This window comes from Oncorhynchus clarkii, chromosome 4 (assembly GCF_045791955.1).
Source record: "Oncorhynchus clarkii lewisi isolate Uvic-CL-2024 chromosome 4, UVic_Ocla_1.0, whole genome shotgun sequence".
NCBI lineage: Eukaryota > Metazoa > Chordata > Actinopteri > Salmoniformes > Salmonidae > Oncorhynchus > Oncorhynchus clarkii.
This window is the reverse complement of record NC_092150.1, coordinates 14,552,226-14,668,442: the sequence shown is the minus strand read 5'-3', so window position 1 is coordinate 14,668,442 and position 116,217 is coordinate 14,552,226. Positions and strand designations below refer to the sequence as shown.

At 42.5% G+C, this 116,217-nt stretch overlaps 4 protein-coding genes across 6 annotated transcripts; 3 read left to right on the top strand and 1 right to left on the bottom strand.

The window, feature by feature from the left end:
- Positions 1 to 33,468: 33,468 nt before the first annotated feature.
- Positions 33,469 to 52,038, top strand: LOC139406482 (antagonist of mitotic exit network 1 homolog (S. cerevisiae)). Its single transcript, XM_071149111.1, has 16 exons — positions 33,469 to 33,565; positions 33,733 to 33,865; positions 35,182 to 35,311; positions 35,673 to 35,890; positions 36,648 to 36,704; positions 37,056 to 37,167; positions 46,958 to 47,407; positions 48,856 to 48,963; positions 49,502 to 49,679; positions 49,778 to 49,878; positions 50,004 to 50,139; positions 50,686 to 50,770; positions 50,870 to 51,024; positions 51,174 to 51,223; positions 51,399 to 51,539; positions 51,737 to 52,038. Exons 1-16 carry the CDS (start codon positions 33,546 to 33,548, stop codon positions 51,784 to 51,786), a joined length of 2,124 nt encoding a protein of 707 aa, XP_071005212.1. The 5' UTR covers positions 33,469 to 33,545; the 3' UTR covers positions 51,787 to 52,038.
- LOC139406481 (electron transfer flavoprotein subunit beta lysine methyltransferase) lies at positions 38,987 to 41,207 on the bottom strand. Its single transcript, XM_071149110.1, has 3 exons — positions 40,698 to 41,207; positions 40,489 to 40,619; positions 38,987 to 40,404 (listed from the first exon to the last, which is right to left on the bottom strand). Exons 1-3 carry the CDS (start codon positions 40,970 to 40,972, stop codon positions 40,055 to 40,057), a joined length of 756 nt encoding a protein of 251 aa, XP_071005211.1. The 5' UTR covers positions 40,973 to 41,207; the 3' UTR covers positions 38,987 to 40,054.
- Positions 52,039 to 52,251: 213 nt separating the features above from the next.
- On the top strand, positions 52,252 to 69,183 carry LOC139406480 (E3 ubiquitin-protein ligase rfwd3.S-like). Of its 2 annotated transcripts, XM_071149109.1 has the most exons (13): positions 52,252 to 52,408; positions 54,929 to 55,231; positions 55,352 to 55,599; positions 55,696 to 55,754; positions 55,878 to 56,087; positions 56,455 to 56,546; positions 60,053 to 60,167; positions 60,383 to 60,608; positions 60,828 to 60,978; positions 61,214 to 61,390; positions 64,844 to 65,058; positions 66,526 to 66,743; positions 67,881 to 69,183. In XM_071149109.1, the coding sequence occupies exons 2-13, from the start codon at positions 54,939 to 54,941 to the stop codon at positions 68,022 to 68,024; spliced, it is 2,148 nt and encodes a 715-aa protein (XP_071005210.1). In that variant the 5' UTR covers positions 52,252 to 52,408; positions 54,929 to 54,938; the 3' UTR covers positions 68,025 to 69,183. The 2 variants fall into 2 exon arrangements, with proteins under 2 accessions (XP_071005210.1, XP_071005209.1); XM_071149108.1 differs by lacking the exon at positions 52,252 to 52,408 and having other exon boundaries at positions 54,801 to 55,231; positions 67,881 to 68,229.
- Positions 69,184 to 70,432: 1,249 nt separating this feature from the next.
- On the top strand, positions 70,433 to 96,543 carry LOC139406479 (Golgi apparatus protein 1-like). 2 transcript variants are annotated; one of them, XM_071149106.1, is made up of 26 exons: positions 70,482 to 70,812; positions 82,892 to 82,921; positions 83,131 to 83,217; positions 83,837 to 84,052; positions 85,122 to 85,325; positions 85,488 to 85,559; positions 85,805 to 85,991; positions 86,200 to 86,414; positions 86,727 to 86,848; positions 86,977 to 87,078; positions 87,846 to 87,999; positions 88,197 to 88,235; positions 89,844 to 89,981; positions 90,195 to 90,281; positions 90,422 to 90,484; positions 90,664 to 90,777; positions 91,002 to 91,090; positions 91,187 to 91,397; positions 91,515 to 91,652; positions 92,017 to 92,140; positions 92,419 to 92,561; positions 93,458 to 93,559; positions 93,830 to 93,937; positions 94,063 to 94,183; positions 94,297 to 94,403; positions 94,822 to 96,344. In XM_071149106.1, exons 1-26 carry the CDS (start codon positions 70,489 to 70,491, stop codon positions 94,987 to 94,989), a joined length of 3,465 nt encoding a protein of 1,154 aa, XP_071005207.1. In that variant the 5' UTR covers positions 70,482 to 70,488; the 3' UTR covers positions 94,990 to 96,344. The 2 variants fall into 2 exon arrangements, with proteins under 2 accessions (XP_071005208.1, XP_071005207.1); XM_071149107.1 differs by lacking the exon at positions 88,197 to 88,235 and having other exon boundaries at positions 70,433 to 70,812; positions 94,822 to 96,543.
- Positions 96,544 to 116,217: the final 19,674 nt, after the last annotated feature.

Here is a 116,217-nt window from a genome sequence, read left to right as displayed (position 1 = left end):
GATTCAATCATGGACATTCTTACTGACAGTTGTGGCTGCTTCGCGTGATGTATTGTTGTCTCTACCTTCTTGCCCTTTGTGCTGTTGTCTGTGCCCAATAATGTTTGTACCGTGTTTTGTGCTGCTACAATGTTCTTGTCATGTTGTGTTGCTGCCATGCTATGTTCTTGTCTTAGGTCTCTCTTTATACAGTGTTGTGGTGTCTCTCTTGTTGTGATGTGTGTTTTGTCCTATAATTTTTTATTTTTTTCCCAGCCCCCATCCCGCAGGAGGCCTTTTGCCTTCTGGTAGGCCGTCATTGTAAATGACAGGGATAAAAAATGGTAATGGCCCAAAAAGGTGACACTTTTTTTTGTACTGAAACATGCTAAAAATCTCTGCTAGGGGGAAATGCAGGTTTTAACTAATTAAATAACTAATAATATGATCCACATGATCAGTCTGTGTGTAAAATAAAAAGTGGTTAATGTGAACATAACTCACAGCTAAAAAAATTCAAGAAAGCAATCCAATGTTATTTGTTGCCTAGACTTTACTGCAAATGACACTCAAGTCTTGAGAAAAAACAGTACACTAATATTGCAGTTAGCCATGACAGCCTTTATAATAGAACATGTGTGACCACACACAAACATCCAAATATTGCACTTGGGAAAAAAACAGCTTAAAGTAGAAATAGAATGAAACAAACATGCATTCTATTTCCACTCTATAGTGGCCACTACAGTAGACATCGGTCAAGTGCACAAGGCTACATGCGTGCAAAAATAATGTTCACTGAGTCAACTTTTTAATAATCCCCCCTCCCTCACACACAAGTGTTACTGTCAAGTTCAACACAACATAAGCAAAATCTTTGGGCTACACTGCACATTATTACAATTGTACAGTTTCTGCCTGTGGACATCTATTCTACAATGTGCCAGCAGAGCATGACACCCTTTGTTGGCATAAATGATCTCTTTCAGGCAGAGAGTAACACCTGGCATACCCATTTTATCCACTGTATTGAAGAAGTGAGAAAGAGGGAAAGTGTGTGTTGTTCCTTTCATCTCTATAGTGGCATCCAGCTACACTTGATTGCTGAATGCACTTTAACAAGCAACGCCTCATTTTCACCTAATTCTCTAATTCTGAAAATGAACCACATACTGTAGAGGGAAAACATTAGTTCAGAGATAGTAGTTTGTTCGTTAGCTAGTTAACATTTCACGCAGACTGCCAGGGTCCGGTAAGCAAGTAACGCATTATAACTTGAATGGCAAGGAGTCATATACCAGTTAATACTATAGCGAATTGGTTAGGTTACTAACGTTAACGTTAGCTCATCTGATGTTGTAACGTTAGCTAGTTAATGTTAGCTGTCTGACTTAATGTTAGCTGTCTGAATTAGCCAGCTAATTTTCACACCATAAACTCAAATAATCACGTAGGGCTAGTTTGCATCCCTGAAATAATAATTTGTTCTTAACTGACTTGCCTATTCAAATAAATGGGGTAGAGGTCAGGTGATCGTGGGGGCCAGGTCATTTGATGCAGCACTCCATCACTCTCCTTCTTGGTCAAATAGCCCTTACACAGCCTGTAGGGGTGTTGTGTCATTTGTCTTGTTGAAAACAAATGACTTTCAACCTTCGTCTCTCCCGAGCCCGTACGGGAGTTGTAGCGATGAGACAAGATAGTAGCTACTACAACAATTGGATACTACGAAATTGGGGAGAAAAAGGGGTAAAATTCAAAAAAAAAAAGAATGGGCTTTCTAACAGGAAATGAAGTACGGTGGCTAGGAAAAACTCCTGAATGATCCAATGTTGACCTAAATGATTAATGATGATAAATACGATCCACCTGTGTGTAATCAAGTCTCCGTATAAATGCACCTGCACTGTGATAGTCTCAGAGGTCCGTTAAAAGCGCAGAGAGCATCATGAAGAACAAGGAACACACCAGGCAGGTCCGAGATACTGTTGTGAAGAAGTTTAAAGCCGGATTTGGATACAAAAAGATTTTCCAAGCTTTAAACATCCCAAGGAGCACTGTGCAAGCGATAATATTGAAATGGAAGGAGTATCAGACCACTGCAAATCTACCAAGACCTGGCCGTCCCTCTAAACTTTCAGCTCATACAAGGAGAAGACTGATCAGAGATGCAGCCAAGAGGCCCATGATCACTCTGGATGAACTGCAGAGATCTACAGCTGAGGTGGGAGACTCTGTCCATAGGACAACAATCAGTCGTATATTGCACAAATCTGGCCTTTATGGAAGAGTGGCAAGAAGAAAGCCATTTCTTAAAGATATCCATAAAAAGTGTTGTTTAAAGTTTGCCACAAGCCACCTGGGAGACACACCAAACATGTGGAAGAAGGTGCTCTGGTCAGATGAAACCAAAATTGAACTTTTTGGCAACAATGCAAAACGTTATGTTTGGCGTAAAAGCAACACAGCTGAACACACCATCCCCACTGTCAAACATGGTGGTGGCAGCATCATGGTTTGGGCCTGCTTTTCTTCAGCAGGGACAGGGAAGATGGTTAAAATTGATGGGAAGATGGATGGAGCCAAATACAGGACCATTCTGGAAGAAAACCTGATGGAGTCTGCAAAAGACCTGAGACTGGGACGGAGATTTGTCTTCCAACAAGACAATGATCCAAAAGATAAAGCAAAATCTACAATGGAATGGTTCAAAAATAAACATATCCAGGTGTTAGAATGGCCAAGTCAAAGTCCAGACCTGAATCCAATCGAGAATCTGTGGAAAGAACTGAAAACTGCTGTTCACAAATGCTCTCCATCCAACCTCACTGAGCTCGAGCTGTTTTGCAAGGAGGAATGGGAAAAAAATTCAGTCTCTCGATGTGCAAAACTGATAGAGACATACCCCAAGCGACTTACAGCTGTAATCGCAGCAAAAGGTGGCGCTACAAAGTATTAACTTAAGGGGGCTGAATAATTTTGCACGCCCAATTTTTCAGTTTTTGATTTGTTAAAAAAGTTTGAAATATCCAATAAATGTCGTTCCACTTCATGATTGTGTCCCACTTGTTGTTGATTCTTCACAAAAAAATACAGTTTTATATCTTTATGTTTGAAGCCTGAAATGTGGCAAAAGGTCGCAAAGTTCAAGGGGGCCGAATACTTTCGCAAGGCACTGTATCTTTCATACAAATCTTAATCTTGTGACCCATTCCATACATCTGTTGTGTGTCATGTAGACTGAAGGAGGATGGACTGCTATAAAATGCTGTGTCTCAAACCAGCTCATTGAGTTCTCAGTGATCACTGCAGTAATTAAATAATAACATTTGATTGTTTTGAAGAAATCTTAAAAGTCTCTCCTTTTGATTACAATAATTCCACCACACAATCAATCTGGAAAATGTCAAAAACTTTTCCAAAAGTTCCGAAAGTTTCTTGAAGTGCAGCCGCAAAAACCATCAAGCGCTACGATGAAACAGGCTCTCATGAGGACCACCACAGGAAAGGAAGACCCAGAGTTACCTCTGCTGCAGAGGATAAGTCCAGCCTCAGAAATCGCAAATTAACTGCACCTCAGACTGCAGCCCAAATAAATGCTTCACAGAATTCAAGTAACAGACACATCTCAACATCAACTGTTCAGAGGAGACTGCGTGAATCAGGCCTTCATGGTCAAATTTCTGCAAAGAAACCACTACTAACGGACACCAATAATAAGAAGAGACTTGCTTGGGCCAAGAAACACAAGCAATGGACATTAGATCACAGGAAATTTGTTCTTTGGTCTGATGAGTCCAAATTTGAGATTTTTGGTTCCAACCGCTGTGTCTGTGAAACGCAGAGTAGGTGAACGGATGATCTCCGCATGTGTGGTTCCCACCGTGAAGCATAGAGGAGGAGTTGTGATGGTCTGGGGGTGCTTTGCTGGTGACACGGTCTGTGATTTATTTAAGGCACACTAAACCAGCATGGCTACCACAGCATTCTGCAGCAACACACCATCCAATCTGGTTTGCGCTTAGTGGGACTTTCATTTCTTATTCAACAGGACAATGACCCAAAACACACCTCCAGGCTATGTAAGGGCTATTTGACCAAGAAGGAGATTGATGGAGTGCTGCATCAGATGACCTGGCCTCCACAATCACCCGATTGAGATCGTTTGGGATGGTTTGACTGCAGAGTGAAGGAAAAGCAGCCAACAAGTGCTCAGCATTTGTGGGAACTCCTTCAAGAACGTTGGAAAAGCATTCCAGGTGACTACCTCATGAAGCTGGTTGAGAGAGTGTGCAAAGCTGTCATCAAGGCAAAGGGTGGCTACTTTGAGGAATATAAAATCTATTTTGATTTGTTTAACACTTTTTTGGTTACTGGTTACTACATGCTTCTATGTGTTAATTCATAGTTTTGATGCCTTCATTATTATTCTACAATGTAGAAAATAAAGAAAAACTCTGAATGAGTAGGTGTTTCCAAACTATCTGCAATATTAAAGCTGATCTACCCCCTAAAAAATTAACTTCAACCTCATGAGTCTTGTGAAGGTTAATGTGCACCATAAACATCGCGTCCACTCAGAGCAGGGCACGAAATGGTTGGCTAAATGAAAATGTTTTGTAGGCCTATCAAGCATGAAACAGAAATGACTACAGGAGGCAATAAATGGTACAGGGATTGAATGATGAAACACTAGCAATCATTGTAGTAGTAAATTGAATATATAGATTTACCGCATTGGGCCTATGTATTTAAATGTGTGAAAGCAACAGCAAACATTTCAACAAGAGAAAAAAAAGCACTCTACACTGGCGGGAGTTTGGAGAGGGCAAGTGAAGAACCTTGTCTATGGTGCGTCTTCGCCACAGTAATAATTCATTTTAACAACAAATTTCAAATGCCGGCTTCATAAGTAAATTAAACATTTCAAGCAATTGTCACATACCAAAAGACCAGTAAGCCTCCTAGTGTTGCCCCAGTGCTGGTGAGCTTGCAAATTAAACAGTTAATATTGTTGATCACCAATCAATCTTTGGAGATGCGTATTTATTTATTATGGTCATTTTCTCTTCCTACAATTTGACATTTGCGCTCCACCCGATCCTAAAGCTGTACACTACAGTAAATCAGCAATCTGTTCATTGCTCACCCAACCTGTATTGATTGACAGTTTGCTGATCCAATCAGTGCTGAGTGTGCATTTCACTAGCCCAGGGCTGCCCAGTCCTCTTCCGGGAGATCGAATATCCTGTAGGTTTTCAGTCCAACCCTAATTTAGCGTATCTGATTCAGATAGTTAAGGTCTTGTTGAGCAGCTAATTAGTAGAATCAGGTGTGTTAAATTAGGGCTGGACTGAAAACCCACCGGACTGAAGATCTCCAGGAAGAGGGTTCAGCTGCCCAGCCTTCCACAAAATGTGTGACAAAACATGACAAAACCTGGCCAGATAGTTTGAAGTCATCAGTCTCAAGTCAAAGTCGAGTTCCGAGTTTTGAGCCTCCAAGTGAAGTCTCAAGTTATGTTATTTTCTAACAAGTCGAGTATCATGTCATCAAATTTGTGACTCGAGTCAGACTAGAGTCCAAGTCATGTGACTTAAGTCCACAACTCTGGTGAGGGGCAATTTACCACTTTGGTCAGGGCCAGCATGAGGGATAACGTTTGTCCTGTATCTGTGAGTGTAGCTATTAAGTTAAGTTTGAGCATCTTAGCAATAAAATATGTTCTATACAACTGTCAACATTCTACAAGGAAAGAACCACTAAATCAATGATATAATCATTAACCAGATGGCCCAGGATACCAGACTTCGATGAGTGATAACTCAGTTCTAGAATGTTGTCAAAAATGAGAATGAATCAAAAAATCTATTCACATTCAGAATGGACTTTGTTTTGACATGCCTGCATGGTACTTGCATGACCAGAGACAAATCTTCAAAGGCACAGTATTTATTTATTCGGAGTGGTACATTCATTCAAAATGGTTCTGTTACAGTCTAATCCTTTGTAAATGCTTAAGTTGAAAAGTACTATATGGTACCCTCTTCACACAGCACACAAAGGAGTGATTTGTTATTGGCTCCTTATCTTCAGGGCACTAAAGGCCCAGCCAGGGTGAATTCTTGTTCTATGTTTTTAGGCTCTAAAGATCTTATCACTCCCCTATCTTAGATACATTGACTGTGAGAACTGTTTAGAAACTGTTCTTGTTTGTATAATACTTTAAGGAGATGGAGACAAGTACCCCTTGTCTCTCATATAAGCTTGCCTCCCCCTAGGAGAGGTAAGCAGCTCTTTGTGTTTAATTTTTTTTTATACAACTAGGCAAATCAGTTAAGAACAAATTCTTAATTACAATGACGGCCTACGCCAGCCAAACCCAGACGACACTGGGCCAATTATGTGCCACCCCGGCCTATGGGACTCCCAATCACAGCCGGGTGTGATACAGCCTGTATTCGAACCAGGGTGTCTGTAGTGACGCCTCTAGCACTGAGATGCAGTGCCTTAGGCCGCTGCACCACTCAGGAGCCCCGTGTAGATGAAGTATATAAAGACTGTGATTCTGTAATAATTCAGTTCCTCTCCATTATATCCTGAGAGTGAACTTCCCTGCAATTGCTTGAATAAAATGTTATTGATAATAAATATGTTCTGCCTAATTCCAGGAAGTTTTCTTCAACAGAGTTGTTTTACAGGATCCTTCCCATTATATGAATGATATGTCAATTGATAAAATCCAAAGTTAACAATTAAAAGTTTATGGAAAAACTGTACTTGTCTTCATGAAAATTACAGTTTATATCAGGTATCAAGTTAAGACCCAAGTGCAGATTGTGTGAAGTTACATTGTTTATTGTAACAACAGGGGCAGGCAACCAACAGGTCAAGGCAGGCAACCGACAGGTCAAGGCAGGCAGTGGTCGATAATCCAGAGTAGGAGCAAAGGTACAGGTCGACAGGCATGCTCAGGATCAGGGACAGGCAGAGTGGCAGGTATAGGGTCAGGACAGACAAGGGTCAAAAACCAGGAGGATGAGAAGAACAGAGGCAGGGAAAAGACAGGCGCTGACAGGATAAACACTGGTGTTTATTTATTTCACCTTTATTTAACCAGGTAGGCAAGTTGAGAACAAGTTCTCATTTACAATTGCGACCTGGCCAAGATAAAGCAAAGCAGTTTGACACATACAACAGAGTTACACATGGAGTAAAACAAACATACAGTCAATAATACAGCAGAAAATAAGTCAATATACAATGTGAGCAAATGAGGTGAGATAAGGGAGGTAAAGGCAAAAAAAAAGGCCATGGTGGCAAAGTAAATACAATATAGCAAGTAAAACACTGGAATGGTAGATTTGCAGTGGAAGAATGTGCAAAGTAGAGATAGAAATAATGAGGTGCAAAAGAGGAAAATAAAAATATACAGTAGGGGGAGAGGTAGTTGTTTGGGCTAAATTATAGATGGGCTATGTACAGGTGCAGTAATCTGTGGGCTGCTCTGACAGCTGGTGCTTAAAGCTAGTGAGGGAGATAAGTGTTTCCAGTTTCAGAGATTTTTGTAGTTTGTTCCAGTCATTGGCAGCAGAGAACTGGAAGGAGAGGCAGCCAAAGAAATAATTGGTTTTGGGGGTGACCAGAGAGATATACCTGCTGGAGCGCGTGCTACAGGTGGGTGCTGCTATGGTGACCAGTGAGCTGAGATAAGGCGGGGCTTTACCTAGCAGGGTTTTGTAGATGACCTGGAGCCAGTGGGTTTGGTGACGAGTATGAAGCGAGGGCCAATCAACGAGAGTGTACAGGTCGCAGTATATGGGGCTTTGGTGACAAAACGGATGGCACTTTGATAGACTGCATCCAGTTTGTTGAGTAGAGTGTTGGAGGCTATTTTGTAAATGACATGGCCAAAATCGAGGATCGGTAGGATGGTTAGTTTTATGAGGGTATGTTTGTCAGCATGAGTGAAGGATACTTTGTTGTAAAATAGGAAGACGATTCTAGATTTAATTTTGGATTGGAGATGCTTAATGTGAGTCTGGAAGGAGAGTTTACAGTCTAACCAGACACCTAGGTATTTGTAGTTGTCCATATATTCCAAGTCATTACAGAGTAGTGATGCTGGACGGGCGGGCAGGTGCGGTCGGGCAGCGATCGGTTGAAGAGCATGCATTTAGTTTTACTTGCATTTAAGAGCAGTTGGAGGCCACGGAAGGAGAGTTGTATGACATTGAAGCTCGTCTGGAGGTTAGTTAACACAGTGTCCAAAAAAGGGCAAGAAGTATACAGAATGGTGTCATCTGCGTAGAGGTGGATCAGAGAATCACCAGCTCCAAGAGCAACATCATTGATGTATACAGTCGGCCCGAGAATTGAACCCTGTGGCCCCCCATAGAGACTGCCAGAGGTCCGGACAACAGGCCCTTCCGATTTGACACACTGAACTCAATCAGAGAAGTAGTTGGTGAACCAGGCGAGGCAGTCATTTGAGAAACCAAGGCTGTTGAGTCTGCCGATAGGAATGTGGTGATTGACAGAGTCGAAAGCCTTGGCCAGGTCGATGAATACGGCTGCTGTGGGAACTCATGTAATATAAATAGGTGCAGCTGCTAGGCTGAAGTAGCAAGGACATAAGTACATTGGCCAGAGGAAGAGAAGGTGACACCCAATACATTTGCTATTTCTGAGTAGGGTAACATGCCAAAGATTACATTAAGCTAAACAAAAATTAGTACATTAGCCAAGACCATAAGTACATTTATGACAGCTGGACATACTAATGTCAGAAGGACACAGGAAGGAGGATGGTAGCAAAATGACCGACAGGTGAAACATAAGCATGCAATAAATGTATTATTTTTGTATGACATAAAGGGGTCCCGCCACCATTATAATCTAACCGGAAGCAGATATGGGCGTTATAGGGCGTGAACAAGCAAAGAACTCAGACTAAAAGATAATGGTGGCAGAAGGACTGAGGGGAGTAACTTCATTCACATATGGGATGTACCCATATGCTGTATGTATATAAAAGCAGAGCCCGTACTCGGGGAGGTTGGTTGTTCCGCGGACCAGCACTGCTTTGCTACTTTGTATTAAAGTCTATATTGAATTCACAAGTTCTTGTAAGAGTGTTATATTCCTGAAGCAATATTCCACGACACTGCACAGTATTGTCTCTTATCGATGGCGGTTATGATATCATTTAGGACTTTGAGCATGACTGACTCTGAAACCAGATTGCATAGCGGAGAAGGTACTGTGGGATTCGAAATGGTCGGTAATCTGTTTGTTAACTTGGCTTTCGAAGACCTTAGAAAGGCAGTGTAGGATAGATATAGGTCTGTAACAGTTTGGGTCTAGAGTGTCACCCCCTTTGAAGAGGGGGATGACTGCGGCAGTTTTCCAATCTTTGGGAATCTCAGACGATACAAAAGAGAGGTTGAACAGGCTAGTAATAGGGGTTGCAACAATTTCGGCAGATCATTTTAGAAAGAGAGGGTCCAGATTGTCTAGCCCGGCTGATTTGTAGGGGTACAGATTTTTCAGCTATTTCAGAACATCAGCTGTCTGGATTTGGGTGAAGGAGAAATGGCGGAGGCTTGGGCAAGTTGCTGTAGGGGGTGCAGGGCTGTTGCTTGGGGTAGGGGTAGCCAGGTGGAAAGCATGGCCAGCCGTAGAAAAATGCTTATTGAAATTCTCAATTATTGTGGATTTATCGGTGGTGACATTGTTTCCTAACCTCAGTGCAGTGAGCAGCTTTTTCAAATTTCAAATCTAGCCTTAGCTTTCCTAACTGCCTGTGTATATTGGTTCCTAACTTCCCTGAAAAGTTGCATATCACTGGGGCTATTCAATGCTAATGCAATACGCTACAGGGTGTTTTTGTGCTGGTCAATGGGGCATGTGTAACAGTATAGCTTCCATCCCTCTCCTCGCCCCAACCTGGGCCTGAACCAGGGACCCTCTGCACACATCAACAACAGTCACCCACGAAGCATCGTTACCCATCACTACACAAAAGCCGCGGCCCTTGCAGAGCAAGGGGAACCACTACTTCAAGGTCTCAAAGTGAGTGACGTCACCAATTGAAATGCTATTAGCGCGCACCACCGCTAACAAGCTAGCTATTTGACATCGGTTACATTCACCCCCCTTTTGACCTCCTACTTTTCCGCAGCAACCAGTGATCTGGGTCAACAGCATCAATGTAACAGTATAGCTTCCGTCTCTCTCCTCACCCCAACCTGGGCTCGAACCAGGGACCCTCTGCACACATCAACAACAGTCACCCACGAAGCATCGTTACCCATCGCTCCACAAAAGCCGCTGCACTTGCAGAGCAAGGGGAACCACTACTTCAAGGTCTCAAAGCGAGTGACGTCACTGATTGAAACGCTATTAGCGCGCACCACCCCTAACTAGCTAGCCATTTCACATCAGTTACACATGCTTATTTACGATGGTGAGGAAAGCAGTTTTAAAGAATAACCAGGCATCCTCTACTGACGGGATGAGGTCAATATCCTTCCAGGATACCCGGGCCAAGTCGATTAGAAAGGCCTGCTCGCTGAAGTGTGTTTTAGGGAGCGTTTGACTGATCAGGGGTGGTCATTTGGCCGCAGACCCATTACGGATGCAGGCAATGAGGCAGTGATCGCTGAGATCTTGGTTGAAGACAGCAGACGTGTATTTTGAGGGCACGTTGGTTAGGATGATATCTATGAGTCCCAGTTTAGGACACCTAGCAGCACGATCTCTGAAGATAGATGGGGGCAATCAATTCACATATGGTGTCCAGGGCACAGCTGGGGGCCCTGGAGGAGGGAATCAAGGCATTCAAAATGTCAGGGATTTGGGTCACGGGGTCTGGGATCCTGGGTGGCTCACCGGATGGTCTGTTGGGCATCACAGCAGTGGTGAAGTGTCCCTATGGTGCAAGGGACCTGACCATTGAAGAGGCAGGGAAGTCAAAGGATTTCTATATCAAAGAGGGAGTGTCTTCGTGAAGACCATCCTTACTGGCACCAGGTCCATGTGCAGCTCCACATCACTGGAAAGAACACCTGTTTCTTTGTTGTGTGGACCACCAAAGTCTCCATCACCATCCCCATCACTGTGACGACCTCTGACAGACTCATATTGCTCCTCTTGTCAGTACATATTTTTAGGGGAGCCAATGGTTAAAAAAAATTCCACATAGTTCATACACACACATTTGGCTCCCAGAATAGGTTATATTACGTACATTGCTCAAAGCAGCCAACTAAAGTAATGTAGTTAAATGTATCATTGACACAGTGGGAATTTATATCTGTGATGTTCAAACTATTGTTTACCTCCTGTGTCCAACTTGCTGAAGGCCCCAGTCATCACTGCCTGTACCTAACATTGTTGAAGAACAAGTGAACAACGAATGCATTTAATCATGGGCACAGTGGGAATTTCTTTCTGTGATGTTTAAACTATGTCTTACCCCCAGAGTGAGAGCGAGTTACATCAGTTCAAGTAGATTGAGGGTGGTGTTGAGGGTGGTGGTGATCATGCACTGCTTCTCGTGAGGTGAGCCTGATGTTCTGCATGTCATGTCTCATGTAGAAAACTTGAGGAAAAGGGAACAAAAAGTCAACATTTTGATTTATCAAAACATTTCATTTTTACACAATGTTGTATCATATTTGATGAGATACTGACCTGTCCACCCACAGGCTTAATGTGCTGTAGTCTCCACAACAGGGTGCTTGAACACGAATCACACTGGCACAAGATGTGCATGCACTGGATGGTCTGAGGGATGCACTCCTGTTGGACTGAAAAACAAAGAGACATTTGAATGAAATGACAGAACAAGTCGAAAATATCAGAATCAGTTAAAGGAGCCGAACCTCCTATCACTAGCTACTACTAGCAAGGGAAGGCAACGAAATGAAAAGAGAAAAATAAAATACTTATCTATCGCCCCCTTGGGAATGGGAATGGTGAAGACATCATGTTACTAAAAGGTGTCCGCTACTGCAAAAATCTCACTCCACCCACATGCACGCACACACATAGATCAAAGGAGTGGAGCTTGTAGTAACCTTTATCAACTCGCCACGCAGCCCAATCAGCCACGCAAAACGGTCTTGAGTGGCAACAAATCTGCCCAAATAGCCGTTTTGCTTTCCATACATACGCCCACTCGCCCATACCAGAGAGAAAGAAGCAAAGCGAAAGGATTATACTACATTCATAACCAAGTGGAAAGGTGGTATTTACCATTTGTGAAGTTGTATATACCAGTTGGATGCATTCAGGTGCTTTGAACGCCAATATGCTAATTGCCAATAAGCTGTGTCAACCATAAACTGAAAGCACAGCTGTTATGCTTGTAAACAAATTATAGTGTTTTAAAAACATATTAATAGATTGCTTTATATAAATAATGTTTTGCTGTTGTATTTAACTGCCAAAAATGCTGTTATCGACGTCCTTTACTTAGTACAAGCACAAGCATTTCGCTACACTCGCATTAACATCTGCTAACCATGTGTATGTGACAAATAAAATTTGATTTGATTTGATTTGATTTGGTAAGTCACGTCAGAGGTCAGCATGTGGGAGAAGTGGGAGCTCAGGATAAAAGGCACATTTCCCACTACTAATTACCAGTTGGAGGGCCGTTCGAGTGGATTTTTCTCAGTCATACATAGTAAATTCTCACTTCCATTAATGATGCGTTCGTAACCAAGTGGGAGTTGGTAATTTACCAGTTGTGAAGTCGTAAATATCAGTTGGATGCATTCACAGTCATTGGATAATGGCTACATTATAATTTGTTTACACGCATGATACCTGTTCTTTTTAGTTTATGGTTTATCTTGTTGGCCATTAGCCAATACATCTGTCATGACTTTGCCCTGTTGGGTGAGGGTCATAAAACCCCCTTTCCCTTTCTTCCCTCCACTGGTTTATGACCCCCCCATAAATACCTTTCCCCCTTCTCTCCACGTTTGAAAATAATATGTTACGACATAGAGAGACTTTGCAATACAGTAACATCAAAAGGTTGGGAATGGAACAATATTTCTGGAATCCAACCAGTTGAAAGTATCAGTTGGTACTTAGAGAATATGATGTCTGATCATTTGTTGCCTGGGACATTATTACTGATGACAGGACAACATAAATTGTATCTTGGAAAGTCTACACATTCTAGTTATCAGATTCACATGGAATTGTTGTACAATTTAAATGTTTAAATATGAAACGATTTGTGAAAAGATTCAATGTTAATTTTAGCCTTATAAATGAGATAATTGTTTTCATCAGTAAACTACGCTCACTTGGTGACCACACCCAAGTGAACAGACATTGGAAAGGGATGAAGCACGCCCTTCTCTTCCCCAGTATAAAAGCCCCCGTGACCCAATTCACGCCAGACTAAGCAAACCCAGCATGAGCTGTGGTTGCGTATGGTTAAATATCCACTCTACATAGCGAAATTTACTGACCTAGACAGGGAATGTTTACTAGGATTAAATGTCAGGAAATTGTGAAAAAGTTAGTTTAGGTGTATGTAAACTTCCGACTTCAACTCTATATATATATCTTGCATTTTCCTTTTCCGAATAGGCAGTTATTAGAATGCATAAGATTCTGTATTTACGGTAGCAAAGTTTCACAAGGTTCGATAGAGACCCAATCCCCTTTGTCCCTCAGTCCTCCTGCTCTTTCATTCAAACTCAACCCCCTTTTTTTGTGTAACCAGCTGTCATATCAGTTTCGTCCGCAAGGATTTTTTCTTTTATGACATGATTAGTAATCGATGTATGATCCATAATGTGTACATGTAATTCTGTGTGATTATTTAGGTATTTCGTAAATAAATAATTAAGCCAATTTTTGTATTGTTGATTCAACTTGTTAGCCAGGGTTCGTGAAGAAATTTACGACGTTCAGATGAGACTGAATAATTGACTGCTATTGATATAAAAGATCTTCAGAGCTTTAAGAGTTAATTCGGAAGACAGCAGTTCTATAAACACTCTTCCGTGGTGCCCCAGGTTATTAACGAGTGAATTGATGCATGGTTTAATTCAATCACGTAATCAATCAAATGTTAGGTAATCGATTTGATAAAATAGCCTGTCTTATAATTTAATCAGTCAGACACGACACATCCAACTGGTAATTACGACTTCACAACAACTAAATTCCCACTTCCCACTTCGTTAAGAAAGCAGTATTACTATGAGTGGACCAAGTGGGAGTTTCTTTCATAGAGGTCTATGAGAGTGTCGAATTATGTCAGGCTTTTTTGATCTAATAGAAGTTTCGTAATGTTAAAAGTGTTACAAATGTACTAATATAAGTGAATGCACTTGTCATTCCGGCAACTTTGAGAAAAACTACTTAGTTCTGCCTGTTGTTCACACACGTATTTGCCCTCTCATTGACTAGAATGGTCCCACATGATCTTACCCCCTCCGGCCTGCCTTCTATCTTTGAAGAAATGTTTGGTCACTCGACCATCTTGTCAATACTCTGAGCCATATTAGGCTGCAACTACCCATACTTGAGTTTATGCGCTGCAAATGCGCCGATTGAGTCCCCTTAATCATGCAACAAAGCAGCAGCACGCCCACATGACACTCAAACTCTACTGAACAAAAATATAAATGCTATATGCAACAATTTTAGAGTTCATACAAGGGAATCAGTCAACTGAAATAAATAAATTAGGCCCTAATTTATGGATTTCACATGGCTGGGAATACAGATATGTATCTGTTGGTCACAGATACCTTAAAAGAATGGTAGGGGCATGGATCAGAAAACCAGTCAGTATCTGGTGTGACCACTATTTGCCTCATGCAGCGCGACACATCTCCTTTGCACAGAGTTGATCAGGCTGTTGATTGTGGCCTGTGGAATGTTGTCCAACTCTTCAGTGGCTGTGCAAAGTTGCTGGATATGGACAGGAATTGGAACACCCTGTCGTAAACGTCGATCCAGAGCATCCCAAACATGCTCAATGGGTGACATGTCTGGTGAGTATACAGGCCATGGAATAACTGGGACATGTTCAGCTTCCAGGAATTGTGTACAGATCTTTGAGACATGGGGCCGTGCATTTTCATGCTGAAACATGAGGTGATGGCGGAGTGATGAATGGCCCCAGAATAGGCCTCAGGGTCTCGTCACGGTTTCTCTGTGCATTCAAATTGCCATAGATAAAATGCAATTGTGTTCATTGTCTGTAGCCCATGCCTGCACATAACATAACCTCACCGCCACCATGGGGCACTCTGGTCACAACGTTGACATCAGCAAACCGCTAGCCCACACAACGCCGTAAAGGCTGTCTGCCATCAGTTGAAACCGGGATTCATCCTTGAAGAGCACACTTCTCCTGCATGCCACTGGCCATCAAAGGTGAGTATTTGCCCACTTTAGTCGGTTATGAAGCCAAACTGCAGTCAGGTCAAGACCCTGGTAAGAACGACGAGCACACAGATGAGCTTCCCTGAGACGGTTTCTGACAGTTTGTGCAGAAATGTTTCTGTTGTGCAACCCACAGTTTCATCAGCTGTCTGGGTGACTGGTCCGGCAGGTGAAAAAGCCTGATGTGGAGGTCCGTTGCTAGCGTGGTTACACCTGGTCTGCGGTTGTGAGGCCGGTTAGATGTACTGTCAAATTCTCTAAAACATCGTTGGAGGCGGCATATATCTCTCAGGTAGAGAGATGAACATTAAATTCTCTGGCAACAGCTCTGGTGGACATTCCTGCAGTCATCATGCCAATTGCATGCTCCCTCAACTTGAGATATTTGTGGCATTGTGTTGAGTGACAAAACTTCCCATTCCACAGCACAAGGTGCACCTGTGCAATGATCATGCGTTTTAGTCAGCTTCTTGATATGCCACACCTGTCAGGTGGATGGATTATCTTGTCAAAAGAGAGACACTCACTAACAGGGATGTAAACAAATGTATGCACAAAAGTTGAAAGAAATAAACTTTTTGTGCACATGGAACATTTTGGGAATCTTTTATTTCAGCTCATGAAACCAACATTTTACATGTGTTTAAATTACATTTTTGTTCAGTGTATGTGGGGGTGCATCCTGTTTCCATTGATCATCCTTGAGATGTTTCTACAACTTGATTGGAATCCACCTGTGGTACATTCAATTGATTGGACATGATTTGGAAAGTCACACACCTGTATGTATAAGGTCCCACAGTTGACAGTGCATGTCAGAGAAAACCCCAGCCATGAGGTCGAAGGAATTGTTCGTAAAACTACAAGACAGGATTGTGTCGAGGCACAGATCTGGCGAAGGTTACCAAAACATTTCTGCAGCATTGAAGGTCCTCAAGAACACAGTGGCCTCCATCATTCTTACATGGAAGAAGTTTGGAAACACCAAGACTTCCTAGAGCTGGCCGCCCGACCAAACTGAGCAATCGGGGGAGAAGGGCCTTGGTCAGGGTGGTGATCAGGAACGCGATGGTCACTCTGACAGAGCTCCAGAATTCCTCTGTGGAGATGGGAGAACCTTCCAGAAGAACAACCATCTTTGCAGCACTCCACCAATCAGGCCTTTATGGTAGATTGACCAGGCGGAACCACTCCTCAGTAAAAGGCACATGACAGCCCACTTGGAGTTTGCCAGAATTCACCCAAAGGACTCTCAGACCATGAGAAACAAGATTCTCTGGTCAGATGAAACCATGATTGAACTCTTTAGCCTGAATGCCAAGCGTCACGTCTGGATGAAACCTGGCACCATCCCTACAGTGAAGCATGTTTGTGGCAGCATCATGCTGTGGGGATGTTTTTCAGTGGCAGGGATTGGGAGACTAGTCAGGAACAAGGGAAAGATGAATGTAGCAAAGTACAGAGAGATTCTTAATGAAAACCTACTCCAGAGTGCTCAGAACCTCAGACTGGTGCGAAGGTTCCCCTTCCAACAGCACAACAAACTCTAAGCACACAGCCAAGACATCACAGGAGTCTCTAAATGTCTTTGAGTGGCCCAGCCAGAGCCCAGACTTGAACCCAATCAAACATATCTGGAGAGACCTGAAAATAGCTGTGCAGTGATGCTCCATATCCATCTTGACAGCTTGAGAGGATCTGAAGAGAAGAATGGGAGAAACTCCCCAAATACAGGTGTGCCAAGCTTGTAGGGTCATGCCCAAGAAAACTAGAGGCTGTAATTGCTGCCAAAGGTACTTCAACATAGTACTGAGTAAAGGGTTTAAATACTTATGTAAATGTGATGATTCATTATATATATACAGTGCCTTGCGAAAGTATTCGGCCCCCTTGAACTTTGCGACCTTTTGCCACATTTCAGGCTTCAAACATAAAGATATAAAACTGTATTTTTTTTGTGAAGAATCAACAACAAGTGGGACACAATCATGAAGTGGAACGACATTTATTGGATATTTCAAACTTTTTTAACAAATCAAAAACTGAAAAATTGGGCGTGCAAAATTATTCAGCCCCCTTAAGTTAATACTTTGTAGCGCCACCTTTTGCTGCGATTACAGCTGTAAGTCGCTTGGGGTACACATCGAGAGACACATCGAGAGACTGAAATTTTTTCCCATTCCTCCTTACAAAACAGCTCGAGCTCAGTGAGGTTGGATGGAGAGCATTTGTGAACAGCAGTTTTCTGTTCTTTCCACAGATTCTCGATTGGATTCAGGTCTGGACTTTGACTTGGCCATTCTAACACCTGGATATGTTTATTTTTGAACCATTCCATTGTAGATTTTGCTTTATGTTTTGGATCATTGTCTTGTTGGAAGACAAATCTCCGTCCCAGTCTCAGGTCTTTTGCAGACTCCATATCTTTATGTTTGAAGCCTGAAATATGGCAAAAGGTCGCAAAGTTCAAGGGGGCCGAATACTTTCGCAAGGCACTGTATATATATATATATACACACACATTTGCAAACATTCTAAAAAAACTTTTTTTTGTGTGGTCGTTATGGGGTATTGTGTGTAGATTGATGAGGCAGAATTTTTTTTTTAAATCAATTTTAGAATAAGGTTGTAACGTTACAAAATGTGGAAAAAGTCAAGGGGTTTGAATACTTTCCGAATGCACAATATGCACTGTATGTTTCCGCACCATGCTGCCTTGTTGACAACATGACTGAGTGGCACAGATTACTGTTCCATTTGAGAAGGGCACTCCCTCTCTGCTTTGGACGATGGTGCAGAGATGGCAGAAGCAGTGGAACAGAGACACTAAGGGCAGGCATCTATTCCAAGTACAGAGAAAAGTTGGGGAGGGGAGGACGGCAGGAAGAGACAGAAGAGAGGTCATCTTAACAAGACTAAGGATGGGACACAGCCGGTTGAATAAGACATTAAATGTGATAGGAAACCATCCAACAGGAAGGTATGATTACTGCCAGGAAACAGAGACAGTGGAACATACAGTGTGGGCAGTGAGGGAAAGAGGGAGACAGAGCTGTGGGGGGGAAATCAGAAGTAGCTAAGTAACATAACATAATTAAGGTCTCATTTGCTAAATATGTTTTAATTACTGTTGATATGTCTCCCTTCAGACTATGGTGTTGACGACTGCACTTCCTCCCTCATATGGGCCTCAATCACCTGGAGCCCTGAGAGGGGAGAAGTCAGAATTGTCTATCACATGTCCCTGTTGCTGTGTAGAACATCAGAAAGAAAATAGGGCAAAGGAGGTCAGAAGGGAACATTGTTTCCATGCATGAATGTGTCTTTACCTATTGCAAACCATGTAAAAAGATGGCGTGAGTAATGGGGAACCAATCACTTGTCTCCACAATGTCTGTGCGTCAGTCACCCCCTCCTTGGGACTTGGGGGAGATTGTTCTTTCCACTTGTTCTCTTTTTAGCAAGGTGGAGACTAAGTAACTACAAATGTCATTTTAAATTCTTAGTACTGAACAAAACAACAAGTTCTTTGTATTTGGGGCCAAGGTCTGGCACAGGATGTGTGGGGTTAGTGTTTGGAACCATTGTATGTCATCTCTGAGGTCGCACCTATCCTGAGAGAGTATATAACCCAGAGGCTCACTCCACTCAGTGGGCTCTCACTCCATTCACTTTGTGGGTGGTATGACCAGCTCCCTTATCGATACTACCAAAAATGGTAGTGAGAGAAAGTCCAGTCAAAAGTAATGGGACTAGGTGAAACTGGGTTGACAATCTGCAAATTTTCTCATTGATGAAAAGTCTGATCTCAATAAAAGTTTCTGTTCCCAAAACTAGAATCTGTTACAGTACACTAAGTTTTATAGACTTGACGCAACACATGCTACAATGCGCCAATAGTTTCTCATTAGCTCATGCTTGGCTTTGCTCACCTCCTTGCTTGTTCCACCTACTATGCTTAATTTGCTCCCACTGTAAATGACACTGATGACCTATCTTGGGTTAGTTATAAATATCTTTGCTGCTTACGTGGGGTGTGTCTGAAAGTGAGCGTGTCAACAGAAGTGGGAGGCTCAACAGTGATAGGCGTTACACCAGAGCTCTGTAATTGGTTAGACGGTTTTGATTGAGTATAGTTGTTTTTCGTTTAACACGTTTTTATTGGTCAGTTCCCGACCGTGTGAAACAAAACTGGGAGAGCTAAAAGCCACTGTATTAATAGAGAATCATACTGTGTCACTTGAATGTTAACAAAACACAACACCTCACTTGTGAAAATAAAAATAATTTTCACGTCGGTTATTAGTCTACCAGATTTTTTATTTATTACCAGTAAATCTTTATTATTAGGCCTATACTTCATTATGACTGTTATTATGACTGTCTGTTCGGGCTATCATCTGATGATGACAATAAAATTGTGTTTTGTGAATAAAGCTCATTATAATTACTCTTATGTAATTGGGCAGCAAACAGCCTACCGTTTTTTCATTTACCAATAAATCTATGTTTGATTATTATAACTCATGGCATCTATTTGACTATCATCAGATGATGATAATAAACTAGTGTTTGGCTAAATATAAATAATCTTGTCAAATTAGGCAGCAAACCAGCTTAGAATGAAGTGTATTCAAGGGTCAACTAGCATGCCTCACATCAGAAAACCACTGTACACAACAGACAATGGCAAATTAACTTAATTACTTCTACATAAAGTTTGACTGACATTACTTCTCTGCCAAGTGTGTTAACATGCTCAACACCGTTGTTATTGACGGCCGTGACACCGAGTTAGAATTGAACCCTAGAGAGGCCACACGAGTCTTTAAGTAAACTGGCAACAGGTCCTGATGGCGTCTCTGCTTTGTGCAGAGGAACTTACACAAGCCTGGGTCCCTGTCTTTCAGAGGTCTGTACATTCATCACCCCTCTTCCCCAAAAGCTTTCTCCCAAAGAAAATAAAGACTGTAGAGACCTCTTTGTACGCTTCAGTCAGACTTAGCACACTGTTGGACCCATTTCAGTTGCTTACAAATACAAACGTGGCACTGACGAAGCAATCCTCAGTTTTTTGCCGTGGGATGAACAGCATACCACCCTGCATCCCACTGCCGGCTTGCTTCTGAAGGTAAGCAGGGTTGGTCTTGGTCGGTCCCTAGATGGGAGACCAGATGCTGCTGGAAGTGGTGTTGGAGGGCCAGTAGGAGGCACTCTTTCCTTGGGTCTAAAAAAATATCCCAATACCCCAGGGTAGTGACACTTGGATGGGATGTTAAATGGGTGTCCTGACACTCTGTGGTCACTAAAGATCCCATGGCACTTATCGTAAGAGTAGGGGTGTTAACACTGGTGTCCTGGCTAAATTCACAATTTGTCCCTCATACCATCACGGTCACCTAATCATCCCCAGTTTACAATTGGCTCATTCATCCCCCTCCTTTCCCCTGTAACTATTCCCCAGGTTGCTGTAAATGAGAATGTCTTCTCAGTCAACTTACCTGTTAAAATAATAACAAAGGTAAGCTAGTTTCCTACCAATACCTCCTGTGCCCCATGTTTTTTTTTTAAGTTGCTAAAAAAAAGTATCTGTAGGAGTGAAGTTTCAATTAGTTTGTGTGAAACCATTGTTGGTGGGAGGGGTACCCCGAAATAGAGTCTGGTCATCATAAGGGTGCAGACTAGTAGTAGTAGTAGTTTTGAATTTCGGGGAAGGACTGTGACTAGGACATACCCGGCACAGGTCTATAGAGGGTCTCCGGGTGGGGGCCTAGGTGCTCGGGTGAGGGCATTACAGTCGGGTTGTATGGTCTGGGGTGGAAATTCACTATACAGAGTCTCACCATAATTTGCTGTTTTTTGAGGGTCGTTCAATGCAGGAGGGTCATATTAGGTGATCGATTCAGGTAGGGGTACATCCCTATCAGAGAATAAATGTGCGGTTGTTTAAAAAAAAAAGATTTTACCTTTATTTAACTAGGCAAGTTATTTCCAATGACGGCCTAGGAACAATGCGAACTGCCTTGTTCAGGGGTAGAATGACAAATATTTACCTTGTCAGCTCAGTGACTTGATCTTGCAACCTTTCGGTTACTAGTCCAACGCTCTAACCACTAGGGTACCTGCTGCCCCCTGTTTGGTGCAAAGACAGGGTTCAAAGGAAGGGAATACTGGAGTGGAGACTTGTACTTAATATCTGTGAAAACAATGACTGAGTGCTGGTTTTCATGGGTTAGAGCTGTATTTGATGCAAGTATCTACAGGTGAATATACACTTCCATTCAAAAGTTTGTGGTCACTTAGAAATGTCCTTGTTTTTGAAAGAAAAGTTTAAAAAAATGTCCATAAAATAACATCAAATTGATCAGAAATACATATGTAGACATTGTTAAATGTTGTAAATGACTATTGTATTGGCACGTAGTGTTAGCTAATCCAAGATTATTATTTTAAAAGGATAATTTATCATTAGAAAACCCTTTTGCAATTATGTTAGCAAAGCTGAAAACTGTTGTCCTGATTAAAGAAGCAATAAAACTGGCTTTCTTTAGACTAGTTGAGTATCTGGAGCATCAGCATTTGTGGGTTGGATTACAGGCTCAAAATGGCCAGAAACAAAGAACTTTCTTCTTAAACTCGTTAGTCTATTCTTGTTCTGAGAAATCAAGACTATTCCATGCGAAAAATTGCCAAGACATGGAAGATCTCGTACAACGTGGTGTACTACTCCCTTCACAGAACAGCGCAAACTGGCGTGTGTGTGTATGTATGTATGTATATATATATATATATATATATATATATATATATATATTCGAATTTGTAGAAATATGTAGATAAGTAATTGGAACATTTGTGAGAAGAAAACAGTACAAAAAAAAAAAAAAAGAAAAGATAAATGAATTCAGAAGTTCCAAATTGCTAAGGTAGGAGAGTTATTGAGTGATGGCCCAAGTATTGTGGAAGGTTTCTCTCTAAAAACGCTACAATATAACCCTACTGTGTAGAAGTGAGAAATATATATTCAGTGTACAGAACTTATATTTTCAGCACTCGGGAGGTCATTTTTGTAAAAACCGGCAGAGACAGGGTAAAAGAGCTTTGTGGTAACATGGCTATTTCACCTGAAAACTCCACAGATCGGTGGGCACAAACAGTAAACAAGTTGGGTGAGGATGCTGGGTTAAGGCAGATAAGGTAAGGCAAACTGGCAGGCAAGCAGGAAGAGGGAGCGAAGCTATAAATCAGGAAAACCTGCCAGGGGTTGGGTTGTTTTAAATGGGAGTCCCAAATGGACACAAGACAGCCCTAGGGGGGAAGATCAATCAAAGGCTGAGGCCATCTGCCCCAATAACCATAAAAGATAAGCTGGTGAAGCAAATTTACCCCATCTAACAACACAGCAGAAAAGGCCATGCTATTACGTTCAGATTCTCAGACAGCCCATGAAGAGGATCTTGACATCCTCTTGAGAAACCTAAAAAAAGCTGGTCTGAAGGCGTCGCATGAAAAGGCACAAATTGCGCTCTCTCTCAATGCAAGAAAACTGATGGCTGGCCGAAAAGACGCAATCCAACGACTGCCAATTCCAACAACAATTAGAGGGGTTAAGAAAACACAGGGACTATTCGGTTATGTCCACAGTTTTATACCGTCATTCTCATTAATGGCTACACCATTAAATGCTTTGATGGTAGGGGACATGACCCGGTAGAGTGGACACCAGTGTGAAGAGGCATTCTCCAGCACAGGGAATTCCAGATGTAAATAGAGAGTTTGAGATGTTTGTACATAAGGATAGATATTGTAATGCAGTCATCACACAAAAACATGCAGTTTATGCGGGACAACCATGTACAATGGTGGGGGACAGAGAGAGTTGCTGGAAATGCAGGAAGCCACTCCTGGTAGAGTTAAATGGCAGTGGTTAGAGAGGGGAGCAGAGGTGACGTCGGAAGGCCTGTGGCGTCATAAAAAGGAGGGGCAGCTGGTGATTCCACCAGCTATCTTAGGGACACTAGCAGAGCTATATCATGGGATAACTCATGATGGCCCTTCCAACATGATGCATAAATTCAAACAGACCTTGTCAAATCAAATCAAATTTATTTACAGTGCCTTGCGAAAGTATTCGGCCCCCTTGAACTTTGCGACCTTTTGCCACATTTCAGGCTTCAAACATAAAGATATAAAACTGTATTTTTTTTGTGAAGAATCAACAACAAGTGGGACACAATCATGAAGTGGAACGACATTTATTGGATATTTCAAACTTTTTTAACAAATCAAAAACTGAAAAATTGGGCGTGCAAAATTATTCAGCCCCCTTAAGTAAATACTTTGTAGCGCCACCTTTTGCTGCGATTACAGCTGTAAATTGCTTGGGGTATGTCTCTATCAGTTTTGCACATGTTTCCCATTCCTCCTTGCAAAACAGCTCGAGCTCAGTGAGGTTGGATGGAGAGCATTTGTGAACAGCAGTTTTCAGTTCTTTCCACAGATTCTCGATTGGATTCAGGTCTGGACTTTGACTTGGCCATTCTAACACCTGGATATGTTTATTTTTGAACCATTCCATTGTAGATTTTGCTTTATGTTTTGGATCATTGTCTTGTTGGAAGACAAATCTCCGTCCCAGTCTCAGGTCTTTTGCAGACTCCATCAGGTTTTCTTCCAGAATGGTCCTGTATTTGGCTCCATCCATCTTCCCATCAATTTTAACCATCTTCCCTGTCCCTGCTGAAGAAAAGCAGGCCCAAACCATGATGCTGCCACCACCATGTTTGACAGTGGGGATGGTGTGTTGCTTTTACGCCAAACATAACGTTTTGCATTGTTGCCAAAAAGTTCAGAGAGTTGGAGAGAGTTTGCTGCACTGAAAGTAAAGGGGCTGAATAATTTTGCATGCCCAATTTTTCAGTTTTTGATTTGTTAAAAAAGTTTGAAATATCCAATAAATGTCGTTCCACTTCATGATTGTGTCCCACTTGTTGTTGATTCTTCACAAAAAAAATACAGTTTTATATCTTTATGTTTGAAGCCTGAAATGTGGCAAAAGGCCGCAAAGTTCAAGGGGGCCGAATACTTTCGCAAGGCACTGTATATAGCCCTTCGTACATCAGCTGATATCTCAAAGTGCTGTACAGAAACCCAGCCTAAAACCCCACCCAAACAGCAAGCAATGCAGGTGTAGAAGCACGGTGGCTAGGAAAAACTCCCTAGAAAGGCCAAAACCTAGGAAGAAACCTAGAGAGGAACCAGGCTATGTGGGGTGGCCAGTCCTCTTCTGGCTGTGCCGGGTGGAGATTATAACAGAACATGGCCAAGATGTTCAAATGTTCATAAATGACCAGCATGGTCGAATAATAATAAGGCAGAACAGTTGAAACTGGAGCAGCAGCACGGTCAGGTGGACTGGGGACAGCAAGGAGTCATCATGTCAGGTAGTCCTGGGGCATGGTCCTAGGGCTCAGGTCCTCCGAGAGAGAGAAAGAAAGAGAGAATTAGAGAGAGCATATGTGGGGTGGCCAGTCCTCTTCTGGCTGTGCCGGGTGGAGATTATAACAGAACATGGCCAAGATGTTCAAATGTTCATAAATGACCAGCATGGTCGAATAATAATAAGACAGAACAGTTGAAACCTTGTGGGTGGCCAAAGCTCGAGCAGTGTTTAAGGATTTCACAAGGAGGTGTGTTGTATGTAGTCAATGTAATGCAGCGCCCGCAGTACCCACACCACACAAACATATTCCTCTTCCTGAAGGGCCATTTTGCAACTGGCAAATACATTTCATAGGACCAGTATCGGTAAGCCAGGGAAAGAAATACTCACTGGTGTGTGTTGACACATTCACAAAGTGGGTAGAGGCATTTCCGACGACTGCGGCCACTGCAGGGAATGTGGCGAAGGCCCTATTGAAGGATATCATTCCCAGACGGGGGGGGGGTGCCTCAATCTGTAGATTCAGACAGAGGGACCTTTTGACCTCAGTGGTGGTATAGGCCGTGTGTAAAGCTTTAAAGATGAAACAATCCTTCCACACTCCATATCAGCCTATGGGAGGGGCAGATGTTGAACACAGCAATAAAACGTTGAAGGAGAAACTCACCAAGGCATTGTTGTCGGAGCAAGGCTCATGGGTAGACCATCTACCCGCAGTTCTGATGACCACCAGGGCGGCAGCAAATGCTAGGACTCACTTGTCTCCATTCGAGATAGCCATGGGTAGACCCATGAGGGTACTAGGGGCCCCAATATCTCAGCTGGAGCTATGGGATCTTCAAGGAATGGGAGACAAACTGCTAAACTATTGTAAACAACTTACACTTGTATTGAGTACTGTATCTTCCCAGGTGAAAGAGGCCCACCGTAGACTCCCCCAGGATTGGAAAGCACACTCACTACAGCTGGGAGACGAGGTGTACTTGAAGGTCCATCAACCGGGTACCCTTTCAGCCAAGGTGGACCGGACCCCACACTGTCCTACTAGTGACTGACACAGCAGTGAAGGTGTCGGGAAGGAAGACCTGGATCCACGTGTCCCAGGTGAAAACTGTACCAACACCTACTGACTTGGGAGAGGCCGAGCAAGATGGAGAGGCTAGAGCAGGATGGAGAGGCTAGAGCAGGATGGAGAGGCTAGAGCAGGATGGAGAGCCTAGAGCAAGATGGAGAGGCTAGAGCAGGATAGAGAGGCTAGAGCAGGATGGAGAGGCTAGAGCAGGATGGAGAGGCTAGAGCAGGATGGAGAGGCTAGAGCAGGATGGAGAGGCTAGAGCAGGATGGAGAGGCTAGAGCAGGATGGAGAGGCTAGAGCAGGATGGAGAGGCTAGAGCAAGATGGAGAGGCTAGAGCAGGATGGACAGGCTAGAGCAGGATGGACAGGCTAGAGCAGGATGGAGAGGCTAGAGCAGGATGGAGAGGCTAGAGCAGGATGGAAGGGCTAGAGCAGGATTTGATAGAGGAGGTGATGATTGAAAACGAAGGAGGAGTGTAGATCACACTGTAAAAAGGGCAATAATGTGGGGCATAGTGACATTTTTAGTTGGGGTAGTGTTTGTGGCGGCTGCTATAATCACTACCACTCCAAGGGGAGAAAATCAAACAACACTTTATATAGAGTGGATAGCTCGATATGAAGATAAACGGGTTCATTGGGAGAGGGTAACATCAAAAGTTGCTGAAGCCGTGAGCGTAATTAAAAGGGCATGGTGATATGGGTGGCTCCATTACAAAATAGGTCTAGTGTCCTAGACGTACGATGTTCTGATAAGGGGATGGTTCTCTTACAAACAGAAATTTGGAAAGAACGTAATGGAACAGAGAGTTTGAGGAATGAAACCAGATTCTCGTCCCTCCCTCATCTTGGCATTGTGTGCGATAGACTCCAGTTAAAATAACAGCAGTTACTAAACTTCAAGTTAGTGTGAGCGGAGGACAAAACTTCTAGCCAGGTGAAGCTACAGATACGAAAGAGAGGGGATTATATCGGAGCAAGAGGTTTTACATACCTGTCACTCCGTATTACCCAACACCAACAGGAATGAAATGGTCAGGGAAGATTTTGGATAGTGGGGAGAAGTAGCTTGTTGGGGCAATCAGACCCTGGACAATATTATGCGAAGAGAGTATAATGACCAGATAGTCCTTGTCGTTAAACGGCATGAGGAAAGCGAGGGATATGGGCAGATGAAGGCTTATTTACATTAGTTCATGAGACAAATATACACCAATGTCTGTGGCAGAGTGGGGGAGGTACAGGACATTCCTATGGAGTGTTGGTGTCGGATGTGGGGTTAACACATGTAAGCCCTCTCCAGGGTATCCCGAAAACCAAGGCCATAGTCTTTACTGGGACAGGAAATAGAGGAATATATGTGACAGAGGCGGAGGGATGCCTCGCCTATAAATTAAGAAAATGGGTGATAGACTCATTAGAGAATGATACCACTCCACTGTGTAGGGTTATACAGGGAATAGGTCAGTGTGGGAAAGACAGTGGTCTGTGCAGAGCGGAAGGACTACTATGAGGATAAGCTCAACTTGGAGGGAGGGTGATCATAACTGTCGCAAAAATAGTGTCATCATTTCATACTTTAATATTTTATTTTACTGATGATGGAACAACAATTGAAAGGGCAATGGTGGAAAAAGTACCCAATTGTCACCCAGTAAAAGTAAAAGTGGAAGTCACCCAGTAAAATACTACTTAAGTAAAAGTTTCAAAGTATTTGGTTCTAAATATACTTAAGTATCAAAAATAAAATTATAAATAATTTCAAATTCCTTATATTAAGTAAAGCAGACGGCACCAATGTACAGATAGCTAGGGGCACACTAACACTCCAATACTCAGACATCATTTTTAAAATATGTGTTTGTGTTTAGTAAGTCCGCCAGATTTAAGGCCGTAGGGATGACCAGGGATGTTCTCTTGATAAGTGCGTGAATTGGACCATTTTCCTGTCCTGCTAAGCATTCAAAATGTAACGAGTACTTTTGGGTGTCAGAGAAAATGTATGGAGTAAAAAGTACATCATTTTCTTTATGAATGTAGTGAAGTAAAAGTAAAAGTTGCCCAAAATATAAATAGTAAAGTAAAGTACAGGCACCCCAAAAAACTACTTAAGTAGTACTTTAAAGTATTTTTACTTAAGTTCTTTACACCACTGTGAGAGAGTTGCCACAGACCCATGTATACAAGAAGCTGTATTCCCAGAGAAAAATATTGCTGTCACAATCGTCGTCAAGAAAATGACCGGACCAAGGTGCAGCGTGGTAAGCGTACATTCCATTATTTTAAATGTTGCCAACAAAACAATAAACAGCAGAACAAATGTGAAGCTCTGTAAGGCTATACATGCCACTAACAAAGACAACAACCCACAAATGAGAAAAGGAAAAAAAGTCTGCCTAAGTATGATTCCCAATCAGAGACAACGATAGACAGCTGTCCCTGATTGAGAATCATACCCGGCCAAAAACAAAGAACCATAAGCATAGACTTTCCCAACCGAGTCACACCCTGACCAAACAACCATAGAGAATAAAAGGATCTTTACGGTCAGGGCGTGACACTTGCAGTACTGGTGGCAGCCCATCTGTTGCAGGGGACAATAAGGAAGCATGTGACCCAGAGATATGTACAACTGGACACTCTCTCAACCCCACTGCTCTCTCCTCCATGTCAAAGGGCAGATAATCAATTGACATACCTCCCAGAGAACTGGGACCAAGTCACGGTAACAGAAATTTGTAGAGGGATTGCGGAAAAACAACCTTGAGGCCCTAAAACCTATGTCACATATAGGGTTTTCACAGGGGGGTGGGGTATGGGTATGCCATTGGATGAGAGATGTGATTCAGATCTAAGTAATGGTAATTATTACCCAGCAGTCCCTACTGTAGCACAACATAAGGAGGCAATAAATAAGCTGGTCAGAAAAACATTAGGAGGGGACTGGAAAAAGCTGAGAATATCTCATAAACGCAATCATATATCTAACGGTAAAGCCGGTGGAGAAAGTTACTGACAGTGACAGAGTTAAAGCAGTAACAATACTTACTGCTGTTACATTGGGAGTAATAACATAAGAGACTTAAGGTTGTGGGATGTGCTGTAGGAACAGCATGGTATTGGACTATTGATCAAATAATGTGGATTTTGGAGTATGCAGCTTGGGCAGTGTTGGCAGTTATGGGGGTAGCTCTGATGGCATTGTTAGAAGTATAGTAAAAGATATAGTAAAAGATTGTTGTTGAAACGCATCTATAATGCGGATTTGCCCCAAGAGGAGGTGAAATAGCCCTTGATGGAAGACTGAGGAAAAACATAATGGGGATATTTAGAGCCCTACTTTTTGTGGATCTTAGCAGAAAAGCATATCAGTGGGCATAGGGTTCAGGAGTAGCAGGAGTCTGGTTCCTCAAGCTGTTCAGAGATGTAGTTTATAAATGTATCTGCAAAGAAGCTTATGATAATCAGTAGAATTTAGGATTAATTTAACTCATGAGTGTTTTTTGTTGAATGTTTTCACATTTTCTCTATCTATCAAGTCTGTTTCTATCACACTCTCAAGTCTGGAGAAGAAAGAAGAAAGTCGACAGCAGGCATTTGAAATGATTGCTTAGTGATATTAAACAATAAGAAATGTTTATGGTTTAATATTGGGGACTGATGGATTCTGTTAAAATGTAACATGTTTCAAGTTAAACTGTAGTTTGTTTGTATCCTGTTTAGTGAATGATTACTGTGAGTATTAATGGAGTTTAGGCCATGAAACTGTGCATGCAAATTTTGAAAGGTTGACCTAATCAGATAAGAGGAAATTGCCCAGGATCAGAGAGCAGGGTCAGGCCCAGGACAATGAAGATGGATGGGGTGTGATTCTGACATCTAGCTAAACAAAGAGAGGACCATGGACATTCCACAGGGGAGAGATGGGAAACTCATTCAAATCAAAGTTTGTTTGTCACTTGTGCCGAATACAACAGTGAAATGCATACTTACAGGCTCTAACCAATAGTGCGAAAAAAAAGGTATGTGTGTGTATGTGTGTAGGTAAGTAAAGAAATAAAACAACAGTAAAAAGACATTTGAAAATAACAGTAGCAAGGCTCTATACAGACACCTGTTAGTCAGGCTTATTTTTACGCTACTGCTTATTGAGGTACATGTAGATATGGTTAAAGTGACTATGCATATATGATGAACAGAGAGGATCAGTAGCGTAAAAAGAGGGGGTGGTGGGTGGTGGGACACAATGCAGATAGCCCGGTTAGCCAATGTGCGGGAGCACTGGTTGGTCGGGCCAATTGAGGTAGTATGTACATGAATGTATAGATAAAGTGACTATGCATATAAGATAAACAGAGAGTAGCATTGGGGTTATAAAATGTATAGCTGGGGAGGTGACACCTACAAGAGGGTGGTGACCAAAAGGAGGGAAGAGTATAAGATGTGTTGTGAACTTTCTAAATGTATGCTCTCAGCTAACGGTATCCTTGGTAATAAACACTTGAAACCTCTCTTGAGCTTTTGGGCTCAATTCCTTATTGCTAAGAGGTTGCAATAGCATGTTTCTTTTTAACATCAGCAAAGTTAATCTAATCCTGCAACATCTGGAGAAGCAGTGCACATTACTCAGGTACACTTACAAATGTTCTAGGGTCCAAGGCCTTTATTTTCTGCAGAGTTTCAGGGTTTTTGGAGTAAAACAGAAGGTCATGCACACTCCTACTCTACCAGGCTGTCATAGAGAGCGTTCTATTCTATGGCATTTCAGCCTGGTTTGGCAACTTCTTAGATACCTTAAAATCAATCGCCTGGTCCAGACAGCCATGAAGGTGATGGGTGAGGTCTTTGAACCAACAATCCTGAGACAGGACATGAAAATAAATGTCAGACCCCTCCCATGTACTCCACCCAGAGTTTCAGCTTCTCTCCTCAGTCAGACGCAACAGGGTTCCTCAGTGTAATCTGAACAGATATAAGCACTCCTTCAACCCCCTGTCAGTGAAACAACTAAACAGCAGTGTGTAGGGGAAGACCATGAGCAATGTGATATACAATGAGTGTACAAAACATGAATAACACCTTCGTAATATTAAGTTGCACCCAATTCTGCCACAAGATGTCAAAAGCGTTCCATAGGGATGCTGGCCCATGTTGACTCCAATGCTTTCCACAGTTGTGTCAAGTAGGTTGGATGTCCTTTGGGTGGTGGACCATTCTTGATACACACTGGAAACTGTTGAGCGTGAAAAACCCAGCGTCGTTGCAGTTATTGACACAAACCGGTGCACCTGGCATCTAGTACCATACCCCATTCAAAGGCACTTATAGATTTTGTCTAGCAGCTGCCCATTCACCCTCTGAATGGCACACATACACAATCCATGTCTCAATTGTCTCTAGGTTTAAAAATCATTCTTTAACCTGTCTACACCTTTTCATCTACACTGATTGAAGTGACATCAATAAGGAATCACAGCTTTCACCTGGATTCACCTAGTCAGTCTATGTCAGGGAAAGAGCAGATGTCCTCAATGTTTTATATACTTATATATATATATATATATATATATGTATATACACATACATACACACTGATAAAGGGAACACTAAAATAAAGGGAACACTAAAAAAATAAAGGGAACACTAAAATAACACATCCTAGATCTGAATGAATGAAATATTCTTATTAAATACTTTTTTCTTTACATGGTTGAATGTGCTGACAACAAAATCACAACAAAACAAAAAAAAAATGATCAATGGAAATCTAATTTATCAACCCATGGAAGTCTGGATTTGGAGTCACACTCAAAATTTAAGTGGAAAACCACACTGATGTAATGTCCTTAAAACAAGTCAAAATGAGGCTCAGTAGTGTGTGTGGCCTCCACATGCCTGTATGACCTCCCTACAACGCCTGGGCATGCTCCTGATGAGGTGGCGGATGGTCTCCTGAGGTATCTCCTCCCAGACCTGGACTAAAGCATCCGCCAACTCCTGGACAGTCTGTGGTGCAACGTGGCGGCGTTGGTGGATGGAGCGAGACATGATGTCCCAGATGTGCTCAATTGGATTCAGGTCTGGGGAACGGGCGGGCCAGTCCATAGCATCAATTCCTTCCTCTTGCAGGAACTGCTGACACACTCCAGCCACATGAGATCTAGCATTGTCTTGCATTAGGAGGAACCCAGGGCCAACCACACCAGCATATGGTCTCACAAGGGGTCTGAGGATCTCATCTCGGTACCTAATGGCAGTCAGGCTACCCCTGGCGAGCACATGGAGGGCTGTGCGGACCCCCAAAGAAATGCTACCCCACACCATGACTGACCCACCGCCAAACCGGTCATGCTGGAGGATGTTGCAGGCAGCAGAACGTTCTCCACGGCGTCTCCAGACTGTCACATCTGTCACATGTGCTCAGTGTGAACCTGCTTTCATCTGTGAAGAGCACAGGGCGCCAGGTGCGAATTTGCCACTCTTGGTGTTCTCTGGCAAATGCCAAACGTCCTGCACGGTGTTGGGCTGTAAGCACAACCCCCACCTGTGGACGTCGGGCCCTCATACCACCCTCATGGAGTCTGTTTCTGACCGTTTGAGCAGACACATGCACATTTGTGGCCTGCTGGAGGTCATTTTGCAGGGCTCTGGCAGTGCTCCTCCTGCTCCTCCTTGCACAAAGGTGGAGGTAGCGGTCCTGCTGCTGGGTTGTTGCCCTCCTACGGCCTCCTCCACGTCTCCTGATGTACTGGCCTGTCTCCTGGTAGGATTAAAAATAATTTGCCAGTAGATTGTGGACTTGATTCATGATGATGATGACTATAACGTGATTTGAGGTCATTTTATCTGTGGCCATTGACCTTGAGCCTTCTTGGAAGGGCACTTGTAATATAGCTATGGCAGTGTCAGGACACAAAGGGCTGAAATGTTGGATATCTACCCTTACTAAGGACTTCCATTTAGCATGTGTCCCGATGAGTGACAGAAGACTGAGCCAATCACGGCGCAATACTTATATTTTCCGCTGGCTAAAAGTATTTTTTTTTGTTCAAAAGTATCTGTAATATGATTACAATAAAACATTTAAAATAATTAAAAAAGGCATAAAATACACTTTTTCTCCCGGGTAGGTGTAGTTTGCCCCGGGTGAAAAGTGACTGACTGGGATTGTTCGACATTGCGCATTGATCGCCTATTCTGTGAAGAGCGAGGCTGCAATCATTCAATTCGCCCTTGCACTCCTTCTAAACAAAGGTTTTAAAAATATATATATATATTTTTTTGTAACAATTTGTCAAAAACGCAGTCCACTCTGTGTTACAGATTATAATTTTGGAAACAGAAACCTGTATGGAGATCAAATGTTTCAACGATGAAAATATTTGCTGAATTTCGGCCAAAATCTTCCTCCATCTTTTCCCACAGCCGACCACTGGGCTTCCTGTCGTCACCAAATTTGGTAGTGAGTGGAAACTCTAACCGGATGCTTCACATTTATACATCTGGTGAGATATCTGGCTCATTGTTTTATCTGTGTTTGGATCACCTGTCAGGGAGCTAGCTTTAGGAGGTTAGCTTCTCCATATCCACTTGCCCAGACACAGGAGTGGCATTTTGGCAATGGATTCGCTTTTGAATATGTGAGTGGGTAGCTCTGACAGGTTACAGAAATGTTAGTTTTTTGAGCGTCTATGAAATGTGATTTGTAACAATTCGTCTAGCTAGCTTGCTAGGTGTCTAGGGTAACTAACGTCACCTACTAATTAGATAGTTACATGTTCATTGATGTACATTTCCGTTCTTGCAGAAGCGCCGAATATGTCGCAATCTATGCGGACAGATACCTCAGTAACTGCATGGCTTTACCTGCGGGCATAAAAGACACGCTGCTACGAATCATGTCATCACAGGGCACGGTGACCGACCTAAACATCAGCCAGGTATTAGCTGTGTGTTATATGAAATACGGTTGTCCACTGTGGTTCTGGAGAATTCCTGTTCTGGAACCACAGTGGACACTTTCAGTTCTGGCTGTGTGCAGGTTTTTGTTCCAGCCTAGCAGTACATATATCATCCACCAGCAGCGCCCTCAATTGAGCTAGGGCATGTGTTTAGCCAAGGATTATGGATATACTGACAAGATACATCTCTCAACCCTAACAATGGGAGTCATCCACAAAGCGGCACAGCAGGTATTGAGAATTTTCCAGTACATGTGTGCACATTATACATCTTAGAGTAGTAAGCAGAATCAGTGCACTCTATATGTGTGTCTAGGTCATTAGGCTAATGGAAGCCATTACCTAGTCCAGTGAGGTCCATTAGACGTGCATTATGAGCATAGGTTTGCATTACTTAAGCACCATTAGACATGCACATGCATTAGGAGTGTGCATGTCTGTTTATTTTTGTAACTTTGCTATGGTTACGCCACCAACAGAATCTATGCCCCAATGTCTGCCAATAAGAAAATGGAAACCAAGCTGAAGTGAGTGCAAGGCAAAAAGATAATGGTGGCTAAATGCCAGAGGGAATGAGTCATTAACATAAAGAGGAGTTACTATGTGTGTGACGTAAGGATGAAAACTGTATAGAAAGTGTGTGCCGAGGCTGGAAAGTTGGTTGATCGTGAACCAGCTTGGCTTGTTACTTTGTAATAAAGTCTATTTGTATTCACAAGTTCCGGTATCTGAGAAATATATTTCCACGACACAAGCTGTCTAGCTCCCACCTATTATTATTTTTGGCTTGGTGGATACAATTCAATATAGTAATCCTATTTTGAATATTCGATGAGGGTCGTTGAGGTGAACTGCTTGTATTCAATGGAGAGATGCGCTATGCTACTAGCCCCATACCATGAATATGATTAGCTAACCTGAGACAACTCCAATATTACGTTTTTTTTCTCAGAGTTGCCGGGATGTCACGTGTCCTACTTATCAGTACATTTGTAACAACTTAAGCATTACAAAACTTCTATTTGATAAAATCCACCTCACGTTGCAAATAAACCCTAAAAAAAAACTGATGACCAAATTCGACACACTCTTATTGACCTCCATACAAAAACTTCTTGCTTGGTGGGCGAAACAAAACAAAAAAAAGACAGATTTTCCCCCGAGTTGGGCCTCTCTTCCTCTCTGGTTTGGCCAGCACTAACACACATGATTCTAATCAAGGTCATGTTATTCATTCTGTGTTACTACTGGGATAGAACCAACTCCTGCACACTTCCTACTGTGTTTGTCCTCAGCTGATGCATCTTGGGACACACAAGCTGGACATGGTGAACTGCAGAGTGTCTGACTCCGCCCTGCAACAGATCCGCTGTCCGCAGCTCCGGATGATCCTTCTGCGAGGCCAACCCAGCATCACCTCAGATGGTACCTGCCTACCAAACTGAACATTTTCGGTGTTAAAGAAAAACCCATCTGGACCATCTCTTTGTTTACAATACAGTACTTTACAATGTAATGATCATCATAATACAATACATTGCCTTTGATAATGGCTGACCCTTGCTGTGACCCCACTCTGAGGTTGTCTCAGGGGGAGTTGGGATATGCAAAAAACACATTTGCAATTCACACATGCATATAATACAGACTTGTACATGTGTGAAACTGATCAAATATAAGCACCCACAAAGTAAATATTATTACAACACAATATGACATATGATGTGATCTAATACAATTACATTGCTCTATACAACTAACATGTTGATTGGTCGGTTCTCTGTAGGTGTGAGGGCCCTGGCGGCCTCCTGCCCAGGCCTGCAGGTCGTGGATCTGACTGAGTGTGCTGCAGTGACCGATGAAGGGGTCCTGGCGCTGGCCCACGGCTGCAGTTCGCTGGAGGTCCTCTCCCTCTGGGGCTGCTCTGCTGTGGGAGATGCCGCCCTGCTGGCACTGGCAGGAAACTGCAGGCTTCTCCATAGCCTCAATCTCTCGGGAACCCAGGTAATTCAATTGAGTGAGTGAGATGCTTATTACGTTTTCACTGCAGATTCACGCACAGATTGGATGACATATCTCTCTAAATAAACTTAAACCCTGGGTTTAGGACTGAATACTTTGTGAAGGCTGCGTTCCTCCTATTCCTAAGATTTAGATTATCTTAGTATAACAGGAATTTATGGTTTATCCCTCTGGAACACAGCATTACCAGGTTGGTACTTTGGAAGAGGAACATTTAATTTGTCATCTTATATGGCCTGAATAAGGAACAGGTCATCCTGTTCCTCTTAGTATCCGTAAGATTGCTCAATCGCATGGTTTCAAGTTGCTCTTTTGACTTAATCAGACTGTTTTATAACTGTTTCTAAACTGCCATGTTCTAACTTTTTGTGAAACAATCTTTTGTGGTTTCTGTTAACTGAGGTTGTGTGTCCTTGGTATGATTTGTCTGCTACCTCTGGGACTGTTATCTAGTGATAAGTAGAAGTAACTGACTCATCCAAGTGACCCCCCACACCCCTCACCATTTTTTCTATAAATGTCTGCATGAACAAAGAGCAAGTCTAATTGTTTTTTCCCTTGCATGAATGCTCGTAATAAAGCTTTTGTATATTGAGATCCAACTGCCTTCTGAGAGGTTTTTCCACCACAACGCACATTAGAAGTACCAGATTTCTGATGTAGCTAATGTACACTGCTTATTGCTTGTAAGTAAGTCAATCACCTCAGCAAAACTGAGATCATATGTGCTTTGTTTCAGGTTACAGATGAGGGTGTCATTGGGCTGGCTACTGCACCGTGCTCTAATAGTTTGAAGGTAAGAAGACCAACAATAATTTCCTCATAGAGGACAATAAACTCTGTCCCTTTATGCTTTTGTTGTTGTGTAGATCTTGTTTGTTCAAACTTAAAATGATAAATTAATACCCCTAGTATAGTATAAGTGTGCAAAAAAGTAGCTATGGGCACACGTTCTTCAAGGTGATGGCTATGGCAGCAACTTAGTATCTAAGCACACTTGGAAAGATAACGTCCAACCTTGATTCAAGTCTTATTTGTTTTTATACAAAGACTTCCAAGTGTGACGTTTTCCCATGTTATTTTGGAGCCAGAGTATTATGTCTAGGCAGACAGGGATCTATAAACTATGTGATTGGATGTGTTGTAGGAACTCCAGTTGGCCCGATGTCGTAACCTGACAGTCAAGGCCGTGAAGGCTGTCCTTACAAGCTGCCCCAACGTCCGGATCTTTACCTTCGATGGATGTCCTCTCATCACTGGTGAGCCTTTAGCTCAAAGTATAAGTTGTCTACTATAACAGCATTAAGAATGTACCGTAAGCTCACTCCACAGCTGATTAGAAATGTTGCCGATGGAGTTATCCAATTAGATATTTTTTCAATCTGTCTCTCTTCTCCTGCCAGAGGATCTCTGATGGCTAACAATAACATATAACATACACTCTCTCCCACATTGACATTGTTAGTTTCTAAAATCTCTACCCATCTCCTCTTATCAATGCCTGCCACATGTAATTGCTTCCTTGCACTCAACACATTCCAAGCTTACTTGCACACACTATGTACCTTCCTCCTATAACCCTTAACATCTGGTGTAGAACCTCTAAATCCTAGCACTCCATCAGTGAAATGAATAAGTATATTTCACATTCTCAAAACCCAACAACAGCTAAAACCTTAACCTCCTTTGTCTTTCAGATCAAGAGGCCCTGCATAACCTTTTAGACCCAGATAAGTTCCAACAGGTATCATGGACAGTGTACTGAGGGAAAAGTTACCCATAAATGCAGACCTAGGAACAGATTACCCTACCCACAATCCTTAACCTACCCCTTAGATTATCTGACCCTGGATCAAGGCATTAGGAGCAACTTGTACTTACTCCAAGGGAGCACTGAAGAGGATGGCAGGAGGAGGGATGGAAAGAACACACACAAACTCCTTAAAAGCTTCTGGGACCAAAGTGACTGAACTAGGCTAATGGTTGTTATTTACAGTCCGCTAAAGAAAAAAACACCGGTCTCAGTAAATCTTAGCTTTGTAGTGTGATTATCATCAATAACAGTGGTTGAAGATCAAACCTCGATAGTTAGTTGGATGTGCTGCTCAGTGTTCTATTCTCTGTCAATGTTTGCAATTTATACACAGAAAAACATTTCTTATTTATTCTCTAACAATTGTTTTTTTGTAAATGCACTTAGGACATGCTTTTCACTGTACTTCATTTGAGATGTCCTTGCTGTAACCTGGTTGTATGCACGCAGCACCCTGTCCTTGATTTAGAAATGGTTACTCTCTTCTCCTGTTGTAAATATGTAAGCACAAAAGTAGTGATACAATCTTACATTTGGAAATAAATAATATGTTGGAGCCAAGTCTGTTCAGGTACACTGGGATGCGAACTGCCTGTTTAACTATATGTGTAACATGGAAAAAACATGCTTCTCTCTCTGTTTGGGCCCTTCACATAGTAGTAGGTTCATTGTATGTATGTTAGGTAAAGGCTCTTCTCAGGAAGGTATGGGCTTCTTTGCCTTTGTACTTCTTATGTAAAACAAAGAAGATAAGATGTACCAATGCATACATGACCTTCATTACAGAAGGTATGCTGATGGAAACATGATGCACCTGAGCTCAATTTCAAGTCTCATTGCAAAGGGTCTGAATACTTATGTAATTAAAGTACTTTTTTTTATTTTGCAAAAAAATTAAATCTGTTTGCACTTTTTCATTATGGGGTATTGTGTGTAGATTGATGTGAGAAAACATTTATTTAATACATTTTAGAATATGGCTGTAACGCAACCAAATGTGGAAAAAGGGAAGGGATCTGAATACCTTCCAAATGCACTGTACATTTAGAATACATTTCAAAGATAAGAAAGATGGTAGCTGAGAATTAATCAAAGATTCTAATATTTTAGCTAGGCAAGAAGGCCGATAATTATCTAGGTCACATGGGTCATAACCTTTGTGAAGGGGCGTACATGGACCACCTTACAAACCCTTGGGATAGTACCAGGTTAATGATTCAGCAATCAGAGAGGCAGAGAGCTGCAGCAAAAATGGATCAAGCATATCAGCGCCAGAGGATTTATTTTACATCAATCTTAAGCAAGGCATCTAGCACATAACAGATAGTAAATTGTTGAAATGAAAACAAAGATTCCCTAGAAGTTGACAGATTAACTGTTGAGTCAGCTAGAGTCTGGCAAAGGGAAGAGCAGATGATTGACTGACCAGGGTCAACTATACCGCCGTTTCTCTCAAATAAAAAGCATGCCGAGATAAAATTATGATTAAAAGCATCACTTATCACATTCTTCTCAGTTATGTCAGTCAGGCAGAACTTGATAAGGCAGGGATGAAGAGGAATTTGTACGCTCAGTGCATTTACTGTTTTCCAAAATAAGAGCTTAAAAAGTAGCTTGATTTAGCTTTCTTAAACGAGATAGTACATCTGTTTCTCAATTGTCTGAAGGATTGCCAGTCCACTACAGAGTCAGTTTCCTTGCTTTGGCCCAAGCCTGATTTCTCCTCTGAATGAGCTCAAATAATTCCAAAGAAAACCAAGGGTTTAATCTATTTTTGACTCTGAATTATTTAAAAAGGGCGTGTTTATCTGCCAGATGAATAAATATGGAGTATAATTTTTATAGAGCCAACTCAGGGTCAGGAGGTAGTGGCTAAATCAGGACATGTCATGAATGATAGTAAGGAGTGTGGATGCCCCCTACTGTTAGGTCATTGGATTGCAGTCTGACTGCAGTGTAAGTTTACATGCCTTATTGTTAACACAGATGTGATTGATTGCATTTGAAATATGTACTGTATTACATTTGTTACTTGTCATTTTCAAATCATAGATCTGTGTACAACTTTGTTGTTGAGACAACACCCCATACTACTGTGGCATTATTGCTGGGTTTTGAATAAAAGAGATATGCTTAGGTTTGAGATATCAAAAGAGGTGTTTGTTTAACAGTACATTTGACTTCATGGCAAAGAAGATTGACAAGTTTTAATTGAGTCAATGCCAGGCACTTGCTGATAGCAATTCCACAATCATATGTCAAGTGTCACGAACAACAACAGTTGAAGGAGTGCTCTAAAGCACATACAAATGTGGGTTTGTGAAAGATGTCTGTCAGAGTTCAGGCAGGTAGCGCCACACAGTGCTGCAGGTCAGTCCATAGTTCTCCTCTCTGACAGCTTTAGGCAGTTCAAACTGAGCCTCCTGACGCAGGAGCCTCCTGATGCCGTGTCCTTCAAACTGGGCCCTCCCCGGGTCTCCTATCAGGACCTGTGTCCCGTGGGTCTGGATGCAGCAGTTTAACCAGCTGTGAAGGCTGTCCGCCAATGCCTCCTCATAGAACATGTCTCCCAGGAGGATGAGGTCATATTCCTCGGGCTCTGAACTAATCACATTCTCCATATCACAAGGGAGGGGGTTCAGGCCATTCAGCTCACAGTTCAGCTGGGTCGCGATGGCTGCAACTGGAACGAGGGAGAATCAGGACAGAGGTCTTCATACCCCAAGGATAGAATCAATCAGTGAAATGTACAAAAGTGTTGTCTTACCAGGGTCGATGTCATTGGCTACTACATGAGAAGCACCGCATAACTTGGCAGCTATAGCAGAGGCTCCACAGCCGCACCCCAGATCTAACACTCTCTTGCCCTGTGACACTCCAGGGTTACTCAATAGATACCTAGAGAGGTGGTGGGTTATATTATGGGCTTATTAGTGGTAATTAATTTACAATAGTGCATTCAAAACAATAACATACCTGGCGAGTGCTTGTCCCCCTGGCCAGTATATTGCCCAGAATGGGTCAGAGAAAGGCCACAGTTCTGGTCTTGCATGCCAAAACCGACAATTTGGGGTGAACAGTCTCAAATGGATTTCTGGGGTCAAGTTATGCTTTCTTACTATCTCAGTGTTTTCTATAATAAATTTCTTTATATCATTATCTGAGGCGAAGCCTTGAAGGTACCTATTTGTACTAGTGCAAAGTGTTTTGACAATGTTCATATAACCAAAAACTCCAAGCCTGGTTAACATTTTGTTAGCTAGCTACCTAGCTACTTACTAAATCAAAAAAGCATGCCATCAAACGCAAACGTACATAGATATGTTCACAGTGTAGCTAGCTAGCTGCAAGTTTTTAATTTTTTTATTTTACCAACTATATAGCTACCGACGGTTCAGTGTTTTTCCCCATTTCACACAGAAATGTCAATATGTAAATCCTAACCAATGAAGGCACAAGAGCGTTGTTCCCACACGGAAGCAAAACATGACCAAATAAATGTACAACGCGTGTATGATGCCACTGCACTATAGCGAATAGTACTTTTCGTTCCGCTCTGTAAATTTTTTTCCAGCCAATCTCATTTGGATCATATTAATGCCAAGCTTCTCGTGGATGGGGCAAAGGCAGCATCATCTTTCCACTGCACACAGCGCCATTTTAGGCAGATTTCATAACTTTTGATTTGTCAAATGTATTTATTTATTCAACAATTGGGTAATTTGGAATCTCTTTATTGAGTAAGAAGGCATAGGCATGCATTTAAGAACATATAACATGCTATTACTATTGTTAAGAAAGAAATTAGATAAGTAGACATGAACGGAAATAATCACGGGAAGTGCACAGCTCTACTGTGCGTAGAAGTGGTGTAGGTGTACACAAAGGGTATGGAAGCCCAATCCCTCTATGGAAAAAAATGTCGATACTATAAAATAAATGTCAAGATACTATCTAAAAAAAAGTATGTACTAAGTCGAAATTTTTAGATAGTAGACCATACTTATAGAAAATGTGTCTTCATTTGTAACAGTGTGGTGATTTCAGAGGCGACACCACAGGTCCCAGACTGGTGGTTCCGGATCTGGTAGGCTACCTAACCAGGTAAAACTTCAGACCCTAGTTGTAGGGTATGACATAGAAATAAATCAGCTGTTAAACAGTTTTATATGGGCTATGATGGGACTAGATGTTTTCGAAGCAGGTCATATTGTTTAAAAAAAACTAGACAACTGCGATTGGATAATAGAACTGAACTTGCTTTATGCAGGGTTGCATTGTGTAGGACTTTGCATCTGTAATGTGAAGGTTAATCACACAGTATGTCATCACCTTTGTGTTGATTGATTAATTCAATAAACTATCAAAAATAAAAAGATTTGCACACTCCATATATAAACTCCCAGTAATTTATTGGGTACATCACCAACGTTTCGGCATCATCTTCTTCAGGATAACACCATGAATACTTGAACAAGATTATGTAGACAAAGAGTGCAATTAGTGCAACCAATGACAATAGTGAAGGGTGTGTCATAATGATTAAGTTAATTAGAATGAATTGAGTGAAACTTAAAAAACAATAGTTTATGGCATATGAAATATATTAGGCTATTTTTATCATATGCAAATATAATTGAATATTGTACATAAAAGTAGCATCAACATACATTATTGTTTAATTCAATTTCACATATTTAATTAATTCAAACCAATGATTTGGAATTGATAAAGTCTAGGCAGCCTAGCCAGCCAAAGTGTAAATATAAACCGAATTTGATCACATTAATATTTTCTCTTAACACATACATGTATAAATAGGCATATTTTAGGCAATAAATACATAACATTACCGCTTTGTTTCCCCTGGCTAGAGGAAATCAAGAGTGCATAGGCTTCTCTAGGCTACCTGCAGCTGTGGTTGTTATCAGTAGGCTACAGTAGATCAGACTGAAGCACCCTGTTAATTGTGCATGAGTTGACAAATCATGAGGCAAATCAGTCTAAACAACAGTACTTTGTCCCTATTTTCAATGCTACTGTGTCAATATTTTTTATTCAATTGAATCAAAAGTGTTGGGGCAAATGCCATCTGGCCAGTAGTTTGTGCTGATCACTGCAACGTGGATAGATGGAAATTGCCACATAATGCTACAAATGAAGAAGCATATATATATGTTCTACTCTCTAGAAATGTCAAGTTAGTATCTTGCAATGTTGAGATAGTATTGACATTGTAATGTTTTTTTTGGTGGTGGGAATGGGCTTCCATACATTGTACGTTTGAAATGAAACATACCTTGAGAGACTGTTGTTTTGTTGGTACTGAGACTTCACTGACATCTGAAACTGAAAGGAGATCACATTGAGTTTCAGATGTCAGTGAAGTCTCAGCATTGACAACAACAGCCTTTCAGGGTATGTTTCATTTCAAACTTACAATAGGTTTGAAGTTGAACAGAGAACAATAACAAGTGCTGGTGATGCGTGAGATTTGTCTTACAGCCTACATCCTGCTGTTGAGAACAATACTTTTTGCTCAAACCATTCATCATAAATTCTTATTAGAGTGTGTCTGTTTCCTGTCTAATGCAAAAACTGCTGATTGTCATTGAACAGTTGATGTTCCAAGTGTGGAACAATCGATAATGCAACCAATCAACAGATGTAATAATATCACTACTAGTGATATGGGGGATCTGTTCAGTGGTGGAAAAAGTACTCCATTGTCATACTTGAGTAAAAGTGTAGAAGTATTTTGTTTTAAATATACAAAAAGTAAATGGAATTGCTCAAATATACTTAAGTATCAAAAGTACAGGTAAAAGTATAAATCATCTCAAATTCATATTTAGATAGCCAGGGGCACACTCCAACATAATTTAAAAACAAAGCCTTTGTGTTTAGTGATTAGGCCAGATCAGAGGCAGTAGGGATGACAAGGGATGTTCTCTTGATAAGTGATAAGTGCGTGAATTGGACCATTTTCCTGTAAAAATGTAAGAAGTACTTTTGAGTGTCAGTACTTTTGGGTACTTTTTACTGGGTTTTTTCTTTAGGAATTTAGTGAAGTAAGAGTAGAAGTTGAAAATACTGTAACATGCTGACCACACGCAAGTGTTGCAAAATAAATGTGCACATACTTGTTATTCAAACATTGCACCACACTGCTTGCAACGAGTGCGTGCATAGCCAGGCACTTGACGAGCTGCAAGTCCCGCCTCTCCCATCTCCTCAGTGGTTTTTTGGAGCATATACCCACATGGGTGATTGAAAGATGAACTGAGGTCCACACTCCAGTCTGTAGTGGTAATGCACCTTAAAGTTGGTTGACAACCACCATATAAAGTTCAAAGAAGAAGAAGCCTGAAGGAGGAGAGATTACTAGATTACTAGAAATCCACCCTTTTATCTGTGGATTAATTGTTGGGAGTAGAGGACCTTGTGCCTTTCAGGTAAATTAACAACCCAATGTTTATATCCCAGGACAAATGAGTTAACAACAGCAAGCTAGATAAATTGCCACAAATGTTTAATGCTTTTCGACATGTTCCCAAATTAATATAGTTGTTTCAGAATTTTTGATCTAATGGAGTCTGGTATGGAATAATTTCTCTTTACCTAAGTGACTTGTTTAAAGGCGTTGCATAGAGACCCTCAAATATTTCCTTGGGTTCCTGAGTGGCACAGCGGTCTACAGCACTGCATCTCAGTGCTTGAGGTGTCACTACAGACCCTGGTTCGATTCCACAACCGGCTGTGATTGGGAGTCCCATAGGGTGGCCCAGTGTTGTTAGGGTTTGGCCTGGGTAGAATGTCATTGTAAATAATAATTTTTCTTAACTGACTTGCCTAGTTAAATAATAGATAAAATAAAAGGTAAGGGCATACTTAAGAGGTTTTACATTAGCTTGAAGCAAGTCTTTCTGCCATACATTCTTGTTTCCATGGTGACGCCCTGATTCGCTGACTAAAGGGCTAGTCAAAGCAGGGTTGCCATGTCTGCAGTTTTCTGCTAATTGGGCTACTTTGAAAACGAACTCTTGTTGCATACATATCCAGATGATCCCGCATACTATTTTGCGAAAAACGATGTCGTGTTCGAAGCGTAGCGTTAGTCCACTATTGGCTGAGTCACGTGAGTGAGAGGGGACATCTTTTATTGCATGTTACTTTGGCATTAATAGGTGCCAGATTTAAGTTTGTAAACAGTCTTTTTTGTGTGAAAAATTAGCATACCAACTTGGTCTATTTTTTGCCTTCTTGAGTAAGGCATCTCTAAAAGGCAGGTATTCCAGCCAAGCTCAGTGTTTTCTGTGATGGTGGGGCAGCCAACGGAAAATACAGAGCGTTAGTAATGTTCTCTAGTTCTGTTGTGATTGGCTCAGTGTTCTGTCACTCATGGGGACACTGTCACCACCAAACCTAAGGGTAGAACTCAAATTCAGTGGAGTGGGTGTGTGGTCCCGAGTCTGGGTTCAAGGGTCTCTTTTCCAATCTTAAAAGGATAAACATTCAACATAGGCCATGGTGTCAATCCAATATTACTTTTTCCGCGCTCAAAACAACTTGAAACTCAGAACTGGGAAATCTGATTTCAGTGAGTTCGAGACAACTGGGAACTCTGGGGGGGAAAAATGAGCTCCGACTGGGAAAATACGTTTGAACGGTCATCCAACGCGGAATTGCAAGTCGGGAACTCGGGCCTCTTTCGAGAGCCTTGACCTGACGTCTTCATGATTCAGCCTTATTTTTTTCAAGAGTTCCCAGTTGTCTTGAAATCACCATATATCCAGAGAATGCCAGAGGTCATTGGTCACAGATAAAATTTCGTCAAATCACATTATATCTACAGCAGCTTTGATGGGACTGCTGATTTTGGACTCACAAAGTGAGTTTTAGAGAAATGTAATTGTCAAATATTGTAAGAGCTTTCATTGTCTACTTATATGCCCCCTATATTTATCCTACGGTTCTGACTTGGTGGACAGGCAGAATAATGTAAGAAATTTCCATGTTTTGAATTCTGTCGCTGTACATTTCAAAAGTGCTGAACAAATAGTTATATTGACTATGTCCATCCTAGCTCACTCATTGTCTTCGTTGAAATTACAGATTGTCTCTTATCCACTCTTTGTCCACTTATTCCATAGTTTGTACATCTCAATTGTCTGTAGAAACCACATTTGTTTAAGCAAGTCAGCCATGTTTTTTAAAAGGCAGTAAATGAGGCTGAATGAACTGTTTCGCTGCCAGACAAGGCTCCACTGATAGCCAGGTGTAGCAGTGATAAGGTGTTGGGACAGCTTTATGTAGGCCCTAACAGTTTGTGGACACCGTTTGTCAAGGTTATCGTGAAATTAATGTATTGTTTAGTGTTGTGTAGTGGGTTTGCTGGCATGCATCTAAAACACAATTTTTTTTCAAGAGGTAGCCACATCATATCCATGCCATCAACAGCAATTTTCTCACTTTAAAGTACATTTTATTCCAGAGCTTAATCTGGGTCTGGGAAACCAGCCCTTATTGTTTGTCATGACTGGTGATCATTTCTTTTTGAAATTAAGGCAAAATAAACTTCCCTCAGCTTTCGCAAGAACTCAAACAGCTCATTAGTACCTCACATCAGATGTGTATCAGGGTTAAGCAAGTTTCCCTTCCTCTTCCTGACTAGCTTTCAAAATACATTATCTGACATTACTCAGTGCCAAAATAGCTTCTGGGAAATAAGTGGTTATGGTCAAGAAAAGACCTGCTCTGTATTCATTACGCCGATTCTGTTGCCAAACATTTAATCTGTTGCTAAATGTTTTGCAACAAACTGTTTACTACAAACAGAAAACGCAAATGAGAGTTTCTATTGAACAAATTCAGGTAGGTCACTCTCAGTTTCTTTCCGTTTTTATATGGGAAACGTTTATGGAATGAATACACTCCTAAGGACCTGATGTACTGTTTCAGCTGATATCATCAATGCCCTCAGGTGGTAACAATGCCTACATACATACAATCTGCACATAAAATGTCTAACTGATTTGTAGCGGGAGAGATGTCGCCAGAACTTGTAAGGCTGCTATGGGATGGGTTCAACATAAATTGTTGAACAAGGTTTGTGCTCTGTCAACAAGTTAGTATACTGTACTGTATATAAGCTTTGGTAGATAGACTTTCTCAGAGCTATGTTTTTGGAAAACCTTGTCGACTGCATTTCTTAAAACCATTTCTTCTTTCTCCAGCCATGGACATCATAGATCCCATCTTGGGCATAGCGGAGAAGCTCTACTCTCTATGTGGTGAAGTGAAAGCCAACAAGAAGCGATGTCAGCGTTTGGGTATGCGTGTAAAAGCCTTGGAAGAGCTGGTGAGGGCGGTAAAGATGAAGGGGCTGGGGGAATACCCTGCCCATGTGGAGAACGGCCTGAGTGAGCTCAAATTCACCTTAGAATCTGCCCAGGATGTGGTTAAGAAATATGCCAGTGCCAGCTACCTGAAGCGCATCCTGAAGGCCTACGACCAGGGAGATGATTTTGAAAGTTTGAATGAGCGCTTGAATGATGCAGCTCAGGTGCTCTCGCTTGCCCTGCAGGTGGACCAGAGACAGAAGCTACAGCAGGTGTTTCAAGAGGCGACACGATGGAGAGAGGATGAGGAAGACAGAGAGATTGATTGTCTGGAGCTGCAAAAATGTGAGACACCGAGTACACCGTGTGTGGGGTGGGGCAATTTCATGCAGGTGACATTGTGCCAATTAGGGATGCACGATATATCGGTGAACATATCGTTATCGGACGATTAAAAAAAAATTGCTAGAAATGCCAACATCGGTATTAGCCGACGTTTAGTTTAACGGCAGATATGCAAACCCGATGGCGTACATGCCTATTTAACGAAGGTTCATGATGTAATGACGCCACATAAAATGTTGAGCTATACGTGCAACACAGCATTCCTAAACTAGCCCACCATGTCTGCTGTGTGGATCGAGCAGTCAACAAAACAAAATTTCAGCGAGACAACTCAGATTGGAATGGAATTCATTGCCCTTGACAATCAACCGTTCTCTGTGGTGGGTGATGTTGGCTTTTGCCGACTGGTCGAGCACCGGTTAACACTACTAAGTGTGCAATTTTTCCGATGGAACGCCGTTCGAGTCTTTGCCTACCAAAAAAAGATACAGTAGCACTGTCAAAGCTGTACAAAAGTCAGCAAACAAGTAAACACCGGCCACGAACGATGTGTTTACAATACCGCTTTGGTAATAAAGCATCATTTGTTCGACCGCAACTTCTGGGGTAGCTAGCTTTAGCATGCTAACGTTACCTAGCTAGCACCAATACAACCAGCCTGAAAACAATTACCTGTAGAAACTGCAGTCATTTTCATTATTCTAAGCAATGATTTAGGAATCCTTGTGAGTAAGTATTAGCTAGGTTGCCAATTTAATTTAAGTTCATGCAAATAAATAGCTAGCCAGCTATTAATCCCTGTTGCCCAAACCTAACATTATAAGCAGCCAGCTAGCTTCATCTGGCTTGTGAGACTGGGTTATGTGTTATGAAGCTAGACACAATAAGGATTAAGTGGAATTTGCATTACTAACGCAAACTATAGCTACTGAAACAGATTATGTTGTGTTATTTGACGTGTATCTTTTTTGACACCCAAAGACCTAAACGGCCGGCGTTCCATAGAAATCCTGATTGAGAATGAAACGACTGAATAAATTAACAACGAAACAGCACAGCAAGTTAGTGAAAGAAATAGGTTTATATTATGATTTACTGGTAATGGGGACATACAAAAATGCCAACAAAATATCTATTTGGTCAGGGTGTGTGTAACTTTTATGGCCCGGACAACACGGGGCCAATTGTGCGCTGCCCTATGGAACTCCCAATCACGGCCGGATGTGATACAGCCTGGATTTGAACCAGGGACCGTAGTGACGCCTCTTGCACTGAGATGCAGTGCCTTAGACTGCTGTGTGTGTGTGTTAACTATTTAACTGTACTAGAATGCTTAAAAGGCAGCTAAAATTTATAATATTGGTTATCGGTATCAGTTTTTTTTGGCAAGGAAAATATCTAATATCAGTATCAGACAAATGTCATATCGGTGCCAATATAACCCACAGTGCTACAGTCTCTGGCGGAGGGCACCAAGGAAAGAATGGACACAATGCATGAGAAAATGGACTCCACCAAAAAGGATGTGAAAGACATCAAAGCAATGTTGGAAACCTGTGAGTAAGCCTATATAGATAAATGTCTAATTTAATGTAACTAAAAAATGTTTTGTCCTTAGTTGTTGCCAATTGATCACATTCAAACATCATACTGCATTTGGTAACTACTATTTCATTTGGATTCTGAGCAACTTCTGTGTTCATTAATCTCACATTTCCCAACTAGCACCAGGTGATAAAAAGGGGCTGAGAGTCTGTTTGCTCGTTTGTTCCTGTGTGGTTTACACCTTTCTACGTTTCTGTTTGATACTACAAGCACTATTGTTCCACTCACACAAACTATATTGACGGCACTCTGCACAGATTAAAATTATGTGCATGGGATGGTAAACAATATGTCATTCAAATCAGATCCCAAAACACAGCATAGTTTTGCATCCTGCACCAGGCAAGCACCCCCCATCCGCACTGTATTTTACAACACTGTGTGTTGTCCTGTGGTACCTTGAGTTATCTGTGTAATTGATCTGTTATGTTCCTAAGTGCCTGTGTGACTGTATCTTATTGGCTTTGTTGTGTGTTATCCCATTTACAGTACAGAAGCCCAGCATTTTAATTCAAGACATCAGAGAGATCAAGCCAGAGGAGCTGACCTACGACATGCCCAAAGAGCCCATATTAAAAAATGACAACTCAGTTTTGTACAAAGGAGAGTATAACAAATTCACAGTAGCCATCAAAAGATACACCTACCCAAGGACCACAAGCCCAAGGTATGTAGCGTAGCATACAAGACATCTCAGAATTATTTTAGTATAAACTTCAGTTCTAAGCATCTATTTGTCTAATCGGTAATGTTTGTCCCACCCAGTCAGCTGAGAAGCATCTTCAAAAAGGAGGTGGAGACTATGAAGCGCTTTGAGTCGCCAAACATCCTGCGAATGTTTGGGATCTGTGTCCAGCAAGAGGGCGGTGAGTGGGTTACTCTATTTGTTTTACAGTATGTGAAATAGTTGCTGAACAAATAGGAGATGGGATATAATCACCATGTGATTACAGGATATGATATCCTTTTCTCTACCCTTGTTGTCCTGCAGGTCCCAATCCAAACTACCTTATTGTGATGGAGTTTTGTGAGAAGGGCAGTCTAAGAGAGGTGCTGGATTCCCAAAGTAAGCTGCCCTGGGACAGAAGGGCCCGCATGAGTCTGGATGCAGCACAAGGCCTTTACAGGTACAGTATACCACTCTTTACCCTGTGCCTTACACACGTAGACCAGACAGTACACCTATTAAACATGAAGCACCATCTCTGCCATGTCGTTGCCATAAATGTGTTATATTTATACAATTTGAACTAAGGAATTGGCCTATCATACTTTTATGTTGAATAAGGCTCTGTCGCAACCAGTACAGACACCTTCAACATGAAATGTTGGCGGACATGAAAGGGTTCCGCCAGCGCGGCGGAAAGCGACACCAAAAGCTGGCTAATAAAGTCACACCTCTGATGGTCGCACCCCTGTCACAGCCAAATGTCACTAGGTACAATTTGGCTAAATTCAACAGAGGAATGTTGGATGCTATTCATGCATCTTATGATCCACCTATTAACTTCTACCCACCAATAATATACAGTATGGTCTGGTGTTTCCCCTTCACTAAAATAATGGGTACACTGTATCTGTGCCCTGCTCACCAAAGTTCACAGAACAAGAAAGCGTATCCTAATCACACTGAGCTACCCTGACATGACTAGCTAATCCCTCTCTCACTGTAGATTACACCAGTCTGAGAAGAAGTTTCAAGTGCACGGATGCATCAACAGCAGAAAATTCCTAGTAGATATCGGGTACAGAGTGAAGGTATGAGGTTTAATGCATTCCACTACACATCCATGTGTGTTTGGCACTACAAAGTGATAGGCGAAGTACTCCACCTCAATGTAGTTGTTGTGTGGTCAGCTAGGAGGTTTGGAGCTGGTGAAAACAGAGACTTCGTTGAAGAAGTCTAAGGACCGGAAGAGCTGCTCCTTATGCTGCAGCTCCTTATGCTACAGCTCCCCGGAGCAGCTTGAGAGTATCAACAACCCCTACAACAAAGCCTGTGAGATGTACAGGTCAGCTTTCCATCACACACTCAGATATTGTAAATTAATGTAAAATCACAAACCCATTACATTTTTTTATGTTGAAATGGTACTTTTTAGTCTAATGTAGGCCCTCAGTCTACTGCAAGCTCACTCTGTTTGAATTGTGTCCATTGCAGTTTTGGCATTGTCCTGTGGGAGATTGCAACCCGCGAGATTCCCTTCAGAGGTGTGTGTCAACTCTGTTAGTGTTTATTAATCACAGCCTTTCTACTAACAGCAATGCCAATGATACATCTGAAAATAGCATGATTGGGTTTTCTCTCTCTCTATAAGCATATGGTTACTCTGTCATATTTAGACATCTGTCATTCCATTTCTGTTTTCTCTCGTCTTCTGATCAGACTGCTTACCAGAAGAGGTGTTAAAGAGGGTGAGTAAAGACAAATATACTGAACCTCTTCCTGAAGACTCCCCAAAACAGTTGGGAGAACTGATCAACGCCTGTCGCTCCTATGACAGCTTCCACAGGCCAACGGCAGGAGGTAATACCTTCAACACACAACTAATAGGCCCAGACATTATGACCTACTGTAGACCTACATACAATTATTTCACCTGTTCCATATTGATTCCTATTTGTCCTGTTGTCATTGTTTCTTATTTCCATTCTGATCATCATCATTAAGAGGTGTTATAATACCCAGGACAGATTGTGTAATCAAGTCTGTCTGTTTCACAGTGTTGGTGGACAAGCTCCGCAAAGTGGTGGAGCAGTTAGAGGAGGACTAACAGAGTTTCCTCTCCAGAGTTCTCAGAAACATGGCTGGAGAATTGGATAAACAAGAACAGTTCCAGTTTCAGCTCCTGTTTAAAGACATCAACTGACCGCCCCAAATTCATCATGGGATGAACAACACCACACCAACAGACGGTTGATCAAGTGCCTGTGATGTCATTTAAGCCTAGTACATTTTTACATCATTAGTCAGGAATAACTTTGATTGAAACGGTGAAATGATTTGCAATTGATTTGACAAACTATTAAAGCAACACCATCAAATGTTTGCTACTATGGTTCAAAGCTTTGAAAATAAAATATTTAATAATGAAGCGATTTGTTTGTGAGTGACAATTTACAGTATTCAGGACAGTATTTATTAGCATGATATTTAGTAGTCTGGCGCCGCACCAATGGTGGTGTTGAAACATTATGGGGCGGGCCATTGAAGACTGGCGGGGATATTCGAGCCTTCCAAATGACGACGGAGATAGCAACGAAACTAGGAACGGATTATAGTTACATCAAATGTCATGCTTTAAGAGTAATGTAGTTTAACAATTTAGCTTGTCATGGTAACTCACGAAGTTTGACACTGTCAAGGATCGTTTTGGTAAAACGCGAATTTTCAAGGTAGGAAGAGGCGAGCTGCTAATTTACACTGCCCAGCAAGCAGCAGACTGATCTGAGTGGAGCTAGCTAGCATTATAACTAGCTAGCTAGTTTATTAGCAAGGAGGTTATTTCCAAAGGGTAGCCTCTAGCTATATATGAAAACTCCGTACTTTTTCATTGATCACATTTGAGACGGTCACGAAATATCCACATCGGTAATGTACCGTAACTAGCTAGCTAATGGTGATGTTTACGGGTTCAAGTAACTACAGTAGTTAGCTACTTAGCAGAGCGGCCTTCGGTTTCCGTCTCAATGTAACGTTACGGTGACTGCTAGTTCCAAAATCCCGCTTTGTGTTTTGCACTTCCTAGCAGCTGGCTAGCTATCATTGTTACCTTGCTAATTGGCTACCTATTAACTGTGCCAATTGTCACCTAACATTTACCTTACATAGCTACTATATTCTAATTTACATAACTGGTCTTATCATGAACGTAACGTTAGATTGTCCATCCAATTTAGCTTGTGTTAACCATTTTTCAAGTAACGTTGCGTGGCAATTTAGTTAACTAGTTAGCGTTGCATGCAGTGCTTACAGTGCTTTCAGAAAGTATTCACAGCCCTTGACGTTTTCCAAGGTTTGTTCAAATGGATTTTGTCATTTTTTTTTTGTTAACGATCTACACAAAATTCTCGTTCAACCTGGTAGGAAAAAAGATATAAAAAAAATATACAAATTGAAATAAACACTATATTGATTAGATAAATGTTCAATCCCCTGAGTCAATACACATTGGAATCACCTTTTGCAGCGATTACAGTTGTGATTCTTTCTGGGTCAGTCTCTAAGAACTTTGTACACCTGGATTGCACAATATTTGCCCATTTATTTAAACGATCCTTAAAGCTCTGGTTGTTGATTATTGCTAAAAACAGCAATTTTTAAGTCTTGCCATAGATTTTCAAGCCGACTTAAGTCAAAACTGTAACTAGGCCACTCGGGAACATTCAATGTTTTCTTGGTAAGCAACTCCACTCCAGTGAATATTTGGCCTTGTGTTTTAGGTTATTGTCCTGCTGAAAGGTGAATTTGTCTCACAGTTTCTGGTGGAATGCAAACTGAACCAAGTTTTCCTCTAGGATTTTTGTATACTTAGCTCTATCCAGTTTCTTTTTATGCCTTTGCCCATGACTAGCTTACCCATAACATGATGCAGCTACCACCATGCTTGAAAATATGAAGAGAGATACTCAGTGATGTTTTTGTATTGGAATTTCCCAAACATAATGCTTTGTATTTGGTGCAAAAAGTAAAAATTCTTTGCCACATTTTTTTGCATTATTACTTTAGTCCTGTATTGCAAACAGTATGCATGTTTTGGAATATTTGTGTTCTGTACAGGCTCCCTTCTTTTCACTGTCAATTAGGTTACTATTGTGGAGTAATCCTTGTGGTAGGCCGGGTGCATGCCTGCTGACTTCGGTCACCAGCTGTACAGAGTTTCCTCCGACACATTGGTGTGGCTGGCTTCTGAGTGAAGCGAGCAGTGTGTCAATAAGCAGTGTTGCTTGGCAGGGTCGTGTTTCGGAGAACGCATGGCTCTCGACCTTCACCTCTCCCAAGTCCGTACGGGAGTTGCAGCGATGGGACAAGACTGTAACTACCAATTTGGATATCACAAAATTAGGGAGGAAAAAGGGGTAAAACATATATTGTGGAGTAACTACAATGTTGATCCATCCTCTGTTATCTCCTGTCACAGCCATTAAACTGTAACTTTTAAAGTCACCATTGGCCTGACGGTGAAATCCCTCAGCTACCTTCCTCTCCAGAGTTAGGAGGGGCACCTGTATCTTTGTAGTGACTGACTGCATTGATACACCATCCAAAGTGTAATTAAGAACTTCACCATGGCCAAAGGGATAGTTAATGTCTGCTTTATTTTATTTTTTTACCCATCTACCAATAGGTGCCCTTTGAGAACTATTGCATAATATGTGTTTGAAATTCACTGTTCGATTGGGGAGCAGAGTGAGTCCATGCAATTTATTATGTGACTTGTTAAGCAAATTTTTACCCCTGAACCTATTTAGGCTTGCCATAACATAAGGGTTGAATACTTAGTGACTTGACATTTCAGCTTTTCAATTTTTATGATTTTGTAAAGGTTTCAAAAAACACATTTCCACTTTACCATATTATGGGTTGTGTGTAGATAAGTGACACAATCACAATTAAATACGTTTTAAGTTCAGACTGTAACTCAACAAAATGTGGGAAAAGTCAAGGGGGTGAATATTTTCTGAAAGCATTGTACATAACCTGATTTTTGTTGTCACCCTAGCTATGTGGCTCCAGGCAGCATTGTGTGCCCTACAGGGGTGTATTGTACTCATTACGCAGATTCTGTTACAAATCGTTTATTTGTATTTTTTTGTGCAACAGAAACCGTTTACTCCAAATGGAAAATCTTTTACAACAAAAACAAGTTTCTATTTGATAAATTCAGGATGATAATAACAATATATTTTACGTAGTGCTTTTCAAATGGAGGCGATGGAGGTGGACTTGCAGCTGGGAGTCCCCAGGAGGGAACCAGAACCAGATGATATGGCAGGCAATGTAGAGCCCCCTATCATCATCCCTGACTCTGGCAGCGAAACTGAGGTTGAGGACGAGGCAGACGCGGCTCCCCTAGACCCACCACGGCTCCCGACCACCTGGGCGTTCAGTCAGAACCGAATCAGAGTGGAGGGTCAAGTTGGGCCCAGGATTAGAATGGAGGGTCATATTGGGCACAGGGTCACTACAGCAGCAGTCCGGAGGCAGCGGAGAGCCAGGTAGTTCTGGTTGGACTGGAGTCACTCCCTCTAAACTGTACTGGCGACATTGTATACTTCATTGAGTACCTATTTCACCAACTCATTTATTGTTCCTGTATTGTCTGTGTATGATAAAAGGCCAGGCGTCAGGGCGCTCTACCCCACCCAGACCTCTCCCTCTGCTAGCCGCTTCCTAGATTTCCTGCTGCGAGTCCCTGCAGCCAACCCTGACTCTGGCAATACCACAGAGTCGAGCGAGTCGGAGGATGAGGCAGACCCCACAGGGCCAGTAGACCCTCACAACCCTGACGAGCCTGCTGTTCCCTCCAGCCCTGGAATGAACCCTCCTGTGGCAGCCACGCCACTGCAAGGCCTAAATCCTTCAGGTAAACCAACCTCGAGCTCAAGTCTGTTCCACGCATTGCCATTTTAGACTGTCACCTATGAAGAGTTAAATCTAACCATGTCTATCCTGTGTATAGATTCTAATGCAACCACAGAGGCTGCGAGGACAGAGACTGGAAATCAAGTGAATCCTGAGGTAAGACCACATTCATTGCCAGTGATAGGCCTAGAATCTTGGAGGGGAATAATATTTCCATGATTAGCTAGCTAGTGCAGTTTCTGTAGTACCATCGGCATGCTCTCTCGGTCCCCTTTCAAGAGTGTAACAGCCCCAGTGGCCACCAGTGGTGCGGCTCTTCGGTCGTCCCAAGGTGATGAGGGGGAGGGGGAGACCTGCTCTATCTGCTTTGAGCCCTGGACCACGTCAGGGGAGCACCGACTGGCCACCCTGCGCTGCGGACATCTCTTCGGCTACACCTGCATTGGCCGCTGGGTGAAGGGCCAGGGCCAGGGAGCCAAGTGTCCCCAGGTCAGTGTGCATGTCTGTCTGTCAGCCTCAGCATGTCTGAGGGCAGAGGAGTGGAGTTGATCAGGAAGGTCTGTACTCAGTATTTGCAGTCCCTCCTAGGTGACAAAAAGCTCCTTGTTCCACTGTAATGACTGGTACCAAATTGACTGTGCTGGAGATGGAATTTCCTCAAGCAGTCAAAAATAATTTGAAACCCAATAAATGCCCTCTGAATTACTTAAATCTGAAAAATACTGCCACAAACAGCTAAAATACAGTTGCATTAACTTACCATACAGACAATGATGTAATTTATTGATAAGAAAACATTCCCTCAGATTATGTTTAGTCCTTATAATGACCTTTACTGCTCTGTGCATGTCTGCAGTGCAACAAGAAGGCCAAGCGCTCTGATATCGTCCTCCTGTATGCACGCAAGCTGAGGGCTTTGGACAACACAGAGCAAGAGAATATGAAGAGGTAAGGTAGCTGAGCTCCTCTTGATTTGACCTTATTCACTGCTGTGTGTAGGGAGCGGTTGAGAGAGTGATGCACACTTTTCCACAATGCATGGGAGAGGTGGGCTGCAAGTGATAGGCCTTAGTTTTCTTCAAGTAGTCAAACAACAAAACTAGACTACTTAATTGGGAAGAGGCCGAATAGCAAATATTTTGCGGTGGTGTTCAAATGTAGGCAAAGTTGTTTTTGTTCTCCTTAAAATGTTCACGGTATTGCATTGTAGGCTAAACTGAAGGGTTTTTGTTTTCTTGTTTTCTTGGCATTCGTCAGCTTTTAAACTAAATACTAAACATCTTTTGATTTGTGAATGTGTTGGCACTAGGAACTCAGGATAGTACTGACGTTACTGATGTCATGTTAGTCAGGCCTTTTGATTTATGGATCAAGCCTTAGCAGTCATTCTGATCTCATTGCCAAGGATCAGTGCTTTAGTTTGTTATGTTGCTGTCCAGCGGTGCTGAATTTGAGATGCACCTGACTGTCCATGTTTTCTATGCAATAGCCTTTTGATTTGAACATTTAGGTTATTTGTTTTAATATATATACAGTATCATTCAAAGGTTTTGACACCTACTCATTCCAGGGTTTTGCTTTATTTTTTATTATTTTCAACATTGTAGAATAATAGGAAAGACACAGTATGAAATAACACATGGACTCATGTAGTAAACAAAAAAGTGTTAAACTAATCCAAATATATTTGTGATTCTTCAAAGTAGCCACCCTTTGCCTTTGACAGCTTTGCACATGCTTGGCATTCTCTCAACCAGCTTCATGAGGTAGTCACCTGGAATGCATTTTAATTAACAGGTGTGCCATGTTAAAATGACATTTGTAGAATTTCTTAACTTCTTAATGCGTTTCAGCTAATCAGTTGTGACAAGGTAGGGGTGCTATACAGAAGATAATCTGGGCTTGGTATTTTACCAAATAGGGCTATGTCAAGAACAGCTCAAATAAGCAAAGGGAAACAACAGTCCATTACTTTTAAGACATGAAGGTCTGTCAATCTGGAAAATTTCAACAACTTTGAAAGTTTCTTCAAGTGCTATGAGGAAACTGGCTCTCACGAGGACCACCACAGGAAAGGAAGACCCATTAGTTACCGGCCTATGAAACTGCAGCCCAAATAAATGCATCACAGAGTTCAAGCAACAGACACATCTGAACATCAACTGTTCAGAGGAGACTGTGAATCAGGCCTTCATGGTCAAATTGCTGCAAAGAAACCACTTCTAAAGGACACCAATAAGAAGAGACTTGCTTGGGCCAAGAAACACGAGCAATGGACATTAGACCGGTGGAAATCTGTCCTTTGGTCTGATGAGTCCAAATTTGAGATTCTTGGTTCCAACCACCGTGTCTTTGTGAGACACACAGTAGGTGAACGTTTGATCTCCGCATGTGTGGCTCCCACCGTTAAGCATGGAGGATGAGGTGTGATGTTGTGGGGGTGCTTTGCTGGTGACAATGTCTGTGATTTTATTTAGAATTCAAGGCACGCTTAACCAGCATGGCTACCACAGCATTCTGCATCGATACTCCATCCCATCTGGTATGAGCTTAGTCCCACTATCATTTTTTCCCCCAACTGGTCAATGACCCAACACACCTCCAGGCTATTTGACCAAGAAGGAGAGTGATGGAGTCTTTCAAGACTATTGGAAAAGCATTACAGGTGAAGCTGGTTGAGAGAATTTGAAGTGTGCAAAGCTGTCATCAAAGCAAAGGGTGGCTAATTTGAAGAATCACAAATATAAAGTGTATTTTGATTTGTTTAACACTTTTTTGGGGGGGGGTTACTACGTGATTCCATGTGTTATTTCATAGTTTTGATGTCTTCGTTGTTATTCTACAATGTAGGAAATAGTACAAATAAAGAAAAACCCTGTAATGAGTAGATGTAAACGTTTGACTGGTACTGTATGTTGCAGCACTTTTGTTTCAGTAATAAATATGTTGAAATGGAACCAAATTGTCGTCACTACACAGCTATTTTCTGCAGAAATGTTTGACCGGGTTCAAATCCATGCTCTGGCCGGGCCACTCAAGGACATTCAGAGACTTGTCCTGAAGCCACTCCTGCGTTGTCTTGGCTGTGTGCTTAGGGTTGTTGAACCTTCACCCCAGTCTGAGGTCCAGAGTGCTCTGGAGCAGGTTTTAATCAAGGATCTCTCTCTACTTTTCTCCGTTCATCTTTCCCTTGATCCTGTCTCCCAGTCCCCGCTGCTGAAAAACATCCCCACAGCATGATGCTGCCACCACCATGCTTCACTTTAGGGATGGTGCCCGGTTTCCTCTAGATGTGATGCTTGGCATTCAGGCCAAAGAGTTCAATCTTTGTTTCATCAGACCAGATAATCTTGTTTCTTGTGGTCTGAGTCTTTAGGTGCATTTTGGCAAACTCCAAGCGGGCTGTCGTGCTTTTTACTGAGGGGTAACTTCTGTCTGGCAACTCTACCATAAAGGCCTGAATGTGGTGGAGTGCTGCAGAGATAGTTGTCCTTCTGGAAGGTTCTCCCCCTCTGGAGCTCTTTCAGTGACCATCGGGTACTTGGTCACCTCCATGACAAAGGCCCTTCTCCACCGATTGCACAGTTTGGCCGGGCGGACAGCTCTGGGAAGAGTCTCGGTGGTTCCAAACTTCTTCCATTTAAGAATGATGGAGGCCACTGTGTTCTTCGGGACCTTCAATGCTGCAGACATTTTTTGGTGCTGTTCCCCGGATCTGTGCCTCGACACAATCCTGTCTCCGCGCTCTACGGACAATTCCTTCGACCTCATGGCTTGGTTTTTGCTCTGACATGCACTGTCAACTGTGGGATCTTAGACAGGTGTGACTTTCCAAATCATGTCCAATCAATTGATTTTGCACAGATGGACTCCAAGTTGTAGAAACATGATCAATGGAAACATGATGCACCTGAGCTCATTTTCGAGTCTCATATCAAAGGTTCTGAATACTTATGTAAAGGTACTTTAAGTATTTTTGCTTTATGGGGTATTGTGTGTAGATGGATGAGGAAAACAAATAATTCAATACATTTTAGATTAAGGTTGTAACGTAACAAAATGTGGGAAAAGTTAAGGGGTGTGAATACTTCCCAAATGCATTGTGGGTCTAATGTGATAGTTTGCCTATAATCAGCCTGAGTAGGCCTGTAACTCCATTCCTTTTTTTATTCAGAGCTTAGAGAATTAATCAAGTTGCAAATTAGCTATTGTCAGCCTGGTTAATGCGATGCATGTCTGTTGAATTGGGAGAAATCCACCCGCACTCAGCCCCGCCTCACCATCTCAACCAGCCGCTACCGCGTTGTGACCTTGGCGTACTACATACTTTTTACTATACGACGATGAGTATACCACGATGAGTGCATATTATGCAGTTTAAGGATGTAGTACACTGGTATGGGTATTCGGACACAGCCAGTGAGTCTGAATGTGTTGCTTTGTTATATGTGCAGGTCATTGGAGCAGGAGCAGTCAATGCGTAGGAATGCTGAACTAGAGTCAGCCCAGTGCCGGCTACAACTGCAGGTGATGACAGACGAATGTGGGAAACTACGCAAGCAGATACAGGTACTTTGTTCCTTTTGATGTTGTCATTGATTTATCTGTAATTCCCCCTCCCCCTTTCTCTCCCCCACCCGTTTATCAGGTAGATTAGAACAACATGCTGTAATCATTTGATATGAATCATATCTTGATTTTTCAAGGTTTTGTTGATCACATCTGGTATGCTTGAACTCAGACTTCCATTGAACAGTTGGATCACTCTCTACCTTCTCTCCCAGGAGTTGAAGACGCTGATGGCTCAGCCTGGCTGTAGGCCCTCTAAGAACTCCGGGGTGCCTCTCTCTGGGCTCTCACAGAGACAGGACAGCACCCAGGGGGGCCACTACGTCTTCTCCAAGGCCGTGCTATTGTCCCAGGCGGGGGGCTGCAGGGTGCTGTCCTACTGTGAACCCCTCAGCTGCCTGCTGGCCTCCCATCCCTCCCCACACACCACACTGGTGCCCGGTAAGACCTTTGATCAGCTTTGATATGCTTTCAGTACGGAATAACTGTGTGAATTTTTGCATAGATTTGAAAATATCAGAGGGCATATTTTCAACTGTCTGAAATATTTGCTACCTCCCAAGAAGCATTTCTGAGTTTTGTAAGACATTTCTTGGAATCATTTCTCTCCTTCCCTCACGCTCTCGATCTCTCTCTTCTCTCTCTGTGTCTACCTGCCAGGCTATGGTGTGAAGAAGGTGAGTACGGTGAATCTGAAGGCATGCCAGTATGTTCCCATCCATGTTAAACAGATCAGAGGCCTGGCATTCAACAGACAAGCTGACAGCCTCCTGCTCTCTGCTGCCCTGGACAACACCATCAAACTTACCAGGTAACCAACCACAAGAGACAGATAGTCAGTCAGTGTCCAAGCAGAGAGATTTATCAGGACAGTTTATTTCAGAATGGTGTTGACTTAATAGCCCCAGGCTCTGATGTAGAAGAACATTGCACTTGTTAAGGTAGAACATTCTTTGATTGCAAAAATCAATCAGACCTAGATTGAAAACAAAACGCTGATGGTTTAAAGGACAGTATTTATTTATTTATTTATTTCTCACCTGCAGTCTAATGACCAACACAGTGGTGCAGACGTACAACACGGGTAAGCCAGTGTGGAGCTGTTGCTGGTGCCTGGACAACAACAACTACGTGTACGCTGGTCTCAGTAACGGCTCTGTGCTGGTGTATGATACCAGAGACACCAGCACACATGTCCAGGAGCTGCAGCCACTACGCTCTAGGTAAGTCTGATACCCAGACCAGGGGTCATAGGTCAGCTAGTCTATTCTCAACCACAGTTTGTCCCACTACACCTACAGTTGAAGTCGGAAGATTACATACACTTAGGTTGGAGACATTAAAACTCGTTTTTTAACCACTCGCAAATTTCTTGTTAACAATCTAAAGTTTTGGCAAGTCGGTTAGGACATCTACTTTGTGCATGATGCAAGTAATTTTTCCAACAATTGTTTACAGACAGATTATTTCACTTATTCACTGTATCACAATTTCTTTGGGTCAGAAGTTTACATACACTAAGTTGACTGGCCTATATATATATAAAAAATTAATAATAATAATTTCAAAAAATTAAAATATATATATATATTTGTAATAATGACTTACAACTATACTGAATGAACACTTATTTTAACTTAATATAATACATCAATAAAATATATTAAGCCTCAAATAAATAATGAAACATGTTCAATTTGGTTTAAATAATGCAAAAACAAAGTGTTGGAGAAGAAAGTAAAAGTGCAATACGTGCCATGTAAGAAAGCTAATGTTTAAGTTCCTTGCTCAGAACATATGAAAGCTGGTGGTTCCTTTTTAACATGAGTCTTCAATATTCCCAGGTAAGAAGTTTTAGGTTGTAGTTGTTATAGGAATTATAGGACTATTTCTCTATACGATTTGTATTTCATATACCTTTGACTATTTGCTGTTCTTATAGGCACTTTAGTATTGCCAGTGTAACAGTATAGCTTCCGTCCCTCTCCTCGCCCCTACCTGGGCTCGAACCAGGAACACATCGACAACAGCCACCCTCGAAGCAGCGTTACCCATCGCTCCAAAAAATCCATGGGGGAACAACTACTCCGTCTCAGAGCGAGTGACATTTGAAACACTATTAGCGCGCACCCCGCTAACTAATGAATGCTTACGAGCCTGCTGGTGCCTACCATCGCTCAGTCAGACTGCACTATCAAATCATAGATTTAATTATAACATAACACACAGAAATACGAGCCGTATGTCATTAATATGGTTGAATCCGGAAACTATCATCTTGAAAACAAGATGTTTATTCTTTCAGTGAAATACGGAACCTTTCCGTATTTTATCTAATGGGTGGCATCCATAAGTCTCAACATTCCTGTTACATTGCACAACCTTCAATGTTATGTCATAATTACGTAAAATTCTGGCAAATTAGGCGGCCCAAACTGTTGCATATACACCGACTCTGCGTGCAATGAACGCAAGAGAAGTGACACAATTTCACCTGGTTAATATTGCCTGCTAACCTGGATTTCTTTTAGCTAAATATGCAGGTTTAGAAATATATACTTCATATATACTTCTGTGTATTGATTTTAAGGAAGGCATTGATGTTTATGGTTAGGTACACGTTGGAGCAACGATACGCACCGCATCGTTTATATGCAACGGAGGACACGCTAGATAAACTAGTAATATCAACCATGTGTAGTTATAACTAGTGATTATGATTGATTGATTGTTTTTTATAAGATAAGTTTAATGCTAGCTAGCAACTTACCTTGGCTTCTTACTGCATTCACGTAACAGGCAGGCTCCTCGTGAGGCAGGTGGTTAGAGCATTGGACTAGTTAACCGTAAGGTTGCAAGATTGAATCCCCCGAGCTGACAAGGTAAAAAATCTGTCGTTCTGCCCCTGAACAAGGCAGTTAACCCACAGTTCTTAGGCTGTCATTGAAAATAAGAATGTGTTCTTAACGGACTTACCTAGTTAAATACAGATTAAATAAAGGTGTAAAAAAAACTATCGTCTTCCAAAAATAACGATTTCCGATTGTTGTGACAACTTGAAATCGGCCCTAATTAATCAGTCGACCTCTAATCTATATATCCTACAGTGCCTTCAAAAAGTGTTCTTCCCTTGGACTTTTTCACATTGTGTTGTGGTACTGCCTGTATTTAAAATTGATTACATTTAGATTTTGCCACTAGCCTACATGCAACACCCCATAATGTGAAAGTGGAATTATGTTTTTGAATAATTTTTACAAATGAATGAAAAGTTGAAATGTCTTGAGTCCTAAGTATTCAACCCCTATTTTTATTGCAAGACTAAATATGTTCAGGAGTAAAAATTTGCTTCACAAGTTGCGTGGACTCAATAATAGTGTTTGATTGACTACCTCGTCTCTGCACCCTACACATTCAACAGACTGGAGGTTTTCCAATGCCTTGTAAAGAAGGGAACCTCTTGGTAGATGGGTTAAAAGGAATAGCAGACATCGATTATCCCTATGAGCATGGTGAAGTTATTAATGACACTTTGGATGGTGTATCAATACACCAAGTCAATACAAAGATACAGGTATCCTTCCTGACTGTTGCCAGGGAGGAAGGAAACTGCCTAGCAATTTCACCATGAGGCCAATGGTGACTTTAAAACCATTAGAGTTTAATGGCTGTGATAGGAGAAAAGGAGGATGGATCAACAACATGGTAGTTACTCCACAACACTAACCTAATTGAGAGTGAAAAGGAAGAAGCCTGTACAGAATAACATTTTTTCAAAATATTAATTATGTTTGCAACAAGGCACTCAAGTAATTCTGTAATTGTTATTTTTGGGGCAAATCCAATACATTACCGAGTACCACTCTCCATATTTTCAAGCATGTTGGTGGCTGCATCATGTTACGGGTATGTTTGAAATCGTTAAAGACTGGGGAGTTTTTCAGGATAAAAAAGAAACGTAATGGAGTTAAGCACAGGCAAAGTCCTACAGGAAAACCTGGATGTCTGCTTTCTACCAGAATTTATATTTCAGCAGGACAAGAACAGGGCCAAATACACGCACTGGAGTTGGTTATCAAAAAGACAGTGAATGTTCCTGAGTGGTCGAGTTAGTTGATTTTAAAATCTGTCAAGACTTGAAAATGGTTGTCGAGGAATGATCAACAATCCAGGTGTGCAAAGCTCCAAGAGACGTACTCAGAAAGACTCACAGCTGTAATCGCTGCCAAAGGTGCTTCTACAGTGTTGACCCACCGGGTGTGAATACTTATGTAAATTAGATTTCTGGATTTCATTTTCAATACATTTGAGAGAATCTAAAAACATGTTTTCACTTTGTCATTATGGGGTATTGTGTGTAGATGGGTGAGGGAAAAATATTTTAAATCCATTTTGAATTTAGGCTGCAACACAACAGAATGTGGAATAAGTCCGTGGGTATGAGTACTTTCTGAAGTCATTGTAGCTAGGGCCCAGAGGTTTTCCTCAGGACCACAGGATCTGACCAGAAAAAGTTAGATTGGTATTTTATTTTCAGCAGTTGGGGTTTGCTACTCATTCTCAAAGATGGTTAAATGTTATGTACATGGTGTGTGATGTTTTTCACATGGTGTAACACATATACAGTGTGTGATTTAAAAACACAAGGCCAAACCATGACCTCTGGCTCCTCCCAGGTGTCCCGTGGCATCCCTGTCCTACGTGCCTCGCGCCTCCTCCAGCTCGTTCCCGTGCGGCGGCCTCATCGCAGGTTCTCTGGAGGGGGGCTGCTTCTGGGAGCAGGTGGACGGCACCACTTACAGACCCCACATTTTGCCCCTGGAGACAGGAGGCTGCACAGACATCCAGGTGGAGCCAGAGAGCAGACACTGTCTGGTCACCTACAGACCAGGTGAGAGACAATGAAGCACTGTCTGTAGTAAAGAGAAGGAGCTAAAGTGTGTCATCATAATGTTTTACTGTTGGCAACCGGTTGTGTTCAGCTCTTCTCTACTCAGAGCTAATCGAACACGAAGTGCTAGCAGAGTGTGTGTGTGTGAGATTTTTTTTGTTGGTTATAAAAGGTTGTGTGTGATGAAGTAGTGTACAACTTTTGCAGTTTAATTCCCATGTTCCAAATAGGAAATACTATTTTTCATTGCATTTTCAAAAATGTTTGCGTTATATAGCGAATGTGCCCACTCTGGTCTTGGCACATGTGCTCTAGCCAACAGCGTGCGGATACAGTGCGAGTATAGCCTACTACATGATGATATTATTATAGACAAAAGAGCAAGATTATTTTTATTTGTCAAATGGCAGCCATCATCATGTCACCAGAATAAGACCCTCGATATTTATTGGGAAGCAGCATCAAGCTCATCACCGTGCACTTTCACCACCCTGTTATGCTCATCGTAACTTATATTATCTGTAACCTAAAATTGCATGGTTTCCTGAGTTGTAGTGGGATGACCACACACCATATCATCGCGTTACTCCAAGTTTACTCTATGATGGTTATTATATCAATATGTCGCTTAAGTGGGGCCTCCCGGGTGGCGCAGTGGTTAAGGGCGCTGTACTGCAGCGCCAGCTGTGCCATCAGAGTCCTGGGTTCGCGCCCAGGCTCTGTCGTAACCGGCCGCGACCGGGAGGTCCGTGGGGCGACGCACAATTGGCCTAGCGTCGCCCGGGTTAGGGAGGGCTTGGTCGGTAGGGGTGTCCATCGCGCACCAGCGACTCCTGTGGCGGGCTGGGCGCAGTGTACGCTAGCCAAGGTGGCCAGGTGCACGGTGTTTCCTCCGGCGCATTGGTGCGGCTGGTTTCCGGGTTGGATGTGCGCTGTGTTAAAGAAGCAGCGGCTTGGTTGGTTGTGTATCGGAGGACGCATGACTTTCAACCTTCGTCTCTCCCGAGCCCGTACGGGAGTTGTAGCGATGAGACAAGATAGTAGCTACTACAACAATTGGATACTACGAAATTGGGGAGAAAAATGGGTAAAATTTAAAAAAATAAAAAAAAATATGTCGCTTAAGTGTTTTCACAGCCATTTCTCACACAATTAATTTTACCGACACAAAAAGATCCCACCATGTCGAATGAACAAATTATATGTTGGCATTTATAAAAAATAAAATATTTTGTCTGATTACAATTCTGCTTGATACTGCTGCCAGAGTCTTTGTTGGATAAAGGAAATCTGCCCACTCTCATAGTAGTCCTGGCTTCTGGCTGCAGGATTGATTCTAATATCTCTAAGCTCGGCATGAACTAAAGCTTGAATTCCCCAGTAGCTCTCTAGGACCGGGGTCGGTGTTGACCACTAGCAGCAGTATTTTGACTGACAGTCTCTGTGTTTGACCCCATGTGACCCCAGGGCGCTCCAACCCGTCTCTGCGTTGTGTTCTGATGGAGCTGAACAGGACTCTACAGCAGGATGCGGCCCAGGAGCCCTTGTGTTCCTGCTACCCTGTCCAGACCTTCAGCGCCGGCTCCTCATGCAAAGTGCTCACCAAGAACGCTGTGTTCAGAAGCCCAGCCGGGGAGGGCTCCACTTTGGTCTGTGCCGGGGACGAGTCCACTAACTCCACCATGGTGAGCCGTGTGTGTGTGTGTGTGTGTGTGTGTGTGTATTCACACGTATACAATGGTGAGCATTGACTGGCAATGATTTAAATTCTGTGTATCACTTGTGTACAGAATCGTGGGCATTGGCAATAATAATTGTTTTGTGAACATCTGTATGCAGCACTGAAAACAGGGTCAAGGAAATCATGGTCCACTATGGAGAGAGGGAGCACATTGTGTCAGTCATTACAGATAGAGCCCTAAACTTTCACCCACTGCTGCGATTAGGGAAGAATCAATGGTTCAACTGTTTTGTAGTTGAAAGAACTCAATAATACTGAGAGGCATATGACTCTGATTTGAGGCAGTTTGGAGATAGTTTGAAAAATATGAAACGGCATCAAATCAAATTGAATTTGTCACATACACATGGTTAGCAGATGTTAATGCGAGTATAGCGAAATGCTTGTGCTTCTAGTTCCGACAGTGCAGTAATAAACAACGAGTAACCTAACAATTCCACAACTACTACCTTATATACACACAAGTGTAAAGGGATAAAGAATATGTACATAAAGATATATGAATGAGTGATGGTACAGAACGGCATAGGCAAGATGCAGTAGATGGTATAGAGTACGGTATATACATATGAGATGAGTAATGTAGGGTATGTAAACATTATATTAAGTGGCATTGTTTAAAGTGGCTAGTGATACATTTTTACATCAATTTCCATCAATTCACTTATTAAAGTGTCCAAACGCTCATTCTGGTCAGTGTTACATCGGACAGAAACTTCAAAAGGTTATATTACAGGTCGATGAAACATTTCAAACTATGTATATATACGGCTGTGATTATAATCGAAGAGAATTCCCTTGGTAGATAATGCGGTCGACATTTGATTGTGAAGGACTTGAGTTCCTGTATGTTGTTATGATCACACCACATCTCGTTAATCATAAGGCATACGCCCCCGCCCCTCTTCTTACCAGAAAGATGCTTGTGTCTGTCGGCACGAAGCGTGAAGAAACCAGCTGGCTGCACCGACTCCGTTAGCGTCTCTCGAGTGAGCCATGTTTCCGTGAAGCAAAGAACGGGAGTCTCTGATCAAGAGCTTCACATTGATCTATTGATTCTAATCATGTAATTTTGTTCCAGGTGTGGGATGCAGGGAGTGGATCCCTGATTCAGAAGTTGCCTGCTGACCTCCCAGTGTTGGACATCTGCCCGTTTGAGGTGAATCAGGGCAGTTACCTGGCCTCGCTCACTGAGAAGATGCTCAAAATCTACAAGTGGGAATAAGGAGAGATTATGGAAAACACACACCACCAGCATAGAGCATGTATGAGTAGCGCAGCTGCTGCACTGTATAAATGGCATCCATTTAAAACAGCTTTTTCTTAGACTACAGAGAAGCCTTTGTTGGGTTTGCTTTGCAGTGGAGGGACTGGAGAGATATCACACTGTTGCACTGTTATCAACAAACTGATAGCTGGAGTGCCGGTACAGCTACACCACTGTCCTAAATGTTTACATTTGAGGATAACTGAAAACGTCCCATCAAAATGAACAAAAATGACACAACAGATATAGTACAGCAAGACTAGGGTTTCCTACCCACTCACCACTACCCAGCGTTTTGCTCTGTTGCTTTTCCTCTGGATGTGAATATGAATCTGTTTTTGTCAGCCATGCTGCTGATGTTTGTTTTAATTTCGCAATGTTGTGTTTCTTCACTGGGCCATGTTCAGTTGCCAAACGTTCTTGAACGTTGCAGATAGAAATTCCATGAATAGAACCGATGTGAGTCCTTACTGTACATATCAGAGGCATGTTTGAGCTACATTGCCATGTTTGAGCTATTTCTATCTGAATGTTCCAAAATGTTAAATCCTGCTGAATGTGCTCCTGGTCTTAGGCTGCGTTCACACAGGCAGCCCAATTGTGGGGCACGTTCAACAGGATTGAACGTTTTGGAACGTTTAGATAGGAAAGCTATGTAGATAAAACATGTCTCTCTGATATGTAGAATAAGGAATGCAATCGGCTCTTCATTACATTTTCTATCTGCAACGTTCAAGAACGTTTGGCAACTGAACATGGTCCTAATCTTTGTTCCACTAATTGGTCAAAAGTCCAATCACATCAGATCTTTTCATATCTTTTTCAGAGCTGATCTGGTTGGTCAAAAGACACATTTAGTGAAGAAAATATCAGAAATGGGCTGCCTGTCTAAACGCAACCTTTGAGATGGATCCATGGATGAAAATCAGGACATCTATAGCTAACAAGTTACATTTCCTGTATTCTGATTCGAGCCTGATCAGCAGGCTTTTTCAAAAATCTTAAAAATATACTAAAAATGATTTGCTTATTTTAGATCCAGAGGAAATTATATATACATGTATGTTTTATACCAAATGTTTACAATTTCAAATGTAATAAAATATAAATAATTGGTTATTGTTCATCCTGATGTTGGTTGGGGTGATATCCAGATTGTCTTAACTTTATACTGGCCTTGTGCCATTCCAGGATAGTTTGTAATACTGACACTGAACACAAGGGGCGCTATTTTCAAACCCCACTGATGCGCTGTAATCCAAAGGTTAGCAATGCTAACAAGTACACGTAAAATACCATAGAAAATGCTAACAACCGTATTGTGAACATTTTGTACAGTTTCTGACCTAAACTATACAAGTAACTAAAAATGCTACACACACAAAACAGACTGACTTAATAGTTATAAGATATTTAGTTGTGAGTTCCATATGTATGTACATCACCATACATATGTAAGTACATCACCATACATCACCATGCTGCACAACAGTGAGTGACACTCAAGGCTCTGGTCTCGTCATTGTGTGCTTGTAAACAAACACGTGACTGGGTACTGCCTGTAAGCTTCATAATAATGTGACTGGTGAGATGAAGAATGCAATGTTCTTTATCTCCTAACATTGCACAAGTTGACTGCAGGTATCTACTTAAAAATATTCACATTTATAATTTTTTTAAACTGTTTTGATGGTATTAAAAAACCCTCATGTGGCTTTTTCCAAATACCCTGTTGTACTGTGTATATACACTGTACTGCCCAATCCTATCCTGGTGTGTGATTCAGATTGCTAACTGCAAACGGTTAGCTAGCTCACTATTTTCATAAATCACGTTTTTTTTAATAATAAACATTGTCTTCAACAATGAGCATTGTCTATAGTGCTCTTTTAAAGATCAGTAATCAATGATTTTGTATTTTCGTAGATTAAATATCAGTATCATGGGTTATGTCAAGAACAAATGAGAGCAGACAGAAGTGAGATTATAGAAACAAAAGTGCTAGATTTCCCCATTGCGATAGCGAATTTACACTGGCAGCTCAATTCTGATATTTTACCACTAATTGGTTTGTTGGCCAATCAGATCAGCTGGAGAAGAGCTTACGTGAAAAGATCTGATGTGGTCAAAATATAAATTAGTGGGAACAATATCAGAATTTGGTTTCCAGTGTAAACGCAGCCGTCTAGAGTCCAAAACTATATCTACTTGTGTTTATTGCAAGTTAAAGGGGTGATTGTGATACAGAGAAACTAACGAGTCGGACCATATCAATGTTCTCAATTAGATGTTCAGTCTAGAAAATGTAGCTCTATGACTTGAGGTTGCCAACAACGCACACGCCGACGTATGCACGAAAACGTCCCATCCCACTGTAGTCATAATTTGCAGCTAGCAATCCAAGCTAGCTAGTTATCCGAAGATGGCGGCTTGTAGACGTGTTCCTCTTCTGCTTTTGATGTTTGTCTTTTTGTATATGCATCCCATTCGAGGACAGAAATCTGCGAACAGTGTAATCGCCAATACTGCAGTTAGGGTTAATATCCAGGCTCAAAATCAAGCCGCAGTTCCGGCTGCTGTAAATGGAGGTTCTCCAGTCGTCGCGGCCTCGCCACCTCGTAGACGCACCAGCGGCTGGAAGCTGGCCGAAGAGGGGGCTTGTCGGGAGGACTTGACCAGGCTTTGTCCAAAACATTCCTGGAACAATAACCTGGCTGTGCTTGAGTGCCTCCAGGATAGGAAAGAGGTATGGTGGAGTGAGCGATATTGTGTCCAGAGCTTGGGTGTGGGCTTTACTCAAGCTATAACGTTATCGTTAGCTATCCGATGCTAACTTTTAGCCTGCTGGCTACTTGGGTGCAAAAAGATGTAAAGAAAGTATGGTCATTTATTATTCCATGTGCTTCGAGAACTTCATCATTTGAGAACTACTGAAAATACTGCATGTTTTTTATTTTTTTTACCAGCCATTTAGGACGGTGTTAACTAGTAAAGTGAAGTCTTCATCACTTAACGTAAACTAACGTTAATTACCTAGTCACCTAGCTAATATCTCCAGATGTGCCAAGCTATGACCATTGGCATTGCTAAATTAGCAATGGCTAGCTTGATCCTCTAATGATATGTTGGGAATAATGTCTAACGCATTTACTGTCTATCAGAGCCAACATTTACAGCAATGTCCTGTTCAGAGGAAGAATAGGCGGATGTAGGAGGAGATTCAGTGACGGTTTTTAAGCTTCCAGCCAATGGTTATGGATAGGCTTGGGAAAAGGCAATATCTACAGTAATCTGTGTTGAGGGACCACCCCTGCCTAGGGCCAGAAAGCTAGAGGTGAGACTCTATCCTAATCTGAACCAGTACAACCTGGTCTTGAGGAGACAATTAATATGACGAGATCTCCTCTGACGCCCAGGATCCCATTAGCCAGCTCTGCAAACTTAACTGTATTACAGCCTTGCGTAACGACTGTAAGGGCGATAGTTGCTCTGCAAAACTCCATATTTTGGTGAGTACTGAACTTATTTTCACAACATTTGCAGAGCTGGGATTTGAATTGACGGATCCTGGACATCAGAGGAAGTCATGTTCATCGTCTCCTCAAGCCCATGTATTGGTTCAGTCCAAATCCGGTGTTTGCAGAAGGCAGATTTGTATAAGCACCTGAGCCTCAAGGAGCTTGTCTAATATTAATGACAGGTAGTTACTCTCATCTCAGTCATTGTGAAATGTATTATTTAATTTATTTTCACCAGGTGTTGAGGCCTATTTCAGTGGCCTGTTCATTGAGGAGGCTGGAGAGTCATGCTCTCTTGGCTGTGGGTTGTTTTTGAGGCACACAGCATTTTGCCTGTCTCCAGGCTACTCCTCTCACTGTCAGCCTCACTGGTAGTTGTGGTTTTGTTGACGTGGTCCATTCACAGAGTAGGGAGGAGGCCATGGCAGTGTGGCTTTACTTTCAGGCTTTGTGGATTGACTCGTTTAGTTCTGAAAGTTCTGGTTTGGAATTTTGAAACACGTCTTCAGGCCAACTTAGGACTCCATTAACCCTGAATGAAGTATCTAAGCCATGAGTTGAGGACCAATGAAATCAATGGGCCTAACCTTGCAAAGATCATCTCCTTCATTTGAGTAAGACAACAGATTAAAACACTTGATTAATAAAACATTTAATGTTAAAATACCTCATTTCTTATCACAACACATTTTAGAAATAACAGCATTTGCTTTTTCACTATTGGATTCAGAAATGTGTGAAAGGCAAACAGACAGCTGCAATCAACCATAGACATACTGTAAAATCCATATATGGCAGTTCCCATTCAAGTTAAGACTGGCTGCCATTGCTAGTGTACCCAATGGGTTTAATCGTCAAATTGCTAGGGTTAGAGGTTACAAAACCCTACTATGGATTATGTCTATGACAACAACCTGTTTCACAGATGGGAGCGATAAGCACACCAAAGACAGCATTAAAGATAAGTAATGAAATGGAGACATTTCTAAAAGCCTAGGCCTAATTTTCAAGAACTTTTCATTTTTGATTTCGGCACAAATGAAAATGTGGCACTAACTTGGCCATGGATCTAAGAAGAGTTTGGCATTCGACTAGCCATGTGCAACATGCACGCACAGTTACAAGCCTGCTAGAGTTTGCTGCAGGCGGATGAGCGATATCCACTGTCGTAGTACGGATAAAGCCTGAACTAGAATGTGAAGCTAACTAGCTTTGGAAAGCTGGCTACCACCCGGTTACTCAACCCTGCACCTTAGCGGCTGCTGCCCTATATAGACAGACATGGAATCACTGGTCACTTTAATAATGTTTACATACTGCTTTACTCATTTCATATGTGTATATACTGTATTCTCTTCTACTGTGTTTTAGTTAATGCTAATCTGACATTGCTCGTCCTAATATTTATATATTGCTAAATTCCATTTAACTTTTAGATATGTGTATTGTTGCGAATTGTTAGATACTACTGCACTGTTGGAACTAGGAACACAATACATCCACAATAACATTGCTAAATATATGAATGTGACCAATAAGATTTGATTTGAAAACCCTAAGTAGATCTAGCTTGCGTCATAGAAAACCCCTCAGGGTAAATTTGAGGCATTTTGAAAATTTCTCTCGGGTTGAAGTTTTTTTTATTTTTTTTGCTATTCATAGTCTCAATAGAGCTAAAATGCATTGTAAGGTCTTAGCTTTGGCAATAACAAGTGTTTTTATTGCAAACGGCTATTGTCCCACTAACACTAGATTTTCATTTATCCTGCCAACTGCTCTTTTGTTTACAGCAAATAGGCCTAAACATTGTCGTCCACTCGTCCAGCCTTAGTCACCCGTGGGGAAATATTGATGACATTTCATTGCACGCTGCAAGGAAATCTGTACAACACAGCAGTTTTCCCCTCTGCTTGATGTAGGCTAATTTTATTAAACTGCTCAGTTCTCAAATTCACATAAGCTCAAAACCTGTGCAGGCGTGCACTACTTTCATGGTTTCTAAGGTCAAGGATATACCTAATGCCCAGTTCAGATACAACAGGCGACATAAGACTCAACAAGACAAAACTAGCCAATTTTAGAATGTTTTGATGGAGATCAACTGACTGAAGACCTGGCATTCAGATCAGACCGTTGCCACAGTAACAGTGCCTCTTTACAATGACATAATGAAACAAAGTTGCCACTTGTATCAGGGTATTGTATCATGAAATATGTATGCACCAGAGACAGGGCACACTTTGACTTGTCAGAGAAATATAAGCAAGCTAGGTTAGCTAGCTGCTTGACTGAACGAGTGTTAGCGCAGTGTTCTCTAACTAGCTAAATGGACCTCTCTTGTTGCAAGACTTTAGCTAAAGATTGCATTTTGGGAATTCCAGCAGCTGACATGAGATGTTCAGATCAAGCAAACTGCGCTGCAGTATACCTAGCGGTTAAGAGCATTGGGCCAGGTCGCTGGTTCGAATACCTGAGCCCACTATGTGAATCATCTATGTGCCCTTGAGCAAGGCACTTAACCCTAATTGCTCCTCTATGTCGATGAGAGCGTGTGTTAAATGACTGAAATGTAAATGTAGTAAAATCATCTTGTCTCATGTATTTGAAGTGGGCTTAGGATAACTTTTTAAAGATGACATCATAAAACGTCTTCCATCAGACACATTTCTAAAGTAAAAATCTATACGCATGTAACAGGGACATTTTTAAGATCAATAAAGTTTATATTCATTTTAGAGTTATTTAACAACACAATGTGTAGCATATTTATATACAGTTGAAGTCGAAGTTTAAATACGCCTCAATTGTTCACAATTCCTGACATTTATTCCTAGTAAAAATTCCCTGTCTTAGGTCAGTTAGGATCACAACTTGATTTTAAGAATGTGAAATGTCAGAATAATAGTAGAGATAATTATTTATTTCAGCTTTTATTTCTTTCATCTCATTCCCAGTGGGTCAGAAGTGAAGCTGCAAATTCCACTATTGTGCTTAATCCTTATTATGGCTTGCTTCACAACACATAACCCGATCCAGTCGAGCCTCACTAGCCAGATGAAGCTAGCTGGCTGCTTATAACTTTAGGTTTGGGCAACATGGCCCTCATCCAGGCCAAGGTGGCGAGACATGGTAGTGATTACACCATAAGCCTTGTTGATCTCTGCACCAGACAGGATGCTCTTGCCAGCACACATGGGGTCCAACATGTACGCTGCGGTGTGTATGGGCTTCAGGCAGAAGTCTTCACACTTCTTGATGTATTTCAGAACTGCAGTTTCCTCTGCTTGGAGCAACAGTAAAGTGAGCAGGGCAGTACGGATTTCTTCTCTTACATCTGCAAGCAGAGTCTGAACATCAGACAGGATGGCATTGTCTCCCTCAATTTGTGCAATGGCTACTGCTATAGGTTTCATGCTGCTTACCACTCTCTCCCAAAATACATCATCCAGGAGGATCCTCTTGATGGGGCTGTCCATATCGACATACTGTGATTATGACCATTTCTTGGAGAGACTCCTTCCCCTCCAGGAGACAGTCAAACATGATGACGACACCACCCCAACGGATAGAACTCTATCCAAGATGGCATCGCAGTCAGATGTCTTTGTCCTCGTCGTATGTATCTTTTTTTCCCCGCATATCTTTTTTGGATTTTTCTAAACCTGAACTTCAGAATACTCTCCTGCAACCCACCTCACCCAATGTGGTGTGGATCTGCTTTTTTCTAAAGTATCTTTCTTTACTTTTGAACCGGAACCCCAACAGAAGTGCTACAATACCTATTTTGCATATTGGCCTGGACCCCTTTTACTGCCGGTTCGGAGCCCCAACGATCCTTCACGACTGGATTAGCGACGTAGTCTGCCCGGGGGGGGGGGGGGTTCTTCAACCGGCTACAACGTTGCGACGTCCCCTGAATGCCCGCCTGCTAGCCGCAGCCCGCTAGCTGTCTAGAGCATATTGGACTGTTAGCTGAAGAGATCCATCGGCCAATTTCTTGGGCCACTATACGCATTCTACCCTCTAAGGTCCTTCTGCTAGCCCCGTCCCGCGAGCTGTGTCTCTAGCCAGCCTAACTACTCACTGGACCCCTATGATCACTCGGCTACGCATGCCTCTCCCTAATGTCAATATGCCTTGTCCATTGCTGTTCTGGTTAGTGATTGTCTTATTTCACTGTAGAGCCTCTCGCCCTGTTCAGTATGCCTTAGCTAACCCTTTAGTTCCAACTTCCACACATGCGGTGACATCACCTGGTTTAAATGATATTTGTAGAGACAATATTTCTCTCATCGTCACTCAATGCCTAGGTTTATCTCCACTGTATTCACATTCTACCTTACCTTTGTCTGTACAATATGCCTTGAATCTATTCTATCGCGCCCAGAAACCTGCTCCTTTCACTCTCTGTTCTAAACGTACTAGACGACCAGTTCTTATAGCCTTTAGCCGTACCCTTATCCTACTCCTCCTCTGTTCCTCTGGTGATGTAGAGGTAAATCTAGGCCCTGCAATGCCTAGCTCCACTCCTATTTCCCAGGTGCTCTCATTTGTTGACTTCTGTAACCGTAAAAGCCTTGGTTTCATGCATGTTAACATTAGAAGGACATTAGCTCCTCCCTAAGTTTGTTTTATTCACTGCTTTAGCACACTTTGCCAACCCGGATGTCCTAGCCGTGTCTGAATCCTAGCTTAGGAAGACCACCAAAAACCCTGAAATTTTCATACCTAACTATAACATTTTCCGACAAGATAGAACTGTGAAAGGGGGCGGAGTTAGAACCCTGCAGGCTGTCTTAGTATCAAGGTCTGTACCCAAACAATTTAAACTTCTTCTTTTAAATCCACCTCTCCAGAAACAAGTCTCACCGTTGCCGCTTGCTGTAAACCACCCTCTGACCCCAGCTGTGCCCGGGACACCATATGTGAATTGATCGCCCCCCCCCCCCCCCCCCATATCTTCAGCGCTCGTGCTACTAGGTGACCTAAACTGGGACATACTTAACTCCCCAGCCATCCTACAATCTAAGTTTAATGCCCTCAATCTCACACAAATTAGCAATGACCCTACCAGGTACAACCCCAAATCCATAAACACGGGCACCCTCATAGATATCATCCTAACCAACTTGCCCTCCAAATACACCTCTGCTGTCTTCAACCAAGATCTCAGCGATCACTGCCTCATTGCCTACATCCGTAATGGGTCTATGGTCATCACTGTCAAACACTCCCTAAAACACACTTCAGCGAGCAGGCCTTTCTAATCGACCTTGCCCGGGTATCCTGGAAGGATATTGACCTCATCCCGTCAATAGAGGATGCCTGGTTATTCTTTAACCTTTAGCGTCGAGCAATCCCGCGAGCGTAATCATAGCCTCAAGCTCATTACCATAACGCAACGTTTCCTATTCCTGAAAATCGCAAATGAAATGAAATAAATATATTGAAACACAAGCTTAGCCTTTTGTTAACAACACTGTCATCTCAGATTTTCAAAATATGCTTTAACCAAAGCTACACAAGTATTTGTGTAAGAGTATTGATAGCATAGCATTAAGCCTAGCATTCTGCAGGCAACATTTTCACAAAAACAAGAAAAGCATTCAAATAAAATAATTTACCTTTGAAGAACTTCGGATGTTTTCAATGACGAGGCTCTCAGTTAGATACACAAATAATCTTTTTGGAAAAACTGAACATTTGCTAAGAGAAATAGCTCCGTTTTGTTCTTCACGTTTGGCTAAGAAAAAATAACGAAAATGCAGTCACTTACAACGCCAAACTTTTTTCCAAATTAGCTCCATAATATCGACAGAAACATGGCAAACGTTGTTTAGAATCAATCCTCAAGGTGTTTTTCACATATCTATTCGATAATCTATCAGTGGTGGCAGCTGGCTTTTTTTCCAAAGCTGTCAATTATATGCATAGTCAAGCATCTTTTCGTGACAAAATATCTTGTTTAAAACGGGAACGTTTTTCATCCAAAAATTAAGAGCGCCCCCTATATCGAAGAAGTTAAAAGTGCTTTCCTCACCATCTTAAATAAGCAAGCCCCATTCTAAAAATGTAGAACCAGAAACTGATATAGCCCTTGGTTCACTCCAGACCTGACTGCCCTTGACCATCACAAAAACATCATGTGGCGTACTGCATTAGCATCAAATAGCCGCCGCGATATGCAACTTTTCAGGGAAGTTAGGAACCAATATACACAGGCAGTTAGGAAAGCTAAGGCTAGCTTTTTCAAACAGAAATTTGCATCCTGCAGCACAAACTCAAAAAAGTTCTGGGACACTAAAGTCCATGGAGAATAAGAGCATCTCCTCCCAGCTGCCCACTGCACTTAGGCTAGGAAACAATGTCGCCACCAATAAATCCACTATAGTTGAATTTCAATAAGCATTTTTCTACCGCTGGCCATGCTTTCCACCTGGCTACCCCTACCCCGGTCAACAGCCCTGCAACCCCCACAGCAACTTACCCAAGCCTCCCCCATTTCTATTTCACCCAAATCCAGATAGCTGATGTTCTGAAAGAGCTGCAAAATCTGTACCCCTACAAATCAGCCGGGCAAGAACATCTGGACCCTCTCTTTCTAAAATTATCTGCTGAAAATATTACAACCCCTATTACTAGCTTGTTCAACCTGTCTTTCATATCGTCTGAGATTCCCAAAGATTGGAAAGCTGCCGCTGTCACCCCCCTCTTCAAAGGGGGAGACACTCTAGACCCAAACTGCTACAGACCTATGTCTATCCTACCCTGCCTTTCTAAGGTCTTTTGAAAGCCAAGTTAACAAACAGATTACGGACCATTTGGAATCCCACCGTACCTTCTGCGCTATGCAATCTGGTTTCAGAGCTGGTCATGGGTGCACCTCAGCCATGCTCAAGGTCCTAAATGATATCATAACCGCCATCACTGTGCAGCCCTATTCATTGACCTGGCCAAGGCTTTCGACTCTGTCAATCACCACATTCTTATCGGCAGACTCAACAGCCTTGGTTTCTCAAATGACTGCCTCACCTGGTTCACCAACTACTTCTCTGATAGAGTTCAGTGTGTCAAATTGGAGGGCCTGTTGTCTGGGCCTCTGGCAGTCTCCATGGGGGTGTCACAGGGTTCAATTCTCGGGCCGACTCTCTTCTCTGTATACATCAATAATGTTGCTCTTGCTGCTGGTGATTCTCTGATCCACCTCTACGCAGACATCACCTTTCTGTATACTTCTGGCCCTTCTTTGGACACCTCCAGACGTGCTTCAATGCCATACAACTCTCCTTCCGTGGCCTCCAACTGCTCTTAAATGCAAGTAGAACTAAATACATGCTCTTCAACCGATCGCTGCCCGCCCGTCCAGCATCCCTACTCTGGACCATTCTGACTTAGAATATGTGGACAACTACAAATACCTAGGTGTCTGGTTAGACTGTGTACTCTCCTTCCAGACTCACATTAAGCATCTCCAATCCAAAACTAAATCTAGAATTGGCTTCCTATATTGCAACAAAGCATCCTTCACTCATGCTGCCAAACATACCCTCGTAAAACTGACCATCCTCGATTTCGGCCATGTCATTTACAAAATAGCCTCCAACACTTTATTCAGCAAATTGGATGCAGTCTATCTCAGTGCCATCCGTTTTGTCACCAAAGCCCCATATACTACCCACCACTGCAACCTGTACGCTCTCGTTGGCTGGCCCTCGCTTCATACTCGTCGCCAAACCCACTGGCTCCAGGTCATCTACAAGTCTCTGCTAGTTAAAGCCCCGCCTTGTCTCAGCTCACTGGTCACCATAGCAGCACCCACTCGTAGCACGTGCTCCAGCTGGTATATTTCACTGCTTACCCCCAAAGCCAATTCCTCCGTTGGCCGCCTCTCCTTCCAGTTCTCTGCTGCCAATGGCTGGAACTAACTGCAAAAATCACTGAAGCTGGAAACGCGTATCTCACTCACTAACTTTAAGCACCAGCTGTCAGAGCAGCTCACAGATCAGTGCACCTGTACATAGCCCATCTGTAAATACCCCATCCAATTTACCTCATCCCCATACTGTGTTTATTTATTTATCTTGCTCCTTTGCACCCCAGTATCTCTACTTGAACATTCATCTTCTGCACATCTATCACTCCAATGTTTAATTGCTATATTGTACTTACCTCACCACCATGGCCTATTTGCCTTTACCTCCATTATCTTACCTTATTTGCACACACTGTATATAGACTTTTTTTCCCCTACCCTATTATTGACTGTATGTTTATTCCATGTGTAACTCTGTTGTATGTGTCAAACTGCTTTGCTTTATCTTGGCCAGTTTGTAGTTGTAAATGAGAACTTGTTCTCAACTAGCCTACCTGGTTAAATAAAGGTGAAATAACAAATAAAAAAACAGGTGTTGGTGGGCAGCTTCAATGTGGTGCTCTTATTCTTCTCACTGCTGCTATAACTTGATGACCCTTCACATACCTAACTGTTTCCCTGGGTTTCTTGTAGAGTGTATCCATTGTTTGCAGTGCCATGATGTCCTTGAGAAGCAGATGCAATGCATGAGCAGCAGAGCTAATGGGTGTAATGTGAGGGTAGGACTCCTCCACTTTAGACCAGGCAGGCTTCATGTTCGCAGCATTGTCTGTCACCAGTGCAAATATACCTTCTGTGGTCCAAGGTCATTGATTACTGCCTTCAGCCAATCTGCAATGAAGAGACTGCTGTGTCTGTTGTCCCTTGTGTCTGTGCTCTTGTAGAATACTGGTTGAGGGGTGGAGATGATGTCGTTAATTATTCCTTGCCCACGATCGTTCGACCACCCATCAGAGATGATTGCAATAGTCTGCTTTCTCTATGATTTGCTTGACCTTCACTTGAACTCTGTATCCAGCAAATGAGTAGATAAAGCATGTCTGGTTGGAGGGATGTATGCTGGGCGAAGAACATTCAGAAATCTCTTCCAATACACATTGCCTGTGAGCATCAGAGGGTGAACCAGTGGCATACACAGCTCGAGCAAGACATTAATCAGGATTTCTGACTACGTTCCTCCATTGAGTCAACTTGATTCCAGGAGGACCATGAGCTGTTGCTATCGATAAGGTGTCTGATTCATCATAATTTCCCCCTCGAATAGAAGTAGAGGCACTTTTGTCAGAGGTAACTTGTTGTGAGCTCTGAGGGAACTTTAGAGCAGATGATTCTGCATCTTTGTTGCGTTATTCACATATGATTTGGCACAGTATTTGCAAATGTACACAGCTTTTCCAACTACATTTTCCTTCTGTTGTGAAATGTCTCTACACATCAGATAGTGCCCGTGGCATTTTCCTGTAAAGATTAGTAAAAAAATTACAAATACAATTCCAAGTACAGATAAATAGTTAAGCAGTTAGATTAAACAACTCCTTTGTAAGATAAATAAATGGTTTTCTTTTTAAATAAAACGTGTATGGAAAACAAGTGAATTAACACTCAGTTAGCAGGCTTAAGCAAGCTAAAACCCACATGGTAGCAAAAACTAACTAGCAGAAATTGTTAGGAAGTTAGAAATTATTTAAACATGCTTTGCTGTAGGCTACTATTTACTAGTTAACAAAAAAATGTAATAAATTATATTCGCCCCACTCATTATTGTGATCAAAACTTATCAGAAAGCCTGTAGTCCTTAGCTCAATAGCATCTCATTAGGGTGCAAGATCTTGAGAATCAACTGTACATGTGACGGAAGAAAGCACTGTGCATGCAGAAGGTTGCAATTCCATTGAATTGGGGATTGTTTAACCAAAATATGCCACAAGACCTAGAATTGCCTTGTGTATCCCACAGAAAAAGGTTCACTGTTAATAAGCTAACCTTTTTAAAATGAATTTAAGCAACATTCCCGGGCTTAACTTCCCATGGCAAATTTCTAGAAATGTACGGGGAAGTCTCCCGACCCTTTGCAACCCGTGTGTGTGTGTGTGTGTGTGTGTGTGTACTCACTCACTAGGGAGGGGCACGGATATTCGAATATTCAAACAGACGTTAGCATTCGAATACTTCAAAGAGTAAGAAAAAAAACTTGTCCTATTTTATCAATGGAGAAGGCTTTATCAATATTACTGACTTTGCTAAACAGAATGATATTTCACAACATTCTTAATTCAATAAAACAAACATTTTAATGTAGTTTTCATGACTTGCGCCCCATAAATACCTACCGTAGTCTACAGGGGTTTCACGCGTGTTATTGTCGGCCAATCAAGGTGACACTAGAAAGTGGCTCCATGTGTAGCAAGTGAAGTGGGAGATCTCTAATCAAAGCTAAATGGAATTAACGTTACGGAATTAAGTTAGCTAAATGAGGAGTCCGCTACAACGAGCAACCACTAGGTAGGCTGTGGAATCTGAATGGATTTGCCGTAGATAAGGACGGGAAGCATAGCAAAGTAGCAGTACAGTACAGTAGCCTCAATTAGCCTAGCTAGCTGGCTATCTTAGCTAGTTTCTTTGCATCGATTTGATGCATTAGACGGGCACTACCAGATATGATGATGATATATGGCGTCTACAAGTTTGTTTAGTTAGCAAGAGTCTGTATGCTCGCTCGTCAAACACACAGTCTGACCTCTGCCCATCCCCCGAACTGCAGCAAGCAGTGGCACCTCTCTCCCAAGTTGCACTATAAATCAGTTCCAAAGTTTAATCAAAGTGTTTTTTATTTTGACTGGAAAAAAATGCATGATATTCAAATAGTGACATTATTTCCAATGCTAACGTAAGATTGAGCTGCCATGTGGCCCTGCCCTCCTGTAGATTGTAGTAGGCCATTTTGTGGAGATGTTATTTTATCGCTAAAGCGTGTATTGGTGCTTTGTTGAATAGGCCTGCATTGCTTACAATCAGTCTCCTGCGGCTCAGCTCCAATAGGGAGGCCAAACATCAGTCAGCCTGGCCTGAGAGGTGCTAAGGAGAGGCATGCAGACATTCCTCTCCTCCTCAATGGCCTTGTGATAATTTAGGAGGTGGGCTCAGTCAAGACAGTAGCTAAATTAAGCACAGGCCCACTAACGGTACAAAGTCAAATGGGACTGATATTGACCGGTGACACTCGTATGTTTCTACAGCCCTACAAATTGTTGAGTCATTACATTTTACTGGTGGCTAAGTGTTGTGTTCAGCTCTTCTCTACGCCAACTGACAACCGAAGTGCTGCATCACTGTTTGTTTGTTTGGCCTTGTGCTCTTAATTGCTCAGTGCCCAGCATGTTCCTGCTTCTCTTTACGGTTCGAATCATAGTTTGACCTTTTTTTTCTCTCTCCAGGAAACCGAGATCGCTGCATCCTGCAACCATGTAAGTGTTTTGAACTTCCTCCCTCACATCATTAAACTGTCCTTTCAGTTTGTGTAACTGAATGTGAATAACGATTTAATACAGCGTTGTTAGCCCGACTTGTGGTCTGACCTGCTATCACACCCCTGCTTGCATTTCCCACTCACAGTGGACCTGTACTGTTTTTCTCTAAGCTATCAATAGACTTGTTTAATGCCTTCTTTCTCCAGCTCCTGTGGAACTACAAGCTGAACCTGACGACTGACCCCAAGTTTGAGTCTGTGGCTGTGGAGGTGTGCAAGACCACCATCTCCGACGTAAGTTGGCTAGCTAGCTGGCAGAGCTTTATGGCTCTGACTATAGGTAATAATAATGATTAGATCTGCTTATTTGTCCTGTTTCACATATGTACAAGTGTGTTATACACATGCATGAAATGGGCTTTTTGCATATCCCAACTCCCCCTGAGACACCCTCGGCGAGCGGCCAGGGTCAGCCATTATCAACGGCAATCCTAATTGCTGCAGGGTTAAATGCCTTGCTCAAGGGCACATTGACAGATTGTTCATCTTGTCGACTTTGGGATTTGAACTAGCGACCTTTTGGTTTCTGGCCCAATGCTCTAACCATCAGGCTACCTACCGCTACTAGGTCCTGTCCTTATGCTACTACTGTCACTGTCCCTGGCACCTAGCAACACCTAGTACCAACACACCGTTTGGAAGTAGGCCTAACACACCCATGCACTTAACTGGAAAAGCTTCAATTACATAAAAAAGTTGCTTGCCTATAGTAGTTTCTTCCATTTCTTTAATCATGGATTGGTTTTGGCTTAACCCCTACGTGCACAGGCCTTTGATGCCCATGCAAACTAAGTGTGTAAGAAAGATATATTGTGACATATGCTAACCATAATTTTCTTCTCCTTCCACTCAGATAAAAGAATGTGCGGCGGAGGAGAGAGGAAAGGGCTACCTGGTTTCCTGCCTGGTGGATCACCGCGGCAACATCACGGAGTACCAGTGCAACCAGTACATCACCAAGATGACCAGCATCGTGTTCAGCGACTACCGCCTCATCTGTGGCTTCATGGACAATTGTCGCGAGGACATCAACAGCCTGCACTGTGGCAGCATATCCACCGGCGAGAAGGTGACGGCTCTCGTGGCCTTCTCTCACCTGTCTGTTATTGCTCTGTGATATATCAGAGTACATGCTATTTAGCAGATGCTTTACATACATTTGGTCCCAGGAATTGAACCCACTATCCTGGCCATGCTTTAACAGCTGAGTTATAGATGACTACATCTATAGGCATAGATCTAACTTTGTCTAACTGTCATACACACCTGTCTCTTCTTACTGTCTACTCTCAACTCATTTCACTGGCGACTCAGTAGCCTACACGTCTGTAAAGATGGAACACTTGCTCACTTTTTAAATCAGTATTTTGTCATGAGGGCTTTATATAGCATTAGATTTGTATGAATTGGTCTCTGTCTCTAAAGGTAACAAAAAACATGGACAGGCGCAGGATATGCCCATTTTGTTTGTGCAGGTTTCTAATTTGTTTGGCTTTCCTTTTTATTTGACACTTTGTGTTCCACCATGGCTTATGACTACATGAGGTTTCCTGCTTTGGGCATAATGTAGTCCTGCTTGAGTTACTGCCTCTGTGCTGCTCTGAGCTCCAGTGTGGTTTTCCTGGCTCTGAGTCCTCCTGAGTTTCTGCTTTCTGCAGTCAGTAACTTAGCTACTTCAGTCATGATTTATGACAAATTTAGCTTCCACGCTCCCGACACGCCCAGTGTTAAAGAATTTATATTTTCATCCTGGCATCCTCTGAATTATTCCTTTCTACAGGATGATTAATGACCATGCCTTCAGGAATCAGAAGCCAGTTGTCAGGGCAACACAACGGCAATAACTCCTGATGCTGAATTAATAAAAAATAATTCAGCGTCAAAAAAAGTTTAAATATTTAACTTCTCTGTATTTACTAGTGTATTTCCTCCCATCTCTGGCTGTTTTTGTGGTTGTGTGTTCTATTAAATTGCTAAAATAAATCCTTTGAAATAAAATATTTGATAAAAACATTGCATCCAAAACGCAACTCTGGGCGCTAACACTTCTCCTGGCCTCGCACAGAGACGCGTCAGTGCTGTAGCCAACTTGAACGTATCCATCTCACTGTCCCCATGCCACCCTGTCTGTCCCTCAGGACGTGCACTCCCAAGGTGAGGTGATAGCATGCCTGGAGAAGGGTCTGGTCAGGGAGGCAGAGGAGCAGCCCGGGGCCCATGCCATCAGGCCTGACTGTAAGAAGGCCATCATGCGTGTGGCCGAACTCTCCTCAGACGACTTCCACCTGGATAGATACCTCTACTTTTCCTGCCGGGAGGACCGGGAGCGCTTCTGTGAAAATGTGAGTACCTTCTTCCTGTTCACTTCTCGCCTCTTTCATTTCATTAGAGGCAAAATTTTGAGTTGAATTCAAGCTCCTTGCAAAGGTGTTTTTGTCACTAACTTTGGGAATGTGAAAATTAATTCATCATTGAATCACAATTCTATTGTCTTTGATATCTAGACTCCAGCCGGAGAGGGCAGAGTCTACAAGTGTCTCTTCAACCACAAGTTTGAGGAGGCCATGTCTGAAAAGGTACGTGTTCTGCTCTTTAGCCTGGTTGGAACGGAGTCATGGCCAAAGTAATAATATCCATCTTCTGCTACTTGTCATTTGTCCATATGAATAATGCTGTTATTGCAAGGCATTTTGTCAGCATGGTTGTCTAAAATGTAGAGAACACCCTTGAATGGGAATATCTGTTCTGGTAATTCCATTCTATTAGTCAGTGAGTCAGATGGAGATTGTGACCAGAGCTGTGTTTTGGTTGACCACCACAGTGCAGAGAGGCCCTGACCACGCGTCAGAAGCTGATTACCCAGGACTACAAGGTGAGCTACTCCCTGGCCAAGGCCTGCAAGACAGACCTGAGGAAGTACCGCTGCAGCGTGGACACCAACATGCCCCGCGCCCGAGAGGCACGCCTCTCCTACCTGCTGCTCTGTCTGGAGTCTGCCGTACACAGAGGTTAGGCTGGCTGTCTCTTCTTCCTAATCCAAATCTGTGTCTCTCCCTGTCAACCTGTTTTGTCAATCTGTATTAGTCTTTCTCTCATACGGTGTCACACTGCTGTTACTTTGAGGGTTTTTCTCTCCACTTAATGAAATTAAATGCCTTTCTAGTGCCCCACTTGTAGTTCCTATGTGACTTTTCCTGACGTGTGTGTGTGTTCCAGGTCGTACGGTGAGCGGTGAGTGTCAGGGGGAGATGTTAGACTACAGGAGGATGTTGATGGAGGACTTCTCTCTGAGCCCTGAGATCGTGCTGCACTGCCGTGGGGAGATCGAGGCCCACTGCTCCGGCCTCCACCGCAAGGGACGCACCCTACACTGCCTCATGAGGGTGGGCCGAGGAGACATGGGCACCATCGACAACCTCTGCCAGAAAGCTGTGAGTTCACAGGGTTCTCCCCAGGAGTGGTGCTGCTGTGTAAGGTGGGCGGGGGAGGTCTGGAAGGGGGTGGTGTTCAGAGTTTTTTTTGTTTTATTTATTTCATTTTTTTGTAGTAAAAAAAAAATGCCTGTAAAATCACCAGGAATAAATCTTAAAATGAGTTATATTTAGGACATCCCACCACCGAGGTCAAACAGAAAAGAGAACCACTGTCAAGTTTCACTACACTGCCTAGTCATCTAGCTGTGTAACCCTTCCATTACCAGACAGTGGTTGTTGAAGGTTTGGGTCTCTCGCTCTTTCTCTTAGCTCCAGACCCTGATCCAGGAGGCTGATCCTGGGGCAGACTATCGTATTGACCGGGCCCTGAACGAGGCTTGTGAGTCTGTCATCCAGACGGCCTGCAAACACATCCGCAACGGAGACCCCATGTGAGTCACCAAATTGTTCCTCTCTCCTGCTTGATTTACACAAAGCTAGCAGAACATTTGTATGTCAAATTGCATGTAGTACTTTGTATATCTGTGGAATTGTTAAGCTCCAATGTGCTTTTGTGTAGGATCCTGTCTTGTCTGATGGAGCACCTGTACACCGAGAAGATGGTGGAGGACTGTGAACACAGGCTGCTGGAACTGCAGTACTTCATAGCACGGGACTGGAAGTAAGTAGCAATGCTACTAGTTTATGGTGATGCTTGTCGTGTAATATTCTAATCAAGTGAGAGACTGTCATTTCTTCAAACAATCATCTTTATTCGATATTGATTCATTATTGCAATAATGAGGCTGGTCGACCGCACACTTTAAAGTGTGTTGCAGAGAGCTTAACCTTTACAGAGGAATCCTGTTTTTCATATAGCTGACACTAAGAACGCTTAGTCATGGCTGGTTCCACCCCCTCATGCAGATCGGCCATCTTGGGTTCATCTTCTGGTTATCTGCACCTGGTGCCGTTTTAACCCAACCCCGGTTTAGTTTCCCAGATTCCAGGATGATTAGAAACAATGAGGGGTTTTCTTCTACTCCTCCAGGCTATCTCGGTTACACCTACCACATGTTGTCTATGGAATGTCAGGCTGCAACTCGATTGTCAGCTCAAGTTCCAGAGGCCCAACTCAGCCCCACAGACACAGATGAGAGAGTACTCCTCATAGCTTTTCGATGCATAAACAGTATTAAACAGTCTTGTAATTTTTCTCTCACATGCTTCACACATCCAAAGCCTATTAGGGGCCTGATCTCCATATTAAGGGTTTTTAGTATGCCTGGTCAGTGTGCCCTGGTATGGTTTCCCACATTGTGCTTTTGCTTGTTCTTTTGGGTCTAGGCCGGGTTACTGTAAAATCACTTTGTGACAATTTCTGATGTAAAAGGATGTTATAAATGTATTTGCTTAATCCTCACACACACTCCTCTTACTCTCTGCCAGACTGGACCCCATCCTCTATAAGAAGTGCCAGGGCGATGCCTCCCGCCTGTGCCACGCCCACGGCTGGAACGAGACAAGTGAGATGATGCCACCTGGTGCCATCTTCTCCTGTCTGTACCGCCACGCCTACCGCACAGAGGAGCAGGGACGGCGGGTAGGACTGCTTTCACCGCAGTGCACTGCACAAAACGTAGCTATCAGTGTCAGCTATCAAATGTAGAGGAACATGAATATAGATGTAGCTAAATGTCAAATTATCACAAAACCAAAATATTGTCTGAAGTGATCTAGGACCTTTTTAGAAATGCATCTGTCCTCAGTACATTCTGATGGTGTTGTCCTCTTTAAAAGGGAAATGCAGTGGATGAAACAGGAAGACGTGTTTTTGTTGTAAGTTCAGTGTTTTGTTAGTGATGATTATCACTATTTGATTAGGTTCTGATTCCCGAAGTTGATTCTGGTCAAAATGAGGGCATATTATAGATTTTACTTGTTGGAGAATTTCAATTCGATTACTTTTTTGATGATGAAATTATTTAGCCAACGACTTAAAGTATGAGTGCATGCACCTCTACATGTTGAATGTGTCATCGGTATCAGTAGTGGGATTATGTGATGTAACGATCACTATACTCAGGAAATGGTCTTGAGAATGACTACCTTAAAGGACCAGTGCAGTCAAAGTTCTGTTTTCCTGCAGAAACAAACACTGTAAAAGTGTTAAAAAATGGAATCCGTGTTATTTCCTGGTAGTTGCTGGTTGAAAATACAATCTACGCAAGACCTCATCAGCCTGATTGGCGTGAGTTTCGGCTTGCCTGGTGACATCACCAGGCGGTAAATTGGTTAATAGATCAATAACAGAGTTCCAAACCTGTCTACCAATAACCACTCCCAGACAGTCCTAGCAAAATTCTTGCTCTAGAATGATGTGAAATACGGGCCAATTCAAGAGGGTGCTACTAAGTTAGTGTCTAAACCTAGTTTTGTTTTTGCCTATGTCGGTATGAATCACATACAGTGAATCATTAAATTGTTCTTTACAATATTGTAACATTAATATGCTTGTACAGTGTTGATTTTAAATAAGATTGTTTGTTGTGAACGTTGCTAGTTTAGACTGCACTGGTCTTGGTTATATCGCTTTCATATTTCGACGTTGTGAGGTAACATTTGGAGGCGTTTCCACGCTTTGGCCCAATCAAAATCAACTTGGTACCCTTTCATTTTCTTCTCAAGATCCATGGCTTTCTATTCCTCAAACCCTGGTCAATCAACTTTGAGAGGGCCTGTTTCTATGGTGATTTTAAAGGGAAAACTCAGAAATAAACAAAACAAAAATGGGGAGGGTACATACTGATTCTGTTTGTTAGCTTGGTAAATTAATTGTGTGTCTGTGTGCACAATTTTTTAGCATTTTATTATTCTGTGAATTTCATTTATAAAAAGCCCATGTTATCCCACATGGACCTGCGGGCACTAGTTAGCTTGTCAGATGACGCTCGACTTTGGCACCGTTCTGCTCACGGAGCATTGTCCGAGTTCTATTGAGCAGTGACCACTTTCTGACCATGGCTGTAATCACATTCTAATCTCTAATCATGCTAAATTCTCTGAGTAAATCATCTTTACCAGAAATGATTTGATATTGATATAATAACATCTGCATTGGGCCATTTTTAATATTTGACTGGAATGGTTGATTGGTGACGTTAACAGTGGGATTATTTATTGTGATTGCCCATTCAATAAACTGAAGGTACACTACAAGAAAACACATCATTCTGATTGTGTTGACACCGGTCTGTCTTGGGGGCTCCTATCTCCCCTACTGTCTAGTTTTCTTGTCCTGCATCCTAAACAGGGTTGGCCTCAATTCCATTTCAAATTAGTAAATTTAGGAAGTTCCTGAATGTCCAATTGACTGGATTGAAATGGAATTGATCCAGATCCTGAGTTTTTTTTTTAATAGTGTTCTGTTCTTTTGATATTCTTTAGCTGTCCCGGGACTGTAAAGTGGAGGTGCAGCGTATCCTCCACCAGAGGGCGCTGGATGTGAAGCTGGACCCCGAGCTGCAGAGACGCTGTATGACTGACCTGGGGAAGTGGTGCAGTGAGAAGACTGAGTCTGGACAGGTACTGGAGGAGACTGCTTGCTGTCTGCCATCTCATCCATTAATTGAATTGTAGCCTGTAACTGCTGACGTGATGGTTTTGCTTTAAAATGCTGGATGCAGACAGTCCTTTACTATAGAATATGGCTGTACATATTGGGGCTAGATCAGGGGGACAGTAATTGCACAACCAGGGTGTAAAAAGTTTGACATGGACTTTTTTTTGGTGTTCCAGGAACTGGAGTGTCTACAGGACCACCTAGAGGAGCTGGTGTCAGAGTGCAGGGATGTGGTGGGCAACCTGACTGAACTGGCGTCTGAGGTGAGCGAGACGGGAGTACCAGGGACACGCTGACTAACTGGTTGACTGACTGACTTGCTGACTGCTCTGTAAGAAGAACTGGCTGTGGTAAACTATGGTTGGTCACATGGTAAAAGGTCGTTCTTCTCTTTTCCCACCAGGACATTCAGATTGAGACCCTGCTGATGAGAGCCTGTGAGCCAGTCATCCAGTCGCACTGTCACGTGAGTCCTACCTCTACCACAGCCCCGAGCGCCCTCTCAGGGTTTCTCATACCACCAACCCCCATTTTAACTCCACTAACAATGACCGGGATATCTCTCCTGTCAAGAATGTAAAATGATCCATCAGCTGATTTAACTGATCAGGTTATCCTGACCATTTCTCCCCTTCTCTCTCCCAGGAGGTGGCAGATAACCAGATCGACACGGGGGATCTGATGGAGTGTCTGGTGCAAAACAAACACCAGAAGGAGATGAACGACAAGTGTGCTGTGGGAGTCACACATTTCCAACTGGTGAGTCTGTCTGTCGCCCAATTCCAAATAAACACTGGTGTCGATATGAAATTATTGTATAGATGGAAGTGAGAAACATACAATATGCCTCTAAACCAATGTTTTCATCCAAAGCAACTTACAGTGCAGTGAGTTCATCCAGTTTGATAGTATGTGAGATTTGAACCCACGACTTTGACAGTTGCTTCACTCCCATTTCTCTGCGTTTCCCTTCTCCCTCTCAGGTCCAGATTAAGGACTTCCGTTTCTCCTACAAGTTTAAGATGGCCTGCAAAGAGGATGTGCTCAAACTCTGCCCCAACATCAAGAAGAAGTGAGTCTCGTCTGAGAGAGAACCTGGGCATAGTTGACCAAACTACAGTCAAACTTTAAACGGACCCAAACGTTGTCTCTCTTGCTGTCTCTCTAGGGTGGATGTAGTGCTCTGTCTAAGCACCACGGTGAGGAACGACACTCTTCAGGACGTCAAGGAGCAGCGCGTGTCTGTCAAGTGTCGTAAGCAGCTGAGGGTGGAGGAGCTGGAGATGTCTGAGGATGTCCGTCTGGAGCCTGAGCTCTACGACTCCTGTAAGCAGGACATCGGGAGGCTGTGCCAGAACGTGGCCTTTGGGAATGCCCAGGTAAGGCCCACTGACAGCTGTTTGTGTGCCTTGAAAAAGCATTTAGTAAACACAGTATTTTTCACAACTATTGATTACGATGATGGCAACTATTGATGACTGTGACGTTTGTAATAGGTGATAGAATGTCTGAAGGAGAACAAGAGGCAGCTGACCCAGCGCTGTCACCACAGGGTGTTCAAGCTGCAGGAGGTAGAGATGATGGACCCAGAGCTGGACTTCCAACTCATGAGGGTCTGCAAGCAGATGATTCGGGTATGTACTTTTCACAGAGTCATTTTAGCACCGAATGCATAACACAAGGACCCAAAGCAAGGAATGTAAGGAACTTTTCAACAATGTAGCTATGCTCAAAGGTGCTTCAGTCAAAACATGATTGCTGATTACCTTGTACCTTTTCAGAGTAATTATAATGTTCTGAAGGAGAGGTCCCTGGCTGCTACTAAGACTGTCCCAGACAGACATGAGGACTGGCTTGTTGTCTGTTGGTCTCTCCCAGTCTGTGTATTTAATCTGCATAGATGCAATACATTTAATCGATAATGAAGAGCAACGTTTCACCAGCTACGCTGTCTTTATCTGTGTTTCTGAGTGTCCTAGTGTTGTCTGTCTCTGCCAGCGGTTCTGTACTGAGGCTGATGCCAAGAACATGCTGCAGTGCCTGAAGCAGAACAAGAACAGCGAGCTGATGGACCCCAAGTGTAAACAGATGATCACAAAGAGACAGATCACACAGAATACAGGTGGATACTGATTATACACACACACACACTATAGCTCTCAATATGAGAAGAGATTATGGCTTCCATCAAACATACAGTAAACACCTCTGTAGTATTACCCTACCCCTATGGTTCTCACCCTGTCTCCAAAAACTAACCCGTATGGTTCTCACCCTGTCTCCCCAATATAACCCCTATGGTTCTCACCCTGTCTCCCCAATCTAACCCCTATGGTTCTCACCCTGTCTCCCCATTCTAACCCCTATGGTTCACCCTGTCGTCTTCTGTGTTCTGTCCAGACTACAGGTTGAACCCAGTGCTGAGGAAGTCGTGTAAGGCTGACATCCCTAAATTCTGCCAAAGCATCCTGAACAAGGCTACAGGAGACAGTGAGCTGGAGGGACAGGTTGTCTCCTGCCTCAAACTCAAATATGCAGACCAGGTCAGACTACACATGTTTACTGGGTCTCCTTATACGGACCAGAAATATTAACTCAACAATTTCAACTATTTTTACTGAGTTACAGTTCATATAAGGAAATCAGTCAATTGAAATGAAATCATTAGGCCCTAATATATGTAATTCACCCGACTGGGCAGTGGTGCAGCCATTGGTGGCCCACCCACTGGGGAGCCAAGCCCAGCCAATCAGAATGAGTTTTTTCCCCCACAAAAGGGCTTTATTACAGACAGAAATACTCCTCAGTTTCATCTGCTGTCCGGCTGGCTGGTCTCAGATGACCCTGCAGGTGAAGAAGCAGGATGTGGAGGTCCTGGGCTGGCGTGGTTACACGTGGTCTGCGGCTGTGAGGCCGGGTGAATGTACTGCCTATATCTCTAAAACGACATTGGAGAGGCAGCTTATGATAGAGAAATTAACATTAAATTGTCGATCTACAGCTCTGGTGGACATTCCTGCAGTCAGCATGCCAATTGCACGCTCCCTCAACTTGAGACATCCGTGTCATTGTGTTGTGTGACGAAACATCACATTTTAGTGGCCTTTTGTCCCCAGCACAGGGTGTAGCTGTTTAATCATCTTCTTGATATGCCACACCTGTCAGGTGGATAGATTCTTAGCAAAGGAGAACTGCTCACTAACAGGGATGTAAAACCAATTTGTGCACAACTTTTGAGAGCAATACGCTTTTGGTGGGTATTGAACATTTCTGGGATCTTTTATTTCAGCTCATGGGACCCACATTTGACATGTTTATATTTTTGTTCAGTATAGTCGACCATGTTTGAGTGATTGGTAGGTAGGTTACACGTACTGTTTGTGTGTGTGTTTGTCTGTGTGGGGGTACTTAGACCATTCTCTTACGTGTGTGTCCACAGCGTCTGTCTCCAGACTGTGAGGACCAGATCAGAGTGATCCTACAGGAGTCAGCTCTGGACTACAGACTGGACCCGCAGCTGCAGATTCACTGCACTGATGAGGTGATTGGGTCTAAACAGGGGTGCATTCATTGTCTTGCAATGGAAACCATATACAGTTTTTAAGAACCAAACGGAACGAAATAGAGAGGGACCTTCCTGAATTTGCCAAATAAAAACTTTTGTTGCAAATCGTTTTCCGTGTGGAGGAAACCGTTGAAATATTTCGCTACAGAATCGTCACAATGAATACACCCCAGAACTATTACAAACACACACGCTTTGTAACACAGTTAAGAAATGGTGGTTATACATTACCCTTCTGCGTGTCAGATCTCTCGGCTGTGTCCAGAGGAGGCTGCGGCCCAGGAGCAGACCGGTCAAGTAGAGGAGTGTCTTAAAGTCAACCTCCTCAAGATCAAAGTGGAGGGCTGCAAGAAGGTGGGTGGTTCTGTTCTCTTCCCTCTCCTCCTGGTAAACAGAAACTGACAATTTTCAGCCGTCTTAAGAGCCAAGAGTCTGAGAAACATCCTTTTTATTTCTCTTATCACCCCACCTCTCTGCAGGAGGTTCTGAACATTCTGAAGGAGAGTAAAGCAGACATCTTTGTGGACCCTGTCCTCCACACGGCCTGCGCTCTGGACATCAAGCACCAGTGTGCTGCCATTCCACCAGGGCGAGGGCGCCGTGAGTAGTACACACACACACCACCTGCACATTTGTACATGCATCCCTGTTCCCTGTAAGGCCTTTTCCTCTGTGCTGAATGGCCTTACCTTTTTGCTTGTGTTTCTCGTCAGAGATGTCCTGTCTGATGGAGGCTCTGCAGGACAAGAGGGTGCGTCTGCAGCCAGAGTGTAAGAAGAGACTGCAGGACCGCATCGACATGTGGAGCTACGCTGCCAAGGTGAACAAGACGCACGCACAAACATACCAACAAGACGTCACTAGCTTGTCTTAACCTGTTAAAGATATGGCAGAAATATGCCCCCTTTGGAGGGATTGGGTACCCCTAGTAAACTGAAAAAAAAATCTGTCAAAAATTGCTAATATATGCATATAATAATTATTATTGGATAGAAAACACTCTAAAGCTTCTAAAACCGTTGGAATTATGTCTGTAACCTTCAAAACAAGTGCGAACCTACCAAACATTACCACCACACTTTTTAATGCGTGTATGTTTTTTGTCATGAATTGAGCTATCAGTGGCTGCTACCCTCTTATTGCCTAGAATTCAACTCGCACAATATCACATTGAACAATCTCTACTTTTTCATACTTTGACACCCACACCTGCTCCCCTCCCCCTATGTCCCTCCAAGGTGGCCCCGGCCGAAGGCTTCTCAGACCTGGCCATGCAGGTGATGACCTCACCCTCCAAGACCTACATCCTGGCTATGATTGGCCTGAGCGTGTGCATTCTCTTCCTGTTTGGCCTGCTGTGTGGCCGCATGACCAAGCGATTAATGCAGGAGCAGAAGGACAGGTAGAGAGAGGGGTCACAGAACCAGGACAGGGCCCTCACTCAACATAGCCCCAGCTGCCCTGACCTTAGCCTGGCTCTATGTACAAACCATCTCCTTTTTATCCTCCTCTTCTGCCTCCTCCACATCCCTCCCCGAGACCGGCTTCTAGGGGGAGCCAGCCATTCGAGCTTCTGTCATCATTGCTATGCTGTCAGAGGGCCACGTAGGGTGCGGGCCTAGATTACCCAGTCTACCCTATAATAGTTGGTTTCACTGGTGTGAGAGTGGACATGCCCCGACTGTGAGACCGACTCATAACCCCTCCACCATCTCCACTCCAGTGTCTGACTGATGTTCTGAAGTTATACAGGAGACTTCTAGAAGGACGCTGCCGCCACCTGTTTGTCCTCCATCGCTCCACTGCTAACCAGCTAACGCTAACAGACCTGTACCGTCGGGCGGCCCAGTTAGGCCAGCCCGATGGGGCATAAGCAAAAATTCTGGATTCTGCTTTTGGTTTCTCTTGCAGTGGTTTTCTTTTTTTGCTTTATCTCATTTAGAGGTAATATTTCTTTACAGATGTTTTCTGTGGGAGGGGGGTCAGTGGGGTAAAAGGTGAGGTGGCTTCACAATAAACAGTAAGATTTATGTGAGAGAGACAGAAAGAATGTCTCCATACTTATGTTCTTCCCGAGGGTCTTTCAATGATTTCAGTACTGATACATTGCTTTTAGTGTGAGTGGTTGTGAGAATGATAGTGTGTGAAATGGGAGTGTTAACTGTTTTTCTATTACATTGTTGTTCTTCTCCTGAGAGGGCGGTGGGGGGGGGGGGGGGGTTGACTGACTTCAGGTTACCCATGTTTATTACGTTCACTGATTTGCCATGAGACTGCCAGGTGTGAACTGTCCTCCACCGACTGAGCCGCATAGGAGAGGAGTCACACAGCCTACAGTATATTAGATCAGTTGTACACTTATAATAACTGATGATAAATAATATTGATTCCTCAATTTGTGATTATACTGACAGACCTGGCAGTGTATCATAGATGGCTCCAGTGTCAATGCTAACCGAATGGGTGGTATGGTAGAGAAACGGTTAGCATTGACCAGATGGCTGGACATCCAGGCGAGTAGTCTCACATTTCTCTCAAGGTACTCAGTTAACAATGGGCATTTCAAAGTTGGAGAGCTGGGTCTAGGTGGTCTGATTGGACACAACACTGGTGACAGACGGTGCAGGAAGATATGTCTAATTTTGAACACTAACATTTCCATAGCTTCCCATGTAGCAGATTTAAGCAGATTTAAGCCAAGGGTATCTAGCGGCGTTAGGATGGTGGTAGAAGGGGTCAAGAACAATGAAAAAAAAATAAAGACAAGTGCTTATAGAGAAGTTTTTGTTTGAAATTATACTGGAACCATTGCACATTTGTATGTTATTGTAGTTATATATGCACAGTACCAGTCAAACGTTTGGAAACATACTCATTCAAGGATTTGTCTTTATTTTGACTATTTTCTACGTTGTAGAATAATAGTGAAGACATAAACTAAGTGTAGTAACCAAAAAAAAGTGTTAAACAAATCAAATTATATATTTGAGATTCTTCAAATCTCAAACCCTTTGCTTTGATGACAGCGTTGCACACTCTTGGCATTTTCTCAACCAGCTTCACCTGGAATGCTTTTCAAACAGTCTTGAAGGAGTTCCCACATATGCTGAGCACTTGTTGGGTGCTTTTCCTTCACTCTGGTCCAACTCATACCAAATGATCTCAATTGGGTTGCGGTCGGGTGATTGTGGAGGCTAGGTCATCTGATACAGCACTCCATCACTTTCCTTGGTCAAATAGCCCTTACACATCCTGGTGGTGTTTAGTAATTGTCCTGTTGAAAAACAAATGATAGTCCCACTAAGCGCAAACCAGAATGGATGGCGTATCGCTGCATAATGCTGTGGTAGCCATGCTTTTTAAGTGTGCCTTGAATTCTAAATAAATCACTGACCGTGTCACCAGAGAAGCACCATCACACTTCCTCCATGCTTCACGGTGGGAACCGCACACCAGTTCCCCTACTCTGCATCTCACAAAGATGCAGTGCTTGGCACCAAAAATCTCACATTTGTACAGGCCAAAGGACACATTTCCACTGGTCTAATGTCCATTACTCGTGTTTCTTGACCCAAGGAAGCCTCTTCTTATTGGTGTCCTTTAGTAGTAGTTTATTTGCAGGAATTTGACCGCATAGCACACCTATTCATTGAAATGCATTCCAGGTGACTACCTCATGAAACTGGTTGAGAGAATGCCAAGTGTGCAAAGCAGTCAAGGCAAATGGTTGCTACTTTGAAGAATCTCAAATATAAAATATATTTTGATTTAAAACTTTTTTTGGTTACTACATGATTCCATATGTATTATTTCATAGTTGATGTCTTCACTATTATTCTACAATGTAGAAAATTGTAAAAAAATAAAGAAAAATCCTTGAATGAGGTGTGTCCAAACATTTGACTGGTACTGTATATTGTTTGGTCCTAGCCTTATTTATTTGTTTACTAATGGTCAAAGTTTGAGTCCTTTTTTGATTTGAATGTTCTCTTGTTGCCTTTTCTCCAGAGCCCCACAGTGGTGTCAAAATACTACAAAACCTAGTGGTCAAACAGGGAAATGGTTTCAATTCGTTTTTCACAGGGGATTTTAGAAACACTTAAATGAGGGCTGTGTTTCATGTAGGCTTACCCTGGCGTGACGTTTGGATAACCATATAAATCTCAACCCGACAAGGTGACTTTTATCAATATATTAGGCTCTATTTACTCTGATTCGAAAATGCAAATGAGCATAAAAGTAGACATGCAAAACTACAAATCCCTGCTGACACCTTTGCTAACAGGTATTGTGTCAATTTAAAACTTGCACAATACAATTCACAGAATTATCCATTTAACTAAATGTAGTAATGTACAAATTGGCTACTTTGCTTTAACATTGGATAGTTAATCCAGAGTTTTTTACCTTTGCCTCATTTCGGCAGTTCTGCATGTTGTCTACTTTTATGCTAATGAGCCTTTTCTAATCAGAGTAAATGGAGCCGACTGTGTTGATAAAAGTCACCTTGTCGGAGACCGATTTACATGGTTATCAAAACGTCAAGGTAAGCCTACATGAAACACAGCCCTTATTTTCAGTGGTTCTAAAATAGAATAGAAAAAATGAATGGTGGGGAAACGATTGGAACCATTTCCTCGTTTGACCACTAGATTTTATGGGTATTACAACACATACTGTGGTACTCTATTGCCTGTATAGCCAAAGGCTTTCACCTTTGAGTGAAGCCTGGGAGCTGGGGGGGGGGGATTGGTGTTGTCACTCCGGGAGCTTCTTTCCTCAGTGCGGGAATGAATTCTGTCTGCTGCCATTTTTGTTTCAGTTATTACTCAAAAGTACTTATTCAGATGGGACTTAAACTTTAACCAATCCAGTCAGAGGAAAGCCCTCTCAACTAGAAGAGTTCAAAGGCATTTTCATGATGATGATTCAACAATCGTTTTCGCAAAACAAACTGTCATGCCATGTAAATGGGATTTTAGTAGTTTTTCTCCTATTGCTACTATGTCATTGCCTTGTTCTTGAATTGGTGTGAGTCCTTCCTTCCTTGCTTGTAAAAACAGTTGATAATTTGACTTGTAAAATGGACTCTGCTGTCATGATCCAAAAGGTAGATTGGTCAATGCGTGCCTACTCTGACAATCCCAGATAGTGTTCCTTCATGTATGTACATAAAGTGTGTGTGTGTAAGATTGGGATCCTTCATGTATGTACATAGTGTGTGTGTGTGTGTGTATACATATATCACAGGCCCCTGGACCACTCCCAACACCCCTTCAAACTGAGCAAAGGTGTGTATGTGCACCCCTCAAAGCGGTTATACCCCAACTTGGGAGAGGGGTAACCTTCTAACAGACGCCTAGAAGAGATCTCATGGCTTTTTTTTATTTTTTACCAGCACTCCTCTTGTGCTATCCAGACTGCATTAAATACTGTTGAGTCGTTCTACTGTTGCTTACTGTTATTTCTGTCTGTCAAGAGCTTTCATCAAGTCAAAATGAAATGATAACTTTAACAATGACTATAACATGATTTAAGATTATGATAAAATGTTTTGTAATATGTGTTTAAATTTACGGAGGTCCTTTGCTTTCATCTCTGATTATGCCATGTACTTGAGATGTAACAGAATAACGTATTTCCCTGGTTTAGGTTTTTGTTCTGTACAGATGAAGTTGGACAATTTGTTAATAAAGACTGCAGGTTTTTATACTGTTGTCCACTGTGAATAGAGTGACCAGTACCAGCATAATGTCTATGGAGAGAGGTGTTGGGACACTGGGAGGATGGAGGTTGTAGCGCCAGGCAGAGCCTCAAAACCCACTTGGGACAGCTTTTTGATCATCTACACCTACCCCCTCAGTTTAGGGTCCAAGCCAGGAGGGTCTCATGTTCATTCCAGCCCTCTGCACAAAGTTCATCTAGTCTAGGGACACAAGTAGCCAGTATTGACACATGGACATAAATTTGCAGGTTCTTGTTGATTTTAGTACATTCTGAAGCATACCCAGTGATCACAACTTCAGTCAACTTTTTCTCTCCAGCTCCACAATCTGCATGACATCCTACTCTGTGTGCCTGGCTGTACATACTCACGTTGCCATACCTCTAAATTCACTTCGTTGCCACACCTTTTTAGGGTAGCCTTTTTGGCGACGATGCCAGGCTGTGCTAGGCACTGCTATCCACGGTAGTTTAACTTACATTCAGGATGAGTACTCATGCCAGAGGTCCTCTCGGGCCACGAGTAGTGAATTACCTATCTGTTTGTAGGGAACACACTGCCTTGCAGTGTGCTGTTTGCATGGGGTTCAACCTTTCATGTGCTCAACCGGACCCAGTAAGTCTTATTTTTATTTATTCTTTTAGCAGATGCTCTTATCCAGACTGACTTACAGGGGCAATTAGGGCAAAGTGCTTTGCTCAAGGGCACATTGACTATTTTTCTTCTCCCACCGAGTCTGCTCTGGGATTTGAACCAGCAACCTTACTGGCCCTACACTAACCACTAGTTCAGCGTTTCCCCAGCTCGGTCCTTGGGATGATAATGAGAGCAGCCTAAAGGTGATAATGAGAGGAGCCTAAAGGTGATAATGAGAGGAGCCTAAAGCCTAATATACAATTTAAAAATATTTACATTATGATCCCTGTATTGACAGACCAGGGAGAAAAAAACAACAGTATGGCTAGTTCGACTTCCTGTGTAACACAGCATAGCCATCTACACAGAGGCCTCCCCCTCGCCATTACCCACAATGCTCTCGCAGTAGTTCAAATCTCTCCACCACACCAGACAGTGCTCTCTCCTCCTCTTCCTTCCCACTGTCCCCCTCATTCTCCCTTCTCGCTCTTCTTCACTCTAGAATCGCTCATCTCCACCTCTGCCTCCAGAGTAGAGGGCACTGCTCACTGGAGCAGAGTATCTGTCTGCCTGCCCGAGCGTAGCGACCGCGACTCCCCAGCAGGCCGAAGCACAGCGTGTCGCTTGCAGGCACCCGTGGGGCGGACATGTTGGAGACCACAGGCAGGAAGTGGAAGGAGACAAAGTTGGGAGCCTGGGAGTAGGCCTTGTCCCCCACCACTCACGGGTAGGGTGAGGAGGGTTCTTCTTGTTTCACCCGGGAAATATAACTTAACAAAAAATGAAATCCAAACTCACATCCTTAAACCCCTGTAAATGTTGTTTTTTATTGTGGTATTGTGTATCTGTCTTAATTTCAGTTATTTATATGCTCAATAAAAAATGAATTGTTCAGAGCAAGGGCTAATTTAGGTGAATGAGGTTGTGAGCCAAATGATGGGTGGAGCTGCACAGTGGTGACACTGACATTTCAAAAATATATATTTTTCTCTCTCCACAGAAACAGCTAAATTGTTAGTTTGTTTCAAAATGATTGATAGTGTAGGGAATCTCTTTCTGCATTGAATCAGTGTAGCTTTAATCTCATAGTGCAGTGGTTCCCAAACTTTTTATAGTCCGTACCATTTCAAACATTCAACCTCCAGCTGCGTACCCCCTCTAGCACCAGGGTCAGCACATTCTCAAATTTTGCTTTTTGCCATCATTGTAAGCCTGCCACACACACACTATACAATACATTTATTAAACATAAGAATGTGTGTGAGTTTTTGTCACAACCCGGCTCGTGGGAAGTGACAGAGCTCTTATATGACCAATGCACAAATAATAATATAATAATAATCAATATTTTTGCTCTTTATTTAACCATTTTACATATAAAACTGTACCCCAGTTTGGGATTATCTGTCCTAATGCAACCGCGATATGGTTTGGTTACAACGGAAAGTGTTTTGACACCAGTGGTGTTTTTGTTACACCAGTTACTTACATAAGAGAGGTGTTCATACGCCTTGCATGTATTATGTGAGGACCCTCCATGTGCACACAATGGGAGTCCCTGTATGTTTTCACACACTCCTGGTCTTGGGTGCGGTTGTGGTGTTTCCTCTCGCACTCATCAATATCTACCCAGAGGTTGTGGTGTTTCCTCTCACACTCATCAATATCTACCCAGAGGCGGAGGGGGGAGACAAGAAACACAAGTAACCAAGACTGGTCCCCAATGAGCCTAAGTCACATCTCCCAAAGCGTCAGTTTAACTGGAAAAGCTTTATCATATGATACAGAGTCACCATTAGTTTCCATTGCGATTACAAAGTAGCACTGTTCCATCAAAAATCCATGGACGCAAGTAGTGCTAAATATCAGAGGTGGTGTCAAATATAATCCCCCTGTAACAAACTGTGGCTCAGACCAGGGTACTATAGTAGCTCTTATTGGTGGATCAAATCAAATCGATTTTGTCATGCGCCGAATACAACAGGTGTAGACCGTACAGTGAAATGCTTACTTACAAGCCCTAACCAAAAATGCAGTAAAAAATTGAAGAAAAATTAAAAAAAATAATAATTAATGAGCAGCAGTAAAATATCAAAAGTGAGGCTATATACAGGGGGCACCGGTTAATTGAGGTAATATGTACAAGTAGGTAGAGTTATTAAAGTGGCTATGGCTATTCATAGATAATAACAGAGAGTAGCAGCAGTGTAAAAAGGGGGGGGGGGGGCAATGCAAGTAGTCTGGGTAGCCATTTGATTAGATGTTGAGGAGTCTTATTGCTTGAGGGTAGAAGCCTCTTCTCTTGGTTTAGAAGCCAAGACTTGGCGCTCTGGTACCGCTTGCCATGTGGTAGCAGAGAGAACGGTCTATGACTTGGGTGGCTGGAGTCTTTGACAATTTTTAGGGCCTTCCTGTGACATCGCCTGGTATAGAGGCCCTGGATGGCAGGAAGGTTAGCCCCAGGGATGTACTGGGCCGTATGCACTATCCTCTGTAGTGCCTTGCGGTCGGAGGCCGAGCAGTTGTCATACCAGGCAGTGATGCAACTAGTCAGGAGGCTCTGGTGCAGTTGTAGAACCTTTTGAGGATCTGAGGAATCATGACAAATCTTTTCACTCTTTTTTACCGGAAACTTTCTTTGAATATGCAGCATTACTAATTATTGTTTATTGATCTCTCATGATAAATAATTACTTTTGAGGACTATGTAGAACAATTTTGATGGTTTAGGATGGTTGGTCGGGGTGGATGGGTGGGCAACTGTACGCTGAGTGCACAAAATATTAAGATCAAATCAGATTATTTGTCACGTGGGCTGAATACAACAGGTTTCACCTTACAGTGAAATGCTTACTTACAGGCTCTAACCAATAGTGCAAAAAAAGTATTAGGTGAACACCTGCTCTTTCCATGACATAGACTGACCAGGTGAAAGTTATGATCTGTTATTGATGTCACCTGTTAAATCCACTTCAATCAGTGTAGATTTTGCCTTTGAAAGGGGTATGGTAGTCGGTGCAAGGCACACTGGTGGTTTGTGTCAGGAACTGCAACATTGCTGGGTTTTTCACGCTCAACAGTTTCCCGTGTGTATCAAGAATGGTCCTCCACCCGAAGGACATCCAGACAACTTGACACAACTGTGGGAAGCGTTGGAGTCAACATGGGGTAGCATCCCTGTAGAACATTTCCGACACCTTGTAGAGTCCATTCCCCGAAGAATTGAGGCTGCTCTGAGGGCAAAATGGGGTGGAACTCAATATCAGGAAGGTTTTCCTAATCAAATCAAATGTTAATGGTCGCATACACATATTTCACATATGTTACTGCGGGTGTAGTGAAATGCTTGTTTTGTACACTAGCAACCCAAAGGTTGCGTGTTTGAATCTCATCACGGACAACTTTAGCTAATTGTCCGTGAGCTAATTAGCAACTCTGCAACTACTTGCTACTTTGCAACTACTTACCATGTTAGCTAACCCTTCCCCTAACCTTAACCCTTACCTTATAACCATAACCTTTACCCCAACCTTAACCCTTAACCCCTAACCCGGTTAACGTTAGCCACCTATCACTGAATCCAGGTTGCAGTAAATTCGTAAGATATCATACCTTTTGAAAATTCATAACATATTGTACAAATTGTAATTCGTAACATATTGTACAAATTGTAATTCGTAACATATTGTACAAATTGTAATTTGTAACACATCATACGAATTGTAATTCGTAACACATCATACGAAATGGATGATGGACATCCACAAATTAATATATACCATACCATATAACATTAATTAATTGGCATGTCCCAGATTTATTTTTACTATCTTACGCCCACCACTGAGTCCTGGTTGCAGTCTCGAGAGCAGATGCCGCATTTCTCCATGCTTAACAGACGACCAGTTTAAAGTCAAAATGAGGACCTGAATGTACCACATACTGAGTAGTCTCCCCCCTACTAAAGTCTCCCCCCTGTTTATAGGTGCAGCTTGCTAGATGTCCACAAGGTGACTCCTTTTGTTTGGATTCCTCCAGACTAGAGACTAGACTACACCCATATCCACTACACCCATATCCACTACACCCATGGCTCTGAATTCTCCTGTCTTGGCTCTGCTTTTGGAAGATTTGAAGTAGTCCCGAAAAACTTGTCTGGGCATTTTGTAATTAGAGGACCATGTCATAATATGATTTAGAGACTGCTTACATTATTGTGAATAGTTGCTATGATATTTTGATTTTACAATGAGGCACAACAGCTCTAGCCAAGTACCTCAACTCCTCCGGAGTTGTTTGCAGACTAGAGTTTTTAAAATTATCCTCAGACTCCTTCAAGTCACTATGGACAGAGGACCTGTTTGTCCTCTGCATGCCTTTTTTTGTTTGCTGAAAACCATACTTTTTAAATAAAACGTTAATCAAATACAACCACTGACTGTTTCCTTGTTGAGATTCAATTGGCACATGCACATTCACACTGAGTTGCCATTAGAGCGACAGCAACGAGGAAACCGTCGCTGGTTGTATTTGATTAACGTTTTATTAAAAGTATGTATTTCAGCAAACAGAGACAGGTATGCAGAGGACAAACATAGGTACACCGGTTTAGCAACATGAAGAAGGTTGGAGGTTCATTTCAAACACTCGTCTGTGATGTGGAGAAGGAATCTGTGTAGTGTAGTCTACAGGGATGGCGTGTGTGTTCACGTGCGCTGCTCCTCTCCAGAGCATAGAGAACCTGTAAACTTGCATAAAATGGGGGATTTAAAAAGGACATGATTGGAAACAGCCTAACAGGAACAATGACATTGGGATTAACTTTCAGGCTAACTCAAGCAATATTTTTCTTGGTTGCTGCATTGTATGGCAAACTAGAATTGGAGGAAGGGATTACAGTTACAATCCTCTTCTAAAAACGGCTGTATCTTAATTACTTTCACTTCAGGGTAGAGGAGGAAGCCACTACCAATTACACACACAATACCTTTATCAGGCCTTCTCTCTGTCTCTCACACACACACAGACCCCCCCCCCCCATGAGAGGACCATAGAGCTGATTTAGCCCTCTCTCTCCATCCCAGTGAACTATCATAACCCATAGTGTTAGCTAGCTGGCTCCCTGACCTACTACCTCTGACAAGCCATTAATGGTGAGCAGATCAGCTCTGTTTGAAGGCTGTATTAATTAGGGAAGAGGATGACAGAACACTCCTGGAGTTCACTGATCCTCAACAGTGCTTGCAGCCACAAACCGGTTTCTTCCGGTTCTCTTCATTCAAGACCCATGATGAGGATGTGTGTTCTCTATTATAATGTGTGGTAATTTGGGGGGTGTTACTATAACTGAAGTAGCTTTGTGGTGTTGTGTCATTTCTCACAGGTGCTGATTGGCTGAAGACTGTCTCTCCTTCTGAAACTGTATCAATGATTGTACAAAGAGTTTGTAGACAATGTTCTGTCTAATTTTGGGGGGCACTGGGCAAATTTGAGGTATTGTGATCAGAAACTTTGAGGAACTTCCGGTTTGCGTTTACAGTGAATACTAAGGCTGTACCCTTACAGTTTTAAACAGTAGCCAAAAGGCTATTGCGGCTATTTTAAGCATAATGTAGGTCTACCAACAATACCAATGGAGCAAATCCCATAACATTTTCACATGGAAATAGCTTTTGATTTCTATGATATAGCCTTCATTAGCCTATATGTGGTGTTCAATGCAGGCCTACACTATTTGCATATTGAAGCCTGTCTCAAAATACAACATTGCCCCTTTAATTAAAATAAGCCTTTTAACTGACTGGCTTTTCAAAGACAGGTTGAAATGTAGCCTACAGGTTTTGTGCTCTTATAGGAAGCATTATTTCCCCATTGCTGACCTATACGTATCTATAACTGGGCAAATAACTCGCTAAATAGCACATAATATCAACAAATGTGCAAACGCGCTGGTCTGCTACCCCCGCCAATAGAATTCTACTCCGTTTCGCTCTGGTTCTGCGTATAACAAAATCACAGACTAAATCTTGCAAAATTAGATTTGTTTTGATTTGTTGCATTGAAAAGGGTATGATATAATGTTGATTCGATCACAAAAAAACGTTGATCTATATAGTACAAACTAAAGGGGCGAACTATGAAATGTAATCTATTGGGTCTCTGAATGGCATTTCTTCAGCACGGCAGTCCTTGAGGAAATGCGCAGCACCCAAAAAAGTGAGAACAAGGTGATCTCCACTATGTTTTCCAGTTTGCATTCATTGGAACTTTCAACCTCATTTTAAACCAGAGATGCTATGTTTTTCAGTTGATAGCAGCATATCCTCAGTGGAATGCATTGTATGTGTACTGGTAGTGATAAGGACTGGCTGACAGGGGTAAACGTCAAAGATAAATAAATAAACTCAAGAGACCACAATCCACTCAATATCATCATATCTTAATTAGATAGGACGAGTTTAATTAAAATGTAATCATTAAATTGATTTTCTAATTAAAATGGAGTTAGCTGATGGTCGATCTCATTGGCTCGACAGTGTGCAGTCATTGATCTTAGTGTGTGTGCGTCTAAAGTGTAGTTGTGTATTTCTTAACTTTGAGATGTATGTACAGTACAAGTCAAACGTTTAGACACACCTACCTATTCCAGTTTTTTTCTTTCTTTCTATTTTCTACCTTGTAGAACACATATGTCAGAGTCAAGGCCCGCGGGCCACAACCGGCCCGCAAGAAGGTTTTTTACGGCCCCTGGGATGATCTTGATTTATTATTAGAACCGGCCCGCAGCAAGCCGGCAGCCCGCAGATCTTTTACACGCACCAATACTACATTTCCCACAATGCAAAGGTGACGCACCGAGCAGTAGGCTGCTTCATTTCAATATTTATTGGCACAGCAGTCGTCAGCATCACAGTAAAATTAACTTTCAGATACCCATCAAAAATGGCAAAACGGAAGGTGGATACTGAGAACCGGGGGTTTCAAACAAGGTGGGAGTCGGAGTATATGTTCACGAAGGTAGCTGGAAAACCTGTGTGTCTTCTGTGTGGAGAAAGTGTGGCGGTACTGAAAGAGTATAATCTGAGACGACATTATGAAACGAAACACGCGGACACACACGCGGACGCAACTGTCAAGGCCAGTTTTATTTTGGCAGAAGAGATCGCTAAATCAGCCCGGCCATTTACGGAGGGGGATTTCATCAAAAACTGCATGATTAAAGTTTGTGACGAAGTTTGCCCAGAAAAAAGGCAACTCTTTTTAAATGTGAGTCTGAGCAGAAACACCATTGCCGAGAGAGTAGACCAGTTGTCCATCAATCTAAAAGAGCAGCTTGTGAAAAAGGGAAAAGATTTTATTGCATATTCCTTGGCTGTGGATGAGAGCACCGACATTTCTGACATTGCCCAGTTGTCAATTTTCATCCGCGGAGTGGACTCCAACCTAAGCGTGACAGAGGAGTTTTTGGCTTTACGTCCTATGCATGGCACAACTACGGGGCATGATTTGTATGAAGAGGTGTCAAGATGTGTAAATGAGATGGAGCTGCCTTGGGAAAAACTCGTGGGTTTGACAACCGACGGAGCACCTGCGATGTGTGGACACAGGAGCGGACTGGTGGCGAAGATACGGGAAAAGATGCAAGAGGAAAACGCGACAGGTGAGCTGACAGCTTATCATTGTATCATACACCAGGAAGCGTTGTGCGGTAAAGCCTTGAAAATGGAGCATGTAATGAGCATCATCACGCGCACAGTTAACTTTATCAGAGCCAAAGGTTTGAATCACCGCCAGTTCAAGGCATTTCTGACGGAGTTAGAAACGGAGCATGGTGATTTGCCTTATCACACAGAGGTGCGATGGCTAAGCCAGGGAAAGGTGCTTCAAAGATGTTTCGAGCTTCGTGAGGAGATTTGTCTGTTCTTGGACAGCAAAGGGAAAGACACAACACAACTCCGAGACGAAATGTTTCTGTGTGAAATGGCTTTTCTGTGTGACATTACGAGTCATCTGAATGCAATAAACTTGCAGCTGCAGGGTCGGGATCGTGTCATCTCTGATATGTACAGTACAGTGAAGGCATTTAAAACCAAACTGACTCTGTGGGAGACGCAGATGCGGAAAGAAAATTTGAGCCACTTTCCCAGCTGCCAGACCATGAAAGAGAAGCTCTCTACCAGTGCGTTCCCGAGCACACAGTTGGCTGATAAAATAGGTATGCTTGCCGCTGACTTTCGACGCCGATTTGCTGACTTTGAAGCACAAAAAAGCAGGTTGGAACTGCTCGGTAACCCATTTGCTGTTGACGTGGAAAGCTCACCACCAAACCTCCAAATGGAGTTGATTGACCTCCAATGCAATGATGCACTGAGGGCAAAATATGCGGCAGTGGGTGCTGCGGAGTTCGCCCGTTTCCTCCCCGGCACAATGCCCCAGCTGCGCATCCAGGCTGCTCAAACGTTGTCTATGTTTGGCAGCACATACCTGTGTGAACAACTGTTTTCTTTGATGAACCTGAACAAAACATCACACAGAAGTCGACTTACTGCTGAACACCTCCACTCAATTCTGAGGATTTCTTCAGCTCAGAGCCTTACCCCGAACATTGATGAACTTGTGGAAAAGATGGGACACCACCAAGTATCACCCTCAACCTCAAACAAGTGAACATTACTGTGCAATCACATATTTAGAGTTTTTACTCAGTTCAAGTTTAAAAGTTAAAATTTAATATTTGTTTTCACTGCATGTTACTTCTCCTTAAACAAAGTGTTGTTTTTGATTAATAGATTTTTGCACTTTATTTTTTTGTATTTCAATCCAATTATATTTTAAAAATATTTCAGTTGAGTGGATGATAGAAAATTGCTATTATTGTTTTTTCTTTGAAGTAAATTTAGCCCACTTTTGCTAAAATAGAAAATATAGTCTACTGATGGTGCCTTGAATACCGGTTTCTTTCATTTAATGTTCATGTTATGGGGATATTTATATAAAGGAAATTTGTCTTTTGTGTCTGTTGAAAATTAAAGATTACTGACAGAGCCATAAGAAAATATTGCTTTATTTATCTGATCATATTGTAATATATTTGTTAGGTTTTCAGTAGGTTCAATTAGGTTCACTAGACTATATGCGTCATTTAAAATTTTTTCAATGAACATTCGAACAGTCCGGCCCTCGTCTTGTAGCTGATTTTTTTATTTGGCCCTCCGTCCATTTGACTTTGACACCCCTGTTGTAGAATAATAGTGAGACGACATAGTTATTTCATAGTTTTGATGTCTTCAATTTTATTCTACAATGTAGAAAATAGTACAAATAAAGAACAATCCTTGGATGAGTAGGTCTGTCCAAACTTTTGACTGGTACTGTATGTATGTAACTGAACAGTTTTTAAATGTATATAAGCATGGTACTGAGGGCATGTACATACAGTTGAAGTCGGAAGTTTACATACACCATAGCCAAATACATTTCAACTCAGTTTTCACAATTCCTGACATTTAATCCAAGTAAAATATTCCCTGTCTTAGGTCAGTTAGGATCACCACTTTATTTTATGAATGTAAAATGTCAGAGTAATAGTGGAGAGAATTATTTCAGCTTTTATTTATTTCATCACATTCGCAGTGGGTCAGAAGTTTACATACACTCAATTAGTATTTGGTAGCATTGCCTTTAAATTGTTTAACTTGTGTCAAACATTTCGTGTAGCCTTCCACAAGCTTCCCACAATAAGTTGTGTGAATTTTGTCCCATTCCTCCTGACAGAGCTGGTGTAACTGAGTAAGGTTTGTAGGCCTCCTTGCTCGCACACACTTTTCAGTTCTGCCCACAAATGTTCTATGAGATTGAGGTCAGGGCTTTGTGATGGCCACTCCAATACCTTGACTTTGTTGTCCTTAAGTGATTTTGCCACAACTTTGGAAGTATGCTTGGGGTCATTGTCCATTTGGAAGACCCATTTGCGACCAAGCTTTAACTGATGTCTTGAGATGTTGCTTCAATATATCCACATCATTTTCCCTTCTCATGATGCCATCTACTTTGTGAAGTGCACCAGTCCCTCCTGCAGCAAAGCACCCCCACACATGATGCTGCCACCCCCATGCTTCACGGTTGGGATGGTGTTTTTTGGCTTGCAAGCCTTCCCCTTTTTCCTCCAAACATAACAATGGTCATTATGGCCAAACAGTTACATTTTTGTTCCATCAGACCAGAGGACATTTCTCAAAAAAAGTACGATCTTTGTCCCCATGTGCAGTTGCAATCCGTAGTCTGGCTTTTTTATGGCGGTTTTGAAGCAGTGGTTTCTTCCTTGCTTAATCGCCATTCAGGTATAGGACTTGGACATTCATCTCGGTATAGGACTTGTTTTACTGTGGATAGATACTTTTGTACCTGTTTCCTCCAGCATCTTCACAAGTTCCTTTGCTGTTGTTCTGGGATTGATTTGCACTTTTCTCACCAAAGTACGTTCATCTCTAGGAGACAGAACGCGTCTCCTTCCTGAGCGGTATGGCGGCTGCGTTGTCACATGGTGTTTATACTTGCATACTATTGTTTGTACAGATGAACGTGGTACCTTCATGCATTTGGAAGTTGCTCCCAAGGTTGAACTAGACTTGTGGAGGTCTACAAGGTTTTTCTGAGGTCTTGGCTGATTTATTTTGATTTTCCCATGATGTCAAGCAAAGAGACACTGAGTTTGAAGGTAGGCCTTGAAATACATCCACAGGTACACCTCCAATTGACTCAAATTATGTCTATTAGCCTATCAGAAGCTTCTAAAGCCATGACATAATTTTTGGGAATTTTCCAGGCTATTTAAAGACACAGTCAACTTAGTGTATGTAAACTTTAATCTCTGTATTTTTGTCTGAAGGAACGGTGTGTGAGACAGTGGCGAGGGGAGGGAGGGTGGGAGTGTCTCTGACTTGACTGAGCTTTGATGTCGCTCATGCGATTCCCTCTGTTGTTCTGCTGCATGAAAGATGAAACGACTGCATGGTGTTTTCGGAGCGAGTATTGCTGACACGGCTTAGTGAGATGGACATAAAGAGGGGGGGGGGGGGGGGGGGGGGGGGGCAGTCAGGTTATAGAGAGAGATGAAGGAAAAGATGAGAGCGAGAGACAGAGAGTGAAAAATAAGAATGACCATTCTGGGGTAAACCTCTGTGAGTGAAGAGATTAGACTGTTCTTACACAGAGAGAATCTCCCGTCCGTCTGTCCTGCATTCGTCTTTCACAGGTTGATGATGAGGCACTTTTCTAGAACCAGTCTAGCTAGCAACTGCTGTTGAATTATCTAGATGACTGTCAGTGATGAACCTGAAGAATGCTTTATCAAGAGATGGAGACTGCAATCAAGATTATGACCAGTTGGCCCCAGTCACTTAATTCTTATACTGCACAGTAGCATACAAGTCTTCTTCTGCATAGTAGCATACATGTCTCCTCTTGTTTTGTATTGCAGCACATTGAATCCAGTGAGTGAGTTGGTGCTTGAAATCTAGCTTCAGACATAAGCGACATATGCGGTCACTTAGGGCAGTGTTTCCCAAACTTAGTGCTGTCCCCCCTGTATGTTTTTTTTGTCCTAGCATTGCACAGCTGACTCAAATAACCAACTCATCATCAAGCTTGGATTATTTGAATCAGTTGTGTAGTGTTAAGGCAACAAAAACAAAACGTGCAGGACCGAGTTTGGGAAACCCTGGCTTGTTGTTTTGTTCCCACTGTCCAGACGCTGTTCTTGTTTTGTTATGTCTGTTTATCATTTAAATCTTCACTTCCTGTACTTGCTTCTTGTCACCCAGCGTCTGTCCTCACACAATTAGCCATGTCAGCTATCTAAACTTGTAGTTTTCATGGCCCAATACCGACCTGTCACGCAGGGCACGTGCCCAGGGGCCATGACCTCCAGGGGGCCCCTATAGATTTTGTTAGTCACACTCAATGAGATATTAACATGGCATAAGTCATGGCAAAATGTGTAGAATTGCAAGGAATTAACTTAAAAATATATTTTTATTTTCACCCCATGGCATTAAAAAAAAAAAGCATTACATGTGTAATAAAATTGCAATGCAAAGCTCTCCGCCCCATGAAAAGAATTGTAGAACTGCAGAAAAGTTTGTTTAAAACTGCAACATCTGTTCTTCTTTCTTTTTCTTTTTTTCTCAGTTGGGGACTCAACTTACTATTACGATTTAGAGACAAGGAGCAAGCATGTACCCAGGGGCCCTGACCTCCAGGGGACCCACATTAATTTTGTTAGTCATTCTCACTCAGATATTATTAACATGGCACAAGTAAAACTGTAAAAAGAAAATATATCTCCACCCCATGCTAACTGTCTGAATCACCGTGTCCCTAGTCAGCCCAACCACTCACTGGACCCATATGTTCACTTGGCTATGCATGCCTCTCTCTAAAATCAATATGCCTCGTCCATTACTGTTCTGGTTAGTGATTACTGTCTTATTTCACTGTAGAGCCTCTAGCCCCGCTCAATATGCCTTAACCAACCATGTTGTCCCACCTCCTACATATGCGATGACATCACCTGGTTTAAACGTCTCTAGAGACTGTATCTCTCTCATCATTACTCAATGCCTAGGCTTACCTCCAATGTACTCACATCCTACCTTACCCTTGTCTGTACACTATACCTTTAATCTATGCTATCGTGCCCAGAAACCTGCTCCTTTTACTCTCTGTTCCGAACGTGCTAGACGGCCAGCTTGTATAGCATTTAGCCGTACCCTTAACCTACTTCTCCTCTGTTCCTCTGGTGATGTAGAGGTTAATCCAGGTCCTGCAGTCCCTAGCTCCACTCCCACTCCCCAGTTGCTCTCATTTGTTGACTTCTGTAACCGTAAAAGCCTTGGTTTCATGCTTGTTAACATTAGAAGCCTACTCCCTAAGTTTGTTTTACTCACTGCTTTAGCACACTCTGCCAACCTGGATGTCTTAGCCGTGTCTGAATCCTGGCTTAGGAAAACCACCAAAAACTCCATCGCTAACTATAACACTTTCCGCCAAGATAGAACTGCCAAAGGGGGTGGTGTTGCAATCTACTGCAAAGTAGCCTGCAGAGTTCTGTATTACTATCAAAGTCTGTCCCCAAACAATTAGAGCTTCTACTACTAAAAATCCACCTTTCCAGAAACAAGTCTCTCACTGTTACCACTTGCTATAGACCTCCCTCTGCCCCCAGCTGTGCCCTCGATACCATATGTGAATTGATTGACCCCCATCTATCTTCTGAGCTGGTGCTACTAGGTGACCTAAACTGGGACATGCTTAACACCCCGACCATCCTACAATCTAAGCTTGATGCCCTCAATCTCACACAAATTATCAATGAACCTACCAGGTACAACCCCAAATCCGTAAACATCGGCACCCTCATAGACTAACTCGCTCTCCAAATACACCTATGCTGTTTTCAATCAAGATCTCAGAGATCACTGCCTCACTGCCTGCATCCGTAATGGCTTTGCGATCAAACGACCACCCCTCATCACTGTCAAATGCTCCCTAAAACACTTCTGCTAGCAGGCCTTTCTAATCGACCTGGCCGGGGTATCCTGGAATGACATTGACCTCATCCCGTCAGTAGAGGATGCATGGTTATTCTTTAAAAGTGCCTTCCTCACCATCTTAAATAAGCATGCCGCATTCAAAATATGTAGAACTAGGAATAGATATAGTCCTTGGTTCACTCCAGACCTGTCTGCCCTTGACCAGCACAAAAACATCCTGTGGCGTTCTACATTAGCATCGAATAGCCCCCGTGATATGCAACTTTTCAGGGAAGTTAGCAACAAATATACACAGGCAGTTAGGAAAGCTAAGGCTAGCTTTTTCAAACAGAAATGTGCATCCTGTAGTACAAACTAAAAAAAGTTCTGGGACACTTTTAAGTCCATGGAGAATATGAGCACCTCCTCCCAGCTGCCCACTGCTCTGAGGCTAGGAAACACTGTCACCACCGATAAATCCACTATAATTGAGAATTTCAATAAGCATTTCTCTACCTCTGGCCCTGCTTTCCACCTGGCTACCCCTACCCCGGTAAACTGTCCGGCACCCTCCACAGCAACCCGCCCAAGCCCCCACCATTTCTCCTTCACCCAAATCCAGATAGCTGATGTTCTGAAAGAGCTGCAAAATATGGACCCCTACAAATCAGCAGGGCTAGACAATCAGGACCCTCTCTTTCTAAAATGATCTGCCAAAATTGTTGCAATCCCTATTACTAGCCTGTTCAACCTCTCTTTCGTATCGTCTGAGATTCCCAAAGATTGGAAAGCTGCCACTGCCATCCCTATCTTCAAAGGGGGTGACACTCTAGTCCCAAACTGCTACAGACTTATATCTATCCTACCCTGTCTTTCTTAGGTCTTCGAAAGCCAAGTTAACAAACAGATTACCAACCATTTCGAATCCCACCGTACCTTCTCCGCTATGCAATCTGGATTCAGAGCTGGTCATGGGTGCACCTCAGCCACGCTCAAGGTCCTAAACGACATCATAACCGCCATCGATAAGAGACATTACTGTGCAGCCGTATTCATCGACCTGGCCAAGGCTGTCGACTCTGTCAATCACCACATTCTTATTGGCAGACTCGACAGCCTTGGTTTCTCAAATTATTGCCTCGCCTGGTTCACCAACTACTTCTCTGATAGAGTTCAGTGTGTCAAATCGGAGGGCCTGTTGTCCGGACCTCTGGCAGTCTCTATGGTGCCACAGGGTTCAATCCTCGGGCCGACTCTCTTCTCTGTATACATCAATGATGTTCCTCTTGCTGCTGGTGAAAATCTGATACACCTCTACGCAGACGACACGATTCTGTATACTTCTGTCCCCTCTTTGGACACTGTGTTAACTAACTCCAGACAAGCTTCAATGCCATACAACTCTCCTTCCGTGGTCTCCAACTGCTCTTAAACGCAAGTAAAACTCAACCGATCACTGCCCACACCTGCCCGCCCGTCCAGCATCACTACTCTGGACTGCTCTGACTTAGAATACGTGGACAACTACAAATACCTAGGTGTCTGGTTAGACTGTAAACTCTCCTTCCAGACTCACATTAATCATCTCCAATCCAAAATGAAATCTAGAATTGGCTTCCTATATTGCAACAAAGCATCCTTCACTCATGCTGCCAAACATACCCTCGTAAAACTGACCAACCTACCGATCCTCGACTTCGGTGATGTCATCTATAAAATAGCCTCCAACACTCTACTCAACAAACTGGATGAGGTCTCTCACAGTGCCATCCGTTTTGTCACCAAAGCCCCATACACTACCCACCATTGCGACCTGTACGCTCTCGTTGGTTGGCCCTCGCTTCATACTCGTCGCCAAACCCACTGGCTACAGGTTATCTACAAGTCTCTGCTAGGTAAAGCCCCGCCTTATCTCAGTTCACTGGTCACCATAGCAGCACCCACTCGTAGCACGCGCTCCAGCAGGTATATCTCACTAGTCACCCCCAAAGCCAATTCCTCCATTGGCCCCCTCTCCTTCCAGTTCTCTGCTGCCAATGACTGGAAAGAACTGCAAAAATCTCTGAAGCTGGAGACTCATATCTCCCTCACTAGCTTTAAGCACCAGCTGTCAGAGCAGCTCACAGATCACTGCACCTGTACATAGCCCAACTGTAAATACCCCATCCAATCTACCTACCTCATCCCCATACTGTATTTATTTATTTATCTTGCTCCTTTGCATCCCAGTATCTCTACTTGCACATTCATCTTCTGCACATCTACTATTCCAGTGTTTAATTGCTATTTTGTAATTACTTCGCCACCGTGGCCTATTTATTGCCTTAACTCCCTTATCTTACCTCATTTGCACACACTGTATGTTGTTGTTGTTTTCTCTTGTTCTACTGTATTATTGAAAATGTTTTGTTTATTCCATGTGTAACTCTGTGTTATTGTATGTGTCGAATTGCTATGCTTTATCTTGGCCAGGTCGCAGTTGTAAATGAGAACTTGTTCTCAACTAGCCTACCTGGTTAAATAAAGGTGAAATAAATAAAAAATAATGACAAAATGACAAAATTGGTAGAATTGTAGGAAATTAGTTGTAAAACTAATGTGCAGAATTAAACTAAAATATTTTGCCTGTGAGGTGGCCCTGACTCTAGTACTTCTCTTTGTGTCTGACTCTGATCCACAACATTAGTTTTTTCCACAGCCTCCATCTGTGCTGCCTGTCTTTTCTCAAGGATCTGTCCTCT

Excerpts from the sequence above, each read along its gene's own strand:
- LOC139406482 (XM_071149111.1), top strand. The coding sequence starts at position 33,546 with ATGGATTCGCTTTTGAATAT. Across the intron at positions 50,771-50,869 it reads ATATCGGGTACAGAGTGAAG|CTAGGAGGTTTGGAGCTGGT; the intron begins GTATGAGGTTTA and ends TTGTGTGGTCAG. Across the intron at positions 51,540-51,736 it reads CCACAGGCCAACGGCAGGAG|TGTTGGTGGACAAGCTCCGC; the intron begins GTAATACCTTCA and ends TCTGTTTCACAG.
- LOC139406479 (XM_071149106.1), top strand. The coding sequence starts at position 70,489 with ATGGCGGCTTGTAGACGTGTTCCTCTTCTGCTTTTGATGTTTGTCTTT. Across the intron at positions 70,813-82,891 it reads GCCTCCAGGATAGGAAAGAG|GAAACCGAGATCGCTGCATC; the intron begins GTATGGTGGAGT and ends TTCTCTCTCCAG. Across the intron at positions 90,485-90,663 it reads TCATCCAGTCGCACTGTCAC|GAGGTGGCAGATAACCAGAT; the intron begins GTGAGTCCTACC and ends TCTCTCTCCCAG.
- LOC139406480 (XM_071149109.1), top strand. The coding sequence starts at position 54,939 with ATGGAGGCGATGGAGGTGGACTTGCAGCTGGGAGTCCCCAGGAGGGAA. Across the intron at positions 55,232-55,351 it reads CGGAGGCAGCGGAGAGCCAG|GCCAGGCGTCAGGGCGCTCT; the intron begins GTAGTTCTGGTT and ends GTATGATAAAAG. Across the intron at positions 60,609-60,827 it reads ACACACCACACTGGTGCCCG|GCTATGGTGTGAAGAAGGTG; the intron begins GTAAGACCTTTG and ends TCTACCTGCCAG.
- LOC139406481 (XM_071149110.1), bottom strand. The coding sequence starts at position 40,972 with ATGTTAACCAGGCTTGGAGTTTTTGGTTATATGAACATTGTCAAAACA. Across the intron at positions 40,620-40,697 it reads GGGGGACAAGCACTCGCCAG|GTATCTATTGAGTAACCCTG; the intron begins GTATGTTATTGT and ends CCACCTCTCTAG. Across the intron at positions 40,405-40,488 it reads AGCCAATGACATCGACCCTG|TTGCAGCCATCGCGACCCAG; the intron begins GTAAGACAACAC and ends CCCTCGTTCCAG.